The sequence below is a fragment of the Clinocottus analis genome, unplaced genomic scaffold (assembly GCF_023055335.1).
Source record: "Clinocottus analis isolate CAN_PGR_092001 unplaced genomic scaffold, fCliAna1.0.p SCAF_3, whole genome shotgun sequence".
NCBI classification, from domain to species: Eukaryota; Metazoa; Chordata; class Actinopteri; order Perciformes; family Cottidae; genus Clinocottus; species Clinocottus analis.
In genome coordinates, this window is record NW_027176042.1 from 8,721,712 (window position 1) to 8,865,890 (window position 144,179).

At 43.7% G+C, this 144,179-nt stretch overlaps 2 protein-coding genes across 5 annotated transcripts; one reads left to right on the top strand and one right to left on the bottom strand.

Annotated features, from left to right (window-relative positions):
• The first annotated feature begins 16,069 nt into the window (after positions 1-16,069).
• Positions 16,070-72,047, top strand: sema3fb (sema domain, immunoglobulin domain (Ig), short basic domain, secreted, (semaphorin) 3Fb). Of its 4 annotated transcripts, none has more exons than XM_068593877.1 (19): positions 16,070-16,193; positions 18,222-18,398; positions 50,857-51,017; positions 51,361-51,423; positions 51,899-52,018; positions 53,357-53,446; positions 55,157-55,250; positions 57,172-57,291; positions 57,540-57,679; positions 58,857-58,971; positions 63,848-63,917; positions 64,052-64,196; positions 64,397-64,619; positions 65,744-65,832; positions 66,054-66,095; positions 66,904-67,061; positions 67,417-67,484; positions 67,760-67,893; positions 69,213-72,047. In XM_068593877.1, exons 2-19 carry the CDS (start codon positions 18,281-18,283, stop codon positions 69,675-69,677), a joined length of 2,415 nt encoding a protein of 804 aa, XP_068449978.1. In that variant the 5' UTR covers positions 16,070-16,193; positions 18,222-18,280; the 3' UTR covers positions 69,678-72,047. The 4 variants fall into 4 exon arrangements, with proteins under 4 accessions (XP_068449978.1, XP_068449977.1, XP_068449981.1 ...); XM_068593876.1 differs by having other exon boundaries at positions 66,904-67,060; positions 67,401-67,484; XM_068593880.1 differs by lacking the exon at positions 53,357-53,446.
• A 6,222-nt stretch (positions 72,048-78,269) lies between these two features.
• LOC137796933 (caM kinase-like vesicle-associated protein) lies at positions 78,270-113,012 on the bottom strand. The gene is made up of 11 exons (XM_068595197.1): positions 112,687-113,012; positions 88,268-88,375; positions 87,912-88,043; positions 86,114-86,188; positions 85,390-85,528; positions 84,183-84,303; positions 83,994-84,069; positions 83,713-83,849; positions 83,449-83,527; positions 82,304-82,391; positions 78,270-82,136 (listed from the first exon to the last, which is right to left on the bottom strand). Exons 2-11 carry the CDS (start codon positions 88,360-88,362, stop codon positions 81,744-81,746), a joined length of 1,335 nt encoding a protein of 444 aa, XP_068451298.1. The 5' UTR covers positions 88,363-88,375; positions 112,687-113,012; the 3' UTR covers positions 78,270-81,743.
• Between the last annotated feature and the right edge of the window lie 31,167 nt (positions 113,013-144,179).

Here is a 144,179-nt window from a genome sequence, read left to right on the forward strand (position 1 = left end):
CATGCAACCTCAAAATGCCTCAATAATTCACAGCCCAAAGTTTCTTTGCCTGGTTCTTCTCTCTGTTTTTATCAGATATTCCTTTTGCTTGGTTGCTCTCCCGGGAGCAACAGTGCACGGCTGGAGAATTTCAATCTGGTTTATTCATTTCTCCCCCTTCCATCTCCATCAGTCTGTATCCTAGAGTGCCATTTCGTCAGCTCCAACTCACCTAACCTGCCATGGCCAAAGTTCTTTTATTTTTTTCTTGGTAGTTTTCGGGTGCTTTCACATCTTTTGTTTGGTTCATTTGGTCCAGACCAAAAGGAACAAATGGAGTTAACGTAGGAAGTAAACACACTGAAAGGTAACTTGCTCATTGGACAATCAGGACCCTCGTTATCATGCTTTTGATGTGTACATGTATGTTCAGGTTACAGAGCGCACTAATAATGCTGGGCCTATTACTGTTGGACTGCTCTCACTCGCTGTTTAATGAACTGACAAACTACACAAAGTCAGATAATTAGGTTTTTTAAATCACGCTAAAAATCACAATATTAATTGGCGTTGAGCAGGTGTTAGCGACACGCTTAGTTTAGCATGTTAGCATGTGGACATTTGCCAATAAGCGCTAAACTCAAAATAATATTCAAACAACCCATACCACACAGTCCTCATGAACCGATGCCTACAAGGCCTGCACATCTGAAAATGCAGGGAGATAAGCACACTTGGATGCAGCCTGTATGTTTCATGGCCATACAGCTGTGCTTTCAAGACAAAGGTCATAGATGACTGCCAATAAGAAGAACAGTCTATTCCTGTGACAACTTCAACTTCACTTCACTTTATTGCCCCTTCAAAAGATATTCACCTTGCTGCCGCAGTAAAAAAAATAAAAATACAACAATGGGCATGTCACGTAAATGTGGTATGTAGACGCTAACAAACAAGCGAAACATCAAGAGGCAGAAGACCAGTCGACACCGACAGTGCAGGTGAAATGTGCTGTTCCTGGAAAGACGCTTTAACTGATCTGTGTGCTGCTGTTAATTATGCACCCTTTCCTTGTGACGGGCACATTTCCCCGTCAATGACTCACTAGTGTCCTGCAGCTGCTTGTGATGTAAATACCCACAGCAGGAAAGACAGCCTTGGGGGGTGAGGTACAGGTAGTGGTCAAACGGGTGTGTGAGTGTGTGTATGCAATGGGAGGGGGTCTGTGTGGGGTTGCAAGCATGTGTGTTTGCTTGAATGTCCATTAGAAAGAGGAAGAAAGAAACAGAGAGAGAAGGCATCGGGTTAAAAAGAACTTCTGTCAAGCATTAGCTGTGTAAATCACATCAGGCCAGGTCAGAGGTCACCGAGCAGCATGCTCACTACAACCTCTGATGACGTTTGAAAGTGTTTGTTTGCTCAGGCTGATACATGATGGATGGGTTTTGTTTCGGTAAACGGAGGGGAATTATTCTTCAGTGAATAACAGGAGAAAAATATTTTCTGTAACAGCACTCAAGTAAGTCATTGGGGCATGTTTAGAGTGGGGTGCTCAGTTTGATCAGCAAGTCAGGCTATAATTTATCAAATCTGCTGCCAGAATTTTAAATTCCGGTTGGATCCAAAACATTTCGGATGACATGATTTTAGCCACACAATATTCTACAGGATAATCTCACTCTACGAGTATGAATCTGGCCCGAAAATACACTAATAATCTACGATAAGCAATATGAATGGCATATTATATAGGACACAAATAATCTCATTCTGATGAATGATCAAATATGCATCCCTCCCTGCGGTTCTCCTGTCGATTCAGGATCACAGAGCTGCTTATCGTGTCTGGAGACTCTCAGTTTTGTAATATGCATTCTTATTTCTCGAGATAATGCATTATCAAACCTTGTTTATTTAATTATTTCAGAATCATAAAACTATCCCTCCTCTCAGACGTGACCTGTATCATTGTAACGAATACAAATTGTGGTAATTTTAAAACGAGCATGATTTAATTTCACCACGCTAAATAGCAGATACCAACCACACAATTATTTCTCCAGCAGTAAGAAAAACAAAGAAAAACACACACAAACGTGCTGCGGTTTTGTCAAAATATGTCCATCTCTTCCACCTCTGTTGTTGAGAGACATTGTGTTTAATCTCCCCGCCGCCTATCTGTCCTCTCTCATCACTGAGCTGTGTGTCACTATCCAGACCTCCATCAGAGGGGTGCCTGCTAATACCTGAATGCGCTGCCGAGCTGCCGGGCTGCGTGCTGGGATACGGGGATTATCTGATCACCTGGTCCATGCTGCATTCCCTCACTCTATCTGAAAGAGCTGCGGGTTTTAGTTGCAGGTGGTGTTTTCCTCCCTCCGTTATACAGTATGTTTCCTCATTACCTTCCCTCGCCTGCTAAGTGGGGACTGTCCTCCGATTACTCACAATTCGCATGCATCCCCGCAGCTATTTTCTCACGAGAAAAAGTTCTGATGCTCAAACGTAAGGAGTCCTTCCTTCCACAAAAGATCCTTTCATCCTTTCTTATTCGAGGGGGAAATAGCCTGTGTGCCCTGGGGACATTTGCTAACACGTTCCTGTCGTGGGTCATTTCCTACTTTAGTTCTTCCAATAAAGGAAAGCCAGTGGTATCAACGTTGAAGCCAAACTAATATAATGAAGCAATAACAATGACACTGTCCTCTACTCCTGAGTGAGATATCTACACACTGCAATCCAAGCAGGGTTGGATATTTAAAACGTCAACTGCACAGCGGATTTGTTTCTTTTCTCCCCTTTTTTGTTTGACTTTTTATGAAGCGTCTATGAAGAGCGGTTTCCTTGTCATCCATATCGCCTGCGGAGAGCAAACAGCCACAGATCCACCCATGGAAATAAGTTGTGTTTTTGAGCGTGTTCCATCCGCGGCCTGTTTTAAGGGCCTGGCAGTAGTCAGACAGGGTGACACGCTCACATTGTCCTCAAGCTCCCCTCACGCTGTATATAATTATTAGACATAAACTCCTGAGGCAGTTGCACAAATATGTTTTCCTTATGCAAAACCAAAGAGGCCAATTTGAAGTAAAGTATTTTCTAACTGTGGGTGAAAGGGTGTTTTTTTTCTTCTTCTTCTTTCTTTTCCCTCTCCGAGCGTGAGTCACGCTAAAAGTCTTTTGTGCATCGGGCTAATGTTTGATGCCAGCGAGCAGATCTGCGCTGGAAAAACCCTCTCGAGGTGACACTGCCAATAGGTCGTGTAAGGAGAACACAAAGGGTTGCAGGGAAGGACAGAAATCCAGCCAAGCCTAGAAACCAAAACAGTTTGCAGTTGAAAAGGTTCACGCGGAGTGCTGCTTGACGGAGTCTCCGAGCTCGTGTGTTTTGAAAGAAGTAAAAGTCGGTGTCATTTCAAACAGTGCTTTACTGAAGGCGTTGCTGTGGTAAACTATTAAAGGACATGCCAGATGGCGTTGAGCACAGGCCTTCACGTAACTTGCTCATATATCATCTTAGTAGAGGATGATCCACTGTGACACTCAATGCTATCGATAATTAGAGGGACATAAAACCTAATGACTTTGTCACCTGGAGCACTTGGTAAAACATCTGTAGCAGACAAGCAGATGACATCTGATCATGATGTCTTCTCCAGCTGTCTACTAGATCTTTGGTGACTCATTTTTTGTTGTTGACATCCATGGAAAAGAGTAGAACTCAACCCAAATTAGGAAGAAAAAGAAAAAATATATAACACCTGTCGGTGGTATTCATCCTTACTGATGTTTTTTTAAATTTGAACAGGTTTTGAAATGTATGTTGCCAATTTTTTGGTCTGTGAGGCAGACCTGGGAGTTTCAAAACCAGTTCTCATAAAAACTGATCGCATTGCGTGTCAATGTGATCAGTTTTCGTGAAGTCATGAAGTACTTGCCCACACTCGTCGGAATAGCGTTAATTATTTATTTCATAATTACATAGTCTACACACTACTCCTATTACGACACCACAATATAATATATCATATTTAAATGGCTTGCCCTAGACACACACGATCTGAATGCCCAATCCTTCTTTGGCACTTGTCGCAAAAACTGTGTTTTTGTGTCGGAAGGATTATTGAGGACATCCAGGGGCACACAATGTTCAGCCCAGCAGCCACTCCCATGACATCATGAACTCCCAGTGGGTTTAGTTCACAGCCAAACACAATTATGGATTAATGCATGAGAAAGGATTGATCGTGTTTGTGTAAAGTCCCCAATAGTCCAAACTCAAAACTGGTAAAGTATGTGTATCATTTAGTGATGTTGACAGTGCTACTCAGTTCCCAAAGAAACAAATTCAATCCAGGCTTTGGCCTTTGGTGCTGCTGACTCTGTGTAGTCTACAAACTGAGAGCGGCCCAGACATGCAGGGCCCACAGCCCCTCCAGCGCTAGAGCAGACAACAGCAGTTCCTCGTAGAGAGCGTTCACCCTACAGTGTTAACAAGTCTCCTGTATCTATGTGGAGATCTTCAGCTGAAGGACATCCAGCTGTAGAGTCACCTTTCAAACATTCAGAGATGGTTTTAAGATCATTTTTAAGTGTGGATATAGAAATCCTTCCAGCCGCCAGTCTTCATTAGAGTCTTGCTGAGAGATTTATGGGTGATACTGTAGTGCCAGAATGTATTTTTTTTGTTTTGTTATTTCCTCAGGCTCACACCTACTGTATTTCACTCACAGTAGCACAGCAACAGAGAGATTACATGAGTCAGCATACTTCATTTGGACAAAAGAGAGAATAATTTGGTCTGTTGTGCAAGCTTATCCTCTTTGTAATAGGATGTAAGTTTCCACCACCATTGGATGGTGTACATGCAAGTCACTCGCTAATGTGCGTAAGGCACACCCTTGAATATTAGAGCAGTAACCATGACACTGGTGTCCTGTGAGCTGGTGAAGAGGAAAGAGGCCAACGTCAGCAGGGAAGGGGAAACTAGGAGGGTACAGAAGCATCCTTCCTTTCTGGTTTCACTGAGTAATAGTATTTATTAATAGTTAAGAAGACACTTTTCTTTTCAATAACCTTCTGTATAGGTAACATCCACTGGGCTTTAAGGGTAATATACTGTCTTCAAGTAGATGCAACCTTTGACTTTGTTTGGTTCCAAATGACAGTGTAGATTGTCACACAGAGTGCAGAGATTTCAGTACTTCTCTTTGTGAGCTTTGACTATCTGGTATTACAACAACTGGACCTATGAAAGAGAGACAACTAAGGCTAGCTGGTGGCCTCACTTTGCCTAATGTGGAACAAGGGCTTTCTAGTGTCACGCATTTCGGTCTTAAGTCCCGCCCTCCCGCCACAGATCGTATTTCTCACACTGAAAAAAAAAACTCTTTGCTATTTAATGTGCCGCAGCGCGCAAACATGACCTGGTCGCGCTGCCCTCACCGTGGAGGAATGAAGCACGTCTCCCCCAAATCCCCTGGAGTTCTGCCACTCATCAAAAAAAGAAAAAGAAATGGGCTACACGGATAGCCAATCAGAAAAACGTATCTTTTGTATTTGCTGTCCGGCGGCGCCAGGGGATATATGTCACTCTTACCTGTCTTCAAAACTTGAGAGCCCTGTGTGGGACGATCACAGCACCGAGTGTTGGGGAACTGGGAACCACAGGGAGCTCAAAAAGCAGACTCAAAAGCAGAGTCAAGGCGAGGTTGTTCAAAACAAAGGTCTTTACTTCAAGCAGGGTTCGAACTGGTCGAAACACGGGAAAGGCACACTGGAGAAATCGTTGGTAAGCTCATAGAACATTCAGAGACAAACTGGCACAGAGGAACGAGGCACTGGTGGAAACAATGAGGGCGGGGCTTGCAATCACAAATGAGGGTGGCACAGGAGGAGTCTAGAACGAGCGACGTTAGGCTCGTTCGTTAGAGCTGCGCCTCGCCTGGAATCCAGAGAAGAGCAGGCGGCAGCAGACGATCAAGTCAAACAGTTTTAGGCTGCTACTTGTAATTTACAGATCACGTTTTGGATTTATTCATGATTATAAATACATATTTATGTGGAAATGTGTGTGTAGCTGCATCGGTTGTTGTTTGTCTGCCTGTGAAATACATTACTACTGGTTTTGACGTGTGTTGTATAATTACGATTTTGTATTATCAATCACACAAGATATGTTTTTAGATTAAACCTGAGACTAATAGTCAACAATCGAGCGTTAGGTATTACAACTACACATAAAATAAGGATTTTCTACAACACGTGGTGTTTGATGTCAGATCTGAGAGCCAATCGGCTCTCTGTTGTGGTGAGGGCCAGGCGTTTCCCATCATGCAATGGGCCAGGCAGTCGGTGGAGATCTGCTGCAGCGCCTGGCTCTGAAATCGACGGCCGCCTTGTTCTCATGAGAGTACCGTTGACCACGTGTGCATGACGTCAGAGCAAGGCGGGAGCAAGTCGGGCACAAATCTAACCGGCATGCATTGCTCGCCGATCGCCGGCAATCGATTCTGCGCAGATCCGGCTCATCTCGAACAAGCCTAATGTGAGTGACAGACAACGCAACAGAAACAGACAGTGACAACAAAAACTACCCAGGAGGTCTAGTCTTTACACTGAGGGATTTCATTGAGACTATTCCGGTCTATCGAGGTTGAGGAAGTGAAGGAGGAGGTAACTGTGTTCTTTCGGTGATGTGTTTTCTGTCATTTGCACATCACAGAAAGTGAATAATGTTGGTGGCTGCAGTAGAAAGAGAAACTTTCATTAAAAAATAGTACATTATATATATATATATATATATATATATATATATATATATATATATATATATAATCTTACGTATTTCAAGTTGCATTTGCATGCGCCGGGCCAGTCTAAAGGTTTCCAATCAAATCAGTGTTTGATTAGATTGCCAAGGCTCTGGTGGGTGACTTCATGGTGGGATGGATGAGGGTGTGGGAAGGGAAGGGAGTATCTGCAGAAACAATAGTTGTGCAGGCCAGTATTGAGAGCTTGGAGGATTAGTTCCCATAGAAAGTTAAAGATAACCCTTCCGCTCAGGCAGTGGCAACTCCCAACATTTCAACCAGGCTGTACATGGTTGGCATGGAAGAAACATAGGAGACTAATGTGGAACCCCTTTTTGCAGTTTTGCTGCGTGGGTTCATTCCACTGGTTTACCTTTGCTTCACTTTAATGGAGGTAGAGATGAACTCAAGCTTTTTCAATCCTATGTGAATGCTTTTTAGGGTAATTAATGTCATGAGTTTTCTTAACGAAGAGTCACACCTCACCTTGTGTGTATTTTTTTCACCAAAAATATATGAAATGAAACTTTGTCTCAATGTATTTCTGGTGTACGCCTCATAAAACAAAAATCATGACACGCACATCATGAGGTGCAACTGGCCAAGCGGGTTTGAATTGAACAGCGATCACAGTTTAGCCCCAAAGCAAACACGTCGGGAGCTCAGTCAGATTAGTTGGACTTGGATATGGGTTCACTTGATGGGGTCATGACCTCAGCATCCTATCGAAAGGCAGGAAGTAAGCGGGAACCTAGGGGAAGTATTGCACTCTTACCCACTATAGGAGTCCCATGACATCCTCAGGAAGCATCGGCGAAGCAGAGCAGTGCCAAGTCAACAGCCCCCTCGATAAGCCAATGGGAGAGTGCGCAGATTGTTCATTTTCCCTGCATGGTCTCTACCTCTGTGAGGCTGCATTCCCTCTCCACTTACTTTTTCTTGTGTGTTTTTTTTTTAACTAACTAGAAAGCCACCGTGACTCTCAACTTTGAGACAGAGCACAAGAAAGTTTAGAGGAAAGTTTATGACATGGAATCAATGCTTTTTTGTAAGATGTCAACCTGAAAAAAAGACGCACATTACACAGGCTGCCGACAGACAGAAAGACTGGGAGTAGTTGTTAGTGTGGTGGTTGTGTAGCGGGGTTCTGGTAAGTGTTTGACAGCTGTGGGAACAAAGTGGGTATCTTGTGGCCAGCGATATGATGTGAACACAAGATGAGGGAGCAAACTAACCTGATCATGACCTGGATCTGGCAATGAAACCACCTAGAAAATTCAATATTCACCTAAAAAGTGCATATGCATATATATATATATATATATATATATATATATATATATATATATATATATATATATATATATATATATGCACCTTTTAGTTGCATATATCCTCATTATTCCTCATTATTTATTTACTATTTACATCATCATTATTATTCTTTTACATCCGTGCATTTAATTTAAAGGTTGGACTAGCAACATGTTATCTTAGCTTAGCATGAAGACTTTAAAAGAGCTAGCCTGTCTGGGTTCAAAGGAAACAAAAACAGCTCACCAGCACCTCTAAAGCTCACTATAGTAAGCATGTTATACATATAGGGACCAGTGGAGACTCCAGGAAGTTGGTCCTAGAAATATTCTGGCCCTTACGTCTTTTCAAATAGCAAATTGTTTACATGTTTACGAATTAGTTCTTGTAGGGATTAAGCAAATGTGTCAGATCATGTTAATGAGTGAGTTTAAGAGGTCCTGGTGGGGAGGATTTTGTTACCTTGGGAAAGAGCTACATGTTTCGCCAGATACCTTTCTTAATACTTAGCTCAGCTTATATTTCAAGACGCGGACGGAGTCACCATGACATGACCCGTTAATCTGTGGACTTTGGCATGAGTTTGGCATTTTTGCTGTTGACATGTTGTTGTTTGCAACAAGAAGAGACATGAAAGGACGAGGGACAACCAAACGCAGATTTACACTGTGAAGGGGTTAAAATTCTAAGACGAAAAAATACAAATAATTTCCAAACCGGACTCCCTGTAGCATACCCTGCTTTATCATCTATTTGACTTGAATATGATGATAATTTACTGAACGGACATGATACATGATGCAGAATTGAAGAACCATAGAGAGACCATAAACAGATGTTAGCAATGTTTACTGAGAGAATAAATCAAGTGAAAAGTAGAGTCATTTTCTCATAATTTGACTTATTTTTTGACCTGATGGCCATTAGAAATAATTTAGGTTCAAGCCGCAAAAGCATTGACTTCACTTTTCAGACCCAGACGTTTTTGGCTGCTCCAGCTACATTGTACAGACATGAGAGTGACCATGTGTTCTCTAATTATTGTGTGTCAAACTAGTTAAAACAAACTATGTTTAGTTATTTAGTGGTTCAATAAGCAATGTATTTAAATATTAACTAATATCAACTTACCATGGGCCACATTCAAAAGGACATTTTTGGATATAACGCTTTTCTATAAGGAATAGACAACCTCAGTGGGCAGAAATAGACCTGTTGGTGAAACATTTCAGACAAAGTAAGCAGGCCTGTAGCATCAGGCCATACTGTATGCAGCTAGAGTAGCCCTACTTAAAGCCGCCCCATTTTTCTATGGATTGTATGGGGATATTTTTCTGGGATGGTAGCAGGACCTCCCAGATAACTACTTTTTCAGATTGTGATACATAATCATTGTATGTGTGAAAAGGATTTCTCCTACATGCGTATCTAAACACTTCGGTGGCTCCGTGATGTAATCCAGTTTTTACCTCTCCCAAGAGTGCTAGCAGCACAACATAAACTCTGAACCTCCCAGAAAGTTGGTGTGAAGAGGAAATATGACGCACACTAAGTATGAATCATACATGACCCACCTATAGGACGTGTTTTTCTTTTTTTATAATCAGACCCAGTCCTCTGCTGAATGAAATCACCATTCAAACTTGGGTAGGTTGGATTATTTGTTCAAATTTGGCCACTCAACTTTACAGTGACGGCCAAGAAAAGACCCCAGACAGCCAGGCTCAGAGAACAGAGGCGTATTGAGATTCTCGAACGGTGTCGGCCATTTCTCCCCAGGCTGATGTCTCGGTTTGTGATTTTATTCAATTACACAGTATTTAGCTTTCACATAATGTCAACACTGATGTAGAGCAGCGGTGGGGCAAAATTAACTCACCTGTTCCCCAATACACACATTACATTATGTCCGACGTGGAGCCAATTTTAACGACACCATAATACATATGCGCTCACACACTCACACACATACATTGCGGCAATAGTTTGTTTATCCAGCTCGGTCAAGAGCAGCGTACGGTCTTAGCCCCCTTTCACATTTGATGTGAGAAAAGTGGAAGGAACTCAAAGCCATTTCCTTCATTCTGTGGGTTGCGGTTTCCCGGGACGGGAGGAGCCGCCACACTGGCAGTAAAGTATCATTCAGGCTGCAGAGTCTGGGAAGTGTATGGAGCACCATGTGGTGCCAAAAACAACAGAGGAAACTGTAGCTCAAAGGCACCAACCGCAGGTAGAGGGAAAGGAAGGTGGTTCAAGCACCAAATTGTAATTTTGGCTCCAAGGAGTTACATATTTTCACTAAGTGTGATCAGAGGGCCTGACAATCCCCCCCGCTTCCTGCTCTCCTCTCCTCTAATTTGTTCAATTGCTTGTTTAACTGAGACACTAGCGCAGTCACATTCAGTCGCTCACCTCAGGAGATGAGAAAAGTTTCTTCTCTTAACACTCCTGAATTGTTAAACAAGTTTTACATTGTTGAGAGTTTCCCTGCATGTGATATCTAGATGCGATGCTTTTCTTTTCTCATTTAAATGCTAATAACTTTGAGGACATCATCACAGAGTGCCGTGAGCAAAGCTTTTCTGCTATCTGCCCGCAGCACAAGGTGAGCACCTGCCTGCTGAATTTGAAGTATTACAAGGTCTTGTTGTTAGCGCAACAAGGCAGTCTTAGCATTGTCAGAAGGGTTTGTGCGCGGTTACGTGCCCTGAAATATGTGCACGCTTCTGCGTGAGAGAGAGAGTGTGGCAGCTAAAGACACAATACTGTTACGTTCAGTTAATAATGAGGTCGTCCTAACGTAAAAACCAAGAGCATGTCGTGATTTTAATTCACTTTTGTTCAGAGCTCATTGCTGCAAACAGCAAGTCAGGTTGTGATCAGAAAAGTATTGCTTAGTAGGATAACGCAGCAATGCATGTGTTCGCCTTTTTTGTTGTTGACAGAAGTGAATTTTTTATTAGACTATATGTGTAACGAGTTAGCTAACGAGCTGACAGCTAGCCACCAATAGCTTTGCCTATACGCTCTCACTGAGGCTAAGCTAATGTCAGCGATTGAAGCCCAGTGAAGACTTTCTACCTAAACCACAGGGTTTGTTTTCTACAGTGGTGGAGAGTATAGGCCACTTTAGCCAAGTTCACACTACGCGACTTTCAAAGTTGACGGCGCGCCGTGTGTTGATGTTGTGCGTGTTCACAAAATAAGCTGTTTCCACACGTCTTTGATAGTTCCTCGATGCAGCTCAGTCAGTGTTATAGATATCTGCAATGCATCTGGGACACAATGGCGAGCACCTCACCTTTGCGTCCTGAAGCAGTTTAACTAAAGAGCAATTTGAGGTACTTATACCTTTTTCGAATATTTCCATTTTCTCCTTCTTCATAGAGTACTTTGGCTTCATAAAGAGAGACTTGTACTTTTATCTGACTACTGTAGTTACTTTGCTGATTCAGATTTTACTTCAAAAGCGTAGGTCTTACAAGGTAATGAAATTTGATGACATCGTTGTGTACAAAACTACCCAAAAGTATAAAAATAAATTGAAATACGATGCACGTTGATCCACTACATTAAAAGGCTACCTGCACATTAAATAATGTGCTATATTTAACATCGTCGGATGGCATTGTTCTGCAAAACGAATTATGTTACATACTATTTGCATTCAATAGATTTATCTGCTGATGCTTTAGTACCTACACTTAAATACAGTTTTACATTATTGTATTGCCTTTTTTGCTGAAGCAAATGAGATAAATATATCTGTTACACCGCAAAGAGACACAACAAATTTCAATGTGTGTTAAATGTGATGTAGAGCTTTGGAATTATTTAAAGGCACCTTTGGGTGAGTAACAACAGCAAAGTAACACGTAATGGAAGTAATTAGTATTGAGTAATTGACTTACCGACTAGTTGTCAACAGAAGGTTTGGAAAAAGACGAAAAAAAGAGCCACATCTCGTCACCGCATTTATCACCCCACCAGCCCGAGACCGAAGCTGAAACTCTGCACGCTCCAACACAATGCAGACACGAGAAGCAGCCTCTACCGCAGCATGCCCCAGAGTGTCACGTCTGTCCACACACATTGAAAGTGGGATTGCGACAAAGATGATCTTTTGAACCGCATGAGAACCACAAAATTCTAACACAACACCTGGCATCTGTTCATGCCCTGCAGGCCGAGCCCCACATCAAGCGACGTTCACACTTCAGCTGGAATGCAGGCTCTCGTGCAGAGCATTAAAGCAACTTCATACACCACTTGGATAGATGTCGACGGCGGCTTGGATTCGTGCACTGGCAAGATTTTATCGCGTTTATTACAGTCAAGGCCCACTTAGGTCCTTCTGGGTAATATAGACAACTCACCATGGAGTCCTATCAAGTGGAAAAAAATCGACTATATGCAATCAGGGCTGACAGCTGTTTTTTTTCTTTTTCTTCTTTCATTAAACTGAACCGGATGAGTGATGTGCGGCTTTGCAGAAGCTGAAGGCCCCGCTTTGGGCCAAATTTGCCGTGTCCTTCCTGAATAGAGAATTTGTCCTGAAGAGGAAGAAGTCTACTTGGACACATCAAACCATCCTCTTCTATTTGACCTCTGCCAAGTCACTTCTTTTCTTAAACCATGCAGTGCCACCGTCGTGACTTAATGTGGAAGAAAAGTTGAGCAGGACAGCTTCTTTTGACCCCATTGAGCCGAACACCTCGCAGACTTTCTCTCCAACTCCCAGACGGGCTTCACGGCGCATGGCAATTTAAAGCTCCGGATTGAATGAGGGGCAGATAATGCAGGTGTGAAAGGACACTGAATGGAATATGATTAAAAACGGGGGAAATGTTTAATTTTCTCAATGAGCTTTAGAAAATCTTCACAGGCGGTACTCGGCGGCTTTGAAGCGCCCAATCAGTGTTTGAATAGGGGAGAAAATTAAGCATTTTAATCGACTTTTCTAGTACCATCAAATGAATGTTCATCCCTTTTTTTTCAAATCAATGGGTACATAACCAAGATAATACTTTTAATTTCCGATAAGGAGGACCCAGCAATCATTACATTGTCTGTGCTCCAAGTGGTCAAAATGGACTCAGGAGGTCAAATATTTACTGGAGTCAAATGAATGTAATGCTGTAATAAACTTGTATGATGAAAACATTTCAAGTTATTGTATCTTCTGTATAAGTCACACTTTAGAAAGTATAACTCAGGTAAAAATCAACTTGTGAGCATGTAAAAAAAGGATTTATTTTAAAGCTGCTCATGTATTGATTGTTCGACACATGCAGGCATCCCTTGAAGCCAGATCCCGCTGAACGCTCCCCCTCGGCACCTCTTGTGTGGGCGGCAGATGGGAGCTCGCTGGTTGTCACAGCGATGGAAGATGGAAATACAGGCGACAGATTCAAAGCAAGCAAACGCCTCCTTTGTGAAAGACACAACTATAGTCCTTGCAACTGTAGAAGGGACAGGAGACCTGTCTGTACATCCACACAGCAGCTCTTATCACTTTGAATCAAAGCACAACAAACTGATAATTAATATCCACATTAATAACAACTACTAACGCTTCTCTTCCTTTTTCCTGAAACGGTTTACGTGATGGTGTTGGTTTGCCGCCATATGAAGTGTGCTCTTCTCATCGACTCTGTAGCCTAACGCCATGCGGTCATGGTCCCTGCTGTGCCTCTCTCCCCTTCAAGTATCCTGCCTGGTTCCCCTCTGTGTGTCTTGTTGGTACCAGTTTGTCCCGTGGGTGTGGGTGTGTCTGCCTGGGCGTGGCCCTCCCGTCCCTACTTCCCTTCAATTAACCTGCACACATGCAACCCATTCCCTCATCAAGCCCAGTTCTCCCTCCACTCCTCACCAGATCATCACCTCACTTCCTCGGAGCGACTGCTGCGGACACTTTTTCCAGCATTTCTGCTTGTGTGTAACCTGTGTTTTCTGCTGCCTCAGTCTCTGCTCCCCTTGGAAATCTCTTGGTCACTGCCTTGTCAACCCAGCCTGCCAGCAGCCTGCATTGACACCATCACCAATCCCTCACCTTGCCCTCCTCTGGTTCAGTTTAAATAAAGCTAATTGTGTATCGCTCCAGCTCCGTGGTTCTTGCTCTTGGGTCCAGCCTCGCACAACTCTAACACATTCAGCCTTTAAATCTGCTATAATCAAAATGTTTTAATATCACAATGTATCCTATGATAATGTGTAATTTCAATTTCACATTGACAAACCTCTGAGAATTTTTACCTCAAGTGTTTCACTGACTTTCAGCTCAGTCTACAATTTAATCCTAATTTGATTTGATGAGTCTGATCAGTGCCTACAACCAGTTCTTCTAAAAAAAGTACCATTTGTTTTGTTGTTTTTCATTTGGGAAAGGGATTAGCTAACATCCTTCTTACTTTGGTGAACCCAAACCCAAATGTTTGTGAACCCAAAAATCCCCACCAAGCGCTTGTAATTACATTATGGTCAAGAAGACTCTAAAATCAACGTGCAGCTTCTATCTGAACCCCAAAAAAACAGGAAATGCAGGTTTCAATGTTGAGTTTTGAAAATGTGCCCATAAGGGTAATAATTTGCATTACCACTCACCAATAACGTTTTTTTAATACCTTGTATGCCAGTTAGGAGTCATGAATAAAGCAAGGCAAGTTTATTTATTTAACACGTTTCAACAAGTCAATTCAAAGTGTTTCACGTAAAACCATTTAAAATATCAAAGCATAATAATAAGAAACCAAGATTTAAAAGCAATTAAGAATATTTATTCAAACATTAAAAACAGTCAAAAAGATACAAATAGAATACAACTTACAGTGCAGATTAAGAAAAAAAACGCAGTATCATGAAATTGATTAATATCCTTGAATCTGGTTCAATTAAAGGCAACAGGAAACAGAAAAGTCTTCAATCTGGATTTAAAGCAGCTCAGGGTCTCTGCAGACCTGTTTAAGAAGCAGTTTGCGGAAATTCCCTCTAATCAGTGAGATCATTAGTACTTATTTCATTAAAAGGGCTGCAGGTCATTAACTACATGATGATTCTAATAATTTATTAAATAGCTATTATTACGTGAAATTTTTTTTGTTTTGTTTTACGAATGCCCCCCCCCCCTCCCCCTCCTCCCTCCACCCCGCCCCTCATTGGTAATCTTTTACCAATGGGGCGGTTCACAACTTGGAAACAAACTATGCCCTTGAATGTCTAACTAATAACTAATATATAAAGACAATTAATTACGCACTAATAAAGGGAACCTTACTGGAAAGTGGTTCCGCAATGTTGCAACTTTCTGCACTTCATGTAACAACAAACATCATCTGGTGCACAGTAGAATGCGGATGATCCATTCTGCCCCTCTCCTCCTCTTCCTCCTCCTCCTCCTCCTCCTCCTCCTCCTCCGACGGACGGCGCACAGAGTGGAGCACGCTGGTGAAGCACGTCTCCTCCCGGCCGGCTGATGGGCGGCTCGGCTCTGCGCCGCCCGCCCTGTGGGTGTGTTTAAGGGGAGCGGGCCTCTGCATCCACCTGCTAGCGCCCTGCCTCCCTCCAGTCAGGAGCGCCCAACTTTCCAGAGGAGCACACGCTGCGTGCCTGGACCGCTCTACACCGCGGGGACTTTGTTTTCAAGTGCTTTAAATTTTAATTTTTTTTTTTATTCCCACCCCCCCCCCCTTTCTTCACCCCTCCTCCCCCCTCCCCCCCTCTCACGAGATGTTGCTTGTGCTCGTGCGTCGACGATATCTCCTCGCCTCGCGGTCTCGCGCAAGATTGTACTAGAGAAACATTTTCTCTCTCTCTCTCTCTCTCTTTTTTTTTATTTTTTTTTTTATTTTTTTTAAATTCTCTTATTGTGCTCTGACAAACTCCGGGGCCACGCAGTGTGCACAGGTACAGCCCGCCCTCCCGAGCAGGGACGCTCCAGCAGCAGCAGCAGCAGCAGCAGCAGCAGCAGCGGGATTTTCTATTGTTATTATTGATTTCAACTTGGAGACGAAAGTGACCGAGCTGTTGGAATTGGTTTTGTTCAATGACTTGCATGGTTGGATCTGAAGTTATATTCGGACAGCTGCACAACAAGGTAAGCCTGATTGTGCTTTTGCTTTTTCCTTATTATTTTCTCTTTAGCCTGCTTTATTATTGATGCTTTTAGAAAGCTTACCTGTCTGCAGCTGCCCGCTTTAAAAATATATGTATTTCTTATTGTATTATTTGCAGAATGCTTCAAGGACGGTTTCCTCTTTTACCATTTTTAACAAACAGAAATAGATGAGCATTAATACAATGTTTGATAGATCAAAGCCTCGATTCTTACAGGAATCATTATGACTATTTATGGAATTGCTATTCAGTGCACCGTGCGCTCTAATACCACACCAGACTGTTTACAGTTCTGTCGTCCATGTGTGGCCAAGGCTGGCAGTCTGTCACACACAGATTACAGTCTATATCATTCAGCAACATTGAACCTTTTTTTTCTTCTTTTTTTTCTTCTCACATCTTTCTTCAATGCTGAAGAACATTGTGATGGGAATATATTAACACAGCTTGATGTGGTTTTCCTTGTCCATTCATTCTGGGGGGGGGAGGAGGATTTTTATAAATGTATTTGATATGATAAATGATGCATATTTTTGTAAGCTAATATTTATTGTCCTCTGAGTAAACCAGCAGGATTTAGAGGAAGGGTCATGTTGCCCCTGATCTGACTTGCAGTTATTAGCTTTCATTTTTAGAAGTTAAATTGTTGCTTTTCATTTGCCCAACATGTGGCCATTAATAAGTTGTAAGCTGAGAGCATCAATGGAGGGTGGGAAATCTTGTGTATGAAGCAGTTGGGACAAGTGTGATAGATTTAACTGATAAACCACCTATTTTTTTTTCCTTTTTTTGCAAAACTAAATTTAGAATTTTTAAAAAACAATTCTCTGACTGAAAAAGACTGAAAGATGTGTTTAAAGTGAGTGCACTCTGTGCCTCTCAGTCTCCTCTGTGTCATTTGCAAGCAGTGCCAGTGTTTGATTTCATATGCTTGTGCGAAGGACTTGGCCTCTGTCTCAGAATAAACATCTGGATGGTTAACACACTGTCAGTAAACAACTGGGTTTAAACAGCTGGGCTACGCACATAAATCCACCTCAGCCGGCCGGTCTGAGGACCCTTTGGCTCTGCGGACGTCTCCAAAAGGTGTGCTTAAGATGGAGACCCGCTATGTCCAGCGTTTGTTGTCGGAAACATGCGGAGATGAGCGGTTTTCCTCCAAGCGGTGAGGTCAGGTTGCTGTTTGGGGAATAGAGTGTGGTAGAAAAAAAAAAGTTGAAAACGCAGACAAGTGGCAACATGGTCGAGATGATTAAATGGACCAAGAGTGGATTTGACGGAGGATTGCCGAGGGCCAGAGGTGGCCTGTTGGACAAGTCTTTTCTGATGATTTGGTGACAGATGTGAGGATCATTGTGGTTGCTCCTTGCCGTCTATCATTCATTAACCAGGAACTTCATTGATGACCACTGCTGCATTGTTTGGAAGACTTGTTAAACTGTTCCAGTGAGCGTTTGAGCCGTCATTATTTGTAACCCCTTTTAGCACAAAGTTAATATTTTATTTTAGGTTGCACCAACCCCAACTTTCCCCCCCCCCCTTGTCTCTTTCTCTGTGAGCACGAGGTCGTGGTGCAGCCCCCTGTTAGGTGAAGCTGTAATTACAGAGCAGCACACACACACACGTATGGTGTCATGACGTAGGAATGTGTTTTGGGTTGCGTGGAGAGGAGCAGAAGAAGAAAAGCTTCTCTTACTAGAAGTTGGCGTGCCCTTTCCATCAGTTTGTCACACACACACACACCCACACACACACACACACCAAAAAAACCAAGCATAATTCTTCCCAAATGGAAGTGCGCACATGTCTAAAAGCTTGGACCGTCTCCATTCGTTTTTTTGTTAAGCTCCCAGAGATCTGGCTGTAATCCCCACACCTCAGCGCTGCATCACCAAAACTCACAGGGGCCCTGGGAGCCATTTATTTGACACGTTTGAAACCTTAATAAACAACCTATTGTGGCATATTTTTATGTTCTCTTCTCACGTGTTTGTTTTTGTCTCTGCAGAGATTTAACAAAAAGAAAATATAAAAGGCTCTTGGTGTGCCGCTGGAGGTTGGTCGACCATGCAGCTGGACGGTCTGTGGACGGTCCACGCCCTCCTGGCACTGACCGGCCTCGCTCTCGGGAACCCATTGATCAATGACCCGCTGGCCGCACCCCGAGTCTTCATCTCCTTCAAAGGTAGGAACCTGAACCTCACGCGCCGCTCTCCTATTCCCACCTGCCTCTCGCGGCCACCCGGCGTTCTTCCAGTTCTATGCCGGTTTAGTAAACTCTGCTGTGTGTTGGGCTCATCGTGTGACTGACAACTTGACGGTTGTCCAAACGGAGCCGTTGTGGCTTTGGTAAGTGCTGAGGTTTTTCTTGTTTTTTTTTTGCAGAGGAAGAACTCGCAGCATCGCCACAGGCCGCAAGCAAATCATACAATTCCCATTCGCTGCCCCTTCCTCAGACCTCCAGGCGATGTAATAACCACCAGATGCTTCCACTGGCTTATATTGTACAAACAATTCAAAAACACAAATGGCGGCTGAGCAGATGCCCGTATTGAAGATAACGCGTTTCTTGTTCGCACTCCATTTGAAACAATATACATGATTATTGTTTTTGTCGATCAAAAGCGGCGCTTTTATCTTCAATCAGCTTTATTGTGGAATCCCTAAATTGGAGCCGCAAAGGGAGATGGTATAATAAGGAGCATGTAATAACTCTGTGGCCATTATGTGATTATTCCCCCTGGTGAAGGCAGACGTGTGCTTTAGTGGGTTGTGTTTGTACGTTCCAATAGCCGCACATATTGGGGGAGATTGGTTGCCGGGGTTCTGGTGGTGGTGGAGGAGGGTGATGGTGGGGGGGCAGAGTGAGAAGACGGTATTATCAAGAGCAAATTGCCAGGATCAGCCAAGCACAGCGACGTCCCCGAGGCCTGTCCTGCTTGGAGATCAAGCCTTTTGATTAGCATCCAGAGAGAAGGCGAGGGAGGGCGGGTGGGCGAGCGAGCAGCAGCAGCGCCCCTGTTTGCTTTGCTTTCCATTTCCCAGCGCTCCCCAGTGCAAGTTGACTTAATTAAGTGGACTGGCACAGTTCATTGTCGAAGGCGTTTTCCTGCTTTAATCAAGTGGGATTTACCACATCAGTGAACGCACATCCAGAGCTCAGCAGTTTTTCTTTCTTCGTTTCTTTTCTTCTTTTTTTTTCATTTTCCAAACATTGTCTTAGTCCGTCCCCTACACAAACGCTGTGTTGTGTTCGGAGAGCTGTGCTGTTTCTATTTTCTGTGAGCAGCCTCGTCGGCTTTTGCATAGGTGCATCTTTTGGATGGCTGAACTCACCAGAAATATATTCGAAAGCAGTGGACTACAGCCGCTGTTCTTTGGCTGACAAGCAAAGTGGGGAAAAGAGCTGGGCTCCCCTGCTTACCTGTGTGTGTGTGTGTGTGTGTGTGTGTGTGTGTGTGTGTGTGTGTGTGTTTGTCTCTCCAGTCAATATGAATTTCACAGTCTACTGCTGCTGCCTCTCTCAGAGGAATGCAACCCCCTTCTCCATTCAATATTATGACTTTCTCTCCCTTAATTGCTTTTTGAGAGGCCCATGTAGTCCTTACCTTGGCAAGTCGGCTGCACTTCCCCTGATGCACCATGATGTGTTAAGTTTTTTTGCTTGAGCTGTTTGGGATTGCAGATTGCCGCCGAGCAGCAACTTCAGCGGAACACAGTTGTGGCGACAAGTGTGGACAGAAAATGCAGGCGGGGGTTTTAATGAGGAAAAGAATGCGTTAATTATCAGTCCCCTGGTTGTTATTATGGATTGCTTTGGCACCGAGTCACGCTGTGAGGAAAAAGTTAAATTGCAGCCGTAAAGTCGAAATGTCTCTCTCACCGTCGAGCTCAACACATGCTCCAAACTGATTAACTCAGTAGCTGAGGAGCGAGGTTCAGAACCATGACCTCCATCTGGGAGGCCCTTGCTTCCCTATTAAAGCAGGAAGAGTAAATCATGGGGCCTAATTGCTTTGCTTTGGCTTCATGCAGCGTGCACAGCTTTTATGACAGGGAGAACACCACCTTCTGTGGTATTGAGTTCAGAGGATATGAGGGGGAAATACCTGTACACCTTTCAATAAGATTAGACTTCGTAGAGTCTGAGGGACAAACCGTGGAAGTAGACTTTGTACGGGCTTATCTTGTTTTCTAGTCGGCTGAGTTTGCAGAAAAAGAAAGAAGTCTGCCTCCGATCCGACAGCAAACACATTAAATTGGTAATCAATGTCTCATCTGACACTAATTCCCAATATCAGATGAGAACCGAGTGTTTGATAGAATGAGAAGGGGGAGCAGAACAAATCCACCGTAGAAAACAAGTTGATATTTTAGGGTTAGCTGAGACAAGACTGCTGTCGCCAGCAACTCCCCAAAGAGAGGAGTTATATCAAATGACCGGGCAGGAACTGCTGGGAATCGGGTAGTTTGAGTCCACCCAGAGTCTATCACACCCATCACAACTTTTTCTAAAATGTATTTAATGTTGGGCTGCAATTAAAAACTACATTAATTATTGATCGTTTTCTTGGCTAATCAGTTTTTTCCGATGAAAAGTCAGAAAATAGTGAAAGATGTCTGTTTACAAGGTCCCTTAGCTGAAGGCAATGTATTCAGCTTATTTTATTCAACTAACAGTCCAAAAACCTGACTGCTTTAAGTGCGAGATAATATTTAAATTCTTTCATTTGTTCTGCTTGATAAAATGCTCAGATGGTCAAAATACTATAGTCTGTCTTTGATCTATGGATGAATCTCCTTGTTATTGCACTTTTTGTTTAACTTTGAATCATTTCCGTAAATTCGTTGAGTCGTGAAGGTGTGTTCATTTGTGAGCTTGATTGTTCTTTGTGGGCATGAGGGACGTAGCGTTTGAAAAGCTGTCCCTCAGTGAAGTGAAACGCAGAATTAACACGTAAAAGGGTTGCGTGAGAGCATCGCCTCACCGTGACACCGCTAAGTCATGCAAGTGCCTTTGTGACGTAAATCCAATAAGAGGTCGACTGATTTATATGTGCAGGGTTTTTTTTTGCATTCCCGCTTCTGTGTCACGCTGTGAGGTACAGTTTCTGAACGGACAAAGCATCCTCCGGGGAAGTTTTAGCGTGCAGAGTTTCTCAAAGAGTGCAACATTGCTGCCGTTGGCCCACATCCCCTCTTCGACATATTCAAGCTCATGCATTAAGAAGATCCCAATCTAAATCCATGCTCATTGCTCGGCTATTCCAGGCCTATACTGTACATGAACCTCTGCCCCATCTGGGCTTTAATCACTGAAAACTTAATTTTACTACAGTCCATTCAAAATTGACTCAAGGCGCTGCCCGGGCTTTATGTGTATTGTTTACATGGAAGAGCCAACTTGCAACTGGAAGCCTCTGGTGACATGCTAGAGATCTTTAAAGGAGCGCTTCTCTCGGCCTGCTTAGATAAACAGACAGCGGGTAAACATTGGTTCAGAATAAACAAAGCACAGGGTCAACAATCTCCACCATTGTACATTTTCCCTTTTGGAAAGCCATGCTGTCGTAATCTACGGAGTCGCGCATTGTGCCACAAAGGCCGCGTCAGAATTACCCCGTGCCCCTCTCCCTCGCCTTTTACTCACTCGGCGTCGGTGACATTTGAAACGGCCGCTTGGACGACTACAGCAAATGGAATGACGTTCCGTCAGTACAAAGGAAGAATTCTTTAAATGCCGCGACATCGTACGGATTACAGCCCGCGGCCTCCCCTCCTCCTCGCTACCTACGAGCTCCAAATCCACGTGGACGACACCAGAATGTGGGTCAACAATAACACACAGTGCACCACTGACCGGGGCAGGTGGTGGTGAAAGGAAGCAGCTCTGCCCCGTCATTATTCCAGATATTTCCCATCTGCATGTCTTGCCGTGAAGGACTCCCAGTCTCCTATTTTTACTCCTCAGCAAAGTCTTTCGTCTATATCGGGCGTGTGCGGGTGGGTGTGGGTAAGTGCGTTTGTGTGAGTGGGTGGCAGCTTAGAGGGTCAGAAACTCTCTTTGGGGTTAAATGTAAGGCATTCTGATATGTGTTAGCCCTTGTTATGCAGTGTTTTTGTTACTGGTAATGCCCAGGAATAACAACAGATGAGGATCAAATCTGAAAAATTAAAAAGTAAGCCAGTTGTTTTGATTAGTCAACAGTTCGCTATCAGTTCATCTCTGGGCTTGCCCCGTCACTGCCGTCCTGTCACTTATGGGAGTAAATATTTAAGCTGCCGTCACCGTCGTTCACACAATACTTTGCAGTGGCCACTTTCTTCTGTGCGCTCCAGAGGCACATATTACTGGTCAGAGGTCTCTCACGCTGTTATCAGCGCTGACCTGATTGGCTATGACAGCTTGCAATTGTACAGGCTGGGGTCGAGTGTTTACTCAATATTGCCTGTGTGCCTGAGAAACTATAACGTGGTTTCTTCCTTTTGCTCCGAGCCCACTTTTGCTGCTTTATGAAGTAAATGCAACATGATCATCACCAATAACTTCCTGTTTGCAGCCGACGTCTAATTTGCAGGGTACCTCAAGCAAACTGGCACACAGTCGTCCTAACTTTAATATTGCAGCGTTGTCGAGCCACAAGCAGAAGCCGCGAAACCTCTGCCCCAGTAGTTTGGCACCGCCGCGGATGTTTGGCTGTGATCTCCAATTACTGTTTGTGAGGTCTGAGTCCTTCTATCCCGACGGCAGCAAATGACTGACAACGCTTTGAGAACCACTGTTACTTTGGCCTGGTCCCAGACCTCAGCTTCCCTCCGCAGCAGCTAAGCCAGGTTATATTTAGTGTAAAACTCTCCTCTCCCTCAGCAGGCACATAGCAGTCATTCGCAGCAGCGTGGTTAACCATTGAACACAAACGCAGACGCAGCTCGGTCCGGCACAACTTGCACTCCGCTGCGATCCAGCTGTCAGTAGTGTGACTTTATTGGTCGGCCCCGGTCGGCTCAAAGCCATCTGTAAATGTGCGTGCGTGCGTGCGTGCGTACTATATGGAGTGGAATTTGTGTCACATTGTGGAACCATGTAAAATTCATGCAATGCGCACTTTATTCATGTCAGAATTGAGTGTATTTGTGCACCTTGACGTGCATTTATCTCTCTGACAAAGCCAGCTTCTAAACGCATATCTGTATGTCTCAAACTGTCACGGCACTCTTCATTACATTGAAATCGAAATCCTGCCGCTATCGTGCTTGAAATGACACTGCATCGTTGAAGGTGCTGCTGTCCTCGTCTAAACTCAGGGCTGGGATGATTATCAAGGTAAAAGGTTGAATACCTATACTATTATTAAATGTCGATATGTCCAATGGTGTCCGGTTGACAGGTCAGGAATCAGGTATCGATTAGCCATCTGCCTGTGACCCACTTTTGTTCCCTTTTGGGCAGATGACTGATGGGACCATGATTGCATTTTGTTTCCGGACCAATTGGTACATTACTTTGTATTGGAATACATAACATGACAGCTAGAAAGAAAAAAAGCATCAGTGCACTGGAATTAAATTATATCATAACTATGTGAATGGTATTTCAATGTGATCTTTTCACACAAACTAATTGCATATATTGCATGCACAGCAATTAATCAACATTAAAGTTTTTCATTTGTATTTCATCATGTTCTACGCACAACAATTCAATTATTTGCATTTGAATGTGGCACACATTCAGCTCGATAAGGCTTTGCAATTCCCCCTAAAGTGTCCTAATCTGTCATCCGTGTGCATCGGTATTACAGAAAGCAACACTAGGCCTATTCTCACCCCTCTCTCCCTGTCAGGTGTATGTGTGGGACGGACGTGTGATATTCCTCAAAAAAGACGAGCCTGTTGGCACCTTTCAGCACATTGACCCTGGATCCAGCAGTGACCTCGTGTCTGTCTCCAACTCTGCCAGCTTCCCTCTGCAAATAAAATCGTGGTCACAGTGTCATCTCATAGCTCCGTCCGCCAACCATCGGCGCTGTCTGCGCCTCCCACCCGGCGCTGATGGAATATCTGTTTTATTCTCTCCTTCCCATGGTTGTTAAATGCACACACACACACACACACACACACACACACACACACACACACACACAACCCTTTCTTTATGATGGCGGATGAATCGAGTCATTGTGCTTGAGTGTTATAGAATAGCTCCACTTGGCACCTCGCTCAACCTGATTCCCAGACCATATGGGCCTGAGGTTGTAAAGTGTATCGCAGGCGGTTTGGGTGGTCCTAATGTTTGATAAAAAAACAAAAGGAAATAGTAGCAGTGCTTGTTTCCTGATTCTCCAACATCCGGCCAATGGGTGCTGGATGTATTGTACGTGTCAGCAGGTAGCAAGGCTCTCAAACACCTCCCAGGCGATTATTGTGGGCAAAGGGAACTGAAGGTGACAGAGTGCCATCTAAATATAGCGACTCATCTTTGGATGCTTGGTTTCCTGCCGCAGTTCTGTCCGTCTTCCCTCTCCTGCTCATTTCTCTTCCCCCTGTCATGGGAACGACAGTAAATGCACAGGGGCCCGAGGTGTTTGGGATTCCTGGCATGGAAGGCTAGCTCTCTTTTAGCGTCTGCAGAAGGAGGTATGTGTTGTGTTGAGAGCGGGGTGGTTCACCTCTTTGGCCAAGACAGGTGAAGACCTGTGGAACAGCCTCCTGCGTCAGGTTACGGGCTCAGTCAGTGTCTGGCCCCTCCGGCGAAACCAAGATCGTCTCTCGAAAAGACTGAGGACCCAGTGTTGTCTGTCCGTCTTGTCTTTCACAGGCATGTTGTTGCATCTGTTGCCCCCCTCGCCCCTGCACGCCCCCTCCCAACCTCTCTTCACTGGACCGGAAAACACCAGCCAAATTGTCCAGATACAATGAATCACTTTTCCCCACCGATGTAAAATCTCCTTCAATGTGTGTTTTTTTTTCTATTTATGAAACTATAATTTCTTTGTTTGTTGTTGTTTTTGACCAGCCTTACATGAAATGGCCAAAGCTACAGAATAAGAGCAACGGTTACAAACAGAGCAGAGCCAATGCAATTATGCCTCAGTGGTGGGCCGTGGGATTCAGACCTAGGCCTTCAATGAGTGCCGTATAGTCCACATAACGGGCGGACTGGCATACAGGGCGAGGGGACTGCGTTCCTCCCCGTCGGGGAGAGAAGTCACAGCAAGCGCATCGTCCACGGCCCCGGAATGGCGAAGTCCGGGCACAGTCAATGAAGCACGCGGCCGGAGCCGGCGTGCCACCTTTGGGTCGAGCCTTTTCAAGTCGATCGAGAGCCGGTCGTAGCGCACCACAGCACCACAGCACGGCGACACTGACCCTGCACAGTGCAGACCTGACATTGCAGCACAGTTGTGCTGGCGTCAACCTCTCCCTCTCCCGGCCTCTGCCCGCGCAAAGGTGTGCACCTTGCAGAGGACGCGTGTAGAGGCCACGATGAGATGCACCAGCACCCCCAGGTGCAGCAGCAACTAGCACTGTGGCTTGTTTATGACTAAATACGACTGCAAATGTAAAATCAAACGTCTAGGGTCCTGCAAAGGCCCTTCCATGTATTTTAACCAGGCTGATCTTACAAAAATAAAGAGAAGTGAAATATGATTGGATAAAACATGCTGGTAAACAGGTCCCACAAGAGGCCTGAAGGAGCAGAGGAACAGATGAAGGCAGCTGTGCAATGAGAAAATAAGCTAATAGGAAAAAAATATTATAACACATGTAGTGTATTTGTGAACAATAATTACATTATAAAAAAAGCCCTACCTGTTAATTATAAATATATATAAATAAATACATATAAATATAAATGATAAAATAGTTATAGCTTTGTGATTCTGTTCAGGCCTTCAGAGAAGACTTAGAAGGTCCTGTCGGCCCGCCACTGCCGTGCACTATATCAGCAAACATGTTGGGGCTGTAAACGATTGGTCCAACATGGTCCAACCTAAAGAATAAGACGGTACTTGGTTGTTTTCGTGCTATGGTAGCTGGAGACCATGTCGGTCACATCATGGGAGCCCTGTCATGTGCGCTTAAGATCAATTAATCTTTTCAGTGACGTGACGAAAATGGTCGCTCGCCTTCTGTTGTTATGAGCGCCCCATTGTTCAGAAAACTGGAAACGCTTAACAGCGCAGCGTTCTCAGGCTCGGGATATTGCTCAATCTGAGCCTGAGACTTGGTATCTAGCACACCTGCCAAGCGTCAAGGTTGGTCCCTTTTTTCTTTGTGGCATAATTAAGACTTCCTGTGGGATTTGGTGTCTTTTCTCACCTGTGAAAGCAGGGCATTAGTGGGGACTGGATAAACAGGTTGAGGACTCAGACTGGCTTTGTCTCTGCAACGCCGCTGGGGCTAAACACTGTATATTCTTAGCGCTAGTGTTTCTCTTGTGGCAGATTAAGGTGTCAGGTAGAATAATGGTCCAGGTGGATTAGACACTTTAGTGGATCCAGCTCAAACCTGCCCCCAAGTTTCACAAAAGGTTAATGCTTTAGAATGTGATCCAAGCGTTATAGTGGTTCTTTTTTTGTCTCGTATGGACACAGAGGTGATTTGAGCCCCATTGTTTAACATTTAGCTACTCAAAGATAACTTGCGTTGTCTTAGATCATTAGTAAAGGAAATGCCTTCCATATTTGGTGCATGAGAATGTGAATGGTATTCAAGTTTTAGTAATCTTTTGTCTGGGCCTCCGCAGTTGTCTCGCAGCTCCCCTCCCTCTTTCCTGTCAAAGCCCTCCCTACTGTACAACTTCTCCAGAACAGGTCCAACAGCCTTGTCTTCCACCTCTGCAAATTCTCCCAGGATCACCTCCCTCCACTGGCTCCACTGGCTGTCTGTAGCTGGCTTGTATCATATTCAAAGCCCAGAGCTGGCATACCAGTGTTTGAAAGGATATGCACCGCTCCCCCCCCTCCACATAAGGTACACATAAGACTCCTGGTTCGCTCTTTGCTCGACAAACCAAGTCATCACTTGTTCACTCTCGTTGAAAATCCTTCCGACTCCCGACTGGTTACAGCGCTCTGATCTGAGCAGCAGGGTCACTCCCTTTAAGCGGCTGCATGTTCTGTGAATCACAAAGACTGTTTGGCTCTCGTTGGTCTCGAGAGACTTTTCTTACTGTGTCCTCAGATCCGATCATCGTCTCACTTTTTTCTTTCATGGACCTTCTCTTGTCAAATTGCACCGATATATGTCACTGCGGATAGGCAAGTCGGCCTACATGCAGATCATTTAAACATATATGTTGATCCACTGTGGCTTGGATTGCATGTGGACGTTAATAGCTATGTTATTATCACACAGACCTATTTCATATGGAAGGTGTTCTTCCTGGTCAATAACTAGGAGTGCTCAAACCGGGTCTCCTTGCATGTGTAGATCCCTGAAGATGTTAAGTATATGGTAGATTTTCCAGAAAGGTCAAGTGGGGGGCCACGAGTCTGACTGAAGAGGTCAAGGCCGCTGCCCTCCCCTCTGATCTACAACCTCAACATAATTTCTCACCCTCTGTCAGTGGGGGATTGAGTTTCAGACGCGTCTCGCTGCTTAAGAGACTCTGGCCCTCTAATGTGACCTCTCTTCTTTGAGGTCTACAGTAAATACACCGTGACTGAGGCGGTGCACTGTACCGTAACCTCAGAGCAAGGCGGAATATAAATTGTCAGATCACGCACAAATGAAAGTACAGCTGAATGTTTGTTCTGCAGACATATTGCACATGTGCATGGTGTGTACGTTCACCCTGCAAAAACGTAGACACAATGTGGTTGTTTCCAACATGTGTCCAACATTTTTTTGGAATGAGATTTAGTGTTTCTATCATGTACCAAGTGGTACAGTTTGAAATCCATCATACCAGAATGAGTTATTGGGCTAAAAGGTATTCATTGAAGTTATATACAGTTTTCTCTAAATCTTCAATCTAAGAAAGAAATACTGACTGCAGAAGTCAGGTAACATGATATAATGCCATTAAATCAAGTGAAGTCAGTGTTGTTTTTATAGCCCAATATCATAAATCTCCTCAGGGGGCTTTATAATCTCTAAATTAATAAAACACCCTCTGTCTTTTTTGACCCTCGCTTTATACAACACAAAAAATCCTAAACAAAACCCTTAAAACATGCAGTCACACACAAAAATAAAAGTGAAACAGAGACTTATTTGAGCCAGACCTGGCGTAGTTTGGTTTTATGTTACGAGTTCAGAAACCTTGAACTTTTAGAATAAAAACACAGACCTAGTGCAGCATTTTGGCCTTTTCTTCTGGTGTTTTTCACCAACATGTACTCGATATCAAGCCGTATGTTTTGTTAGAAATTCTGAAGTGAAGTAGTTTTCCATTTGCGTTGCGAGCGCAGCAACTGGAACGCTACACTGACCATTGTTTCAGAGTTCACTGAACCGTGTTAAGAGAAAATTGCAGTCAGCATTTCACCAAACCTTCCGATTTCAATCCTTTCAGCATGTCTGTCCCCGCTTCCCACCTCCTCATCTGGTCAGTGATGAGGTCATATACTATTCCACTTCAGTTGGGGGTGCAAGACAATTTCAAAGACACACCGAAGAGTTTCGCACTCGGGCATGCCACAATGCATGCACTTTGATGCCTTTGTCGTGGCATGGTTTTGAGATGGTGATTTGGAGAATTCCCTAAAGCTGCATGTTAGTGGAGTAGGTGTTAATTGCAATGTGTGGGGATGGACTTTCATTTACATCCATTGAGGCCGGGCCAGGGCCAGCGGTGACCCCCCGACAGGCGTTTTTTTTTTGTCAGCGATCCATCCTTTCAAACCCCCTCCTGCGGTGGCGGCGGCGCCCCCTCTTGATTGGTGGAGGAGTGAAAAAGAGGAACCCTGGCATGAAACTCCCCTTGTTTTTGTTGTTGTTTGGCGTCGCCCACACACTCTTTCCCCCTGTGAAGGTCCTATAGCCGCAGGGGTATTTGTGTAGGTTTGCCTCTTATTCACAGGAGTTCATACACATTCTGGGAGACCTGGGGGTGGGCGTCAAACTGGCATCAGGCCCTTTTTTTTTGTCAATGAATGCGGCGCCCAGCGCCCCGCAGGCCTTTCTCTGTGCTGCCTATAGATTTCTCGCTCCAGGTCCGAGGAGCACCACTGTGGAGCTGCTAAAGGGAGGACAGCGGCCCAGAATGGAGGTGAAAAATGAGGCTTTGCATTGGAGGGAAAATGAAAGTCAAGAGGAGAATGTTTACATCCTCCGCTCCGGCCTGGCATGCTGCCAAACCAGTAGTGGGCCATGTGTTGCAATGTGAAAGCACAAGGATTACGAGCATTAGGGGTACTGTTCGTGAAACAGTTTGTTAATACCCAAATGTTGCTTACTTTGTTCAATCACTCACCCCCGCCGTCTTTGATTCTCTGATCTCCCTGCTTGTCTGAGCGGGATGTACACGCTTTTGAGCTCCCCTCATTGTTTTGTAAATCTTCCGACGAGATGAGTGCGCTGTGTCTGTGTTTGACTTATTAACTCAGTTGCTTGTTTTCCTGCTTAGCCCTTCAATGGGGGGCGTTAATGAATACTTTATTGCCACTTTACTTTGTGGATCTTAGTGGAGGTATTTAATTTCGCCCCCCGGGGACGTCCTGTGGCGTTTCCCAGAGTTTCGGAGTAGCCTGCTTTGCATTTCCTTTCTCCGAGAAGACAAACGGGTCCAGAGTCCAAGATGAACCGCTCTGACAGAGGGAGGGTGAGATGGAAAAAAAGGGGGTCAGAGAGAGGAAGAGATGGAGTCTTGGATTTCACTCATGCAACTTTCCCTCCAAGCTGTGAATCTGTCCAAAGTCTCTTTCATGGGCTGCAGTGGGGATCAGGTTCTACCCCCACTTGTCTCCCACCATCCCACTTTTCATGTGCTCATGTTCTATCTTCCAGGGGGGGGAATAGAGGACCGTTAGGGTGCTTGCTGGGAAACGGAGTTGCAGAAAGCATAGAATAAGTTTATTGCCATGGCAGAAGGTCCCGCCAGTAACTGCACACTGTCGGACGCGCCCATATTCTGTCACTTATCTTGAGTTCAGCTCCACTTGTGTGTAATCAGGCTGCCATCCATACGTGTGTCGCCGTTTCGGTTGTCTTTCCGCCGCCTTCGCTGCAAGAACAAACTTACCAACTCCACCTCAGGTAACGACTGATGTCATCACCCACCTTTGCAGTGTTTCCCCGCTTTTGCTCATATCTGTCACACTGAGCAGCTCAACTGTGGCGAGTGTTTACTGTTTTAAAGGCCTGTAATTAAGCCAGTTAACCTGTTTTCCCGTCATAGTGAGCGACCAGAGAGGGTTTCAAGGGGTCCCAGCGGCCACCTCTGTCACATGTTGGACCTCGTAGTGAGGGATGGCTTTTTAATGGAGGCCTCCCTGCTGGCCCGAGCTAGTGAAATCAACCCGAGGGAATATTTAAAAGACTGGCAAAAGAGCAGTAATGAATAAGCAGCTCTTCCTGTTTTCCTAAATGCGGTTGCAGCATTGAGCAAAGGTAATTGATCGTGACTAATTAGCGAGCAGAGATAAATGGTGATTGTAGGTGAGATGCGGCGCTTTTAATGACACGCTGGGGGATGGCGTGCACTGTGGAATTAACTCTTCAGTGAGTCCGTTGGGGCGCCAGCCCACGGTAAAGCTCAGTCATGTGTTTGTGTTTGCAGGTTAATCGCCAAGGCACCTCAGGACTCATTGGCTTCGCCGGAGCATGTGGAAATAAATCAAGTGTATTTTCCGACGTTTGAGACGTTTTTTTCCCTGAAATAAAGTGCTGCACCAGAAATAATAATTCTGTCGGGCTTTGTCGGGTGCTCTTAGTTTAAAACTGGACACTTGTCGCAAACTTGTTTTGTTTCAAGGGGACGAGCGTTGCATTAAAAAAGAAAAACTACTCTGACTTAGACATATATTTACGCTGACTCCATGTTTTTCCGGATGTTGCGTGGTTGGAAAAAAAAAAAAGGGAGCACAAGAAAGCCTACTGAAACTAAACCAACAAGGAACCATAAGCCACGTTTTTTTTTTTTAAATGATGTGCTGTTTGAGTTGTGTAATATCAGCTTGCTATTTTCACCCTGTTAAAACATGAAATCCTCCTCCAAGATCAAGTTGAGTTCTAAAATAACTGGCAGACACCAGAATCGCTGATAGATGCAGCGATGACTCTTCTCACAGCTGGGGCTGTTCATCTCTCTTCGTTTAACACCTCTCTCTCTCTCTCTCTCTCTCTCTCTCTCTCTCTCTCTCTCTCTCTCCCTCTCTCTCTCTCTCTCTCTCTTAGCAACATGCTTCCGCTGCTTGGCAATGTTTGTCTCTCGAGAGGTGTGGTGAGCATTCACTTTCATGTGTTAACCAGAGGGGATCCTCTGAAAGGAGCTGTCATGACCCGGGACGATCGCTGACACACCTGAACGTTACCTGTCAGAGAGTTTCCTCCCCTTTTTTAATTCCCCTTGATAAAATTGTTGCGATGAATGCTTTTGGTTTGATACCAAACGTTTGTTGATAAGCCTGTGGATATTATCATTCTTTTGTCAGTGGTGTGTGTGTCTCACGTAAGATCGACGGTGAAATATGGCCTCGCAAAGACATCCCTTTTGATTAAATGCCATTCCCACAGGAGATGAAAGATACAAGCACTGAGTCGCTAAGCGTACCATTAGGTCTTTATTTTCTCTAATTTGCCACGTTAAATCAGACGTTCGGATTGGCAGGAGAGATAAATGCTGTGAGGGGAAGTGCTACTGTCTCAGTGGAACCCTGAAGCCGCAGCCTCGTCCTTTACATGCTTGTTAGGAAATAAAAAAAGGTCTTGATGTTAATTGTGATGAATATCATCCAAAAAAAATGAGTCCTTGCGGGCAATACATCAGCGTTAACCTCACTGGGCTGTGGAGAGAGCAGATATTTATGACTTATTTATCCTTTATGTCGGGAAAACTACTTGGACAACTGTGTCAGTGAAAGCTCTGCATTATCTTATGATGCAGAGTAAAGTGTGGTTTGTACAAACAACGATAATAAACTGCATGTCTTTAAAGAACCATTTCAATGTCTCACTCACTTAGCGCTGTTTTTTTAACCAAAACCAGTGTGGGGCGAACATGAACTTGTTTTATATCACGCAAGCTAGGAATCAGTCAAACGTATTGTACTATAATAGTTCATGTAGTTGGGAGTTTTAAATAAGGTCTGTGTTTGCATATATTTGGTCCAGAAGTCTGAGTTTTTTTTTGTATTATCTTTGCTGTAATTGTTTAAGCAGGTTGTCAGCTTGCATAATTATATTTTCAAGCAGAAATAAACAAGTGTTTTAGTAAAAAAACAAACAAATGTTGGGCTAAAGTAATCCAAAGCATCCTCCAAATGGGGATGAACACCAATTAATCTCCCAATGTTCCCAGTGGTGATGTACTGTAGTTAATCACACATTATTCCCAAATATTTTCTTTGCAGTGAACTCTCTACAAGCCATGCGTCTCGGACCAATAGTCGACGTTCTCACGATAAACTTGTCGGGGGAAGCAGATTACTCTCTCTCCTCACACAGAGGTTCCACGAGAGCTCTGTTTTGACTTGTTTCGCTTAATTGCCGTGTCAATTAAAATGTTTTTTTTTTTTCATTCTTCAGAGACATCGTGTTGGCAGGGCAGGGGCTGTGAGAATCACGAGAGGCTCTGTGTTGTTCACAGCTGGGTCTGGCCCGCAGTGTCGACGCAGTGGGTGAGAGGAAGGGAGGTTGGGTTGCCGGGGTGAGCAGCTTCAGGTGCGTTTCTCTGGCCAAATCCCGTTAACAAATCCTTCTTGCATCGTGGAAACAGAGCGGCATCGTCACCTTGATGTAAATGCGGAGTGAAATACAACTCAGCTGGAAGGTTGTTGATTTAGGGAGTGTAGATGTACGGCCAAGAAAGGTGGTCTTTTTAGGGGAGAATGTCCGAGATTGAGCAATTTTTTGCAAATTGATGAAATGAATGAAGCCACTTACCGATTTACGGTCACCTTAATAACAATCTAACTTTAAGCCTGCTCACTGAGCATTATGGGAAATTATGGGAACGTCTATGTCCTTCTCACTGTGCATCGATGGGGGCCAATGATAACATGCCATATTAACTGCTAACAAATTGGAGCAAAATGTTGTTATTTTTGGCAAAGCATAACAACTCTATCAATGTTGCCTTGTCGGACAAGAAAGACTTGGACCGTGATGGGTTTTATTTCAAATTGTTGGTTAATTGCGCAGGGCTGCGAAACAGTGTGAGAATGAAGCAGTTTGTTGAGTCTTTGGTAGAAAGAAATTGGTCTTGTGAGATAAAACTCTCGTTTTCTTAAAAAATAAGAAGATCCATGGTTGACAACAATGTGTAAAGTTCTATTTTGGTATTTTGGTGCACCATTTGAGTGAGTTACCACCATTTATTGAATATTTTCTTGGGTGAGCTGTGGCCTGGACCTGGACCCACTTCCATCCCGGTACTTCTGTTGTACTTCCGACAACACCATCTCCAAACTCTGCCTTCATTTTGATCTCAACTACATACCTTTAAAATATTGTGACCTACATCTTGCGTGGTTGCAACGCTATCACAGTCGCGACATCTGTCCACAGACATATCACACATTGAGGCATTTAACGCTTGATAAAGCCTGAAGCTGGATTTAGATTGGTTTGTGAAGGGTTATGACCCAACTACACTCCACGCCTACCTGCCGGGTCCCCCTTAACCAAGCCTACAATCTCTTCAGAGACCAACAATTGTATTTGTAGGAGAAAAAGGCTTAATTATATGTTCCTTTGCAGCAACACGCATCGAGCAAAGCGATTTTCTCTGCACACCTGCGATAGCCATCCTCTATCACAAGGAATAAAACGGCGTAGAGACGACTGCGCTGCATGTTCTCATACTCAGTAACAAGGCAGACACTCCCACCGTCGCCTGTATCACAAAGTGAATGATGCAATGTAAGCACAGTTGGAGCAAAAGGACACACGGCGCTTTTGCCGCACAATGATGCACCATCCTCCAGCTACACGCTGTGTTGGCATTTTAATTAAGTACAAGCCCGCATTCCTGGAATATTCTCCCATTAACCTCATGGGAGGGAAGAAGCAGGATAATATCAATGCCACCAACCTTGGTGGATGACTTTCTCGTGGTATAAGATTTCTCTCGTGATAAAAACTCTTGTGTGTTAATCTTTTTCATACCTGTAGCAACACGCCCAGACCAACACTTTTTATTTTTTATGTTCACACCATGCTAGTTTTGGTCTGAACACCTACTAAGATCTCAGCTCTAAAGAGGAGCTCTCAAGGTCCATCAAGGCAGAGCATTGCCTCAAACTCGGATAAAATGGAGATAACGACAATTATCTCAGTCACACTTTTTCTCTCGCTGGGAAAAAAACCAAACTTGAGTGCCTGGGACACCTCCCCCCCCCGCTGGTTTCTTGTCTTTACCATCTCGGAATTCACTGAACAAAAGCTGCATTTGAGCCACTTTGCAATCTATACTTCCGACCTCTCCCGCAGCTCATTACCCGCTGCCAGAACTGCTCAAGAGGAGGGCTGCAGGGTCACAGAGTGGGATATCCTGCCTGTCAGTCAAATATCAGGGCTGGCAGGTATATCCCGCTGTTGCAGATTTAAACCCAAGTGGGGGGAAGATGGACTAGTCATTAAAATCAGGAGAAAAAAAAAAAGCAGGGAGGCCGAGGTTTTGGTTTTTGCCAAAAGCTCGATGTATTTCCACAGCTGTCAAACTGTCTTTATGTCTGCTGCCGTGTGTCACCTGAGGCACGACAGGTTTCCTCTGGGTTAATGAGGAAGAGGGATGGAGATGAGGTGGAAGGGGGGGGGGGCAGAGGTTAGGACTTATGAGGGAGGGGGGGGGGCGTGCTTCTTTTCTAAAAATGTTTTCTTTATGCAGACCCAGTGCTGACCCCGGGTCTTATGGGATTAATATTGTGACCAGTGGATGGCCACAAAGGAATGTGATTATATTTAGAGTTTTTGCACACACGCAGGATTAAGACTGTTTTTTTAAGGAAATGCATGCTGGGGTAAAACCTCTGATCCTCCCACTCCAGTGACCCTAAAGGGAATATAGTATTGAACTGGTAGAATGAAATGAATGGATTTGGGTGCCATTTAAAGCTACTACGAGGAACTTTCCTTTTTTTGTTGATTTTGGCGATCCCTGTGGACTAAAGCGGTAGCGTTTCTGAGCACCAGAGTCCCTTTGAGTTAGTTTGCAATCGCCACACTGACGTTGGCGTGAGGAGAATGTGCCAGACATTTACCTCACCACGACACGCGGCGCAAACGAAGCCTCCACAAGTTGTGTAATGTACTACACAATACCGAAAGCAATTGTAGTACAGTGAACTTCTTTTGCTCCATTTCGACTTTTCATTTACTCCCACTTGCTGTGTTCCGCTGTCATGCCAGCCTCGGAAGTTATAAATGACTGTGGATTTGTGAGCCTTTCATGGGTTTGGGTCGGGGAGTCTCTTTTGTAAGCTTCAAATGTTTAGGGTCAAAGCAAGGCTGTCATACACCCAGAAGAATTATGGACGTGTGAAGTGCGAGTTTGTTGTTGAAATGATAAAAGGAAGTCCCAGTGGGACGGTATTTCATACCACTCCAAAAAACAACAGAAGGGTTGTCAGAGGGAGTGTGCATCTGTCAAATAAGGTGGGAGAGTGTTCAGAAAGATACATAAAGGTTTTTTTCTTGTTTTTTTTCCCCACCTGGTTTCAGTGCAACACTACTGGGAAGCTGCGGTGACCTCTAAGTGCACTCAGTCTCCCGGAGAGATTGCAGCCTGTGACAGACCATGATGTGGCCCCATTAGCTGAGATAAGGCAGGCAGGGATTGAGGAGCTCAGATCAATGAGTCATTACGGGGAGTGCAGAGCTCCGGCCGCAAACGCTTGCCAGAGCGGGATGCTTACAGTCGTGGCTTAGCGGCAACGCAGCCCCGGCAATCCCTCAGCCGCTTCCCACCAACCTGCGGCTGAGGCCGTCCTGGAAGAAAAACCCAGCAGGATTTTCTCCAGCTTAACGGTTGATTCCATGTCAAATATGCTATCCAGGAATGATGAGACGTGGATAGGAATCTTTTCACCTGACACATTTCAGATTGCCAGAGCTGCTATTTGGTTTCTCACCTTCACATAGTTTATTTGAGTCTGCCTTTCTGTTGAACGCCAGTGTTCTTTCTATGAAGCCAGGATTTATTTTCCATTGAAAAGCAACGTGGCTGTTACTTAATATTTAAGAAGTATTTTCAATGTTGAAAGGTCAAACTAAAGGCAAGCCAGGACATTGGTAATGCTTATCGCACACTGCGCGTGCTTAGGCCAAAGTTGAACCAGGAAGTTGTTCTGTAAACAATAATTAATAGTTAAAGCAGAGAGTTTTTGATTTGCTTTCAATTTGTCAGCCAACTATGTTTTTTACAACCTGTCTGATCGACTGACTCTGTCATAAATACAATATATATGTGTATGACCTTACAGCTTCTTTACCCACCTCTACCTCTGGCACAATGTGTGTTCATAACAGGTAGGTCACTGTTGAACTCTTATAATATGTCTCACAATGTGTTTAGTGCTCATACTTCATTTAGGATGCGCTCTCAATAGCGACGTCACCATGTGGACAGTTTGCGGTCATCATGCTTGACCAACATCGTCCTTACATGCTAGTATTTTATGTTTCCCCTTAAAGATGCAGGAAATACTTTTAGAATATTTTATAAATCCAAGTGCCGTTGCAATTTGATGGCTCGGGGCAGTGAGACCCTCCCTCGTCCCAACCGCCTGCATTTAGGCTTCCCAGCTATCAACAATCTTCCCTGGGGCTCAGTGCTCCCCTAACAGCCAGTCCTCTGTGCTACTCTCTCACTACATTTTGGCTGATATTGATCAAACTTGAAAGGGGAGCCCTTAAGTGAATGTGTAGAAAGTCCTGGCAATCAATGATTGACAGTTGGTGTTTCGCTCGCCAAGGTCACTTTGCCAATTTCAGCGTGCAGAAGAGCTGCGGGGCAATCAAGAGACGGGCGAGAAGGAGGGTTTGTTTTCTTCTTGGTCTCTCTTCAGATTCTGCTGTACCAGAGAGGGAGGTCAAACTGAGAGGACGACTTTCAATCACAGTAGCACTTCAGCTCCAAGAAGAGCAGGACAGAGCACAGCTGAAAGGAGAAACGGGGAAGATCGATCTTCGTGCCGCGAGCATATATGAAGCCGGGCAGACGTAATGGCGTTTCCGTCCGCCATCACAGCTCATGCTAATGGAACTGGGACATAGCCACAGTGCTTTTGTTTTTATGTATTTTTTTGCATTTCAGAATGAGTAAATCTCATTTTGGAGGGTGTTATTCTTAGTCATTCGATTCCTGTAATATACACACGTTGTTGAAAGTAAGATGTATAGCCTTGTAGTCGGAGCCCAGCCAAGACAACCTGTGGAGTGACACTTCACCCCGAAAAGTTACTGCACATTACTGGTTAACCGAGTCTCTAAATACATTTTGACAAGCACATTTCCTCCCGAAGTGTTTCAATAAAAGCTAGTGACTAAATAAGGCCCCGCTGGGCTGTCAGAGGAAAGTCAGACCCATCAAGTTCCCCACTTACCTTACTTAAGATTACACGTCTGCATTGCTCCTGGCACAGACAGGCAGCGAAGTTTGGTCTGCAAAGGTCCCACCTCTTTGGATTAATTGGATGGGAATGTGAGAAACCCAGAGACGCCTCCCCTTGATTTAGAAAGCATATTGCCCGAGTCGGGAAAGAAATGAAGTGTTTATGGTGAGGTTTTAAAGAGGCCGTACTGAAGGGGTTGGAAGGAAGAGAGCGAAGATGCTTTGGCTGCCCGTCTCTCTTTTCCTCTCCGAGGGCCGAGGTTTTTGTTCGACATTGCCAAAGCAAACACCTCCGTGTTCCACCTCAGAGGAACCATGAAGCTTATGAAGCTTTCTGTGCCGTCCATCTGGATTTCCCTCGTTTCGTCTGAGTTTCATTTGCTGGTTTTGCAGTTGCAGAGGAAATGGTCACTTTCAATTGGTGTCCAAGTAGCATTGTTGCATGTCACGACTGTGTTTTAATTCCTTCAGCTGCCGCATGTATAAACCATCACAGGTCACACTTGTTGTGTGCGAGAGGATTAACTTGTGTGTGTGTGTGTGTGTGCACGTCTGCATGCTATGCATATTATCTGTGCGTGTGGGAGAGACAGAGGGATGTCCACACACATGTCTTTCTCACCCACTCTGTCTGCCTCTCTTTCTATCCATCCGCAGCAGTTATCAGGCTGACTGTATCACCCTGTTAGCTGCAGGGAGATTACCAGTGACAAACTGGGAAAGCTAAATCGGCTTGGTAAACTCGCTGAACCTACAACCCCCCGTTCCATTATCTCCTTAACACCACCCTACATGGGCATAGAGCGTGGTTGGTCTGCAGATAACGCTCTGAGGAACTATCGAGGTGAAGTTGGAATTTAAAATCAGACCGATGTGATGTACTCATAGCATGAGTTAAATAAAATGGATTTTGGTGACAACACATTTGGACCAAACTTCCCTTTTTCTTTTATGAACCATAATAAAAAGAAACCACAAAAAAAGGCCAGAAACAACCAGTTAGTAATTTGGGAACAACTTCTCCGAGCAGATTGATTTCTTACGTCTTAAGGGAACCTATTATCTCATTCTGCCTCCAGGAGAGGATAAGGTCGCAGAGCCTTAGAAGGCCCTTTAAAACGACCGCAGGTTTACCACCTGCAGGCTTATAGCGATGGGATCAGTGACTTTTGCTCTTCACTGTCCTTGGTAACCTTTGGACGTGTCTCCTCTAGCAGCTGCAGAACTGTGCCGGTTCAGAAAGGGTTGGTGAAGGATTGTGTTTGAACACAGCCAGTTCGTACGGCGTGTCTGAAAACGGCATGTGCTCGTAGCTGTTCCAAACGGCCACACTGGCGGGAGACAGTCTCTCCTGTTGTGTTAGAGATGAAGACCATTTCTGGCTTCCCCTTGGCTGGCGGACCCAGCGGGGCAGCAGCAGCCAAAAACACAAAGCTGTGCATAAAAGGACTAATCGCCTTAATTTCAGATGAGCGCCCTTTGAATGGGCCGCGTAATTGATGAGGCAAAATGCGATGACTCTGCTGATATACGCATGGAAAAATGGGATTTGGGTTCTAATCCCACTTCCTGTCCCCGAGGCCTGGGAATCACGGGCGCATCGGAACTCGCCTGGTCGCCTGCCTCTGTTGAAAGAAGAGGGATGAACGAGAGGGACGCCCCATTAGCCTCCTGCTTCCGTCAACGTCATCTGCCGCTTGCCAAGTATGACCGGTGATAGGCCGGAGAAACTTCACATATAAAATGGTAACCGCTTCACACACTCGTTGCTTTGCAGAAAAGTAGTAGCATGTCAACATTTATTCCTGGCCACCGGGCTGGAGGGACAGGAAGACAAGCGCTGAGGTGGCAACAAATGCATTTACTCTGAACTGAAGGAGCAGCGGGAGCCTGGTGGGAGGAAGAGACCTGGAGCAGAGTCACAATGGCTGCTGTCACAATCTGTCCTGCCTTCCTGTCATTCTAAGGAAAAAGGGGCTAGAACAACTGGCCTCCCACACTGTGACCCCACACAGCTCCAACAAATAAGGCTTTCATAGCACCAGAGCACAATAGCGGGCCACTGTTGTCACATACATTTGGTTGCTATATCCTGTGTCTGTTCAATTGTAAATCTCACCGTGGCCTGTCAGGATGCACCTGAGAGACGTATGAATGTATTGTCGCATCGGAAAAAGGTTTCTCACTGGTGGATTTGAGCGGCCAAAAAAGCTGTTTTTTAAGAAGAATATGTTGCTCCTTTGTTACAAATAAAACCTTATTTGGATGGAAACTTCTTTGGAGGATGCAGACGTTCTTTAGCAAAGCATAGCGTGAAAGACAGTCTGTTGACTGTTAATAAGGGAAAAGAGAATTGAAAACCTCAGCTTGAAGTCGGCCTGCGGTGGAATTTGTTATGTCTGGGAGTTGACATTAGCGGAAGATATTCTGTGTCAAACCAGAAATGAATAATGAGACTTATGAGTTTCTTACGAACATGACAGATCATGTAGATTCTATGATTTAAAAACAACAACTTGAAATGTCACTGAAATGTGACAACAGCTTTCGTAAGTTTTGGATACGACTAAACTGAAAGAGCTGCGAGACCAAAGATCCATTCTGCTTTAATAAACTACTGGAGTCTGGTTCTTTGGTTATGCAGCAAAGCAGGGTTTAGTATTGTTTCTTCTTCTTCTAACTCTCCCATAGTGTGTAAGAACGCTCCATTTTTACTAGCCTTAACATAGGACAGAGGGAAACTGAGAGATATCCATCTTCATTAAAACCAGCTTGTTCTGGTCTTGTGGCTGACCTTTTTCTCCCAGCTGACCACACGTCCTCTGGAAACCAGACGGCAGAACCAGAGACGCTAGCGTGCGTCCCTGGCCCTGGGTTTGTCCACTGTGTGGGGATTATAGTCCGACAGGACGTTGATACATGCCAGGTAAAGATAAGGGAGGCTAAAGTTAACGGCGCTCTCTCAGTCAGGGCATTTTGTTTAGTCTTGTGGCTGCTCCCCTCAAAGATCTGCTCACTCCGCAACGCTGCTGCATTTGTTGCTCTGAAGCAGGCACTTGAGTGGATGCTTGCCGGCCGCGCCTCCTCTGGCTTCTGTACTAAATCAGCCTGAAAATGGATTTAACATGCGCAATGTACTCAGGAAACAAGGAGCTATGCACATACTGTAACTGTGGCTGGACAGATACCATATATCAGTGATTCATTGGGTGTAGTAATTCACATGTGGATCTCCACTGAGCTGCAACTCAGGGCTGAGAAGTGTCAGAGAGGTTGCAACCCTGAGCCCAGTGAGTCATGCTTAACATCTCTCGCTTTCGCTCTCCCCTCTATTCTTTCCTTTAACCCTGTTGAACACCGGCTCATTGCGATTCTGGACAGGCCAACCAGTAATGCCACTTCACCCCAGGCAATCCCTGTTTCCTGATTCCACACAGGCTGTGGAGAGATAACCCTGACCCTGAGCTAATCCCAGATTAAACCAGAACACAAAGCGTTGCCATTGGTGCGGTCCGGGCTACAGAAGCCCTGCTGACCAGCATTGGCAGAAAGCAGGTTTTATCCAAGCGCAGGTTAGGGCGTAACCAGGAACATTATATGGTTCAGTCTCCTGGGACTGAAAAATGTAATTGGTACTAAAGAAGTTGCAGAGGAATCGAAGGGATTGACATGCAGGGATGGGAGCAGGGCAAGATGTGTCACCGCTGAGCTGGAGACTGTTTTATGAAAACACTTGTCAGTTAAAACAGAGACATGTTTGTGCAGATGTGTGCGATTAGATCGAGACTCTCGCGGGAGGATCTCCTTCCCTTCGAGCTCTCCACATCTCACATCTTCCTCAGCTGGGGACGTTTTTTGCATGATTGAGGGAGAAAGGTGTACGTTTGTTTGGAGAGGGGTCCTATGGTGCAGGTTATTGGCTGCGTAAGATTTAAATAGAAGAAAACTGGTGAACCCTTTGGGTTTAGATCCTGAGTCTCCTCGCGCTCAACCAATGCTGTGGCGGAGCAGCGTCTGTCTGGTGTTACAGGAGTTTACACGAAAAACAAAGACAAATGTGTCTATCTTCCCCACAACCCGCCTCCGCACCCCCATCAGCCTCTCCGCCTGTCCGTCAGCGCTCCGGGCTCGGCAGGCAGAGGGAGAGGGGCTTAGGTGATGGGAGCCAGAGGCGATGTGATAAGGCCATTTCTCCGCATGAGAGCTCATCAGAGCTGACAGTGAATACAAATTGGTGCCATTAGTGAGCGGGGTGGGGGTTGGACAGTGGAGGGGCGGGGCACTACAGTGGCTCCTAATTATAGAGTGGGTGAGCCCCCCTGGTCGCGACGGGAGCGGCGGGGCGTGGCAGTAAGGAGGTGGTGACAGTGGTGAGCAGTGAGATGTCACGTCCCACTGAGCAACATGGTGCAACTCGTGGATAAAGTGAGGTCGGGAGGAGTCGTGTTTAATGACGTGTGATGCGGCGACGCTCTTAGTGCGCATCCATTGTGACGGATCACATTCGACATGTGTTGAGACAAGAGAGGGTCACACCTTTTCCCCAGCGAGGGCGCTCACAGCAACAGGATACAAACAACTTGCCACAAATAGCCAAGTAGCTTCACTCTATTGTGGTTAAACAGCCGGCGGAGGCAAGGAGTCAAGTCCCCGGCATTGATTCTGTTTTCGCGATTTAATTATTACGTGGCTTTTTGGAAATCCCCTCTATCCTGACACTTTACCGACATGGGATTTTTGGCTGCGTCCACCAAAACCTTTCATAAGTGAAAATGTTTCGTACCAATGAGTGCAGTTGTATGATTGCTTGCGATGGGCGTGTCACAGCCCGGCTCAAGGCTGGACAAAAGTCATGTTCCGCCTTTTGAGTAAATATTGACGCTTTTGCTTTCAGAAGAAGTCGGATGACATGGCGTACGAATTGTGCGTTTGTTTTGAGCAGACCTCCACTTTAATAGACAATAACCGCCAAACGTTCTCGTTCATGAATATTGCGTTTAGGCAACACTTAGCGAAACGTCAGTATTTAGTTTTCTTATATTTCGTCCCTAGTCAAGAAAGAAGACGGCGGACAGAGGTGCTTGCGTTGCTTTTGTATGCAATGGGAGGCTGTGATGTCTGTCTTTTTTCTCCTAGCAGCAAGCTGCAGAGCCTGTCTCGCCACCAAGATGCAGACACAGAGGATTCAGCGAAGCTTGACCACGTCGCGAATCACAAAACATTGCCGTTCCTTTGTGTTCCAGGCTCTCCGGCGTTTACCAGCGGGTCAGATCATATCTCCGGATCCCATGCATATCTGCTATCTGCTGAGTGACGCGTCCTATCTGATGTGACACGCTGGCCGAGCCTCCTGACCGCTTTTATTATCCCCCGTCCCACAGAGTGACTAAGCCGAGGCGAGCAGCTGCTGCGCTCTCATGCTGTTATCGTTCCTTTTCATTTAGCGGCGTGGCTAACCGCATACCCACTCTCCAGTAATCACACAGGCATTCTTTCACAACCGTGTCACTTCTCCACTGGCTTTGAAGCATGCAGCATACACAAACCCAAATAACTTGCGTAAATGTTTGACACGAAGGCGTGTTGAAAGGGAGCTGTTGAAGGGGAGTGGAGGGCACCCACTGTGGGCCCGGAGAGTCCCTGGTTAGGAACGACTCTGCTAACAAGATAGCAATGCAGGTGCCATTTCAGAGGCCACACACTTGTTTGTGTACAAAAGAGGGCCCTTTAATCTCCATCTTTATGTTTGTGAGCTCAGTGATTGCCCCTATATTAGGCACTTCCCTATCCTGCAAATACAGGAAAGTTTTTCTAGATTAAGATAAGCGAGAGAACCACGGCGGCGCTCAGATACAGGCGTCTGGAAAGACGCCAACTCCACTCTCACCGTGCAAATTCAGTAAAACTCTCAACAAACTTTACCCCTCTGAATACACGTCGTCCTAGTTTGTGAAATGCACACACCAAACAAGATGCGCACATTTTTTTTTTAGCTTTTCGACAGTTTTGTCATGACACTTTGTTATTTAGGCACATCAGTAAAATAGCGCACAAAGTTAATAGTTCAACATTTAAGTTGCAACTCAAAGCTACGAGGAACCTTCATTTTGTGTTGATTTTGGCGGTCACTGTGGACAAAAGCTGTTCCCTTTAGAAAACCTCTCATGTTACTGCAGCAGAGTGTGACAGTCTGCCCTATGCAATAGTTTTTCACGTGCCGCCTTTCCAGCGAGCCCAGTAATACGGCCTGGGCCTCCAGCAGTGCGGTGTCAGTTGTGAGCGGTGGAGCAGCGAGACGCAGCTCAGAGATGACAATAACTATATGTAAATAGACATTCTTCTCACTGATGGTCTCGTGTACCACGTGTGTCACGTAGAAGCATCGCCATTGAATTGAGACTCAGAAACAGTTCCCCATTGTGACTTTTTAATTTGCTTGAACTCGGAAGTCAATTCCCCAACTTATTTGTTTCAGATCATAGCACCAATATTTTCTGAATTGGAACAATCAGCACATTTGCAATAGATAGACGGATGGAAATCTGAAGCCTAGAAGGCCTTGCTACAGTTGGAAGGAGACAGACTGACTCAACGCTCCCTCCTCCTGTGCTCAAGAGAACAAATGCACCTTTATACAGGTACATGGGCAGCAGACACTTCCGAAATATTTCACGGACTAAGACTCATACAAATTAATGAGGAAGCCTGAGCCAAAATTGCTCGCCATGTCCAGCAAGATGCAGTCACCTGTGACATCTCGACTCATTACTGCCTCTTGTTAAAAGTGGACCCAACTGCCAACTTGGCAACATTGCGATTTTCCGAAAAACAAATCAGCGTGTCTTCCGTCGCTTCGCACCATTATTGCCGTTGAAATGAAGCGCGCTTCCCGAAGGGTAATAAGACCGTCTTAACTGGAGTTTTCCTCCTCCGCGTTGACAGCATTCAAAATATTTGGCCAGGATTCCTGACAAGTGCTTCCTTTGATGTGTGAGAGCACGCCACCTCTCCCGCCCTCCTCTTAAACACCCTAATTATCACTCCTGTCACTCCGGTGCCGTGCGTGTGAACGAACACACCTCTTTCTGGCGGCTTGGAAACTGCCTCGGGACGCTGCTCAGGTTAGTGCGGCTTGTTTGTGATGCGCCAGGGGCAGGCGGGGTATTTCTGTCGCTTTGTTACACCTAAGAAGACGGGATCAAAACCCATTCAGTGCCAGAGTTTTTCAGTTTATCTTTTTTTCCAAGAGAATGGATCGTGGCTTAGGTGTTCCCGGCTTTTGCGCGTCACTGTGACCTCTCCGTGATCTTCGGACAGAAGGTCTCCTGGCGCAGCAGCTGCAGTTTCTAATTAACAACCACACCTTTCACAAGAGGACCCGTGAATTACACTTTGCTCTACATTGCTCGTCGCTCCCATTCCTGTTCAGTGTCACAAGCAACGGGCCGCACACCTTCGTCTCTTCCCCATCCCCCGACCCCTTTTACCTTCGGTAGCACTCCGAGGGAGAAAAGTGCAGGCTTCAAGCAGCAACATGCTCTGCACCGTCATTGGCAGCGGCCTGCACTTTTAATTTACCCAATTTGAAAGCAGAGAAGAATGCAGCGAGGTGGAACACCCGTATCAGTGTCATGCAGCGAGTGTGCTGCGCTGTCAAGCGCCAGGATGTGTATTCGCTCCCTCTCGCTCTCTTTCTCTTTTCTATGTTTTGTTTAAACACGCAGTCCAGAGTTTTTCCATGATCCAATCACTTAGCCGATGCTTCTTGCAAAACCTGCCAGGAAAGTTACAAGTGGGACGGGCTGTGTACTGTTAAGTCATGCTGGATGCCGTAATCGTTCCTTAATGAGAGGAAGTTCTGATGTTACCGGCAGAGTAGAATGCATTAACAGCTGCATATGATATATAAAATCCAGTCTCCTCTTTCCCCTTGTGTGATAGCGTGGTGGGAAATCGTGTCATATAAGACGGCAATCACCAGTGTGCTTCTCTTTATTTCTGGAGACGTGATCTTGAGAGTGCACGACGTGCGAGGGAACTTTTCCTGTCCAAACGCATTTCCAAAGTAAACTCGACCCGTTGGCTATTAATTTGAGATGGAGAGATATGCTATAACATGCAGACCTGCGGCCCCGGAGATCACCGTCAGCAGCCAAGTATTCTCTCAGGAGAAGGTGAGGCAGTGAGGCATCATGCCTCGCCTTTGTGTTTCTATGCCTCATGTAACCAGGCAAGCTGACAAAAAATACTAGTCTTATGGTGAGGAAGGGGCTGCGATCGGATGGCGGGACACATCCAGTGCTTCCCATTACAGCCACTGTATTGTGCTGGAAGCTGCGGCTCATCAGCACCACGGCTTCACATCGGGGGTTCGGGGAAACACGCCTTCCTGCACAAGTCTGCAAGCGTGCATTCAGGAGGACAGTGTTGCAATTCACCAAACCACAATTACAGTGAATGAAGCACTCGGGCACTGGCATCAAGCGGTTTTCAATCACATGAAATAAGCTCTAATGAATGCAATGAAAAATATATTGGCCAGTAATTAAAATAAACCATCTGTGTAGTTTTCATTATTTGGCTCCTTGTTTTACAGTTGGCCCCCGCTTCAGCGCTGCTGGAAGGACTACCCTGCTCAACAAGTTGTTGGTTTTTTTTTCATGCGAACACAATATTGTCGCGGTTGACATGGCGTGGCGCAGGTAGTGGTGGCGTGTGTGAGATGTTTTAAGCATGCCGTGTGGAAGGATACACCGCGTTTTTTAACGGGTTATGTGCGTTGAATGAGTATCCCCTGGAAGCATCCTCATGTTTATGTACGCCAAGGGGGAATTAAATGATTGGACAGGCTTCTTACAGTCCTGCTGAGCCACAGTACCAGACTATATTTTGTTCACTCTTTTCTTTTTTTGGTAGAGCAATTTCTTGATTGCGGTCGGGATTTCAATAAATAATACCCCCCAAAAAAATATTACAATAAGATCAATACTACAAATGCACAGTTGTCCTGAACCTCTTTGTAGATGCTTTCGGCTAAATTCGTTCTGCTAAGTTCTCGAGAACTATAAAGTATAAGAAATAGTCAGAGTCTGAAAACAATGAAAATACTCAAGTAAAGTAAGTCACATTGGTACTTTTACAGTACAGTACTTGAGTAAAAGTAACTTGGCACACAATAAGAATGACGCGCCTGCCATACCAGAAGCTTCATCCTAGCGCCTCCATCCGCTTCCCTCAACATGCATGACCTGGAGCTCTTTACATCAGTCGGCTCGGATTAACAGAGTTGATGTTAAACTAGAGTTCGTTCAGGACTCATCTTATTGAGCTCCATGCTCACAAACAAAAATCCCTTCCTGGCTGCCAGATTAGTCTGGTGAGATGTGGGGCCCGTGTCGGCCCAGCAGCACCTCGGGATGCTGGGAGAGAGCAGAGGATTGTCTGTGTCCAGCAGACTGAGGAGAGCGGACCCGATCGCCTCTCACGTGTGCAAAGCGAGAGCTCTCTCTCCTGTGTAACTGCTCAGCTGTTCCATGTACTGCCACACATGCACTACTTATGTACATGAAAGACTAAAAATGAACAGAAGGGAAAAAGATTTAAAAAAAAATTGAATACACAGACTATATGTTTTACCGGCGTAGAGAAGGAAGTGAACGAGGACAGGGAGAGACGCTGAGTGCTGGGATCGGGTTTCCTTACTGGCTTACTTTCACCTCTAATAGAGACATTGCCATTCCACAGGGGGGAAGCGGTGCGTTCCCCGCAAAACAAAGCCCTTGCTGTGCGCACACAGACCCCCCAGAGTGAAGCCCAACCGTACGCGCAGTAATGGGCTACTCTGAGAGTTTATCTGGCTCTAATAGACACACTTGCTCCAGCCTCTAAATCTCCAGGATAAGTCTGTGTGTACGGAAAATGCTGTCATGCCCTAATGTGGCTGACAAAGAGCACAGCGATGCAGCCACGCTGAGCCGTTCCTGTTCAAAATTGTAATCTGCTTCTGAGAGTATGTAGATGACGCCGGGAAACGCGCGAGTCGATCCTATCGGTGACTGGCTGAGCAGATCAAGGATGTTTTTGCTCATTTTCTTTTGGTCATGTGAAACCTAGCTTGGCTAATTTGTTATTAATGTAGCAAAAGTATGCCTCTGCTGCCTTCTGGGAATAACCACACACTCCGCATCCCTCTTGATCTTGCACGCAGCAGCACAGTCTCTCCCTGCATGTCTGTCCAAAGCTGGTTGTGACCGGGTGTCTGCCTGGCACCGGCCTCAGTCCAGGGACCCGCTGGTCTTGTTTTCACAGCCGACCTGACCCCCAGGGCCGAGCTCAGTCCGCTGCCATTATACGCCCTCTATCGACATTTCATTGGAGCACAATGCCATGCGCCTCGGCCTGAGGCGAAGGTTGACTTTGGGACTGAGCTGGGAAAGGCTGACAGCAAACAGGAATGATGTTCAATAGCTTGACTTACCACCAGACTCCTTCCTTTTTTCTTCTTCTTTAAAACATGTTTATCGTCTCATATGTTTGATTTGCTTTCAACAACATTTGCGTGTTTAGTCGTTCATGTGGCGTGAAAGCTGTCAATCAAACCCTGGTGTGGACCAAACAACCGCCTCCAAGACTGGTGGGGTTCATTTGTGGTGTAAAAGCAAACAGAGCGACCACGAGATTTTACTAGAGCATTTATGTGATTTCTTACATATATATATATATATATATGTAAGAAATATATATGTATGAATATCATGTAAGAAATCACATAAACTGCTTTTATGTAAATGATGCACGTGATCACAGGTATTTGAGCCAAAGTATGAAAATTGATTGCATCAGAGGGTTAGGGTGCTGCATTAAACTTGTGTCAGTCACCAGAGTTTGATTCCTCTACATCGGTCCTGCTTATATCGAACAACATTCGCCAAAACTGTCCAATCAACGAGTTACCTATCAACCTACACAGAGTAGTTTGTTTTCAAAAATGGTATTTAGGCTCCAGTCTGAGCTCCATATGTAAAAAACCTAAGCTCTGACTCATTATTTTATAACAACAGCTTTTATGCAGGGTTTCATTTCTTTTTTGCGTAGCGCTGTGATGTCGTCTACATTGTAATTAGATACGGAGGTAAGAGAAGGTCTGAGGAAAAATATTTCATTGCAATGTGTTGAGGGTTTGTACATGCGGAGTACGCTCGGACCAGGATATGCAAGTTATTGCATGATTTTGAGATTAGGTTACACATGCGCTTGTTTCCTCTCCATGGGCCGTGTTGTTGCTCGGCAATGTTCGCGTTCCCTCGTCAGCTGACAGATGGTCGCGTCCTGCTACTCTCTGACAACAAACACGCACTCTGAAGAGTTGCTGACAACCTGCTTCAGAAAGGGCTTCGACTGACCCCTGGAATGTGTGTGCGTGTGTGTGTGTGTGTGTGTGTGTGTGTGTACAATGCAAACTTATCCGGTATGTTTCACTCTATCGTCACACACATAAACACAGCTAGCGTGTATGGGGACTCATCATTCAACTTAAGTCTCCAACACAAATAATCACAGGGTCCGACCACATGTTGCTGCCAGGGGCTCCGACAGCTGTCAATCACATGGTTGAGCCCCAAACATTCCTTAGGTGGGCACAGTTATTAAATCAAATTGTACAAATATAGCAAATCTAACGCAATTAATCTTAGCTTATTGACGTAACCCCCGTGTTAAATTTAGATCTGGCAGGAAAGACTGGTAATATCAGATGCAGTCGGGATTTTGTTTGAAAAGGTCTCGAGATGGTGTTTATTTTAAGGCCCAATGGTGGACATGTTGATGGCCCTGCATGCCTCGGTGTACAGACCTCTTCCCGCAGAACCACCTAACAACATCACAGAAATGTTTCTCAACAACTTCATCTAACGTACTGGACGTGACTGCACACACACAGCTTACAAAGCTGCCGGAAACATTCTTGGGTGTTGCTTTTAAGCTCTGACGCCCCTACATTTCCCACTGCCCTCCTTTTATTATACACCGGCACTAATATATCATTTGTAAATAGTGAAACAAAGCTCACTGTACTGACAGTTTATCATCTGGTTTCCCCTTCACCACATTTTGGGCTTGCTAAATCAACAGAAAAGAACTTGGGTCAACCTCGAAGTGTGGTTCCCTGTTTCAGCTTTCTGTGGTTTGTTGGTTGTAGAATAAAGCCAAACAGTGGAACGGGATTTTCCTGCTGTTTGAGTGAAACCTCTGTGTTTGTCCAACAATATGTGAGGGCCACCCTCTAATGCCTTTACCCTATAGATTGCGGAGGAGTGTGTGTTTGTCTACGGTGTGGCATGGGGCCTTTGCTGTCTTAGCAGTGGCCTCTCTGCCCTGTCTGTACACGGTTGCTGAACCAAGGAGAATATATCAAACAAACACTCCAACACAGAGCTATAGGAAGATTGGGTTACTCTCAACATGCAAGGACTAGTCGACTGCTTTGTTACCAAAGGCGCTGACCTTCAGAGTGAGGGGTCTAAAAAGGGATGAAGCAACTCAAACCTTAACTCAGTACGGGTAGATGCACCTTACCCTGCTGTATAATGGGGTAATCTGTCATAAACATATCTATCAGTCAATCTACCGCGTCTGTCTTTTCTGACTTCCGACTGGTAGTAACAGACCGCTATTGATGACTCTCTGGATCCTCTGATCCACTCGGGCGGTATTAAGCCATCAACACAGTGTGACAGACACTCAGTAGCACTTGTCTCTAATGTGCGGTGTTAAGTTACCGCGGTGTTGGTGGAAAACCATCAGATAACACGCGGGATATGCAGGAGCAGAACGAGGAATGTGCCAGTTGTGCATGCATGTGTGTGTGAAAATGTGCATGTGCACCACAGCTGTCACTGATGGGTATAACTGTGTCTCCACACAGAGCTGAGATCCACCGGTACTGCTCATCACTTCGCCTACCTCCTCAACACGTCCGACTACCGGATCCTGCGCATGGACGAGGACCATGACCGCATGTACGTTGGCAGCAAGGACCACATTCTGTCCCTGGACCTCCACGACATCAACAAGGAGCCACATATTGTAAGACTATTTCCACGCCACCTTTTAACTCTGGTTGATACACTGCAATGAAACCTTTATCTCAGCGCTACAACAGCTGCCACAGGGGCAAATGTGCTGTTCTCAGGCCTCTGCGGCAGCCATGTTGACTAGCTCACATCTAGTTTTTGTTGGAGTGCACTTTTTTGTAGTGTTGGGTCATTAAAACACTGTAATTGGGTTACGACTATCCCAACAGGATTCATATTAGCCTGGGTGGATATGCCTTTTGCTGTTTTAGCCAAAGAATCTTATAAAGACCACTGATGTACTGTAAAACTGGTTGGGTTGTAACCGTAAAATGTCCTCTGTTCCCTCGTCGCAGATCCACTGGCCGGTGTCCGAACGGAGACGGATGGAGTGCCTTGTGAGTGGGAAGGACGCCAATGTAAGTACGCCTGTTGACAGCGCTTGTAGGCTCAGCTGAGTCGTTCGGCTGAGGTGATTTCCATCAACTTGATGGGCTTGAAAAAAAAGAGAAAAGTATGTTGCTTTTCAAATGCGTAGCCTGAAACATGTACAGCTCCCTTCATTGTGCACAGAGGAATCTGTAAAAATCACCTGCGAGGTTCAAAATTGGCCCAGTAAAAGCGCTGGTTCCCTTCTGTCTCGCCAAGGAGACAGGAATGGATTAAAGCAGAGAAGCCCAGTCAATCTCACCATCCTCATCTCTGCCAGCCAGGGTAGTGAGCGCAACACCACTGGCGGATAGTTTGGTATACCCAGTATTATGGGTTTATTTTGAGCCACTTAGACTTGAGCTTTTCGGTAAATCCACAGGAAGTAGGTAAAATATAGCTATAAAGGGCTTTTCATTTAAATGTTTATTACGGGCTCATTGACTCTGGTCTTTGTGTCTCCAGGAGGAGTGTGCAAACTTTATCCGCCTGGTGGAGCCATGGAACCGGACTCAGCTGTACATCTGTGGGACTGGAGCCTACAATCCAGTCTGTACCTTTGTCAACCGCGGACGTAAACCTCAGGTTAGGCTTAAAGACTTGAGTAACGCACGAGCCAAGAAGGTTATATCTCGATATATCAACTCGGCAAAAGGAGAACCGCTTCCTCCATCAGCATCATGAATGGCATAGCGTGGCCTCTATATTCATTTTTTTCTCTTACCCAAATTCTCCCTCTCCATCCACCTTACGCTAGGCTCCCTTTACGATTTTCCTCCATCATTAAGCCTGCTCGAGGTACCATGTCTCCACGTCTGGCAAAGCAGCCAGCACAGCTTCACCAGCGCACAGCTGTCATCCCCAGTGAGCTGTTAAAGTTACTCTGTTTAGTCTCAGCCGTTTTAATGGGACCTCTTGAATTTCCTAAACCAAGCCAGGCATCGCCACCTTGCGTTACTCCCCTTTAACACCTCTCTCTTCCTTAAATATCACACTTGTTCCCTAATGATGACCAGGCAAGTTTTTATAAAGGGAAGAAATACAAAGTAAATTTCCCATTGGACTCTCCCTCGAGATGTACAGTATTGCATGTGGTTCCTACATGACCCTTCACTAACGAAGGGCGTCCATCCATTCCCTCACCTATCCATCCACCCCTTCATGCATCCAGGCCACCCGCCAGCCTCTGCCATGTGAGACGTTGGGTAATTGGAAGTGGGAGCTCCCATTATGGGGTGCCAGTGGAATGTTCCAGTTCCAGTCCATTAATGAGGGGGTTGTTTCTCTCTCCGTCGCATCGAACGGACCGGTCCGTCTCCCCACGTGGCCACCTTCCTCTGTTGGGCTGGGGAGTCGCTTGCAAAAACATCACAAAACACACTCCACAGCGACGTTTGCGCACACAAATCCCGACGCATGAAAGGAATGTTTTTTCGTCATATTTAATTCAACATTCAGAGAGATTGTTGTTATTTGATTACCCCACTGTGGGGTGTATTGTTCAGTTCCCCAGTGCTTCACGTAGGAGCCTTATAGCTTTTGTAAACGGTAAAAGACAAATGTTTTGCTTTGGCAGCAGCTTTAAGGGGAATGTATGGTGCATACTGTGAGAGCCTTTATTGACTCAACAGCAGGATAGGGAACCATCTGGTCAAATAAAGCTACACATGTTCCCTGCACAATATTGCACGTGCACACACATGCACGCACGCACACACACACACACACGCACACACACACACACACACACACGTCTACATGTTCCTCATGCACTTCCATCCTATTCTTTTCAGCAATATTGTTTGGGGGAGTTTCTCACTGCCCTGAAGTCAGGACGCATTCAAAAGATACACGTTGAGGTCAGGGAGGCCTGCCTCTCCAGCAGCGTAACATCCAGACTGTGCTACTGTCTCCTGTTTTTAGACGTCCATGTATCTGCAGATGGCCCAGGCCAGAGGAAGGGCTAGCCGCGCAGCTGAACCCAGCGCGGTGCACGAGACACTCGGACTCAAGGTGCGATGTGGGCCGTGTCTCACTGCCCGGGCTCGCGGTCACCGGCAGCATGCTCCCTCTCTGTGTGTCCGTGCACATTTTGTCACCACCAGCGCCACCATCCTTAACTTGGCCACCACTCGTTAATCTCCGTAACATTTGGCATGCATCTTTTCCAGTCCATGCCCAACCTTAAAGTCTTGTGTAATGTGGCTTTGCATTTAATGTCATCTCATTTTGCTTCACTCATTTTTTTCTTTGTGTAAGCGCCATTGTCTGATCACCCTTTTTTTTCGTACCCATCATTGTTCATTTGTGCTTTGCATTTGTGTTAAATGCCATATTTTGCATGTGAGCTGGGTTTTCAAGTGGAAATGGCTTCTCGGGCTGCTAAAAAATTCTGTTGACTTTTCCTCGGCTCAAATTTAATCAAAAATGCTTTCACTGCTGTTCAATGCATGGCATATTCACTTTAAATTAAACATATATCTAGCAGCTCCCACAAATAACAGATAAACGAGTCATTCATCCCGCTTATCTGAGACAATGCAGGATGTCCCACCCATTAGCCTCCACCGCAGTGAGCCCTCCACCTCCTCTAGGAATGTGATGCAGTCTCTCCCACAGAGGCGGCAGAACCAGTCAGCATCTGATTTGACCCACTCCCACAGCGGGCTTTGTTAGCCCAGAGCAAACATCAGCCATCTGTAGCCAACTAGCTGTTCAGCAAAGGAAATAAAAGAGCCACATACTTGAACATGTCTGCGCTGTTTGAGCTCTCCAAGTACTTTGAAACACGAACAGGGACTCTTGTAGGACATAAAGGCTTTTGGTGAAGTGTGGCAATTTGAAATGTGTTTGGGTTTTTTTCGCAACATTTTTATTGTAAAATATGTTGAAACTTTTGCGACGGGCATTTTTTTTTACAGCAGTGTTGTAAAAACTTGCTCCGGCCACATGATTCCCTCTGGTGCACATAAATGTTTGTGACCTTTTTACGCGTCAACATCTGGAATGGCTGGGATTGAACTCCACCTCCTTTTTTGCACGAGTGGTGATTTTAATCAAAGATGAGTGGGGAATTGCACGACGCTGCGCGTATCATCCAATGAAGTGACTTTGGCACACTGCCATATCCTCTCCCCTGCTTTTGTGCTGATGGACAGTGACAGAGATGTCTCCATATCTGCACCCATTGGGAGTTAAAAGTGGGAATTGGTCCGTGAGGCGTGGCTACAGGACATGTCATTACATGCCACAGATTCATTTCCCCCCGCTTTCATACGCATATTCCTGCCAATCACGTCTCCAGTGCGTGTGTGCAGGGATGCCACTATCAGTGAGCATCAGTCATGCAGCCACCATCCGAGGTTTGTTGTTTCTGTGCTGGATTACAGGTGTCAGCAGTAGGCCTGCACAGCCATAGGCGTCACAAAGCTGAGAGATATTTGGCATGCAGCTTATTATGCCAAGAGAAGCAGCCCACGACACATGCTCATGGAGTGGCGTACCGATAGATTTGAAAATTCCTTGCTTTCCCCATCGCATGTATTTTTCTGTATGAACGCACGCTCATTATTCTAATACTTCATCTCCCATCAGGCCGCATAGGTCCCACAGGAGTCAGAGGGAGCACATTCGCTGCCTCATTTTCCCTGCACAAGGGAATCACAGTGACAAGATGAAGAGTGCTGAATTTATTGCCATCTCCTTGTGATTTTTCCATTTCAGGAAGAAATCTTTCATTTGGAGCCGGGCAAAGTGGAATCTGGGAAAGGAAAGTGCTCCTACGACCCGAATCTCAACAGCGTGTCAGCTTTGATCAGTGAGTATTATCTGGGTTTGGTCACATGAGGGCACAGGTAAAGAAAAGGCCCAGCGGTCTTTTATTCCATGTTTCTTCATTTGGCCTTCTCTCTGCTTCGGATTCATAGTTTTGCTTAACAGTGGATTTGACAGACAGAAGTCAAGAAGTTCAGGCTGAGTGTCCTTTCCATCCTGTGGCTATTTCCCACAGTGAGCTGCTTAAACGAGTCAGCATAATCATTCTAGCCTCAGGAGTATGTTCTTGCTTGGGCAGAGATGGGCACATTAATATGTGAATCCCTCGCTGGGGAATTAGTGGCTTCCAAACAAAACACTTAGGATATGTTGGGAAAGCTTTTCAATGCTTTTATCGTCATTTGACGAGGGACATGATCTTTATTCCCATATGTAAACAGTTGTATTTCCCACAGAGCCTCAAGTATTTGCACACGTTTTAATAGTCAAACAGTCATGTACTTACATAGTTTGCCATTATATTTACTGACGGGTGACAAATGAAAGGGAAAAACGTATAAAGGGAAAAACCGTATAAATAAGTAATGAATGCATACTTGAGGGTCAGCGAATGGTCTGATGGGTATGAAAATATTGTTGGTAAGAAAAACATGAGGGAATATTTTTTTGGAAGAACGATGTTCATCCCTCCTGGTGGAAAATCAATGCCAAGGAGCATTGAAGCGGTTCTGGAGGCTTATAGTGGCCCTACACCTCCAACAAAGACACTGTGTGTTAGGGTCATGATGTGGGTGTAATATTGGAGGAAAGTCATCGGACCAAAGTATTAAGGCTCAGCTGAGCTTATCGTGTGTTGTGGCATTTATGAAGGTGGTGTCCTCTGTCCCTCTCCAAGGTCACTAAGTCAGCTCCAGACCACACAGTTGGCACCAGTGAAAGGCGATCGTCTCTCTGTGGGGCGAGACAGTGGGTGTAAATCACTGGCAATGCTTTCCCACATTAGCGCCGTGCCAGCTGACCAGTATGAAACCAGTACTGTCATCCAAGATGGATTTATCTCCCACTTTCACCAGTTAGCGTCATACACGGGACACTGTAGTTAGTGTTGATAAGGATTAAGAACCCTCCACCACAACAATAGATTCAGCATTGGCCACTGGCTGCTCAGCTCTCCACCACATTACACATCCTGTCATCCGCGGACGTTTTAATGGTGCATCATCAATCTTCATGTAGCGCTGATGAGGACCATGACATTGAGTAGAATAGTGGTGGGAGAGCATTTTTTTTGTTTCCTCCGCTCTGCCTCCTGCTTACTCGTTCTCGGGGGCCTCTGACAGTCACACCTGCTGACCGTTGGGGCCCTCGCAGCAGCTGGAGGAAAAGCACCTTTCCTTGCTGTGGCTTAACAAGGGTGCATATTTGTCAGTTTGCAGACATGAATGTGGCTTATATATTATGTCTACATGGTATGCCTGTGAGCGCTGTTTCAGGAAGTTTGGGTACTGTTTTTTGGTAGAGCTTTGTTTTTACCTGTCCCTTAAATTCTGTTTTCCATGGAAGTTTCCTGGAAAGAAATTATTATTGGGATCTTGGTCAATTGAAGGCTTCCATTTTCCCTGTAATTAATAACAAAAGACATGATCCTCTCCAGAAACCTTCCTGACAACTTACAGATGCATTATCAGTTCCTTTCTAGGACATTTTGAGAAACTATTTGGGGGATTGACCACTTACATCCCGAGTGACAGTATCAAACTTACCACTTTGTGTGTAAATGAAATTAATAAGTAGATAAAGACTTTATTACTCTGAACTTTGTATTGTGAAAAAAAAAAACGAGTCCTGAGAAGTTGGGTTCTAAATATACATCTTGAAATAAAAGCCTCGGTGTTTCGTGCCAAGGGTGGTGCTGGAATGTCAGAGTCAAGGAATTTCACTAAACTGTTTTCTCTCTTACTTAGATGGTGAACTGTATGCTGGGGTCTACGTTGACTTTATGGGGACGGACTCTGCCATTTTCCGTACTTTGGGGACAAAGACTGCCATGCGAACAGATCAGTACAACTCCAGATGGCTAAACGGTAAGTGTCCTCATATTCTCAGGGATGCCGTCCAGCTTGTGAAGCCTTCTTGCTTTACATCGCTGTCGATATTCAAACGGGGATTCAAATGAATCGCTGCAATGAAAATATTCTGGTCTTTGCGTGTGTTTAGAATCCCTCACCAAGTGATAAACAGGAAATGCTGAGAGTTTATAAAAGATTTCAGCCAGATGTTTCCCCCGAATTCATCCTCCGCCTGACCACCTCATCACCTCTTCTCCCCACAGACCCCACTTTCATTCACGTTCAACTCATACCCGACAGCGCAGAGAGAAATGACGACAAGCTGTATTTCTTCTTCCGGGAGAAGTCCTCTGAGATGGGCCAGAGTCCCGTGACCCAGTCCCGTATAGGACGCATCTGCCTGGTGTGTACACAGTGAGGAGCGTGTTTGTTTTGGGGTGTAAACATAATGAAAAGAAAACCTGCAACAATATGAAGAACAGGCCGGAGGCTCCCAATGCAAACTAGTGTTTGGCCAACGCTGACATGCTGGAATCCACATGTGTCTTTAACCTTCCTGTCGACAGTGCATCCCTCTGTCTGGGAGGTTGCCCTCTGACCTCTGACCCCATGATCTTCTGACCTCTTCTACCTGGTAGTCCGAAAACACTTGAAGCTTTAAGTGTACATGGTGGCAAATAACTCACTGCCTTTAAAATACTCTCTTTTACGGTCCTTCTCACTTAAACTAGGCTTCCTCCACAAAAGCCTGTGTGCCCCTCAAATACAAAGTGAGTTGAGTTACAAAAAAAAACCTCTGGAAAGCTCATGGAGCAACTCATGGTGTTTATGCCGTGTGAGTGTATGCATTCCCTTTTGGATTTGAATGCTGATGTGAGCATTGCAGCGGGTGTATGAGCACGGGCACAAGTGAGAAAATGTGGCGAACGTGTGCTCGTCGCCTCAGCTGTTCCTCTGTTGTAATTATTTGAGGGGGTCGGGTGCTGACCCGGCACACAAGCACTCATCCCCCGCTCAGTGGGCTCCGCCGGGCCTTCAGAGACCCAGGCATCCACATCTGGATACGCTTACTGCCACTCACTTTTCCATAGACACCGACAGAAATACACTTTATACTGTAAATTACCCTGGAAGACATTTTAGCTCCACCAATTGTGAATCATCAGAAGTGCATGAAGAATGTGAAGCCGAAAGCCACCCTTTAAAGTAGAATATTACAATATACATGCGTAAGATTCTGAATATGAAAGAGAAATCCAAAGCACATACTGGTCTCAGCTCTTTCTTACTGGGATAGATTCTGGCCTCGCTCCACCACAGATGGAGGAGTCTGAATAGGAGGAGACGGTGTTTACCATCTTGCCACCCTTCCTCTTAGCTTCCCAGCTTTGCGAACCAACATGTACAGTGTAGTGTGTGTGTGTGTGTGTGTGTGTGTGTGTGTGTGTGTGTGTGTGTGTGTGTGTGTGTGTGTGGGTGGGTGGCTCCACCTGCGTTTGTTTTCGGTCAGGGATGTGACTTTGTGTGAGTGATGGAGAAACTGTTCTGTGTCGCCCGCCACCCTACCCCCTCAAATACAGAATGATGATGGAGGCCACTGCTGTCTGGTCAACAAGTGGAGCACCTTCCTGAAGGCCCGGCTCATCTGCTCAGTGCCAGGGGCCGACGGCATGGAGACGCACTTCGATGAGCTCCGTGAGTACAAGCCTTTACTCCTGCAAACTGAGACTGTGCTGTGGTTCCTTTTCCTGTTTTCAGTAGAAGTGCTGATCTATGGGTTACTTGGTGTGGGTTGGGGCGGTTGTATAGACATTGTTGTCAATCAAGTATGCTGTCAGCCCTGTGACGTCTTTTCCCTCTGCGTCACTGCTCGTTTGTCAGATTCACATCCAGCCCTGCTACTATTTATTGTTTTTATCTTTTATTCTGCATCATATTTTCTCTACTCGATCGAGCCATTATTTGGTCTGCAAAAAGTCAAATTGCTTGCTTTATATGACGCAAACACAAATATATTCACGAAGGAATCATCAAAGTTTTAACCGTTATCATTTTTTTTATTCTTCAAGAACCTATGTTACATCCTGAGCTTTTCTTGAGAGAAACTAAATATTCTCTGTGCAGTTAATCATTTTGACAGTACGTATTGAATGGCAAAGAAAAAAGACAAAAATGACATGACTGGATTTATTTCAGACATATTCATTTTCAGGCTCCTGTCATGTATGATCACATCTGATATATTAAGTCGAGAATACTCGACTCAGACTGCAGGGTCTGTTTCTACTGAAGCACCTGCCAAGAGTGCACACACACACACACACACACACACACACACACACACCATAGCTCCTTCCTCGGCCCATATGGCAGCCCACTCCCATCCCATGGACCATAAAGCGTACTGTAATGAGAATGACACACATACTCCCACCACTGGAGTTGTCTCTTTCTTTGAAGACGTCTTAAACAAAAGTGTCTGTTTTTTTGTGTGCGTAGAAGAGGGTGGCCCGGTGGCGTGCAGATCAGATAGCGTAGCAGGAATGTCTGTGAGTGTGAGACTATTAGCCTCTCCAGGGAAGCTCTTTCCCTTTCTGTCTCACTGGTTTAAAATAGAGCCAAATAGTGATAGGGGACTGATGCGTGAGACAACTGTTGCTCTTGAACTAATCTCAAGAATGAAAAGTGCCATGCCTGTTGAATCTGATGATACTTTTGTGTGTGTGCGTGTGTGTGTGTGTGTTTTGAAGTCTTAATGTCCTGACACACCTTGCTTTTATCTCAAACTGACTACTGTTTTAAGATGATTTGTTTTTCCCTGTGACATTTATTTTATCCTGCTTTAAACAACTGAAAAAGGGACAGGCTTAAAAAAGATTTTTTGTGTATGTGGCCAAACGATCTGAGTGTGAATGGGCTGACTTTGCCTTCACGAATGAGGGATTCTGTCTTTACTGGCCGGGTCAGTGTTGCCATGGGCGTGCTGTGAAGAGTGGTTTTTGTGACAGAGTTGGAGAGGCGTCAGTGTTTGGCACTGTTGGGGATTTTGCGGGTAGTGCTTGAGTAATGCTGTATACTGTATGTACTGCTATGTATGGACTAAGGCGGGCTGCTGAAGGACCAAGGACAGGCATGACAGGGTGGAGATGCCCATAGCGAAGATGGCACATGTCAGTTTGCAGAGCAGCCATTTCTCCTAAGGACTCCTGGAAGGGACAGTAGGCTACATTTGAAATGATTAAATTTCATGCTAATGGCTTCACATGTCTAGCTTAAGAGTTTGTGTGTAGAGGGGATTTTAAGATTTCTTAAGGTCAAATTGGTCTTTAGCTGTTCCACGTTGAATGCACATTGGATGTTAGTCATTGAAGGAGCCGTTAGACCCTTTGAGAAGAAGATTGATACCACTCTAATGACTGCACATTCAATATAAAGCTACTGCCTGGAGAGCGTTAGCTTAGCTCACCTTAGCTTAAAGACTTCAGACAGGGGAAGCAGCTCGCTTGGCCAAATATAACAAGATTAACCCACCAGCACGTCTAAAGTTCACTAATTAACACGTCATGGATTATTTAATCTCTGCCAATGTCAATGTGTGCCAAGCTTTCAGTGCCAATAACTACTGTAGGATATGCCTGCATAAACGTCTCTGCAAACCCACAAATGTTATTTTCTACACACTTGTTGGAATTTTAAGGTGCTGAAAAGGCTAATGCTAAGGAGGACAGTGCTATGCTAGCTATTTCACCCCATTTCCTGTATTTATGCTAAGCTAACTGGCTGCTGGCTTTAGATTCATATTGACCATACAGATATATGAGTAGTATCAATCTTCTAGTCAAGCTCTTGGCAAAAAAAGCTTATAGGCATCTTTCCCAAAATGTTGAACTTCTTTTTGAATCTACATACATATGTCAAGTCGTAAGGAGGCACTATAGACGCATTAAACAGCACAGCCAGTTCAGAAAGATCACTTAGCCATGCTCCAGTAAATAGAGTCATGAAAGGTTCCCCCTTTCTTTAAGAGTTTTAATCAAATGACTCTACAAGTCATTACTGAAAAGTTTGTTGAATATCCAGACCGGCTGTATTCCTGGTGTTAAAGTTGTATGCAGAAAGGCATTATGGTAAAGCACACCTGAGACCTGGGGAGTTTTTACAGTTGGAATAAAGCACCATTGGCCCTACCTGAATGTCCCACAGTGATTTAAAACACATGTTAAAATGTTCTCCTTTTTTTTACTCAACAATATACAAGAATGAAAGCAGCTTGTGCATTTTAGATGTTAAACACTTTAAAACAAAGCTATAATCGGTAGCGTGAGAGCTTAAAAGGCAGCAAGAGAAAAACACCAAATGAAGAACAAATGAAAGCAGAAAATGAAATATCTTTTGAGGAAATGGGATGTATGGCAGCTGAGCTTTTATTGCCATTTAGACAGGAAAAAAGACTGTGGAATATGGAACCTTTTCTAGCTGTTATTACCACACAAGATCCCCTGGAGCTAGTCATCACTGCCCTGTCAGGATAGCTTTTATTGCAAAGCTACATAGCTCCTTTTTTCCATGTCTTCATGAAGGCTTGATCTGTTCTTAGTGACTATATACGTCCTCGATAGCTCTATCTTGGTCTCAATGGTACCTTGTCAGCATATACGCACACTTACGTGTTCTTGCGTGCAAATCTCTTATTTCTGCCGAACAACAGCTGTATGTCATGACAAGGATCATCTGTTGTGTGACACCCATAGCAGCCCGTCGTCCTGCTTCCATGCTAACCCATGACCGTTCCACTGCTCCGGCTGTGGCAGCTGTGAAAGATGGCATAGTGGTGTGTGTGTGTGTGTGCGTGTATGTGTGTGTGCATGTGTGTGTGTGTGTGTGTGACTTTGGGGAATTTTGTAGCTTCTGAGAAATAAGCACAATGTGCCTGCTATCTCTGAGCTTTATCCTTTTCTCCAGGAATGAGCTCAGGGCTGCAGACAGTCCCCAGAGGAAGGCTTCACTGAACAGACTCTCTAATGTGGACAGAACCAGAACCCAGCAGCTCAGATTCAAAGACAATGCTCATCCCCTCCATGTATCATTATATCTGCATAGCAGGCTGACAGCTAATTTCTCATGCTGGTCTATATGGGACTGCGAGTGCATAAATCTGAATCGGTGTACTTTTTCTTTTCTTTTTTCGCGTGGATCAGTTCTCCTTCTGTTTCCACACTTCACACAAGCTCTAATAGCTATATTTTTAGCTTGATCCCTCCGTCTCTCGCTTGTTGAGTCCCTCACCAATCGCGTCTTTCCTTCGCGGTCATTTCCTTGCGCAACTAGGTTGGGAGCGCGTTCTCAGTTTCTCGCCAAAGGCCCTCGTCCTATTGTTGCCGGTGAACATGCCTATTGGGACATGTATTTAGGTCAGGTACCGTACAGGGTAGAGACGTATCACCCATCACATGTTTAGCTCCTCTCCTGTGTTTCTATGGACCTCCCTTCAGTATCAACATAAAGGAACATCTAAAGCAGGAAGTGTCCAATGTCAGAACGTTCATAATTCGGAGACCTTCAAGAACTGGCTTCGCAGCATATGATGCAGCTGTCTTTTTGGAGAGAAGAGAGATTTCCTTTATGTTGAAATGTGGAAGACATGAGCTATGGACACAGGAAGAGGACTATCCCTGCACATCGTGTTTAAATTTTCCGTCTCCTCGGGGTGCAGTCTCAGGTGTTTCAGCAATCACGTCGCTCCTGGCGAGACTGCGGACAGATGGTTCACTGCTCTGCTGTTAAAAAGCGTTGCTCTGTGATTGGATTGCTTGGTTCAGGTGACGCGATGACGCCGCACAAGTTCCTGTTGTGAGATGTATCATCTTACCAATAAAACCTTCACTTTGCTAACTTTCCTGAGGCCATAGTTCAGTTTACTGTTGCACAAAGTCGATAGCTGTGGTTTTACACCTACTGTTTTCGTCTTCTGGATATGAGAATTGCAGGAGGGCTGTCTGGATAGAAGGGACTCACTTTTTATTTTATGTGATATGCATATATTATTTAGGTGCACAAAATGACCATGAATGTGATCTATATCTGGTTATAAAGGTGTTTTTCTATTTAATCTCAACAAGTAAAGCCTAATTGAGTCGGTAGCATGGCTGTAGAGTGTTGGTCTTGTTATGAACTATTGTGGCCAAGCTGATGGCATTAACTCACCCACATTCATGCAGATAAGCAGCACAATTATCACATTAACACCTGATCTTGACTCTTTTGATGCAATTATGGATTTCTGTGACTCTCACAGAAGCCTAAAGCCATAACAAAAGATCACACTTTGCTCATTATCCAAATCCAGATGTGGGTTCCAATGTGTTTTCAACAAAGATAAACTTTAAGCTTCTTTTGCGGTCATCACTCCTTCCGGGGAGGTGTAACCTAAAGGTCTCCTCTAGCTAAGAGAGGTTGGATTGACTGAAAGCTGTGTAAATATTAGTAAAGAAGAGTGCTTGTGCTGTGGAGCGTGATGTTTCCTTCACCCTGTCTGTTTGCACTGACATGATTTCTCTATACTCTCTCACAGGAGATGTTTACATCCAGCCAACACAGGACACAAAAAACCCTGTGATATACGGCGTCTTCTCTGTCTCTGGGTTAGTGTGCTATAACGAATACTGTATATGAACAACATCTGTAATAGGCTCTGTTTTAATATTGATTTATTTATTTATTTTTTTGCAAGATGCATCTTCCTGACCTTTCTCTGCCCTTCTTTTTCTGTGCACAGCTCCGTCTTCAAAGGCTCAGCGGTTTGTGTCTACTCCATGGCTGACATCCGCATGGTCTTCAACGGACCATTCGCCCACAAGGAGGGTCCCAATTACCAGTGGGTGGCCTACACCGGGAAGATCCCCTACCCTCGACCCGGCACTGTGAGTTTTCAAATTCACGCTGACCCCACACATGAACCCACAGCAAGCTGGCATAACATCAGCATTTTTTTTCTGACACGGACCTCAAATAGAAGCCATTTAAACATGTTGCAGGCATCCGCATCACAAAATGTGCTTTTTCTTATGTGATAATGTCCATTACCTTTCATGTGTTTTGAACACTTCTGTTTCTCTTTCAGTGCCCTGGAGGTACATTCACCCCGAACATGAAGTCCACGAAGGACTATCCAGATGAAGTGATTAACTTCATGAGGAATCACCCTGCCATGTACAACGCTGTGTACCCGATACACAAGCGCCCCCTGGTGGTTCGGACCAATGTGGACTACGAGTTCACCACCATCACTGTGGACCAAGTGACAGCTGCAGACGGCAACTATGAAGTGCTGTTCTTAGGAACTGGTGAGTGTTTTGTAACACAATTCATTTTTGTTTAGTAGAAATGAGGGAAAGAGACAAATATTATATTACATTACAGTTTTGTTAGGGGTTTTTTTTGCACGTGAAGTCAGTCTGAACCCATTACCCTTTGATCAGAGTCAGAAGGATGAATGACAGTGTCAGTGAGAAGCTGAATAATGAAGAAAGAAATCCCCCCCTCCATGGAAATAAATCCCATGTAAGTGGAGGGCTTGTCTCCCCTGCAATCATTTATCATTACAAGAAAAGCATTCTTCCCTTTTGTGCTCAAGTGGAAATTTAACCAATCAAAGGGTTTGTACCTCACTCTCTTCACATGACGTAAACAACAGGAGATTTGTACCTGGAGGGCAGGGGCGGATCAGCAGCAGGGGGAGAAAAGCAACAGGGGGTGGAGAAGAGAAGGAGGGGTGGGGGTGTACAGTTAGGACATCCATCACCTTAATCTTGCTCGCTGGTGTAAGAGAGATTATGTGTCTGTCTGCAGGCCTTGAACCTTTAATAAGGCCGAGTGTGACAGCAGCAGCCACCACACAGGATGCAGCCCTCACATATTGCATATGACGCCTCGGCACTGGCTCCTTTGTTCGTCTGTGCATTATGGGGGAAACCAATGGGGTTGTGTGTGCGATGGAGGGCCACTGTGGAGGAATGTTTGTCCTTTCAGCTGCTGTCAGAGGCGGCCATTCAGCCCTGCACTGGGGCTCAATGCAGGAGTCATAATAAATCTCAGGTGTCCTGCTCAGAGGAATGCCGAACTCTTTGCCAAAATCAAACATGTCGGGGAGGGCCAGGGGATGTCTTATGGCATCCACGTGAACAGCTCAAGGCGAGGCGGGGAGCGGAGGATGACAGAATGGGTTTGTCATGGTGGCGGCAGTGAATAAAGCTAAGTGGGACGGAGCCTCAACGTCATTGAGGAAAGATTAAATTGAAGAGAACCACAAAACAGAGGTGAAGAGTACAGTGGAGCCTGTTGATAGGAGGATTATCCCTTGTTGGAGGCTGCTGAGAGAATGAAATGGGGAATCCAAGAGGATGTTGACAGGCGTGTGGGGTGTGAGGTTGCAGGTATGTAGCTGACGGGTGTGTGTTGTGGTCCACAGACAAGGGAACAGTACAGAAAGTCATCGTTCTGCCCAGAGATGACCTGCAGACCGAGGAGCTGGTGCTTGAGGAGGTGGAGGTTTTCAAGGTGAGCTTCTGTGGATCTTTGTCCCACACTTTTATCTCTTCTTTCACAATGCAGCACATGGCCTTCTTTGCACATCCTATCTTTGGTTTCAAACCCACACCTTCCCCCTTTGTCATAAGTTCTTTGTCCTTTTTTTTTTTTGCTTATCCCTGTGTCCATACATATATATCTGTTTTCAAGAAAACACAACGTACTCACAATGCACTCTTTTCTCCATCAAGGTCCCTACTCCAATTACAACGATGAAGATCTCATCCAAAAGAGTAAGCATGTCTATGCAACTGATTTTCTTAACCTTTGCTCACATGAAGAGAAAATAGGCCATCTTCCAAAGAGAAAGGTCAAAGCTGTGCTTCACTGTCACTTCCCTTCATAATTCATAGTCAAGCTGTCTGTGGGAGACAATGAAGAGAGACATATGGGGAATACGCTTTAGGTGTATTGTTATCTTTCAGTGTGATTAAAATACGTGGCCTCTACTAAATGCTATGACGTCGTTCCACAGACAGAGAGGCTTCACACGGCCAGACCGCCAGATTCCAGATCTAGATAGAATTACGACGGCAGCCTGATAGATATGAGCTCACTATTCTCCCAGGTGATCCAGAGAGAGTTGGATAAGATTGTTCACTTATTTCATGACGTCCACCTGGGTCTGTGAAAGTCTTTGTATGGAAGCAAAAACAATGGCCAAAAAGATTTGACTTTCATAAGCCACTGAAGACAATATTTTTTAGGTTTTCACAGATGTATAAAGTACCAAAGCTTGATTGCATATCTCTGGCAACCTAGATGTTCGGGTCTAAATCTTTCTGTCTTAATTATTAGTGTCTGTACCGGATTTCTTTGACTTGACTTCCATTTTTACAGAACCAAATGGAGCTTCATAGCCGTTAAATGTAGTTTTTAAATACGGGGCGCTTGATTTTGTTGACCCTAAAATACAAAGTTAAACTAAAGACACTGAAACTTCTGCTCCACTCTGCTCCCAGGCAGCTGTCCTTCTTCTGTTCTTTATCACAGCGTCCTCTTGTGTATCACACCATTTTCCGTCCTCTTCTCTCACAACAGCAACAGCTGTATGTGTCATCTGCGACCGGGCTGACCCAGTTGGCTCTTCACCGGTGTGATGTGTACGGCGAGGCCTGTGCTGACTGCTGTCTCGCCAGAGACCCTTACTGCGCCTGGGACGGCAAGTCCTGCTCCCGTTACTCCGCCTCGCAGAAGAGGTGAGCGCCTCCAGCAGCGGCGGCATGAGCGGCACTAACTTCACAACTAACTGACTCACTTGGCTTTTCGAATGACGGCAACGTAGCGTGTTGTACATTCATCATAGTCTTTGGGTAAAGTGTGGTTTTACGCTCCACTAATAAATCATACACTCGTGGTAGTTTAAGTGTAACCAGCGAGTGATGTAAATGCACATGCTTGTAATAACGTAATTAGGCGGTGGTTTGCGGTTCCATCCATTAAAACGGGACATTTTAATGGCCGGTTAAATTGTTGAATGGCTTTGGATGGCTTGCGGTTGCTTTATTATTTTTTTTCTCTCCATATTCGGCAATACTGGTCTGACCCCTTTAGACGTAGCCGGCGGCAGGACGTCAAGTACGGGAACCCCATCCGGCAATGCCGAGGCTTCAACTCCAACAGTAAGACGCACAGTTTTTCTGCTATTGCTTTTATTTGTTTATTAATAACCTACGAAGGTGGGAAAAAGCGACACGTCCTATTACTGCTGCTCCGAACACTTCGAGGTTTTCATTGTTACGAGCTGTAATGACCGTATTCTGGCAGCTTTATGGTAATCAGTGACAGCTGTATAAAAGGACTTCGATTTGCCACAACTGAGGTCCTGGTTGTGAGGAGCTCATGGTAATGAGTGTTTTGGTTGCCATGGTGACCCCCTTCTCTCCCTGCCCCGCAGCCAATAAGAACACTCTGGAGATGGTGCAGTACGGCGTGGAGGGGAGCAGCACCTTCCTGGAGTGTCAGGCCCGCTCTCCACATGCTCTTCTCAAATGGCATCTGCAGAGAGATAACAGCGACCGCAGGAAAGAGGTGACACATTGTGTTTTTCTCAAAGAGTCTGCTTATATAAGTGTGTGTTTTTTTTTTTTGTGGGTTGTTTACTCAAAATTCATATTCGTGCAATAAAAAACACAATATGAACTTCCCAAACTCTACCGAGCCATTGCACGGATGAACGTGGAAAATGTGGGTTTGTTTTTCCCTGGACATTTCCGTATTGGGTGGGGCTCAGTATTTCTGTTCAGTTGAGATAATGAGGGGCAGATTTAAATGCAGTATGACACATTTCAGAAATGACCTCAGTGTCGTTCTTTTTCTGATTCCCTGTTAACAAGATATGGCAATTCAGGCTCTGATTGAAAGATGCCTGATTCCTCATACGGACCTCTGACTGTCCTCGGGCCCGAGGGAAGGACACATAAAGGGGAGTTGTGAAAAAAAAAAGCCCTCTGCTACGATATTCCCTGAGGCACTAGTTAAAGTTTTATTGTGAAGCTGTGAAGTGTTGCTGCCGCTCTTTTATTGACTATTCTGTTGGATGGTCTCTATTCCCACAGGCAGAGCCGACTTCTGCCTTGCTCTTTTCATTTTGAGCTGAAAAGCTGTTTCCTTGGTTTGGATGTACCTCAAGTTACTGTTTGATCCCATTAGAATTCATAGGTTTTTTTTAAGAATAGGGATGTAAACAAATACATCATTATATACAAACAGATACAAGTTTTTGTAGGATTATTCATTGCCCCACCCCTCCACTTCACTGACTTTTCACCTGAAGCCAGAGACATCATCCATACACTGGTATCAAAATCTTAGACGTCCTACTAGGATGGACATCCAAAAAATGTGTTTGAAAATCAAAATCAGTATAACTTCTGATCTTGATACAAGTTCGCAAAAATATAGTCAAATAGACGACGAGAGGGGTGGACGGTTTGAAGTTAAATACTCACTCAGCCAGTTTCATTCACAAACACTTTTTTCCATATCAGTTTTCACCAGCTGTTATTTTGATCATGATCATTATTAAAGCCAGGCAGCGTGCCAATAGATAAGCTGAACTTACGGACAGTGGCCACGAGAGAGCTTTTCTGAGTTTAGTCAATAGTTTAATACAAATTATGCTTTATTATTTGATTAATGTTGGTGGAGGATGACGCATTATTAGTAGAACAAACCATTCGACACAGAAAATTAAACAATATCAATGTTTTTTTGATGATTTCTCCCTGAGCCTCACCCGCTTCCAGCATAAATCCACACAAATACAAATACAGATTGGCGTGTGACTTTACCCATGATGCACAGGACGTCACATCACACATCTTTTCATGAGCCGTTTTTCTCCGCAGATGCGTTCTGATGGCCGCATTTTGAAGACAGAGCAAGGTCTACTCCTGCGGTCCCTGCAGCCCTCTGACTCTGGCATGTACCAATGCACGGCCACGGAGAAGAACTTCAAACACACGCTGGTCAAGCTGCAGTTGGTGGTGCTGTCGAGCCGGGCTGTCAACAACGTGCTGGTGGAGGGCGGAGGCGGGCTGGTGCCGTCCTCTGCGCACTCCAGCAGCACCCAGTGGACCCCCAGCACAGGCCAGTACAAGGACCTGCTGACCATCCTGAGCCAGCCAGAGATGACCCTGATCAATCAGTACTGCCAGGACTACTGGCAGTTCGGAGACCCGCTGCAGGGCGCCCTCAAGGCCAAAGACCTGAAGGAGCTCAAGGAGCAGAAGAAGCCCCGCAACCGCCGGCATCACGGGGAGGGGGACGAGGAAGGGGAGGAGAAAGAGGAGCAGGAGGACGTAGAGACATGAGGAGCCCAGCTTTGTGTATGAAACACCCTCGACCACCTCCCCTCCCACCCAACCATCACCACCACCCTGTGAAAACTGGGAGAGACTCATTGAGAGTAGCAAACGTGAAAAAAATCTACAAAACCCATTAAAAAAGCAAACAGAAAAAAAAGAGGCTTTCAAACAAAAAACCCACATACATCAAACAGTAAGATATATGATACACAGTATTTATTGTAGGTTGTATATAGTATCATTCTGTGGATTTCTTTGTACTTATAGAAAAAAAACATGCTCTTTGTGTATAGGTACCTTTGGGGCAAATATTATTGTTATTATTGATGTTGTTAATTTTATTGTTGCTGTTACTGTCATTAGAAAACTCATCTGTCAGCATCATATGACCTTGGCGACTGTTTGGAATGTGTTATCAGGCATGTAAGCTGTTCGGAGCGAGCTACGAGAAGCTCTAACGGGGGAAATGAGTTGTCGATAAGGGGTGACGGGATCTCTGTTGTTTCATGCTTGCTTTGACTCGATGCCAAGGCTCTTTTATTTCTGTATGCGCCAGGAACGGCTGTGACGCTACTCCCTCACGGCTGCACGCGGACAGAGACTTAATAATACTTTGTAATTGTTACTGTGGGAAAGCGATCCTTCCTCTTTGGGAACCCAGATGTACAGATAAGTATTCAAATATTCCTAACGGTGTGATTGGGCCTTTTAATAGGAAACTAGTGTTTGCACCCATTCATTCTATTTCCTTCCTCATTGGAGTATTGATTGTAAAAATGATCCAGCATCGTTGCTGCTATTCAGCCCAGATACTGATTGGGATTATTGAAATCTCAATTGTTCTCTGCTTTTAGTCACCTGCAGCTTCTTCTGGCCCCAAACTAAGGTTTAAAACGATTACATATTTGAAATAAGCAAGCATCAGATCAGGTTTTTTTTAAATTTTTTATTAGTCAAATCTATGAGGAACTATAGTGGGTTGATTCATTTTAAATGCAAACATCCTTTGAACTGAGATTGAGGTGCAATAAAGGGTCACGGTTTTGCACAAAGGGCATTATTCTTTTACTTTGAGGGGACATTGGCTGGGGCCAAACGCAACAAGCACACTCGAGCAAGTTCTAGTTGACTTCTGTAAGAAAAATTAAAAAAAAACAAAAAAACACATCCTATCGAAGACGAAAGAGATACGCAGATCAGACAGCAGCCGTGAGCTTTGAGCACTCGAGACATCTGTTGTCCTTTCTTCTTTTTACATTCACATGTGAAACAAAAAAAAAACAAAAAAAAAGAATTGCCCATATACACAACAGAGCATTGTAACAATGTTGTGACACTAACCAAAATATTGGGAAGCTGGCTTTCATTGTGTGCATGAACCTGTATTTGTACTGTAATTCTGGTAAGATACTGTGTGGTCCTTTTTTCTGTTTTTCATCTCTCTGGGTGACAGTGTGGTCTCTGAGGGACATTCTCAGTACATGTAATGGAGAAAATAAATGCTTTAAAGAAGCCCTCATTACAAATATACCCTGTTTAAATCATGATGCATCTTTTTATTGACATTAATATAGATTTTTGTGTATTAAGTATTGTGCGTTTGGACAGCACATAATGAGGTAAAGTCTCATTCAATGGCATATTAATTATGGAAACAAACACAGTTTAAATTTGATGAGTGGGCTGTTATTACACGATGTTTGACGGTTATTGATCAGAATTGTTGTGCTCGATTAAAAGCAGTACAGCATTTCTCCAGCAAGTCAAATTCATGCCATTTTGATAGAAAAGAATATATGATGGGAGGGAAAAAAACACATCTGGAATGAGGTGTCGTTCCATTTGTATGTCATTCTGATATTTCAAGGCTAAAAGCCCCACCTGGCTCGTACGCAGGCTGTTTTAAATGCCTTCGGGAAGATGCATCTATAATTCATACGGAGGTATCTAACTGCTCCTCAATATTGGGATGTCTGTCTGCATTCCCAGAATCAATCACAGTTCCTGGTTGTCTCCTTCAAATGAGACCAGGGCTTGTTGACAGAAAAGAAAAAAAAAATGCAAAGAAAGGTTGTACAATTTGTTGGTATTTTTAAAAAACGTGTCTGTAGTTTTTGAGTGTTTTTTTTTTTGTTTGTTTTTGTATTTTTGCATCATCAGACTTTATGGAAAAAAGAAAAAAACTAAATGCACAACGGTGATGTTCTTGTAATGACTTGTGTAAATGACTCTTTCTTCCCTTTCCATTGTTGTTGCTGACTAATAAATTAAAGCTCTATATTTTATAAGACTGGAATGCTCCCCCCCCTTCATTGTGATTGGCTTACTGGATGTTTCCATGTTCTGCCCAGAATCCCCTGGATCCTTGGAATAAAGTTGTACCTGTTAAAGAGATATGTATGCACATTTGTATAGAATCTACACATTGCATTTGTATTTGTTATGAAGCTATTGGAAAGTAACACACTTCCCCTGAAAGAAAGCAGGAGATGTGCTTTCGTTTTCGGTCAGTTTCTTTACCTCTATGCCTAATAGCGATTAGTCATAAAAGTTCCTAATCCACGATCAGTTAATATGTTGGGATGAAGCTTGATTAGTACTTAAAGGTTCATTAACTCCGATTATAATGGTTCAGTAGTGCTAGGTAATCAGACTATAGCTGTGGGAGATTGATTGGACTGTTAATCAATACTCATTTCTCAACAAAATGACCAGAGGCAGACGTTCGACCTTTTGAAAAATCCCTACAGCACACCATTCTGCCTTTTCAACGAAACGGTGTTCAAAACAAATTCCACTGACAAAACAGCGTTATTATGTATTATGAAGTATGCTGCCTTTATTAGACATAATAAGCTACTTTGATATACTATTTTCATTTTATTTATCTCTGTCCTCTACAGGCCACTATTACCTGAACCAATTGGGAGTTCAATTAAGAGAGACGAGTCAGATGAAGAAAAGATAATTGATGATATGTGATGATAAAGTCCTGGGTCTCTCCAGTGAGATTTTGTAATCGAGGGCCGATTCTCCCCCCGCCCGTGGAGTCCAGACACTGGTGGTGGCGGGCGGAGTATCACATATGTCATACATCACATCATGGTTTACATAACTGGGCCGCTTGAATAGAACAAAGCCATCATTTAGTGTTGTGTTTCCAATGGGCCTTGCCTTCTGAGAGCTGTCACTATTTCATCACTGCGTGCATGCGCAGCTGTGCACATTTGTACGATCCAGAGGTTGTTCGATCCAGTTTGATCCAGTTCTGCACATAAGGTGAATCATGCTGACCGGCCCTCCTTCTCTCCCTCACTGCAGTCAGACCTGACAAAACCTGTGTACTGCCGTCAGTGATATCACACATATCACGTCCCTCTCTGAATGGGTAAAATGTGCCAATCTCACAGTTAGGTGAAAAATGGAAGAATTATCCGCATTCACTGTCTGGATCTGTCCACCAAGAGCTGAAAACACTTTGCTCCTCTGCTGAAATGCATTCTCTCACGACAGTGGCCTGGAGCTCTCTGTTACACATTTCCCAGAGGCCCCTCTAACTCCTCGCCTTTCAGGAAGAGAGTCAGCGGTCACTGGCACCAGAATACACAGGCGATGTCACGGTTCCCAACCGTTAGATCCTACCGGGGAAATCGTAGCAGCTCATATGGCCCAGAGCACTGTCACAGCTGAATGATGCCATTCCTCCACCTAAAGGAAGAAGGTCAGCGGCTGTGGGCCTCGCCCCTGAACTGGAGCGCTTCGAAAGGTTAAGGCGCTGCAGTCCTTTCCTTGTCCTGCTTTTCTATTAGAGAAGATGGATGCACAGTAATTTTACAGCCCAATCTCTCTTTTACACTTAAAAGTTTGAACAAACTTTTAAGTTGGGAAAAGTGTCTCTTGATGTGGTTTCCCCGTACGCCTCAACATAAATGAGGCAGAAGAAGTGTCTTATCGACCCTGCCCAGTGCGTCTCAGTATGTTGTATGCAACTGCACAGGAGGCATCGCAGGCTTCTCTGTGGCCTTTTCATCTGTTTTTGTAAGACATATCTAACCTTCCTGACTCTTTCAGTGTTAAGTGTGTCAGAAGGCAGACGATGCATTGACCGATCTGGCGCTCTCATGCATGTGTCCAACAAGCGGCCTCTTAACTGATCATCACAAATCAGTGGGCTGCAGGGTGACCAATACGATGCTACATGTGTTTTTGTTCCACTCTTCTGCAGCAGCAGTCCTGTGTGTACGATGCGGCATCCTTTTTCTCTACACAGGGCTGACAAGGTGTTAACCATGGCACAGTCAGTGCCTCTCTGCCTTATAACCTAGCTAGCCTGACCAATGAACTGGTGTATGTCTTCGTAGCACAGTGGTGCACAGATTACATCATCTTCGGAGACTGCTCTATAATTGAGAATCCTGTAGGAAATACAACATTAGTTACACATTGAAACCAGAGTCTCTGTGTTGTCCTCTGAGCTGTGGGCCTCTCTGGCACCACGTACGCCAGCTGAAGGACTGTGGTTTTAGACGGGAGCAGAACTATGGTCACACGGCTGTTTTGTATTGCAAAACTGGACGTAAGCCACGCTCATGCCGAGCACAAGGGCACGGAAGAACTAATTCAAGACTGTGCATGCGTGTAGGGGGTGAACCCTAAAGCGACAGCTACAGAGTGCAGGTAATGTTAGCCTGATGGTGATGTGGATTGGCCGGCTATCACTCCCGACATAGTAGCGAGGTTGCGGCATAAAGGTATGGTACATATGTTATATGTAAACTCTTTTCGCCGACAAACCTTTTTATTTTAAAACTTTTTTTCTGGCTGCAAACCATTTTTCTTTTTAACTAAAAACTTATTTTTGTAAACAAAAACTTGCCAATCTTCTTCATGCACTGACAACATTGTGCAAACATATTTCATGCCTCAGCGACGGATCTTCTTTTGGATAAAAAAAATGTAATACATTTTTGTCAGAACATTTGTACATATCAACACACTTAAAGCATGTGCACTGTCCCTGTAACTTTAACCTGTAGAATAAATAAAAAACATGCCCATGGAAGTAAACGGGGATGGAGCAAGGCCCAAATTTTATGGTTGAATTTAAATAAATCAAACGGTTGAATCCCAGGGAATGTGTGTTTGGAGTATGTGCAGGCATGTCTGGCTCACGGCACTCAAAGGGAACATGCTTTTGCAGGGTCAGATAGTGTGCTTCAGTTGAGCCCATCAGGGTTTCTGCACCTCATAAAAGCCTTGAAGACCCCTGAAGAGCGCGAGAGTGACTCACTTTCTCTCGCAACAGTCCAGGTCAATAGCAAGTAGACATGATTGGATATCAATGTGTAACATGCAAAAAGAACCGTGGGAACTTGTGTTTCTGTCTCTATTATGCCTCAAAAGTAATGGAATTTGAATGAAATTCAACCGAGCATTCACTGTGACATTGAATTGATTGATACAGAACAATTTTCCCAATGAATTATTAAGAAATTTGGCTCACTTCTCTTTACATAAATACTGTAATGTCTTGATGCTAAAATGCTCTGGATGGCCTCTTTGAGCGTGAATATTTGGGCCGCATAGAACACCACAACAAACTGGGATGTGAGTCACGAGGAATACATGTTTGCTGGATTCTCAGACCAACTTCGGTGATTCATAATTCATGTAAGTTTAAACACGATGAGCAAAATATGAAGAAGCAGCAATACAAAAACATGTTGCCTTCTTGATTCCGCTTGAACAAATTGTGAATAAAAGCTGATCAGAGTGCAGCAACCGTGCGTTCCTTGTTCGGATGTCTTGTCTGATTGTGTTTGACGGCGACTTCACAAAAGTGCCACATGAACAACAGGTCGATGCTGTTTTAGGGACCTTTACGTGAATATGTGCGTCACAAAGGTTACGCCACAATTCAGCCTGATGACATATTGGAAGAAAGAAAGTGGTGAGAACACGCTTGGCGACTCCTTTTCACTCGATAGCATGAGTTTGTTTCAGGACAAGGCGGACGGAGATCAGATGGTTTGGGCAAACCATTACAGGACATTCCAGGCATCCGATGACATTTGGGCTTCAGAGAACTCTGTTGTCCCCTTTTTCTTTCCTCCCCATCATAGATGGAGCACTGTTCCCCTTGCTTATCTGATCCCTACCAAGGAGTAGCAGAGCAGACGAGGGCAGTCACGATGAGACAGTCCTGAACAACCGCCCTCCCTCTCCTCCCCGCTGTGGCTTTTAAAATCATATCTGCACCATCAGCTCGTCACTTCAAATCCAGGAAACCCCAAACTGGCTCAAAACCAAGAAGCTGATCAGCATATACGAAATTCCAAACCACCCACAGCAAAGGGTTGACCCGACCGAATCTGAGCAGACATTTTTACCCTGCTCCCAGTGCAAACAGAGATGTGTTTCTCTGAGGCATTGTCTCCACAGTGGGGGCAAGCGACGGCATCTGACTTTTTAAGATCCAGCCCCGTCTTATCGTGGAGTCCCATCACGGTGCTCGGTGTAGCTCAGAAGCAGCCGCTGGCGTTCTGTGGTTATCTGCTTTGTGTCTCTCGCAGTGCGGAGTTTGTGGGACACTTACTGCATTGTTGGGGAAGAGAGACTCTGAAGTTGGACAGTGAGAGGCAGAAGTCTGGCACATGCAATGGAATTGGTTCACAGGCGTCCTTCTGAAAACTTGGCCCCCGTTAAATGCCAGACTCCTTTGAAGACGTGATGAGCTGACATTAATTTAATGCCCCGACCTGGGATCCGTCACTAACAGGGTTATAAGAGTGTAGCTCTGAAAGTGACTGGCTGCTAGATTTGATGCACCCCACCATATTTTTGAACTCCCAGTTCAAATAGTGTCGGACTCTCTCGTGCAGTAACTACATACAGATGAGACTCTGGGGAAAGTGATGAAAAGCAGGGGAAAGATGGGAACAACACTGCTCCCTGTTGCCGCTATGCAACCACGACAGGAGTCCTGCCTACAGCTGCAATACATGTTATCAACCAGCAGATGGCAGGATGCAACAGTGTCCATGTACTGGTCCTTCTACAAACCTGCACCATAAACAGGGCCATAGTAAATATATATATGTATGATAGTAGAAGTACTCCTGTGACTGATGAGATAAGTAATTCATGACATTAACACTGATGCAACAGTGTGTTTTGCTGTTGTAGCTGGTTGAGGTGGAGCAGCTTTAACTTTGTATTCCGACTTTTTAACTAACTCACAGTTTATAGATGTGGAGTCGGGCCCCCTCCAAAGGGTCACAAGATGCATTTGGGGAGTCATGTGATGGTTTTGGTCTTGATAATAATAATTAGGGTAACACCATCGGATAAATTTAGAGAGGAAATGTCTCAATGGGGGAACTGTCGATCTGAAGCATGCAGTCAGTAACCTTCTAAAACCTCATTCAGCCTTATATGTCTTATAACACAAACGTTGAATAATGTAGATTTAGCTATTCATGCTTTTGCATGCATTTTTTTCAATATCAGTGAAGCTTTGTTCTACACAGCCGCTGACATTGACATTCATTACAATAAATTGGAAAACGCAACATTATGACAATATATATTTTTCCCCCTGCTGGACTTCCTGGCATGCAGAAAGCTGAGACAGGAAACCGATAAGGGGAGCTGTGATTGATTGTTATTTTAATCCCTACTTGCCAATGAATCGATGCCCCACACCGCACCCATTCATCACTATCACAAATTCTCGGAATATTGTCATCAGATTGTATCTGATGCCTGATAGATACCTCAGATGGAAACCTCAATAGTAATGTGTGGAAACACTTATTGCAAGCAGCGTTGCTTAAACCTGAATGAGGTGTGTAGGTATTCATTGTTACTTGCTGTTACTCAGGAATTTTTGCAACATAACTCAGCTAATATTGTAGCTACTATTTTAGTTTACTGAGTATGTAAGTTAGTTTTTTTGTCGCGAGGATGTTATATTTTGCAAAACTGTCTTTTCCTTCCGTCGAGGACACACTCCGATCAGTAGCCTTTCATCTCTGGATGGCTGGTTGAGCGAAACAGAAAGCACCGACACTTCTCCCAGCCAACCATTCTTAATGAAGTCATCCAACGACACGGAGGCAGAGATAGGATCCCCCTGAGCCCCGATGAGTGCATGGATGGCTGCATATCTTTGTACAATGGGCATGAAAAAGAAAAAATCTCCCATGAGGAAGCCTATTGAAACCCCCTGAGGGCCTAGGAAGTGAGCTCTCAGCATAATTATTCCAACAAGATACAATTCAAGTATCTTGGAAAGTGTCACCAAACAGCACTGCTGGGTTTTTTTTTTTCTCTCCCTGAACCCGAGTTCACACCCCACCAGGATGGCTGCTCCGCCGCCCTGATGGGGTGTGAACTCGCGTTTAATTGAGAGTATGTAACACAGATGCTGTTCCCCGGGTTCGGGGGAATGATGCAGGCTGCTTGCCACATTTTCTCTAGACGATCCTGCAGATCTGATAGAGCCATTCTCTTTGAAAGACGCTGTGCACACAAATTACGAGGATTGCCGATGAATAAACAGATGAAATAGAATTTTATTTTATTTTTTACCATCAAAGTAATCAACTCAGTCAAGGAGTACAGTACAGAGCTCACAAATGCAAGACAGGACCTACAGGTGACCACTGGTCCTGGCAAACATCACATCTACAAATACACCCGTAAGTGCATGGCGAAATGAACGGATGTGGAATACTAAATACAGTGAGGAATGTATCGGGAGAGGGAGGAGGGGAAGCATTGCTTTAAACTGTGTAACAGTGTTCAAAAAGTATTTATTTGCCATCTAAACAAAGAAAACAGACTACATGAAATAATCTATTCACATAAAAATCTCTGATATTCTTCAGTTCAAGCCTCTACTTATAATCTAAATGTACAAATGTATATATATATATTCAACAATGTAAGAAATTATATTGTGTTATATTCGGAATTATTGGCCTGTCTACCAATCTATCCAAGCACAAATTAAAATTAGATACATTTATGATTTAAAGGTAACATGTATAAAGGTTAACATGTATAAAGACTTGTACTGATTATAAATGTGAACAGTTTTTTCCAGAGCCCCTAATGTTTTAATGTAAAATGCACATTTTCATATAAAGTCACAGGTGCTGACAGTTGACAACAGATTGGGTGGAATCAGACAAAGTGGCCGTGCACGAGCCATGACATAATATACTTTGATTATGTCATCCAATAATCATATTGCCAATGGGGCTACTGTCTTTATGTGACCAAGGAGTGAAAACCAGTGTTTGTTAGCGCAGGAAATCCAACACATTCTCACTCCCGACTCGTCAAATATCCACGCCTGGTGATTTAGCCCCGTGAGCTTCAAACTATGACACTCTAGGTTTCCCTCTCGCCTCGGTTGTGGAAGCGTCAGGCTCGTCATGTCAGTCATTTCGTGCATAGTTTCTTTTCAAAATAAACATCCGCGTTCACAGAAAACCTCCAGTTTCCATTTGTTACATATGTACAGTATCTTTTCAAAATCACTTAGTTTCTAGTTTTAAAATGGTTACGTTTCGGCAACAAAAATATCATGGTTTTGGGTTAAAATAAGTACATTTATTACGCCAGTTATATAGTTAAATATGTAAATTACGGGAGAAAAGCAAGGTCAAACATGACCGGACAGTCTCCTGTATGAAAGGTCTGTCTGTTGGACACAATTGTCCATCCTGACCTTCTCCCTAACCAACGTTTTGTTGCTATTTATACTTCATCAGTTCCTCTGACTGTCGTAACAATGATGCGGATGGCTTTACATTGGAGATGAAAGCTTGATGGGCCCATACAGACACTAAAGGGTGCCTCGTTGCACTGTCATCAGACCCCAAGCGGCACTGACCAAGCGTCGGTATTTGACGAGTTATCACACTTACATGAGAGCCACCATGTGTTAGTTTAAAGGACTTCGCCCCAAAATCCCAAATGCATATTGTTTTCTCTTCCTCATTAGTGCTATTTAATCGGCTCACAATTGATGAGCACAAAGTTCTATAGATGATCTTAAGTCACCATTTCAAGAGACATTGCTGTTGAGTTCAATTGTATTTTCCGGAGCTCTGAGCATTACTAGAAGAGTGCCATATAGCAACAATTCAGTGAAGAGAAGGCAGACATCTCTACAAACTAGGCAACTCATACCAAAACAATCTGGATTGATAAATAGCCCTCAAGAAAAGAGGCAACATATGTATTTGGGATTTTGGGGTGAACTATCCCTTTAAATGTCCCTGCTGGATTGGACAGCTCGCAAGGACTACAGACTTCTACTTACAGGTACATGGACTTTATCGAAACGACACCAGGAATCACAGTTTCTGCAGCCATTCGTATATTGCTCAATTTCTTCTAGTGATTACAGAGAACTTCTTCTGTAGCTCATTGTTAATGCTTGAGAGGACCAAGGGGAGGACAAAAAAGGAAAGATTGTTATTACTGTTTTTCAAGTATAAGGAGAAAATTCTACCGAGTACATACGTGACTGAAAGAAACACCAACAAAGAAACCAACAACAAAAAGAAAGAGAAAAAAGAGAAATGGCAATACAAATATAAATAAATAAACAATGTGTTCAGAAATGTCAAACAAATGATTCATATAGTTCTTTAAGTACAATACAGGTCAGAAAAGCTGAGATGGTAAAGATGACCCGAGTCCCCAAAAAGTCAAAATGGTGCACGTCTTCTTTTGAAAGCCACATGTGGTCCGTTATGCACATTTTGATTTACAGTTACAACCAAATATTAAGACATATGTGGCATTTTAAGTCAATATTCTAACACAATTAAACCAAAGCAAGTACAAGTAAACTGAGATCTAGCAACAACAAAAAAGAACACTTTCTTTGTGACGTGATGAATAAAGAGGGCATGAAGTTTCTAGAAAAGAAAAGCTACAAATTAATTTGGATGCATAGAGCTCTTGTGTAATGAAGCCTGTTTTATATTTTTCTTCCGTGTATAATTTACATTGACAGCAGGGGTGCTAAATGAACAGTCACAATAGATAGCGTAATGTAAAGTCTGCTTTTGAAAAGAACATTGGCCTCGGCATGGCTTGTGGCGAGAGGCGAAGGTTCGGCGGCCTGCGATAAGATGAGAGTTTGGCGGTAGCGCATCTTTATCCACCGAGTGGTCGTAAATGTAAAATGAACAGCAAAAAGTGAGAATGCATGCTGTTTTGGCTACTTCTACAAAGGTCTCTATGTACAGGATCTTTACACGTACAGCTATGAGGTTCTTTCCTGAGCAGGAAGTTAGCAAAGGAACATAGTGTTTGTGTGTGCGTGTGCTGAAGTGTCAAGCTGCCGAGTTCAAAATGCAGTACTGGGCATAATAACTCCCAGTCACCAATCGCAGTCATTGTTAACGTACAATGACTGGTTGGCGTAAACAATAACAATTCAGAAAGATAACAATATCGCCCCTGTGACAGGAATATGTGATCTTCTCCATGTGTGAGGACCAGCACTTACTGAGTATCACGGTACGAGGTCAAAACATTTCAGAAGCAATACTTTTCTACTGATTCTAAGAACAAATGCTCTAATTGCAAGACTGACAGAGAGAAGTTCCCCAAGTTGGCTCGTTAAAAAGGATTCAAAGCCGTTTTCAGCACAATTATGGCTCTCCGTGACTCCTATATTCTCTTATCACTAAGAGAAGAATAAGAAAGAAGAATGAAACAGTAAAACACAGCTCGACAGCAAATCAGTTCGCCTCTAAAATTTAAGTGTGCGGAGGCAGACGAGATTTACATAATCTGACAAAAAACACCGGAGGTTCAGTGAAAAAAGACACACCAAAGGGTAAAATGTAAGCCAACGCGACGTGGCCCTCGGGAAAAGGTAGCACACAGCCTCCATGAGATGATACTAATGCTGCGAGTGAGAGAGAAGCAGAGTCAGTGTCACCATGCTAGCAGCTAATGTACAGTGTGCGGGAGTTGGCGGGAAGAGCAGAGGTCACAAAGGGAGGAGTTTGGGGGGGTTGGGAGATGAGGGGAGGGGCTCTAACCCTGCTCGTCCCCAGCCTCAGTGGCCGCATTGAGTGTGGCCGAAGCCTCCCCATTGCACCGCGTTGTCGTGGGCTCGGCCTCCTGCGGCGCCGGGCTCGGTTGCTGTGGCTCCGCGGGGGAGGCGGCCACCGCCGCCTCAGCCTCCGGTGCTGGCTGGCTTATCTCCACTACAGCAGCAGGGAGCTCTGTGACGGGAGCGGGAGCAGGGGCGCCCTCGGCCGCCGCGGCGGACGAGGGCGCAGAGGGGTCAGATGGGTTGGTGGGGTCGGTTGCGGCCGGTGGAGCTGCGGCGTCCGCCGGGGCCCCGGCCACAGGGGTGGTTGCCCGAGAGTCGCTCTGCTCCGGTGCTCTCAGTCTCTTCATGATGGTGGTGACCCGCACAGCTTTCTGTAAGGAGGAGGGACGACAAATTGAACTCAGACAGGTGCCGTGACCCGAGAACACAACTCTCCATGCTCTTAACTGTTATACAATACTGCACCGCTTCTTCTTCACAACCTTCTGTTGAACGGTGTGAAGGAGACATCCCTGGGAGAGAGAACCAAAGGGCTTACCTTCCATTTAGCTCGAGCGAAGTTCTTCTCTATCTGTGCGCACACATTTTCCTTGATGTTCTTATCTGAAGCTGCACCGCCGGAGATCCTGTAGTAGAAAGTAGGAAAAACACAACTTCACAATGGAGCGTTGCTATCTTTGGATGCTTCGGGCTGCTGCACACGGTATTACTCAATTTGTTGTTCATTTTATGGACTGGCAGACGTGTGCGGGAACTGTTTAGCCTTTAAGGATTATTTTTGATTAGGTGTTCAGCTTGAGCACTTTTCTCCTAGTTTTTCGACTTGTGTTCTAAATGTATACTCAACTGGAAGTACCTTTATCAGATAGATCTGAGATTGAACAAAAAAAAAAGATTAATAGATGTGTTCTCCAGACATTGTGAAAAATGAGGTGTCCCTTTATAAGAAAAGGGTTTTCCTTTTGCCAAAGGAAGGATTGTCTACACTTGGATGACTTATTGTGGCTACACTCGTGCCACTTGAAAAGCTGCGTGAGGCTGTACATGAGCAAACATCAGCCTGATAACATGCTCACAATTAAAAGATCTGAATGTTCTGATTTTTTTACCAATAATGTTTGCCATGTTTCAGATGGGAGCTTCACGGTTCCTCAGCTTTGTGGAGCTTTATAGGCAGTTTCAGCAGCGTTGACCTCTGTTTCCCGCTTAAAAGCTCCATAAACGCACTGTGCACTAAATGCCCAGCTAAAGAGCCAGGTATTTCCTGAGTTGGTAGAGACCAAAAACTGAGCTAAAATCGAGTGATCATTAGATAAACATTCATCAAGTAAACTGCCCAGCCATATATATATATATATATATATATATATATATATATATATATATATATATACATTTTCCTCTCGGGAGCCACACTGCTTATGAGGCAAGCGGCTTTGGCTTATTGTTGAATGAAGTATAAATATATGATAAGTTGTGGAAAGTTACAGGTCAAAAATAAATGCTGAACACTTATTAAGAACAGCGATTAGTCTTTGTAAAGGTCTTTTTCTTCTCAAAGCAATTTCAAGGGAAAACGAGTAAGAAAGCCTGCTCTTTTGTAATCCCATCACACAAACACAGTCTGATCACACTGCTCTGGATTAAATGGTCTGCACAGTATATCAAAGCTCTGCCGCCTACCACTCATGGTTTATAGCCTCCTGGGCTGTCAGTCTCAGGTCTTGATCCACCTCCATCAGGCGAGAAACCAAACTCTTAGCTGTCAGAGACAAAAAAAAAATCACGCAGAAGCACCTCAACAAAAAGAAAGTTTGTTCTATTGATGGACATTCAAATTGGCACGCGTTTTCGCCAGTCTACGATCACAAAAGGAGAATTTGACATGTTTACCCGGCAAGTCCGTCACCGTGTTCCTTTACAGTGTTAACTTTATCCTGAAAGTACCTGAATCTGAGATTTCATCCCAGTATGGAGAGTCAAACTCATAATCGCCTGCCAGGATCTTTCGGAACAGGTTCTTGTCGTGGTTTTCATAGTCATCGTCGTCCGTTTCATCGTAGAAAGGAGGGTTGCCTGACAGCCTGAGGTGGAAGAAAATAAACACCGATATACCTTATTTAAAAGAAGCATATTCTGTAATGTCTCACGGTGCGAAAGCTTGATCAATATCAACCACGTCTTTAAATGAGGCCTAGAGCTCCTGGAGGTTTCATGTCAGGACTTACAGTATGTACATGATGACACCTGTTGCCCAGCAGTCCACAGGTCTGCCATATCGCTGTCTGCCGACCACCTCTGGAGCTGCACGAGTACAAAAAAACTCTATTAAACGCTCTGTGACTTTGACCGCCACAGCGGCCATTTCACAGTCTACACAACGTTTTATTTGCTACTTTGTCAATTTACATCCTCACCCAGGTACTCTGGTGTGCCACAAGGGTCTTTGATTAGTCCGTTCTCCAGCTTGGCAAGATGGAAGTCGCTGATGACTATTTTAGAGTGCTTCAGGCGGTTGTAGTAAACCAAGTTCTCCAACTAAAAAAGAAAAGATAGCATATTATAATGAAAACATCAAGATGCTATTATGATTGAGGTCTTTCATTTTCACGGCCAATCTTCTCGTCAATGTCTAGGGGGTTGACTTTCAGTTGTGAGAATTATTTTTTTACAGAAATATAATGAGGAGACTGAAAGCATCTACAAGTTTAATTAGCCAATGCAGATAAAAAAAAAAGGAAATCAAAAGAGAGACATTTAGTTTAATTTGGGGTTTTATTATCATTGGACTCAAGCTTAATGCTTCCACCAAGTTTGACGTTTTTCCGCATAAGACATGCATTGATTTTCATTTGAGCTGACAGTCCCATACAATCAGATATGAGAGGAAGCGAGGTGGAGAAGATAATCCGGGTTTTGCCGTGAATAGTAATCATACTGCCACCACCTTTTTCCTCTATTACTCATTCATAGTCTTGAATTTTAGTATTTACGTTGAACACGTTTGAAATCATATGGATATCCTTTTTTATAATATTAGCGTGCGATGACATTCATCATCACAATGATCTGCACAAACATCTGCTGCTTACATTTCCACCGCAGTGCCATACATAGGCTGCAATGAGAGTGGAATTTAAAATGTGGGCAGTTCTTTTATGTTGTGTTTCTTTTATTCATGCAATTACTTTTGGCTCAGTAACATTTCGCTGTTTTACATTCATAAATAATTGCTGATGATCTGGGAACATAGTTGCCTCTTGAATCTTCATATTGCGCCATAAACATGATCCTGGTAATGACCCATTTCTTTTTTTTGATTGGCTGATGAGTGGTGATGGCAGCGCGCGACCAGGTCGTGTCTGCGCGCTGCGGCACATTAAATAGCCTGGATTTGTATTTTTCTAGCGTGAGAAATACGATGTGTGGCAGGAGGGCGTGACTTAAGACCGAAATGCGCGACAGTCACGCTCAATGCGTGACACTAGAGAGGCCTCAACTGTACTTTTGATCTCTACATTTTTCCGCACACAAACTATTCGATCTCGAGGACTTGTCCTTTGGTAACAGCTTTCCTGCCGGGGTTAGCGGTGAGACGCCTCCACAGTGACGGCACCACTGTACCTTGAGGTTTCTGTGAACAATATGCAGGGAGTGGAGGTAGGCGACGGCCTCCAACACCTGGCGCACCACGTTGCTGGTGTCTCGCTCTGAGTAGTAGCCTTGGTCCAAGATCCAGTCAAATACCTCTCTGCCTGTAGCACTGTGGGAAAAGGAAGGCCCGTAATGCGTCACATGTCTGTTGTGAAAAGTTACACATGTTATTTTCTCTCAGCGCTACCTTAACTGTAATTTAATCAGTTTGAATCTGACTGGAAACCCTCCTGTCATCCTCCATTGTCTCTCTCATGGTAATTTGACCATCTATATATATATAAAGCAAAATGTGAATTACAATTTTCGACAAGATTGCACAACACGCTTCACCTATTAAAGGGAAATAGTTTTAATCACTTCCCCGTATATGTATATTTATTTTTCCAACCAGAATTCCCACTAATCAAATGTCCCCGAAGGACGAAGAGTATGGCGTATTTCGTACATCCATAGAAATGCAGAAAATTCCCCCAAAACACATGCTGATGAGAATGGAGCAGCTTGCGAGCAATCGTATCTGAATACCAAATGAGTGGAGTTCAGAGCTGTTCTCATATCTACAGGGCCTCGGGCTACAACAGCTCATTCCCCACAAGTGTTTAATCAACGCATATACAGTTCGGCAGGCCCCGGCTACCGAGAAGACAAGCAGAGAGCCTTTTCCCCTGGCTCGTCAGACATCTGAACTCACAGTTCAAGGAAGAGGAAGTACTCTTTTTTGGTCTCAAAGACGTCCACCAGCTGGAGAATATTGGGATGCTTCACCCTGAGGAGATGTGTCACCAAGCACAAGATAGAGAGAGAGACATGAAGACAGAGAGAGAGAGAGACAGAGAGAGAGAGAGAGAGAGAGAGAGAGAGAGAGAGAGAGAGAGAGAGAGAGAGAGAGAGAGAGATGTTAGGAGTCACAGGAGATGAAGTCTACATCCTAAAGACCTGTTTTAGCGTTCGTGAGTAACACGGCTCAGTCGTCACAGAGACAGAGAGAGGGAGAACAGCTGACAGCTCAGGAAACATAAGTGAATTTGGCCCATAAAAGGTCCATTGTTCCTGCACGTGAATCCCCCAGAAAGGCAAAAATGTAAAGATAGTTTTTACCATTTCTTTTTTAAATTATACTGATTGTGGAGGAAGCTCCAAAAGCTGAGTCTGAAATCACTTCCTCAGTTGTGTATGACACATAACTCAATAGATTATTCAGTGAACAGAACGGTTGGATTTTGACTGACAGGTGTTGCATATAACACTATGATATAAATAATATAATGTCAGTGAGGGCATGACGTCCAGCAGGTAGCAAATGGAGAGAGATTTTGGACACACAGTAGCTGCATGTTTCTCTACAACCTGTTTAAATTACATAATGATGAGCGGATAATGATGTGTTAGCCTCAAATGTGAGGCTAACACCCTTTTGTCTTTCCTCATACGTAGGTCTGTTAATGAGTGTTACCAATATAGAAAACGTGCACACTTTTAAAGACCCTACAGAAATCATCTGCTTGTGTTTCAAGTTTTTTTTGTAAAAAAAAAAAACGCAGTTCAATTAGCTCATTACAAATCGTTGATATTACATTCAATCCATCGCCAGAAGATATGAATATTTATGAATTAAATGTATATTTAAACAGAGCTCAGGGAAATGTTACCCTTCAGCAGATGAATGTGAAGGTGAACATGTGAAACTCTGCACATACATCTAAGTGAACACATTTCAGAGTGGAGGGGGGGCTGTATATTAATGCTTTAATAAATGGCAGTGCAACAAAACAATGGGGGGAAGAATAACATTGTCAGTACAGATGACTGACAGTGTGTAGGATTGTGTGCTTCATTGTAAGTAATAACAATGAAAAAATATGAAGATTCATACTTCAGTATTTCTCTTTTCTTTTCTAATGCCTATATCCAAGCATTTTGAATTAAAATCCGCATTTGATGTTTTGCCAGCAAGTATTGCCATCCTTTGACATTGCCATCATATTTGATCATTCACTCAAACCCCTCACTGCTGATTAGACCATAAAAATCAGGATTGCTGTTATTGAGGCGTCTGAAGGGTAATTTTCAGAACAATAGAAGAGTTCATGTTTCGAAGAGGCTTCTCATAAAGAAGTCACATTTTCGTATTAATCTTGCTCCACCGCTTCGCCTGCTGTCGGCGAGAAACTGTTTAATAAAGCCCAGGTTATGCTAATGTGGGTGTTACCTGAAAGTTAGATTATGACAGAGAAGTTGAGATAAACAAGGTTCTTAGAAACAGTGGCATCGTGTCATCATTCAGCAAAAAGGAGATGTGCTTTACTTCTCTTAGCGCAAGCACCAACATTTGTTTTCTCTTTTGTTTTTCTTTTGGGAAATTCATTCCTGTGAAATTAATATTTAGGAAGATGAGACAGGGGGAACTAATTTAAAAAGACAGTCTTATCGCATAACTGATCATGCACTATCAAGACTGCAGAGTACATTAACCACAATGATTAACTTACATCTTTAAGATGAGGATCTCATTTTTCGCAGCCTTGCGGACTTTCCGTCCATCCTTTTTCAGGAACTTTTTACACGTATACATTTTCATTGTGGTTTTGTCCTTGGCCCTGAATATCTCACAGAACTCCTCCCTGAGAAGAAGCAAGTTGTTTTATGGCAGTTGAGGTACATTTACAGGTGTATACACACTCATATATATATATATATATATACATATATATATATATATACATATATATATATATATATATATATATATATATATATATATATATATATATATATATATATCTCATGATGCATTATCGATGCATTATCGATTAGCGATAATGCATCTAGTTGTTGAGATACTCACGATTTAACGATCTGACCCAGGTCATATTTATCTGTGACATCCGAAGGATTGTTATAATCCTTCTTTTCCCCGATTGTTAAACAGCCAAACGGCATGGCCGCTCCTGACCTGTGGGGGGACAAACAGAAAAGCGAGACAGTGGATTGAGAAAATGAAATAAATACCACTTCCAATCAAATCATCAGGACTTACCCCCCGACGCCCTCACCTGGCTGATCATTTCTCCCCAATTTGGCCTCACACGGTGCCATGATATAATACCGGATGATGACTTGGCAGAATGAAATATGTATACTCCAGTAATGCTGAGAAAGCCTTTCAAAAGTGAGAGCTAAAGAGCCACCAGAGGCAATGTCAATGCACTGGATTGTTTCACTGACTGTAACGGAGCCTTTCATGATCCTGAATTAATTAAGGGCAGAGCTGCGAAGGCTGAGCTTAATTCTAATACCCATACTTATATAAGTACTTCAAGAACGAGGGGAATGGTTTTTGTTTGCAGGGAAGCAGGAGACGAGGTCTGATGGTGCTTTTTTTGGGGGGGGGGAGGGGAGGGTGAAAAGTTTCAAACCTTTAGGGTCAGGGAGCTGAAGGACCAGCGGCTAATATGATCCGAGAGCGCGGCGACGCAACAAGTGAAGCATCTCCAATCAAGAATGGGAGCCAGCAATTACAGGCGTGGCACCCCAGGACTCTGAGGGGGCTCAAAGCACACATTGAACACCAAATTGCGGTGCAGCCGTCTTTGTGCTTCTCTTAAATAGTGTGGCGTGGAATTTGAGACCAGCCTGAGGCAACTTAACTGCAGGTTTGTTTGTTTCGTTTTTTTGTTAGTGGGAATTAAAGGTTTTGTTGTCAGCATAGCCGGAGTCGTTATTTTGGTGTTTCGAGGGAAGAGGAGGGATTCTTTTTTTGTATTCCTGTCTCAGCCCTGTCGAGTCAGGAGGAGCGACACCAAAACAAGTGTGACATAAAACATTCATGGTCAAGGCAGTCTGTGTGTGTGCATCTTGTCTATATATATGCTGTGGCTCGATGGGGAAAAATACACATTCCATGTGTTTGTGATGGAGCAATGATGATATATATATCAGCCGATTCACATTATTTGAAATAGCCCTCCCTTCAATGGATCTTTTTATTGTTAATTACCAAGCTACGCACTAGGTAGGTAGCTTGAACAGCGATACGGTTCAAAAATACCAGAGGTGACTCCAGGTTGTGACCGCTCTCAGCCAACAAAACACAAGACCAGTAGGCCTGCACAACCATGGAGCAAATGGCTGTTTATACTTGTTGGTAACTGTGCCTATTTTTAAGAAAAAAACTGATGTAATGCTAATAAGTGAGCTTTAGAGGTACTAGTATGCATATTGTTGTCTTCCCTGGAAACAGGGCCAGATGTTTGGCCCTGTTTCCAGTCTCTGGGCTGATATGACTGGTATACTTGATCGATCCTCTCATCTATTCTGTGCCAGAATGCAAATAAGAATAACTTTAGCTTCAAATGCAAACAAACATCCCGAAACACAGATGCGAGAACCACAAAAAAGGGATAATACATTCATTATCTATGGGATTCTAGAAAGAAATGCATTTCCAGTAGGGTTTATTTTATATTCATGATTTACTTCAATCCAAAAAGAGATTTAAGTCAGATCTCAAACACATGGCCATGTGTGATTAGTTCGACACACACTGTAGAACTAATCACACATGGCCATCATTAAGGATTACAAATACAGAGATATTGTGTTACTGTATATTACAGTAATGATATACGGAGCATCATTAATACATTTTCTGGAAATGCAATGAGAAACCTCTCATAGATGAACGGCGATTGTGTGTTTTGGGCTAATTCTACGCCTTAAATACCGAACAAATGAAGGCACATTGATGCAAAAACCTCTTGTAAATCCAATGAGGACATAAAACTGACTCAGGAAACCAGCGCGACGCTAACTCTTCACTGCAGCACTGTGTGGTTGGCTTTATACAGTGGTTTGAAAAGGCAATAGCTTGTAATTAAGATAGAAAAAGGCAAATGGGACAACAAACAAGTCGTGTGATTTCTCTGGGTTCTAATCCCCGGCAGATTTTGGAAATCTGGAGGCAAAGCAGTTGTTCTCTCTCTCAACAACAACAACCAAGGCACGAGGCCAGCAGCTCTGCGTCGGGTCCCGACACTGCAGCGTGACGGACTAGTTCTGGACTGCTGTAAATATTCTGTTTGTGAAGCTGATGATGGTAACGCAGGGCTGCGCTGAAAAAAACTGATTGTGCAGCAAAAATGTCTGCGGGGGAATAAAAGGGTAAAAAAAATATATTTATTTCCTATGCACACAACATCCATCTGCGGCAACAGCCGGGGTGATGGATGCCCACATGTAAATGTGAGCAGCCAGCATAAGACGTATAGCAAGATGTGCAAGAAGGGCAATCCGTTCACTGTAGCTCCCTGAACAGACTTGTAATCCAATCTAAACGAACGAGGCTCAGCGCGGAGATGTCTCAAATTACCGGGAGAAAGCTGTGCTCTCTGTGAACTTGCTTTTTTCATCCAAGTCTGTGTTGTGTAGTCCTTGTAAATGTCTCTCTTTGACACCTCAATATATAGTACATGTCTCTCTGTGGTAAATGCTCTGGCTCAGCAACGTTATGAAAGGAAAGTTCTGCAGTGCCAGTGGCTTAAATGGAAGTAATTCTTAGTAAGTCTGGCAGAAGCAAAAAAGAAGACAAAAAAAAACAGTATTATAGAAATCATTCATATTCTGCAAGTGGCTATAACAGTCCACAAGAGAGTTGTTGCATTGTGGAGAGGGAAAATAGGCTGGAGAAAAAGAGAGTGAAAGAGCCATTCTGATGGTGATGAAATCTAATAAATCTGATGAAAAAATCCAGATGATAAAAAGAGCCTTTGTGGTTTTGGAAAAGCTTTTTATTTAATTTTTTTTGAAAGCTTATTTTACAGGTTCATCATGAACCTGTGAAAAGCAACGCAGACCATGGAGACACGAACATTCACAGACATCCAAAAGCCAGATTAGCGCGCAGAGAATCCACAAAGCATCTCTGTCAGCCGCACACCTTTAGAAAAGAAAGCGAGACTTTCTGTGATGGATGGAGAATTTGTAAAGCTTCAAGTGGAAGGAGCAGGACGCTGGCAATATCACATAACAGAGGCAGCATGATTGGCCCATTTGGACAGACCACCATCAGCCACACTGGAGCATTATCGCCCCATATTCTGACTGTTGTCTGCCCCCTGCAGAGCACCCATCGGTGGCTGGTGATGCGTTGCGTGCCAGCCCGCAACGCAAATTGCCGGCCCGGGTCAGCTCGGGCCACCCGGCTCTATCGCCACTGATTTACTGCAGCTGCAGTGAACTTTTACAGGTCGGAAGATGGATGGCGATAAAGATCTCAGGCTTATTAGGCGAGCGCAGCGCTTGACCCAGCCAGGCGAGCAAATGAGGGTTTATTTTTCTCGGGCCTGGTAAAATCGATGAGACACTCTTGAGGATTAGGCTGAATGCAGCGCTCATGTGCACTATGTGGAGGGTTTTTTAATGCAGCGGTAAAGGGGATTATTTTACCTACTGCTGACGTATGGTACGCCTCAGGAAAATGCCTTCTTTCAGCCCCTCTCAAATCAAATATGCCATATCAACTGTATATCTTTTTGATGGATGTTCAGCTTTCCCAACATGGTCCCCGTGCTGAAGTAGCATCAACTGGAAACAGATATGCATGCTTTGCTATATATCGTTTGGAGGAAACATATAACTTCAGTGGCAACATGTTTTATAATCATTTTTCATTGCAACAAGTTTAGTCATAGAAATCAGGGTTGATTAGTGGGCATATACAAGAAATAACTTTGATGTTGAGACTAAGGATAACAGCCATTGGACGGTTGGGTTTGTGCTCCTAAATCACCTGGTTACGGTTGGTTGAAAGGTTTTTGGAAAAATTGTGAAAAAGTTAATGAAGTATAATCAATCACATAGTTTAGTTTAACGTCATTGATCAACATGTGGCCCCCGCATGGACGTTTTCTCATTATGTTTAAATCTAACACGATCTGAGCTGCATTATGTTTCCGGCCACACATTCCTGTGAAAAAGCTGCATGTGAATGGCATGTTTAAGAGACGTTGTTTGCAGACTTGCTAGAAGTGAAAGCATTGGTATTGATCTTGTGTGCCCACAAAACTCTGAGCATTACGACGTAATTACAATTACAACAATGAATCAGATGACAATGAGTAGTGCAAATTGTTTTGTTTTTATGAATCCTAACGTCACGTGTTTTGGTTCAGGTGGCTGTTTTATGTGAAATGTCGAAGGGAGCATTTTCCCTCAGCTCCCGTGCTGATCCACTCCCAAACATTCTGAACAAACATGTCATTTTGTTTTCAAGTTGTTCGGCTCAACTATCTAAAATACCATCACTCTCCCTCTCTGTCTTTCCCTCTGTTCCAGAGGATTGGTTGGAGCCATAAGGACAGACTCTCCAGCTACGAGGCAATAAACATCGTCCATCCCTGCTGATCTCCTGGGATTGCACGGAGACACTGCGATGGCACTCTGCCATCAGCGAAAAGGAGGAGATAAGGTCAACACAGATGGGCATAGAGACAATCCTGTAAGTCTTAAGCAACATCAATGTGTGAGAAAGCTCCCGTTCCCCCTCCATCTCTTTTCTGTGAAAGAAAAGTTGCAGGGAAACGGTGCTTATTAAAGTGGAAGTAGACATCAGGACTGGAGGAAGATAGACTTGACTTGAAGGCCCTTAACTGAAAGGCTGTAAGGAAACCATGTTCAAAATAAAGACAAGGGCAATGTTTTTTTTTCCAAAGAAGTTAAATACATGTCATGCTTGGACTGAGAGGTGAACATCACCTCGCCCCAACCTGAGAGGTCAGACTGAGCTGCAATGTCAAAGGTGCAATGTCAACAGCGATTGAGACACAAATCTCTGACGTGACTTGATTTCATGTGACATAGCAGACGTGGTAAAAACGTTTTTAAAAAAAGGTACTGGTATGAACTTGCCATTTTGAAGGTGAGGGTGTTAAAGATCAAAAAAGGTGCCAATTGTGACGGGTATGCAAGTGTCAAGCAGTCATTTAAATTACACAGAGGCTGCCCAGCAGTAAACCTCAGCTCACTAGAACATCTAATTCATATTTATGTGTAGAATGAGTAATAATATTGTGTACCAGTTAATGCTCCGAGGGTACAACAACAGCTAATGATTGTTATTGCTAGCCAAACAGTAAAATCTCATTAGCGACCAAGTCGTCCGACTCCGACTGAACTCTTATGGATGGCTCAACCGAAGGGCCAACAGAACCCATTAGTGCCGGCTGAGATTTACTCCGTGAATGGTACACTCAAGGTGAAATATGGAGGTTATGCAATAAATCCGAATCTGTCGGCACATGAGCCTGGCCAAATATTTTCTAGAAATTCCCAGAAAAAGGGCACCGAAGACGACCAAATCAAAGCACTATATATGTATATCATTTTACAGTATACGGCATACATGCTGCATTAATTCAATGTATTCATGGCAGCAGTTCTGAGAAGCTCAGTGGGGAAGGTAAAAAAACACATTCTGCATCATCACCACACTGCCTCATTACTGCAACTTACAAGGACTGTGTCTTTTTACATTTGACTTTAAGGGGAAATAGCTCCTTGGAAATGTGGGCATAAAATTTTTGCATAGACCGTCTGGGGGGTGTCTTACCGGCCTAATTAAAGTTTCTTTGCAACATATCAGGCCTTTGCAGTTTCAACCTTTTGCAGGGCCAGCAGAGGGGCTGAGAGGTCTGCGACGATGGGGATGGAAAGTTGCATCAATCAGCAGCTTGTGGAATATGAACGGCAGCAAAGCTTTTTAAAAATTGGCGCACACACAATTAAATTAATTATTCATGGCTGGCAGTCTTCTTTTTTCCACAGTGCGTCTCATTGGGCCTGCAGTTTTGTGCCCTTCTTGTATCGAGGAATTGCCGTGTCCCGGGGCACTAGTTTAACAAAGCGCTGGGAGCGGAAGCAGTAGAGAAAAAAAACTCCTGACAGTTTTTACATTACATTTAGATGACGCTTTCGTCCAAAGCAACTTACATTTCATCTCCATTCACCGTAGACACAGCACCGGGGAGCAAGTAGGGGTTAAATGTCTTGCTCAAGTTCACACCAACATGGACTAGCAGAGCCAGGGTTTGAACCACCGATCCTCTGATTGAAACACAGGCATGCTAACCACTGAGCCACAGTCGCCACGGTTGAGTGTTCTGAACTGCTTGTTGGTACGTGCGAACCTCAATAATCCATCCATCCATTATCTGAACCGCTTATCCTCATCAGGGTCGCGGGGCGCTGGAGCCGATCCCAGCTGTCAAGGGGCGAAGGCAGGGTACACCCTGGACAAGTCGCCAGTCCATCACAGACATACAATTTCTCATTTGTTTGCCAGATCTCCTCTTTGAGTACTGGATCTATTTTATGCATATATGGTACTGGATCTATTTTATGCATATATATATATATATATATATATATATATATATATATATATATATATATATATATATACATATATATATATATATATATATATATATATATATATATTTCTCATTTGTTTGCCAGATCTCCTCTTTGAGTACTGGATCTATTTTATGCATATATATATATATATATATATATATATATATATATATATATATATATATATATATATATATATATATATATATATATATATAAATGTAGGTATGTAATATATATGTATATATATATATTTTTTTTTAATTTTCTAGGATGTCAAGGCTAGGGACCATAGTCATTCAGTCGCCTTTAGAAAGCACATCACTTTCTACGAGAGGCGGGCAAATGGATTTTCGATCTGCGCATTCAGTTGATCAGCTGCTCGGCAATTTAATTATAAAATAGCTTTAACTTTGTGATTCTGTTTAGGCCAGCAGAGAAGGCTTAGCAGGCCCTGACGGCCTACCACTGCTTTCTACACCCATTTGGACTCATATTGCTGCCTTCTTCAATGAATGAAAAAATACTGCAGCGGCTTCTTCAGGGGCGGCAAGCAAGCATGAAAAAGACCATCACTCTTCTTCCCATTTCCTTATGTCTTTGTGTGCCATCTCTCTCTTTCTCTCTTTTTCACTCTCTCTCACACAGCCCCTCTATGCTGGCAAATGACTCGCACCGACATCACTACAAGCTCCACCCTGCGCTTTACGAGGATTACGAGTCAAAGTTACAGCTGTTCCTCTTTGTGTCTTTCGGCCTAACGACAGCTGACTAACCGCTGACTACAAGATGTGACTTTGAGGTGTGGGCCGCTGTGGATCAGTGGTGAAGCCACCTCTCTTCGTGGGCAGTTCGATTCCCGGACGCGCTTTCCCCAATTTGCGTGACTATATGAGTGCAGTCCATTTACTATATGTGTAGCTATGACTGTGTCTGTCTTTAGCCCTGTAAGCACCAACATTCCACTATCTCCTTTGTTTATAACAAAGACCCACAGAGACATGGCTAAGCCAGCACAAATGTTTCCCCCCATTTAGTTTATTTAAGCTGCAAGTCATGAAGACACTGTGAATATGAGATGCTGAGGTTTTGTCACATCAATTATTAAACTGATTCACGCTTGCGGAGAAGCTGACGCTGCTCCGAGTGCCTGAATGATAATCGTGGGCTTGGCTTGCCTGTGGGGAGAGAGAGGACTTCCTTTCCCATGCGTTCAAAATGTATCTGTATGGAGACTTTTAGTATAAGGCACCAATAATTTTGCTCGTGACGTGTGCTCATTAATAAATGTGTTTAAAATTGTTAAGCCATAAGTCAATCTATAAATGAACGAACAAAAAAAAAGAAATGAAAAGCCCAATAAACGTCCATGTTTGATAAATGTGCAGCAATTTTACCGCATTATTACCAACGTTGAGCAAAGTTACTGTAAATCAATTATTAATTGAGTTATAATTTCATTACTTTACTTTTGTCGCTCTGCCCTGTTTTATAAAATGCTCCTTTACACAACTCCAAATCATCCACCTCTCTTCTGTTTGTATTTCCCATGTAGCAACACAACATGAGACTGTTTTTAATGGCCGGGTAATGACCTTACAGTCCAATTTACCGGTAATCAGGCTCATTTAACCAAGCAGCTGATGGTAGGAATCATAATTGCATCTACAATCTCCTGAAAGTAATTGTGTTTTCCAACAAGACATTGACACGTTGATGGCAGCAGTTCTAGTAGATTGAGCAAATAGCTAACAAGCAATGGTATTAATTAAATACTCAGGTATTCAGTTACCCAACAGAAGCGGGACAAACAAATAATAATAATCACTCTGACAATGGCATCCTGCTGAGGCGCCAAATTGTATGCAATCCACCCACGACTGCATGGCCACCGTTGACCTCCAATATGGAGGCCTGAGGGGAGCTTCAGAGTGACCTGGACAGCCTGTATAGTGTGTTGCTCTTCAGGTAAGTGCCTCCCCTATAGAGCATGCAAGAACGAATGCCAGCTTGTTTTGATAAAACAGCTGCAGACAATCCATCCTGAGGCAGAATGTATGTGTGTGTGTGTGTGTGTGTGTGTGTGTGTGTGTGTGTGTGTGTGTGTGTGTGAGTGCATGCATGAGTGCACACTCATATGTGGGCATTACAGTGTGAATCCGTACATTGTACTGTACTAAGAACATTTGTGTCCTTTCCTATACAGTGTACACGGATACAGACCCCATTTCTAATTTTAAGTAAAGAAACGCCTCCGGTGCTCCTGCACCCTCATGTCATGTTAGAGTCCCGTGCAGGAGCGTGTCGCCATGACGTGGAGGTGGCGAGCGCTGCGCTTTTGAGTGCCCTTGATTACGGATACGGCTCGACGAATGGACGACGACGAGGAGTCTAACCAACCGAAGACACGGAAGCTGTGCTTGAAGCCTCGTGAACACAACCTCGACACGCACAAATACACACACACGCAGAGGGTTTGGTCCACGAAGTAAGACCCAGATAATTTACTCTGCACTGACTCCATTATTATGCTAAGAAACAATAAGGAATTGTGGAAGATTCTCAGAGTAGCACATACTAAAGATTCAAAATGTTTAAGATGTTTTCACCGTCACATGCACAGATAACAGACAGTTATTCTAGGCAATGAAAAGCTTATTTTGCTCAGTCAAAACCGAATGAGAATAAACTTAAGATAAAAAAATGTAAAATAAGGCACAACATACAAAATATGTAACAGTATTGCTATGATAAAATAGATAAAATATGATACTAGTATTGCTTATTGTATCTTTATACACTATGCATTGCTACAACATTGCTACAATGTCCGAGTATGGTCATGACATTAAGTCACAGCAGCCGTTGACAGTTCAGTGAGCTGAAATGTGTCGGACTGTCCGGAGTGTGGCCGGCACAGCCCGGTAGGCTCTTTTCATGTTGCTGTAAACACGGTCCAAGGTGTTATCGTCCCTTGTTGGAAAGTTCACATGTTGATGGTATTTTGGGAGGACACTCTTGAGGTTGCGATGGTTGAAATTTCCAGCTACAGCAAACACAGCGTCCGGGTGTCCAGTCTCTTGTTTACTGATGCAACATGCAGCAGCTCCAATGCTGTTGTGGAGACGGCTCGTGGCGGGATGTAAACTTCCAGTGAAAACACTGCACTGAACTCCCTTGGCAAGTAAAAGGGTCTACATTTCACCACCAACAGTTCAACACAAGCCGAGCAGTGTCTTTCAACCCCCTGTACGTCCAAGCGCCACCTGTTGTTCACGTAGACACAGATGCCGCCGCCTCTCGTCTTTTCCGAGGCCTCTGTGCGGTCCCCACGGTAGACAGAGTGTTGCAAGCTGGACGGTAGAGTCAGGAATGCTGTCTGAAGGCCAGGTTTCAGTCAAAATGCTGAGTTGTGGTCCTAGATCTCAGCTCATCCATCTTGTTTTCGAGAGCGGACATTAGCTAACAACAGGCTCGGTCTCGGTGGTCAAGTAGCACTAGTGACAGCCGGTGCTGTTGGTCCTTTCCAGCTGTTGTTTGTCAGAGTCTCGGCATATCCAAAAAACAAAGTCCATTGAATGAATGAGCTTAAGTTGAGCTTTTTCGATCTCCAAAAGTACATCTCTGAACTTAAGTGTCTAACTTAACGAACTTAAGTGTCCGTAAATAAAGTTTCAACTTAAATACACGGCAGGACAGTCGTTCTCTTTCTAGTGTAAATATCTTATTTCTCTCGTGTTGTTGTTTGTTTTAGTAGGCTTCTGTATGGTTTCCATTGTGGAAGGGAATTATGGGAAGGGATGCTGTCCTTCATCTGTATTTTCTCTGTATCGATGATATTTATTGTAAAAGTGAATGCAATCAATAGTTTTACATTCTGGAAGATGAAAGCGCCGCATAAACATAGCACCAATTTTTGTAATTGTTTCATTTTCTACAAACAAAAACATAGACCATTAGATTAATTTAATAGAAGCTATGATACTATCTATAATACTATCTATAATACTAGGACCTCTTGATTTAAAAGGTCTCTTGTGTACATGAGGATACCGGGCGGCTCAGCGTCTCCTGTACAACACAGAAGCCGACGACGCTGTGAGTCTTATAAGCTCTCAGTTCCTCCGTCCCGCTTCCATGGACAGAAACTTTAATTGCAACGCATTAAAATCGGCATTCACATGAAATATCATCATCTAGTGGCAGGGATGACTAAAGCGGTCTAGGTCTGAATGGCGAGCTTCCGCTAATTGAAAGTCCCCTTGGAGTGCTGACTGGGAAAATGAGTAGCAAAGCAAGAGCGGCAGAAATGATGAGCGGTAAATACAAGAAAATGCCCATTAATGAAACTGACAGGAGGAGACTGTAAATTAATAACATTTAAAAGCCTCCCTGTTGTGGGATGAGCGTGTGGCCGAGCTTAGCCTGCATTAGACTAGTTCAACGCCGCATCATTCAACAGGCACGAAGCAGCGCATTTCTGTATCACATCTGGTACCACTTAATTGTCTTGTTAGACATAGCATTTGACTCACTGTACAATAAAGTCTCCAACATTTTAATGATCCTGGATCCTAGCTTAATAGTGTGATAGTGTGTGTGTGTGTGTGTGTGTGTTGGGGGGTAGTTCAGAAACATCTTTTAGGTTATTAAGCCAGCTAGATTTCCAGATGGTGGTATTACTCTGTCCCTGCTGCACATGCAAGACGAGAGGAAAAGACAGGAAATAACCAGAGTCATTAAAATTCATCCCCTGGGCAACATGAACGTCTTCCTGTATTTTATGACAAGCCATCATACAGCTGATGAGACATTTTCACGAGAATACAAAAAAAAAATCAAGCTAATGGCGACACTAAAGGAGCATTCATCTTCATGGGATTCGTCCTCTGGGAACCTTGAATGTTTGTTCAGAGTTTGGTGCTCACACACGAGGTCGAGGTCCAGACGTTTCAGTGGATACGTGGAAATTCAGACTCAAAATCAAATAGTTTCGATGTATTTCAGTTTGGACTAAAACACATGTTTTTGTCTCTTTCGGTATTTCCAGGGATTTTTCTGCAGGCACAAAAATAGACCACATTTTTCTTAACTCTTATATGACAACACATTCTTCTCAGCACCATCCTGTGTTGTATTTTCTCTCTCCTGTGTAAAGTAAATAGATTGTGTCTAATGCTCTCATTAGTTTCTGCCGTAGCTCGGCGTATCATTGCGTGCTGGCTCCATCTTTTATTCTCTCTTCTCATTCAGTTTGAACAGCTCCGTTCTCCACCAGGGAGAGGAGGCTTCTTATATCACTGTTTCACTAAACTCAAAATAGGAAGCTTGAGAGCATGAAAATGCCTTTGACAGAGGGGGTGCTGAGGCTGCGGCAGCGGCATCCCAGAGCCTGATGTTTAAAACAAGGCAGATCTGGAGGGTTTTTGTCTGAAGACCGGCACAACTGAAACCGAATGCGCTGTGATGTATGCACTGCTCAAAGGCAACGCATGTGTGATGAAGATGTGGGTATCTGCATGGCTCAGATTCATTCTATGTGATGTCTTTTCGCTAATGAAATAGCCTCAATCTACAGGGAGCAGGGCAGTGCAAAGGCTGCACTTTTCAGCAAAACACTTCAAAACATGCAATGCAGAAAAAGATCAAATGCTGCTGAAGACTTATTAATAATATGTATAAGACAAAGTAAGTGAAACCAAACATGTGTAATTGTAGAAATTGCAACATCCAAGTAAGCAAATGTTTAAATGCAGATCTGCTGTTCTCAGTCCCGTCACTGACGACCATAACTCGAGCTCTGGTGGAGGAGATTATGATATTCAGCTAAACCAGTGAGTCAGCAGAAACAGGAACACTGCAGTGGAAGGTTTTAACATTGTTGCGCAAAGGCAGGGCAACCTCATGTGTATCACATTGACCTGGCTCACTCCACCGCTGCTTCTTCCAGCTGGAGAGCAACATCGCATCAGCACAACGCCAGTGTAACGGACGAAAACCAGTTCGGAGGCAGAGATCCAAGTCCGACACACACACAGGCCTCCTCGTTGCTCACACGTTTACCAGTTTTAGACTTTGTTGGCTCCACATTCAATCATGAATGCCATTCGCATGTTCATTTCAATTCTCTTTTATTCCGAGAGAGCAAGTAAAACTCAGCAGCACAGAGAGGCTTTTCCGGCCATACGCGGCACAATGCCATCGTCTGTTAGAAGTGTGTTATGAGGTTCTTGGAGGGGTGAGACGCCGATGGGCTGGACTGCTGCGGGGCTTTGTTGTCTACAGGCTTGGTGTGAAATCAAAGAGAAGATTTCTCTCTAACGCTTGCTGCTTTGGAGAGAAGCCTAGAAAATGGAACAATGATATTATATCAGTTTGTGTTAGTTAATGTAATGCTTGTCTCAACACCTTCTGCTGGGGTTTGTGTGTGTGTGTGTGTGTGTGTGTGTGTGTGTGTGTGTGTGTGTGTGTGCGTGCGTGCGTGCGTGACAGCACAGTTAATGATGACAATCTTAAGATATTGTTTTACTTTAACTTACCACTTCGATGAAAAAACGATTAAAAAAAAAAGAAAAAAAACATATCTACGAATTCTCTCGGCATTTTAAAAGGATAGTGTGTCAAGTTCTGATTCTTTGTTACACCAATCGCCAATACATTGTGTGTCGGGGGAGTTGTGAGCATTGTCGATCGATATATAAATCATTCTATCGCTTCTCAAATGTTGCAGAGAGAGTTTTCATTTTTTTGTTGAAAAATCTTTCCAGGACATTAGTTTTGGTAGAAATGCTGCGCAGCCCCCACAATTCGATGAAGCGAGTCATTTATTTTTCCTGGTTGGGTTGGTGTGGATTCACACTACAAAACCTAATAGTACACATTTCTCCAATATACTACATAATATATGGAAAAGTGTGGCCACTGTTGTCGGCAAGAATGAATGAATGAAGAGCCAGTACTAGTCAATGATATTTGGAGTAAGGCGAGATTAATTAGCTAAAGAAAATGAGTGGGCGTTCAAAACAACAATGGTCTGTATGAGCGTCAGTAGCTCGCTCTGCATTGTTAACAGTGTGTAACGAAGCCAAAAGTAAACTGAAAACAGGTTTAGAAGCACACAAGCACAGTATCTTTAAAAGCCAGGAAAGATATATTAACAACAGAGATGCCCAACCGTCTAAAAACTAAAGTTAAAAAACAAATAATAATACATTTAAAATAACCTCGGGGCTGTCACCTCACAGCAAGGGGCCGGGAACTGATCCCCTAGATCGGGTGGTCCTGTTTGGAGTTTGCACAGTCTCCCATGTGGCAATGTGGATTTCCTCCAGGTTCTCCGGCTTCCTCCCACAGGCCAAAGACATTCAGACTCTAAAATTGCCTGTGGGTTGCAGATTGCTCTGCCATGAACTGGTGACCTGTCTCCTGGCATGGGTCGGAGTGTCAGGTAGGATCTCGACACTAAATAGGATAAGCGTCTTGGATAAAGGAATGGAAAATAACCTTGACCACTCCTAACCTTGACGTGTGTTGGAAAAATGTAATAATGTCTTTCCTGTTCTCGACTATGGATTTGCTGCCTGCTGTTTTGGATTTGTTTGGCTTATGACTGATCTCCCTGTGGTGACCCCGTCTAGACTTGTGGGAACCAAACTGTCCTGAGTCGTGCTTTTGGGTTCCAGTGTGCCCCGGTATAATAACCCTTAAGTTAACATCCATGTCTGTCCATAATGTCATCACATCATCGTGTTATCGTCTTGTATGTGTATGCAATCGATCACAAATAGCCTATTGATTCTTAAGTTATGGCGAAAAAACTGTGTTTTGTGAGGTCATCATGACCTTTTTAACCACCAAAATAGAATATATTCATTCTTAAGTCCGAGTGGACGTTTGTGCCGGATTTGAAGACTCCCTCCAGGCGTTCCAGAGATATCACGTTCATGAGAACAGACGGGCAACACAAAAACAAAATACCAGAGCAGAAGCAAAGTAAAATGTCCACAGTGATTTCTTTATTTTTATACACACACTCTCCCCTATGAGCGTCGCTGTTTCAAATTGTGGGTTACTCTGTTTGCGAGCGAGCCGCGGGGGGGGCGGGGTTGCCATCATTGAGTATTTCCAGAATAATGTTCTTTGCTACACAAGCAAAATAACCGTGTATGACTTTAACTGATGTAAAACAACAGTTAGCTGTTCCAGCTCAACAATTGTCACCCTAATATGGCCAATGGGCCTTGAGTAGCGCACATGCACACGAGGCATCAGTAATTTGCGGCCAAGTCATTAATTAGATCAGACGCGACTTGACAGACGCGCCGCAGATAAGAAGGCTGCAGGATGTTTGCAGAGGACTCTAAAACACTGTCATACCCCGATGATTTCAGGGCGCGTGCGGTGAGAGCAGGTTAATCCACTGGTGGTGTCACATGCGAGAAGGACGGCGGCGGCGGCGGCGGCGGGGGTGTTAATAAACACTGATCTCATAAAGATTTTTGTCAGAAAAAATATAGAGGTCACCGCACTCTAGTTTCCACCGACAGAAGCTTAATGTAAGTCAGCTCTGTGAGACTCTCCACAGCCTCTACATATTTACAAGCCATTCTCTCATGGGGGAGAAGAAGAACCAGCAGGATGAGGGATGCGTAATCTCTCACGACAGAATGTTCATGAGAATTAGGTTTGTGTCGCTGCTGCGTGCCTTCGGAGCCTCAGCGAAGGGAAGGCATCTTGCCATGAGTTTCTAGCTGCTCCGCAAATCGCATGGGAGCGGAGCACCTGTAGTTCTCGCTCTGTGCAGGGAACCAGCTGGAGAGGAACACTGCGGCGGCCTGGCCAGTTTCACATGTGTGTCGACGCAAGACAAGAGCCCGGTCTCCGTGGATACGCATGCGGTCACGCGGGCGAAGCGGCACGCCGTCCCATTGGTGTCGGGAGAACTTGGCATGCCGGGAGGACAGAGTTGCGGGTGAGTGCATGTGTTGCGGCCCGCTGTCAGCGCACAGACCCAGTGAGCGGCTCCATGGTCCCGCTGGATTCACAGCACCGCCTTCACGCCAGGACAGCCCGCCTGCTCCTCAACGGAGCCCAGCGAACCCCATCCCCATGCGGGCTACACTTCCTGTTGAAAAGGCACTCAATAAAAAAAAAAACACAGAGCCGCTCAAAAGCAAATAAATCCAGTCCAAATCTATACTGGACCAGCGCTGCGCTCCAACTCTACTCCTCCTGTACGGTATGTGGCCAAGTGCTCTGTAATAAATTCATGTGATAAGTTTCTTTTATACTTTTTACTTTCAGGAGAAGCGCCATAAAGTTCAAGTGGAAATAACTCGCTCTAAGAACTTATAATTAGAGGGTCCTGCTTAAAACCAGGAAAGTAGAAGAAAGAGAGGGGGAAAGAGCTGATGCATGCCTCCCAACTATTTATATCCGCTCAGCAAAAGGCAGGACGTGTAAATCATGCACACTCTTTCACTAGATTATCGTCTGATCCCAAAACACACCAGCGATGTTCACTTCATCAAACACAGCTGTCAACACCTCTCGGTCTCCCATGTATTTATTTAGTCCCCTGCCTGCATATGGAAGAAAAGTCTGCTGCTCTGAATGGCTTTGTTTCTGACGAACATGGCCATTTTCATACCAACATATCATGTATGCACCGATGTTTTGGATAATTTCAAATTCGATTGATATTGTATTGTGTCGTGCGATGAGACTAGATATTGTCTAAAATCTTGGATATTGTTATATCGCAAAAATGTGTCTTTTTCTGGCTTCAATATTGATATTGTGCTATTATATCTAAAATATTTTTTCCTATATTGATCAGTTTTATCCTGCAAGAATGATCCCATTGTCTTGGACAACTTCTGGAGCCTGAGGTTCAATCTAGTACCACCACGAGGTAGATATCTTTTTAGCTTTGATTGAAATGTCTCCGTGTGAAAAATAAAATATCATTTATTGAAACTGCACTAGTCCGTTAGCTGTTTTGTCATAACATGAGTAATGTGTGTAGCTTTTCACCTCCATGACGCATTCCTGGCTGACACACTGTGCAACTGTGCGGGCGCAATAAAGTCTGAAGTCTGAACTGACTGACCGCAGCACAAATGCACGCTGAGACAATCAGGGAGTCGTAACACCGGAGGCGTGCGGGGCCGGTCCCCTCTGGCGCCTGCTCGGCCTTTTATCGCACAAGTTAGCGTGGTTGGAAGACCTCCTCACCGCGCTACAAAAACCTACTATTCACCACAGAGCTGCACTCGTGCTCTTTTTCGTCCCACGTGAACGGAAAAGAAGAAGAGAGAGGGGGGGGGGGGGGGGAGGGGGGGGGCAATCTCTAAGGCCTTTACTCCAGTCAATAGCAGTCTGTGCCTAAATATACACTTTCCTCTGTTCCCTTGCTTTATCTGGCCAGCGATACAGTTAATCTGCTCTTGGTGTGCCTCGTGGAGGGGCGATCAAGAGAAAGAGAGAGATTTGTATGCAACCACGCTGAGAGAGAGAGAGAGAGAGCAGGAAGGAGTGGCGACGAGCCAGGGGACTCAGAACATGTGACAGGGGGGTCGGTGCAGTGGGTGGTGCCGAGATGAATGACTGGGGTGCGAATCCTTGTCGGTAATGGAGGCATCCACCTCCACCGCGCTCCTGCCCTGGAGCCTGTGATAAGCTCATCTCCATCCCTGTGGTCAGCCCCGCACCTTCAGCCCTTTGAGCACCGCGCTGAAATCGTCCTCCGGGAATTTGTACTCGGCACGCAATCTCGCCACAAGCGCCACGAGAGGCTGCTGCAAGTGTAACATTTACCAGTAATTCAGCTTCTAACGCGCTGCCTATATGTGAGGCAGCTCAGGCTGTTTTTCGCGTTATGTGGAAAATGTTAAACGCTTCCTCTTCACACTTCACCGGATAATCTGACCATTCTCTGTGCCTGTTGTTAGTTGCCTTGGTTACAAAGTCCTTCAGTGTGGCATCATAGTACAGTACCGTTTCGGCTCAATGCAGAGAGAGAAGCATTTGCTTGGGAGGAGGGTTTATGTTGTAAGCTGCGTATTGCTAAATTTAGAAGGCGTTTGTCTTTCGGTCTAAGAGGTGTGTTTATGTCTTCGAAACGACAAGTGGAGATAAAACATTCATGTGCGTTACTGCGGGGATCAGTGTTACTATTGTGCCTTCCGTGCGAGCGGAGTAGGAAACGCTTGTTTTGAATGTTTTTTATTGGATGAGCTCATTAAACGTCTGCCACCTGTTTCCTCGGCCCAGTTTGCCTCCTTCTCCGTGTGTCGACAAAGATTTCGTACAGTGTGAAATTACTGCCTCTCATTAAGACCCATTTGTCCCATCTATTTTGCCTAATTAATATATCACCTTCAGGGGAGAAACATGAACTTGTTTCTGGCTCTCGTAAACAATATCTTTCCCTCACTCAACACACGCAAACACGCAAGGGCAAACCCGGTGCGAGTCCGTTCCTGGGGCTTCAGCACAGTCTGCCGTACGACTCTACCGGCTGCCCTGGCACTGGCAACCAAAGGGTTAAAAAACCTTGTGGCAAAAAGGTCCAATAAGACGTATCTGAAAGCCGTAAAGACAACGCTCCATGCTCCTTGAATTGGCTGTAATAATTTGTTTTGTGCTTGACATGAATGCCGATTCCCCTCATCTTTACAGAGCTTTATAATAATGTCTTGGTTCACTCGCACTGCTTTCACAGCGACAATTTCAACAGCAGAAGGCAGCTTTTGTTTATTTATTTATTTATTTTAATATATATATATAGAAAAAGCTCTATAAACCCACTGTTCATAACCTGCGCGGCACCAAACAGCAGGCAGACCCAGTTAAGAGACTACCATTTAGCAGCTTCAGAGATGGTTTTCCTGCAGCAACAAAAACAAACACAGGGCTAAAAAGAGAGAGAATATTCGACTAACATTCATCAGGGGGACAGAAACACAAGTCAAGATGAATGGTAATGTCGCTCTGCCGCTGCTGGATGAGCAAACAAGTACAACAACTTCCCCGTTGCCAACATAAAAGGCGAGGGCATGTCAAATGCTCGCAACTTGTTTCCGCTTCCTCCCAGTGGCCAAAGAAAATAAATGATTGTTTTTTTAATATCCACTTTTACTGCGGCAATAAAGATCCTGGCAGATGCCCATAAACATGCTTTGGTGTGCACAAAATTAAACAGTTAAATCATTTCTTTTTATTCGCAGAGAACAATAACATAACGTACTGTGAGTGATCAAGCCTGCTGGGCATACGTGATTCATTCATGTTCTTTGTAAGAAGAGTCCATTTTGTTCCCTCCGGTGACGCAGGCCGTAAAGATTTCAGATTTAATTGCATACTGTCTGTACAGAAGTTGCCTGCTCTATTACCAAGCCCTTTCCATCCCCATCCTCCTCCTCCTGTTCTGCCAGAGGCCAAACCTGCACCGTTGTACCTTTTTTTCAAAAAGCCAACGAGCAAAACTGAGCTCGTCATCCTGCGTAAAGTCCAGCTCAAAACCAGAAAAAAAGAAAACACACAGTGATCATGAAGCCTATTCAACCGTATAACGTTTGTCCAAAAACAGTGCAGCGGCCTGTCGCTGCGCGGAGATGCCAGAGCGCCATTAAGTCAGGATTCAAGGGTCAACTCAAAGCACGTCTTCGCCACGGTGACAAACTACCAAGAGCATGAGGGAGCAGCATCGACTGTAGTCATCCAGCGGACAGTGGTCTTCAAGGTCTGTCGTGCAACTTTAATGAAAATAGATTTCCCCTGTCCTTCACCTGCGCAGCATGAAGACCAGTACAACATGTAGAGGAGGTATTAAACAAGACTTAGAATTCAATAACGGGGCCGACACACTTGAAACATGACAAACAGAACCTCGAAGCTCTCATTTCTACCCTCCGAATAATAATCTAATTTCCTACATGACATCTACAGTAGCTTGTGTGTGTGTGTTTTGCACTGCTAGTAACGGAAGGCGTCACCGAAAGTTTCCAGACATTTCATCAGTTTTTCGTTGCATCGAGCGGAACGTTGCATGAAATGTCACCTGAGAAATTACCTTGCACACTCAAATATCACGGGAAATGCCATCTTATTTCTTCGACACGCAGTCAGCAAACAGCACAAATCAATAATGATACCTTCCGTCCAGCGACAGTCTTATCGCGTCAACCCCCTGTTACTGCCACCGCGGCTGTGAATGAGAAAATGACAGAGCAGGCAAGCTGGGGTGACAAAGTAAGTGGCGAAGACGGCAACGCTCCACACAGGGGGCCCATTACTCCTAATGCACAGTGGGAAAGGAGAGGACGTGCCGGATGAAGGCCGCGGTAACGCACGCGCCACCAAGCCTTTGCATAAGCGACTGGCTCGCAGAGGAAAATGTCTACAGTGGCAGCATGAATCAATGTTGAGGTGAAATATTAATCCACTTCCATTTAAAATTCCCCTTCAAATTTTGTATTTGTGAATGCGAGGCAGGCTACCTCTTTGAAGCTGTATGGCGCCAACTAACCCTTTCGCTAAAGATGAGGGTTGAGGGCAGAAAACACCCCTGTTTGATTTCCTTTTCTTCTTCTATTTCTACTTTCCACTCTCGTAATCAAGATTGATGACTTTGGTTTTTTTAACCGACACTAATTGTTGCCTGCTCTTAAAGAGCGCAGGCAGTGCCACACGTCATTAAGACATAACTGCTGTTGTACAACCCTCAATGACGGTCGGTGTCAGCGACTTGTTCCAAGATGCCTGTGACATGAAGCACCCAGCCTGAAGAGAATAGTACAGACGGCTGGTCTCTGCAGGAGAAGGATAATCACCAACATGTAAGAACAAGAAAAAGGTTTTGAGGGTCTTTATGAAAGGAACTCCACCAATTAAACACATCCAAGTCAATCAAAAAGAGCAGCGTAAAGCCTTTTGTGGCACAAAAAAATAAAAATAAATGAGCAATGCCACTTTTCGTCACAATGTAGACAAATGAAAACAACCTGGGGATGTGGAGTAAAAGCAAAGTTAGCTTATACCAAACCTCAGCAGCACACTTGAGGCTAGCAGCTCGAGGCTACATTTGCCGCGATTAGCATAGCACAAATGAATGTTCGACCAAACAGTAATTACTTTTGTACATTTTCAAGTTACACCTGTAACTATAAAATACATTTGTATTTAAACATTATGATGCAAACATCCGATTCTGTCGCGGAGGGCGGTAAAATATTACAACTGTTAATAACGTGAGTGGAGGTTGCATTGGGTTACATTATGGTGTGTTCAAACTCTATTCAGTAAATATGTTCAGGGCGAGGTGTATTTATTATGCTATCGTGATGTGGTTAGATGTAATATTTAAAATTTTAGTTGATGAGTTTTTGTTGAAGCCCAAGAGATGTATTGTTTTGTTTTAAATTCATGGGATTAAACTGGCATAGGTATCGACGACTATTTTTCTGGTATTATGACATCACTAACTAACACCTGCAGAGAGACACTCACTATGCATGAATGAGCTCTCATAAGGATGTTCTCAATCGACCATGAATGGATGAATGCGTGGTATATGTGCAGTGTTCACTTTTAATGCATCCATCATCTCTGTCACGAAACGAGTGCATTACCTCTTTGGTGTCGAGATTAGCGGCTTAATGTCAGACGTTGCATGACAGGACCGCTACAGGTATCAGCGCAGGATTTATTCACTGTAGTACCGCTCCTCATTTCGCTCTCACTCATGGCACGATATTGATCCACTGAACTGACTGTAAATGGAGAGAGCGCACACACGGCTATAAATGTGTTGCTGCAGTTAAATCTCTGACTTTGTGCCATGACTTATTTCTGCCTGGTGACTTCAGTCAAGCGAGGACGGCGTCGGCCCAGGTTAGATGGACGGAGAGCAGCGACAGTAAAACTAGGGAAGCGGCAAGAGGAGCCCATTAACAAAAATACCCAGCACTGAATCAGAAGTAATGGTGCTAGCCGTTAACATATGCAGTAGTGAATGTCTACAGTGACTGATTTTGTTAGTTTACAGGACGCCGTTTGCTCAGAACCGATTTTTAAGGCATCATATTCGTTTGCTTGACATCACAATCATGAAGCAGAATGCATCTGCAGGCTGTTTGGAAAGGAGTTATTTCATTTCCCTATCGTTTTATGTTTGGCTGTTTGTTGAGTGTAGAAAAAGACATGAACAAAATATACAATTGAAATATGCATATGTATATAGGGGAAAAAAAGGATTACGTTAAGTCAATACAACAGTGAGATTCTGCAGTGGCTGAGTTTCGAGGCGCGTTTGATTCCCCTCTTCAAAGCGGGATACTACACTTGCGGTTCACACACTACAGTTCTCATAAAAGGAGACAGTCCTATCTTATTAGATCTAACCCTTCTACACTTGAGGGATGTTGTCTCCGGCTTAAGTCATTAAAGTCCCCTCTCTTGTAGAAAGCAGGTCCCTCACTCCTACTCAAAAGCCAGCTGCTCTTATTTTCACACAACTCCGCCGACAATATAATGAAACACCACATAGGGAGCATCTTTGGCACTCCAATAACGTCAGCACCTCCCAGTGACAATTCCTTTGCTCCAGTGTAAAAATGTGTACTTTGCTCTCCACATAGAGGAAATGACTCCACCTCTTCAGGTATTGGATAATCTCTCTGGCTCTCCACATCATACCTGCGCTGCAGTATTTACCAATTTATGGCACAATATTGCCACTCAGTCTGTGTTTTGATAGAGTACATGTACTCAGCATGGTAAACACATGACTACTTAGAAAGGCACACAGGAAGTTTGTCGCGTGGCTCTTGCAGCAGCATCATTAGTGGCAGAGGACTCTCGAAGGTCCCATAACATTTGGAATAAGCACAAAGGAAGAGGAAACATATATTATCTAAAAGACAAGAGACACTTGCGCAGTGCAATATGCAGTAGGTACAGAGAACTAATAGTGAAGGCCGAGAGTAATAAAAACATTGATTGGTGCAATACATCTCGAGGAAGCAGACTTCCAGAAATTGATCCCATGGCGAATTCATCCAGGAGTAAGTTATTTCCATTCACTTTCAACATCCCTGTTTCCTTATTATTCCACCAGTGTTGGCATAATTGTACGTTCGCGGTCACCTTTTTTTAATGCAATCCTCACAACTACGCGCATCTCTTGCGGTACCAGCGCCTTCGGATGCAACACAAAGTTTGAGTGGCTCCCCCGGGAGATATGATTGTGTGCAATATGCGGGGCTATGTGGCAGTCGGCTGCGCTTTCCCGCGGCTGCTGCTGGCCGGGAGCATCTGGAGTCCACTGCAGGTCTGGACCTCTCCTGGGACAAATCATTACATTCAGCTCGGCAGTGACCCCAAGCGCGTCCCTGATCTTACAGGGCCTTAAAGACGCAACATACGGATGACAGGCATTAACCTAAAGGGTAGAAATGCTTCCCTGGTGGGGTTTGCGGCTCAGCTGGCTTATCGTTACATAAGGTACACACCTGAGTTTCAATCTAAATCGTGGATTAATAATAATGAAAGTCAAGAGGCCGATTAAGACTTGATTAGGCCAGTGTTAGTCTTATTAAGTCCTAGAACTGAATGTCAGAGTGCCTGCTCTCTAATGTTCCTCTGAGGCAGGAGCATGCAGGAGTTCAGAGAGATTAGTGTCAGTGTCTCACAGGCTGTTACAGCAAAAGCTTTATCTATTCACTGCATGCTGGTGGTAGCAGTGCTGAACAGGAGTCGTAGCAGAATGCAAAACACTGTACACGGCAAATTTCCAAATGGATAATACATGTGAATGTGTAAAAAGGTCATCAGTGCGTTTGTTTTGTGAAACAAAAAAAAACATTTGTCTTTTCTTTTCTTCTGCATGCAGTGTTTAATGGCCATTAATATCAGAGAAGATCTCAATGGAAATTACACATTATAGGTGGAGTGAGATGGGTATTCAATTTCCCATTAAGTTCATAATTAGATGTCTTGCATTTATATTTAAAAGTCTTGTTTCGTCAGCTGCTGTTGAGCAGTGAGGTTGCACTGTTTTAAAGCCTGCTTTCTAATTCCAGACACTTCTCAGGAGAGAAGGCAAAGAAAAAAAAACACTGTGTCAGAGAACATTACGGACCTTTGACATGATATAGTACCTCGTATGGTTTTTCGCATTAAAAGTCTTCCCTGTGGGAGGCTCAGCATAAGTCAGTGAAAATGATCGTTGTGTGTTTGAATGTTGCTCAAGTGTTTGTGGCATCAGCATCCCCACAGAGTTGCAGCATCAGCACTCTACACAGATGTGTGCATGTGGAGCCGGTGAAGACTTAGTGCTGCCGGCTGAACTCCTGCGATATAAGAACTACAAGACTCTTTTTGCTGTAGGAATTCAGGATGATGAGAAGCTCCGATGTTTCTTTTTCTTTCTTTTTTTTGCATTCATCCTGCAACTATAAAGTTTGCCAAGTATCAAGAACAAAAAAACAACAACAACTCACTAGTGTCAATTTGTCTCAATTTCAATAAATGCTTATGGGGATGTCTTTAGTTTAGGAGGCAAGTTGTTGCAATGAAGTGAAAATGAAATGCATCTATATTTAAAAACACATTTGTCTGTTTGTTAGGCATTATATCTAATGGTGGGTTGATTAACGCCCGGCATCAATGCATTTGATCTTCATTCTGCACAATATTATGTAACAAACTTAAATTGGTAAAGGTTAGTGTCATTAATGGATTTAGATGCATTGATAACGGAGGAGTGGCATTTGAAGTCATCTTTTTCTTTATCAGCATTGTATTGCCGAGTTGATTCCAACATCTGAAGAAAAAAGCATCCCAACTTACCTTTACAGCAAATTGCGCCTCTAAACGTAGGATCCAGTGACTGTCAAAGTCGAGTTTGTCCTCGGAGAACCCCCCTCACTCCTGTTACACTAAACGTCCCTGTGTGAAGTTGAGAGGAATAAAAAGTACTTCGTCGAGATGCGTGCTCTCCTGCAGCCTGTGGTGCTGGACCATCTGTTGTGCCTGCGCGCGTCGAGCTCTGCGCGGAGAGGAGGAGAGGAGGAGAGGAGGAGGTGTGAGGGAGTCCAGCGTCCGGAGCGCACAGCGGAGAGGAACAGGACAGCGGGAGAAGGGGTCAGAGACCATCTGAGCGCGTTCAAGTCCCAGCCCACTGAACACGCGCCGGCTGCGTGTGGTTATCCTCTGCAGAATCGGCGCGCGACGTGCAGCCAGTGGGCTCTCGCTCACAGTGGAGGGCGCACCTGTACGCTCACTCTCACTTCCCCCACCGTCTTATTCAACCTGTGCGGTGCAACGTGGAACAGAGATGCACCCGGCCAAGTTGATTCAACGATAGTTAGCTGCCCAGAGAGCGACGGAGGGCATGCTGGGAGGAGGCTGTGGTGGTCGAGTGGAGCAGGTCAAACTTGGGACTTCTCCCCAGCAGATGTGGAAACACGTGACTACAATATGAATGTATTTGTACATTGATACAGCTGTCTATTTATAACGCATTGTTAGGTCTATGTATTTTACTTCTTCTTATGTGTTTTTTTATTCTATTTCATGTTTTTTCATGTTTTTTGTACTATCTGGACCTTGAGTCTGAAATAAAAGTTTGATTGAATACATTATAATTTAAAATGTGTACAGTACACAAGTAGTACACACATACAGCCTAACAACAGTAATACCTGCTGTTAATAGCGTCTGCTCAAGTTGCAAGAACCTAAAAAGAAGAATTTTAATCCAAACGTTTGATCATATGGACATCCTGTAGTTCGCCTGATTTCATATTCACTCCACTCCACAGTGTTAGGTGATGACGGACTCGGACATAAAAGCGCCCTGGAGGTTGAGTACGAGCAGCTCAACACATCTGGCTGAGTTGTTGAAGTGCCCCAATTGTTTCTCTCACAATGTGCAGTAACAGTTACACTTAATTGTGACAACCATGAAAGGAGTGAAACAAGAAGAGTCCAATTTAAAAGGCATTAAACGTTAGGAGCAAAATGTAGAAGTACAGGGAAGAGCAGAATACTTAGTTGATATGCGTTGCCAAAAAGCAGCTGGACATTCAGACGCTGCTGCTCTGCATGCTGGACTTGAATAATTCATTTATCTATTTGGCCAATGTAATAATGATATAAAAAAGGTGTTTGTATGAATGTGTAAGGTGCACCAGATCACTTGCTTTGATGGTTCATTTCAAATGTAGAGAAAGAGAAGAAATGTGAGAAAGTAAAAAAAAAAGGTTTTCCTATTTAACACTACATGTGCAGATATATACATGGCCATATATCAATAGGATGATATACCAGGTGGTGCTTGGAGCTTTTGAATCTTTGAAAAAAAGAAAAGAAAAATGAACGGAATCATCTCTTTCCAGAAAAGGTGCCTGAATGTTACAGTGGATATGCAAGCTGCACACTTTTGTTGTAGGTACTACTTCCATGGAGGAAGTAGATAAATTACAGCCAGTGCTGGTGTGGCGGAAGAAATCTGAGGGATGGATATTTTAAAACCTTGGAAAATAAAACCAAAATGAGCATAAAGTCCAAGCTGTACGTGATAATATATGCTGTTCTCTGTAATGTGGGTGAATCAACCTTTTTAAACTGCCATTTCAAGCATCTGCAGCCGGCTTTTGATTGTGCTTGGAGATGAAATGACGCTCTAGCGTTCTGCGATTTATCCAAAGCTCTCAAGGGTTCACATGTCCACACACATCGTAAATGAAACATACAGGGAATCATAATACTCGGAAGTGAAAGCAGTGGATGCTCAATGATGGAGACACTCGGAGAGCAGATGGCTTTCACTCAATATGACAGAAACAGTACGATGCCCCACATATGTTCAGAGGGATGATATCAAAGGTCAAAATAATTCAGTCGCTCATAGAAACTGGAATTACACGCTGAGGTTTTCCAATAATAGGTCGAAATACTTCATAAGTTGCCACGTTTTTCTTTTCAAATTGTGTCCCCAGCGAGCTTAGAATAGCTCAAACGTCATAAAACCGTCTCGTTTTCAAAACAGAAGTAAATCCCTCCTCCGAACGCTGCTGCCTCCGCACCCACATGTGCTGAAATCTGCTGAGGCGGGCGGAGATGGAGCCTCCCACCCGGGATGAACATTTTTGGCGGGCCACAGACAGAACGTTGACCCCGGTGTCGCTGGGTGCCATCTGCAACCACTGAGAGAAGCCAAGCCGCCATACTGGCCATTTTCAGCACGCTCCAACCAGGATCACACGCGTTCAGCTGCTCACGAAGGGCTCGCCAGGCTCGGTCGCCTTCGAGGGGGAAAAGAGCACCGTAGCATATCCAACTATAGAGGCGACTGTGGTTGAGCGACTGTGGTTGTCCTTCAATCAGAGAATCGGCGGTTCGAACCCCGGTTCTCTGGGGGGGGCACCTCACATGGTAGCCCCTTCCCATCAGTGTGTGAATGATGACTGTGTAGTGTTTGAGCACTTTGAGCGTTGGGAAGACTAGAAAAGGTCGCTAACTCTCGTACCATGTGCCTGTGTTTTATGTGTGCGGAGAATAATTGAAAATTATATCAGCTAACCATTTTTTTTTGGGGGGGGTGTTCACAAACACAAGATGTGAACTAGTTATTTTTCTTTTGGGATTGTGAAGTTTCCCGTGAATAGTTCATTTTCATCCATATGAACCTTAACTTTGAGCTATAGCGTGTGTGACTAATACTGATTGGTGTCCAATCTTTTCATTGTTTCCAACCAACTGTTTCCTCACTGATTATTAAGTCCAAATTCATCCTTGTCAAAAGTTCACCTGTTTGAACAGAGCTTAATACTCATTCAGAGGCCAAAGGAGTACATTTGTGTTTTCATGCAGGGTTTCAGATAATGCAACGAAGTTAAGTATAAATGCAACTTTCCACAAGACGAGCTCCAATGTACAGCGGACGGGCAGAATTGTAACAAGCGTGAAACAAGGCAAGATCAGCGACGCCTAAGTGCCCACGAGCAGTTGAAAAGTGTTCACGGAGCGACATCTGATGTGTTCAGTCACTTTGTCTCCTGTCACGACCACATCAGTGATGTAATGAGGAAGCAGTAGTTACCGCACAACGACGACTCAGCTGCCGACACTCAACACTGGCACCGAGGAGGCAGCTGGGGGATCTGTCGCTCGGATGTCGCGTGTGGAGTTCCTCGCCGTTGTTGCACGCGAGGCCGCGGACCGCTTGTGGATGCAGTGCGCGCTCTCGGCGGGCCGAGGCGAGGTCAGGCAGTAGCGGATAGCGGACGGAGTTGCTGGTTTCTGGTCTGATTGCTTTCTGCACACAATACGTGCTTTGTATATGCAGATTTATTTTAACCGAAAATGTTCCATCGTCCCAATAATTCTTTTCTTTGTTAGTATTTTTAAAGCCTTCCCAGTACTTTTGGTCACTGACAGACTGTGCTGTTCCACTGCGAGCGCCTGATATCACAACGACATGCCTGGCCTCGTAGCATCACAGTGTGCAAGCTGGAGTTGCTATAGCAACCGGTGATCAGAGGGGGTTATTTTTCTGTGTTTGTGAACATATTGAGGAGGTGATGGGGAAAAGATGATTTTATAATCAGTCACCAGCTGGATAGCAGTTGGTACTTAACTAAGTGCATTTACACAAGAACTGTACAATTCTGAGGTTTATTACTCAAAGAAGTATATCACTGCTGGAAAGATGTTCTTTTCATAAAACCGGGCGTATGCATTAGAAAGGCAAGCATATTTTATAAATTGGTGATTCATGACCAGAGAAAAAGGGTTGGTTTTATTCTACTGTGTTTGCACTAAGGTAAAACAAACCTACAACCTACAGCTCTGGGCTCATTGCGTTGCTATCCCTGCTGGCTGGCAGACCCACAACTCCAAATGCATTTTGGCTCTTATCTCTGATTACAATCTCTAACAACAGCCCAGAAATGCAGACCTCCAGCGGCTTCGTTTGATACAAAGCTGGTTGAAAACCAGAAAGGTTTCGCTTTAACTTAATCTGGTCCTCTTACTTAAGTTAAAAGACCAGACTTCTTCCACCACTGAAACACCAGACTTCAAAAACGTCACCGCCTGTTGTTGTTCCCATGTCACGGAAGCGTGCCAGAAATAATGATCCCCTCCTGGTGACCATCCATGAACGGATGGCAGTAGCCCACTTCATGACGTCATCTCCTCAATCAAGCTTTCCAAGAGGGAGCACAACCCTGAGATGTGAAATCATGAAGGGCACAAGAGGATTGGATAGCCCCACAGAGGGGAGTGCTGCTGACGCTACACGTCAGAGCCGGAGGTATCAGCAACAAAATGAGGATTACAATATGTAGTAAATGTATGTTGAAGCTGGTTTACTTTGTGACAATTGATGCACACAGAACAGGATTTAACAGCTAAAGGGTTTATTTGAATGTTTTTAATTCATAAAGTTAGGTGTGTGTATGTGTCTCTTTCACACACACGTTTTCGCTCTCTCAGCTTTCAGTTGTGAGGCCAAATTGCTGTATAGTCTTTCTTTCTTTCCCCTGTTTCTCTCTCTCTCTCTGTCAGCATACAGGAGCCTGCATCTTTATTCCTGGGAGAGAAGGCAGCATGAGGAGTTTAAATGATCGCATGACTCGGACGTTGTTATTGCGAGTCCCATCCACGAGAGGAAGGGTGAATGTTTCCCCATTACAGCCCATCACAGCACTCAGAGGCCTCTTTAAAGCCGGCAGATCCATCCACTTCCCCCTTGGCAGGGCTTTTTTAGCAGCCAGCATCATAGCCAGCGGTGAAATTGAAATTAAAATTAGAACAACGGAGAGGCTGCAGATACTGGCTCCTTTTTTTTTTTTACTCTGTTATAAAATACATCAAAAGAGAGTGCTCTTGAACTAAAATAACCCCCAAAAATTTCAGTAAAGGAACAGAATATGAGAGTAGTTAGTGTAGGCAGAACTGGCTGAGCTCATGACTGATGTTATTTTACCTGTAAAAGGACTGTCAACTGGTGTTAAAATGTAAAATAGGGTGTTTCTTTTATATATTTTTAGTTCTTTAAATGAATTAGACATGCCAACTCTTTAATGTCTCTGGACACTGAACAAATCCCAGAGTGCCTCAGTACATCTACTGTTTCCTCAGCAAAGATATTCTAACTTTGGATAAATGATGAATATGTGGAAATTAAACATTAGATTTGGCCAAAAGAGTTTAGTTACGGTGAAAAGGAAGCTGATCAAAGAAAGTACTACAAACCCTTCCTCTCTTATAAAGATGATTCCCTCCAGAAGGTGAATGTGTTAGTGTTGAACTTAAGTGTGGGCATCCGGCCAAATGGAAGAGCTGTTCAAGTGTCTTCATGTCTGTGTATTTATGGCAGGTACTGTAAATTGGTATTTGCCAAGATTCCCTGTGCTATTTCTGGCTCTCCTGAAATAAGTCCTGTGAGCTCATTTTTGTTAAAGGCTGTTAGGACTTAGTTTGGATTGTATGAATGAATGCCCGTGGTCACTGTGATGATAAAACTCCACAGATTAACTTCTTCAATATCCGTAACAGAGGGAAAGACTGTGAGCTATAGGTGAAAAGGATTTTATCTGCGCTAACTACGTCACACATTTAGAGAAATCCCCTTATTTGCTTTATTGCAGAGTTAAATGAGAAGATTGACACCAGAGGAAAGAAAATATGCCAACCAGCACATATGAAGCTCACAAATGAACACGGTCTTGTCGTCTTGTTATCATTGTGACGTTAGTGGCCAAGACAAATTGCGGCACATGACCTCTCCTGCAAAAGGATTGTTTTTACCATATTATGTAGTCATTCTTGAGTTTCAGAGGTGGCGGTTTTCAGAAAGAATGAAATCAGTGGCGGGCCGTGCGTTTTAGACCTGGGCCTTCTGTAAGTGCCGTGTAGTCCACATCACGGGTGGACTGGAGGAAAAAAGTGTCCAGGGAGTTACTGTCACAGACCGACCCACTCAATACACGGCGCGCGGGGAATAGACACCGACCCGCAGAGCCACTCCACACCACGATGACGAGAGAGAAAAAACAGAGACGCTGAGGTTGGGTGCGCGGACCGACCCATGAAGCCACATCATCCATCAGCGCGGACTCCTCCGCCGAGCAACGCACAATTACGCAGCGCCTCGAGGTCGGCCGCGCTCACTGACCAATCACAGTGCATGTTAATGGTCATGCGGGCCTTGATAAAAATGCTGTTAACCAGCTCGCAAGCAAGCTATACCAGAAGCCTGGAGGAGCAGAAAAACAGATGAAGGCAATAAGATAATAGGGAAAAATAAATATAATGAATGTAGTGCATTTGTGAAAAACAGTTACATAATTAAAATTGCCTTTACGTAATTTGTGACACCGTGAACACTGGACATTCCTCCATAAGGTGCCACGAATAGAGCTTGCTCCTTTTGAGAACAGGTCAGCCATGCCGTAATGTTTTACTTGTCAATGTCACGCTGCCGAAGCGCTGCTCAAGACAGAGGAGCGCGTGTCGCTGTCACTTCCTGGCCTCACAGCTTCACCCATCAATAAAAGAGATCAAGAGGTCAGCGGCATCCAGGAAGTAGCAAAACACCCGCCGACACCAAATTTAATTCTTAAAAAACAACAGTATGTGCAGCTCGGTTCTGTCTTTGAAACAGCACAATTTGTAGTGTTTGTAGTTGGGAAGCCAGTGAGGGATCATGTCCTTCCTGCTGCATTAGCAGCATTGTGGGGGCGTGCTGATTCAGAGACACAAAATATGATCCATGTCGTCCATTTGAGGAACAGATTTATGACTTTGAAGTCTTCTTAGATACCAAAACACTGCACATGTTGTATATTTAGTTGCGACAATCACGGGACAGTATATATTTGGTGGTCACTTTACAAATTGACCAACCAGGGTTTGCAAATGTGTTTTAAATGTTCTGGTCGACAACCCTGCGTTGTTTTTAACACATTTATTAAGTAATAAGCTGTAAGTCATGCTCAGTTGGAAGTGTGACGGCAGCAATATATTAAAAAGTATTTTAAAGTTTAACTTTGAGGAAAGGTCAAACTTAACTCTGACTGTGAAAACCTAGGTTGAGGTTAAGATGGTCAGCGGCCAACACGACCTGTTCTCAAACCGCGGTTCAGCTGCTGTATGCAAAGCGTCTGCTCTATGACGGTTTGGCTCACACCGGAGGTCATGTTTGACTTTACAGGGAGGTGATCTGAGTTGCCCTCTACCGCGAACTACTTTTGAATCACAGCTGCATCACCAACAGAGGTGATTCACAGACGGATGGTTTCCATGACAACATTATTTGATAAGCCCTCTCGAAGCGATCAAAAGTGAGGAAGAGAACGCCACCTACTCAATAAGTCATGGACCGGTGAGAGCGACTCCATCACTGCTTTGTGCAATTTGGACGTCATTTTGAGCAGAATGACGGAGGTTTCGTCAGGTGGAGGGTAATTGTGTCTTTGTGACTCAAAGTCCAATTTCAAGCGGGTGCACAGCGGGTGCACGGCGTTCAAACCAAGGTGCTGCCACTGATGCGTTATCAAAAGAGACGGGGAAGAGTCAGAGGGGATGACAGCAATGTGAGACGAACGACCGTCTGCTCTGCAGAAATGTGATGACGAATGGGTCAGTTAAGCTTGGAAGACGGGGAAGTAATTCCCGAAAGTTAATCATTTTACAACTAATCATCTTTTATTCATTTATTAAAGTAAATGCAATGACCACAGATTGGATGACACAACTTTACGGATGCAACCATGGCAACCAGGAGGATAGGATCCAGCATCTTGATAGGCTGTCACAGCTGCGACTCGGCAGCCTGGTTGCATAATGCTCTCAACCTTGGCTTTGATGTGTTCCTCTTTATATCGGTGTACCTGCAGTGAATGTTCACGTAATGCGTTTTAGGGAAGAAAATGAAGGGTGGCATTTAATGGTGAGAGTAGTGAGAGTGATACAGGAGTGGCTGAAGGAAAAAGCGGTCAAAGATCAATCGCTGTTTCCGCATTGTAGAGGAATTCGTCTTCCCCTTGGTATGTTAATAATGTTCTCCATCCATTGTACACAGAAAACAGAACACAGCAAGATATCAATGAAAACAATTAGCCGACAGATTAACAACCCGTTTCTATCTGTGTGTGTGTGTGTGTGTGTGTGTGTGAGTGTGTGTGTGCAGGGTGTATTAGCCCCAAAACTTTGCAAACTACTTCCAGCAGACTGCGCAGCAGAGAGAGTTTAGCTTCTGTCAAAGCCATCTGGCGCTCCTTTAATAAAATGTGTTTGAACTGAGTCACATTTTTTATATTTTTTTCTAACTGGGCGCTCCGTTTACGCAATGCTATGCGGCGCTTAGAAGAGAGAACAGCGGCACGATGAGAAAAAGGAGTGTTGATGGAGTGTGTGTGTGTGTGTGTTAAAGAGAGCTGGTGGCAGTGGGTGGGTGTTGGGGGATGGGGGTGCAGAGAATTAGAGTATAAATGTCACTTTAAAATGCAGCGCCTTCCCTCGAACACATGACCGTCACTTCACCCAGTTCAAGTTTGATTTCCATGTTGTTCACTGTTAGAGACACGGCATGGATTTTTATAATGAAACGTGTTATGAATCATGATAAAAGACAGCCACATTTACATGCTCTCAAGGAGTCTATTAAAAAAGTTCTCGACCAATGGTGACAAATGGCGATTCTGCGATTTAAAGGTTTCAACCGTGATGATAACTTCTGTTTTTCAGCAACCGAAGCAAATTATTCTTCCTTGGATTTATTGAATCAATATACACAGCAAGCTCTGGGAGATGCAGTTATTAAGAGTCGAGTGTTTGTGTGAAACAGAGAGCAGAGGAACTGACCTCAGAGCAGACACTTCCCTTGCTCTTAATTACCAGCAATACCAGAGAGAAAAGATCAGTTACTTCATCTGCGGCGCAAGCACTGTGGCTTCTTCTCTCGCTCCACAAGCCCCACCCCTCTCCAATCCACTCAGCACAGTACCACGGAAACAAACGCGCCCTCAGCCCTTTGTGACGTCCACATTTAATGATGCTCCCGTTGGGATAAAATAGGATTTTTTTCCCCTACTTCCAGAATTATTTATGAAGATTTCAGTGGCATTCGAGGTCTGTGTCATCGCCTGGTAGGGAAGACAAACTGGATGGGCACTTTACCCCCATCATCTTCCAATAAGCAGCTGGAGAACCGACCAAACTGGTTCGCAGCTGTCAACCATCTCAGAGATGGGAGAATATTGGACGAACGTCACGGAGCGATTTTACTCACAGTGAGTAGGGGGTCAAAAAGGATTCCCACGTGTGGTGTTGGATTATCAACACTTGCTACACAACCACTTCTTATGTTTAGCATCCTGCGGTGCCTAATCAGTCTCATTAGAAAGCAGTTCACAGTAAAACACATGCATATGTGTTGTGCAGATTGTTGCAGGATGCATTTCAGCTTACCCTGACGCTACCATATGTGTTGGGCAACAAGGTCAACGCAACACATATTTCACACTCAAACAAATTCAATATGGCCCAAAGTGGAATCAGTGTGCGGACAAATTGCGCTGAAGATAATGTATCAAATCACAGGCTAAATCCAATTTCACAAACACATCCCCTCGAGGTACGATTCAGATAGCTTGACTGCTGATCCCTGCTTACACACACAAACACACACACACACACACACACACACACACACACACACGCACACACAGACGGAGGGAGGGAGGGAAGAAAGCGATCCCTTATTGTATTCCTACAGATATCAGGGGAATTGATTTTTGAAGGGAGTGAGCATCTTTCATTTGGCCACAACTCATCGAACAATGCTTGCTCACAATGGATTTTCTATCTGTAAATGCACAAGTGCCGGTATTCCAACTTAAACTTGTAATGGCTTGTTAAGCCCAATGACACTGAGCTAGCTTGGAGCGGGAAGAAAAGGAGGTTACATCCCAACCGTCAAATGGTCATACACACCACTCACACACACACACATATAAAGACATTGACAACATTGACATTGATTGAAATATCTGATAAAGGAAATACACTTATCCACAGGCAGATAGGTATAGCCTTCCTTTAGCAAGTCAGGTGGATACCTTTGGCAAGTAAAGCTCATTCTCGTCACACCTCAGCTCATAAGCCACAGGAGTCGGAGGAAACCTGTCTTAACCGCTTTTCAGTCTCAGCGGTTGCTCCGTCCAGCAGAAGTCCAGGATGTTTACCTCATGTCAGCAGACTGTAAAACTCAAAACTCCCTTAAGCCAATGGTTTCAGTGAGATAGCGCAGCTCTCCAGAATACAGAAGCCCTTGAGTGCAGGACCGAGCAGCAGGCGATGGAGAGAGTTAAGGACTGTTCACCCGCCAAGAACAACGGATGAAGTGTTCAGAAACGGGGGGAAATTTACGGATTATGTTTGTGAAAATTATTATTGCTGATATATTTTTCAGATGTTCGTCCTGGTTGTGTTTTCTAAAAAAGTTGGGAAAAGACATCATGGGAAAAACAAGTAGAAAGTGCCAACGTGATTACAATATGAAGGCCAGGTGAACACAATTTACCGACCACTTAAATTCTCATGTAACATTGACAAAATCCCCCGGAGCATTTATGCATTTTTACACCAGTTAGTGCACTAAAAATGGATTCCCGTTCTAAACACTGTGCATGAGTTATCAAACTATTGAGCATCTTGATATGCTTGAGTTTCTTTTGGGCCCCATGGTCCCGACATAGGGAGTAGCCTCTCAAAGTCCACAGTAGTTCAAATAGTCGTATGAACCCCAACTGAGTTCTAATACTTGTGTTATTTTATATAATTTTTTCAGATTTTATTTGTGAAAAATATGTATATTTTCAAATAAATCACTTGTATAACATATTTGGATCATAACTATGAATATCCAGCATGATCTAAGCAAGATTGGCTAAAAATGCTTTTCGAGCGGTTTCCGAGATGTTCAAAATGTTTGCTTCAGCCCCTTACCAAGGTCCCACATGCTAATAATACCCCTCGTTCGAAAGAACAGGGCCTAAAGAATCCGGATCTACAATAAAATCCAAAGGAAAACAAGGTGCTAGGCTGATTCAAAGGTTTTTCAGAAAAGAAAGTTTAGAATCAAAATCGAAAATTTAGAAATTAAAAGTTGAAGGTTTTATGAGAAAACTACATTCTCCATAGGCATGCCCGGATGCGTTCTCTTCAGGAGTTTCTGCATGTCAGCGAGTAATTAGAATCTACGCAAGTATACGAACTTACGGTACTTTTATAATGTTTTCTCAAAAGGGTTGCAGTATTGTAGCTGTGAGGGGGGTTTGGTGGGCGAGGTTTTACAAAAAGTTCATTTACAGTTCGCCGAGCTCTTAGGGACAACATTATAATGTCCCCTTAAGCTAAGAAAAAAGGGAACGAGCCACAATATCATGTGACTACGACTCTTTGACCTGAACTGAACAAAATGAAACGACGGAGCAAAGTGACCTGCGATTAACACTTCTAAGGCTGGCTCTCTCAGCTGCCCTTGTAATGTTGGACCACAGTGGGTCATATTGCTGGTTGGTCACACATACTGCAATCCTTCGCAGAGAATTGCTTTTTGGATTGTTGTTTAAATTAAAAAAAAGTCTTGTCTGTTAGAGTATTTCCATTTGTCACCAAGGGAGTACAATCAAAAGGTCACGCGCACTGTTCCTTCATGTGCTAAGTGGCGCTCGTGGCATCACATCTCTTCTCAGAAGAAGGATGAATCACTGAGAGCAGAGCCGGGGGGCCCCAGGAGGCGGCGAGCACAATGGCGTGGTTAGCGAAAGCCCCGGGGTGAGTGGTGTCAGTCACCAGCCCCCCACAGAGACCCACCGGCCCTCAGAGCGCTCCCCACTGGGAAGATTAGAGGAACAGGCCTCGTGGCGACGCACTCGCTCGCACCTCTGCTCGTGGAGGAGGGAGAGAGAGGGATTATAGGCAAGGTTTCGCAAAAATGGTTTTGGTTATTTTATAACCATACATTTATGCTTTTCTTGATAGAAAAAAGGCCCTTTTTTTCTTTTCTTTTTCACTTTGAAAGGAATCAAACGCTGCCTCTCCGTGTACTCTCGACCTTCTGAGATTGCCTCAGGATCTTCTAATGAACGAGCTGGCCTGAACAAAACCATCCATAATGCAGGTTGTGCAATAATAGAAATGGTATAACACATTCTTCAGGGGAACATCATTCATTATCCACTAACTCTTTCTATTGCTCTGCTCTTTTCTTCGTCTATTACTGCCACGAGCCAACACCAACATGCAACATCCCCTAACTTGTCTTTGGGAGGAGTGAGGTCTGCTCCCTTGCAGAATCTATATTGGGCCTCACAACAACTGCAGATGCACTGCTGTTCTGCTGATATTATGACCCAGTTGACTTGTGTCTTGCTTTTCGTCCTCTGGACACGAACGCTGTTTATCCCTCAGGCTGCAGCCGCTTGCTCAATGGCTGGTGCTACGCTGCACTCTTCAAACATATTTTTGCTTATAGCACAACAATAAGGGCAGCGCCTAAAGAGGTCAGCCTCGATGCTGCAATAGTATTTCTTTATTGACGAAGAGCAAATAAACACAGCATTACAGTAGGCTTTCTTTTTGAGGGAAACAATGTTATGTCTTCTCCCAACTCGTTACGGCACGAGCTTGACAAATGGTTTGTCCAATCACCTGCTACGTATTTGTCTAAAGTGCCTGATCTTTTCCAAACTGTTGCCATCGACGGCTTGTCAGATGCTTCTGTGTAACAAACCATTTGGCGGGTCAGGTTGGATCGTGGCAGCGCACTGAACATATGGGAGTAAACATGAAGGAACTAGTGAACACAAACATTGCTATATATCTACGTATTGACCATCAGGAATGCAAGAAAGCTAGCAAATACAATCCCACCACCCACAGATGCTGCCATGAAATCTTAATGCCTGCACTCTTGTGCGGCTTCCCTTTTTGTTTTACCACGAAGGCAAAAAAAAAGGGAAGCGCTGATGAAAAGGATTAAGGTTATGGTGTGGGATGTTGTGTTTTTGTAATCATCACATTTTGATATGTGTTAATGGAATACTATTACATACTACTATATATACTCTTCAACACATAATCAATTGAGCTGGAGACGTTGAGGGCAGACACACCAAACCATAGCATCTTAACTCCTTTATTCTTTACCCAACTTTCTGAAATAATAAGCTTAAAGCTGTTAACGTGTAAACTGCAAAAATTTATAATGAGGTAAACACAAGAGGCTCCAAATCTGAAGTACAGAATACAAACGCTTCCTGCCTTTTTAATACCTACGACTAATGGGAAAATTGTTTTCATGAAACAGTGCCAGACTTGTGGGCAGGAGATAAGGATTTGAGCATTTGTTGCACTGTTGCAGCAAAAATTCCAGCTTAAAAAACACATTTGTTAGAAAAGAGACAGTCAAATATTTTACATAAAATTAGTATTGACGATGCAGGTGGAGGCTGAGATAAACCACGAGTAAAACAGGAACGATTATATCTGAGTCACACAGTATCGCACTAACCTGCATCACCGCGTACGCCACCCACTCTGCTGTGACCTTCGAGTGTGATGTATACGTTTTAGTACAGCGGAGTGCATGTTTCTTCCATGGACACTCTTTGTGTTGCAAATAAAAAACCTCTACAAATCTGTACTACTTAACATAGCTGACTTCCGCGCTGTCACTTTCGACCCTGCAGGCGGAAAGGCCAGCGACCTATTGAGCTAAACAAACACACAAATGGCATCCACAGGGGGTGCTGTCTTCAGGTATGAAGTTGGATCCGCTGAGGATGTTTGTGCGGACCCCCTGCCACCTGCGAGATCTCTGATGTGCATCAGTGGCTGAATGTTACCAGACCCCTCTAAACACAGATTAACAACAAACCCCTTTTACATACAAGCAAATCACCCCCACTGAAAGCGACACAAACCAACTACAAATCATGCATTGTAGTCATTGTGTATCTCTTTTTTTTGCATGCCTCCTTAAATTTAAGCTTTATTAACTTAAATTCGTAATTTTGCATCCCTTTGTTGTCATTTAGCTTCTCATTATAGTCTTTATGTGTCTCTATGTAGTCATTTTATGTTACATTATAAACTAAATATGTATTCCTTTGTGGTTGTTTTGCGTCTCTAGGAAGTTATTTTGTGCCTCTCTGGTTGTTTTACTCCTCTTGGTGGTTGCTTTTTGTCGTGTGGCTGTCATGTATGTGATCGTTGTACATCTATTTATCATTATTACATGTCTTTGTCGCCGTTTTGCATCTCTTTGAACTCTCAGGTAAGCCTGTTACAGATCCATCTACTTTTAGTGTTCAGCCTACTGAAAAAACATTCAAGTCCTGCAACATCTCTGTGAGTGATGTGGGATGCTGACATGAAATGAGAGGCAGGAAAAATCAACATTGTGGGATGAGCTATAGATGAGATATATTGTAACGATGAGTCTAAACTGAGCTGCGATGTGAATTGAGCCTCCCGAGCTAGCCTGCTGCTCGCCGCACGCAGCACAGCGTCTGCATTACAAGCAGCTGGTAGGTGGTGAGATGTGGTTGACGTCTGCTCGTGGGCAGATTGTCTGTATGTTTTTTTTTTTTTTTATCTCAGTGAGATGAGAGGCTCTCCATTGACTGGGAAGATGGACTTCCTTTCCTGCAGCCAAAAGTCACAAGTGAACATCTGCTGTAAGAGAATAGTAGAAAACATTTCTTCCTTCCTTTCAATAGACCAAGACTCTCCTCAAGACTTTGCGGCTGGTTGCCATAGTTATGGGAGGCAGTGGAAAAACACAGCTGAACGAGGAAATTATTAATAAATGAACAAAACAAGCCTCCTGCGTTGAGCTTGCCTGCGTGCATGCACAGCAGAGTATGCTAATAACATCCTGCCTAAAAAAAGACAATAGACTGTGGATGCAAAAATTACATGGCTGCATGAATACATCACTTGAGTCGTAGTTTTGGACGCTATACACTTAGTGTTTCATTAATAGATTGGTGTATTTATTTTTTTATTTTGGCCACAAAGAAGAATACAAGAACTCTGAATACCCTGCTTCCACTGGAATATGTTGGCAACATTTTCAACCGTGTCCTTAATCCAAGATTCAAAATGACATGATTCATCAAACATTGCCCACTGCCTATTTTTTTTTTTATTTCAGACTTGTGTTTGAAACTGATAACCATGCCTAACTGAGAACCAATTGTTCTGTGTGCAAAATGAAATAACAATAGATTAATCTGCAACCCAATCCTCTTGACACAGATACAACATTGTTCAATAAGTCGCATCTGCAAAGCTGGAGGTAGTCAACATGAATACACTCATGTTTTTTTGCCATATCTGGATGATGTGTTTAGTAAATTACTATTTTATCAGAAAATATCTGATTATTTGTGCATTTCAGGCTAAAGAAAGAAGAAAACACGTTTTCCACATTTCAGGAAAAGAGTGCAGTCACTGTCTTCTGTTAGATGAGAAGATCAATACCTCTCTTATGTTTGTGCATGATGTATAGAGCTGGAGCCAAGAGACACTTTTAGCTTGGGATGAAACAAAACAGCCAGTCTGGCTCACTCCAAAGTTACAAAATATGCCTACAGACAAGTGGGGGATTCTGTGTTGGTAAAGGATTTGTAAATACTTTAACTTAACTTTAACTTTAGTTTCTAACTATTTGCCGTTCACCCTGTTGTGACAACCAGACAAAATGAAAGCAAGCTGCGGGCCTCAATGTGAACGTCAACAGTTTGATTCAATGGTCCCATTGAGATTCAAAATCTCAGGGAAAAGAAAGTTTTTGCTTAAAAGAGATAAAATAGACTAACAACAAAGAAAAAAGCCCGTCATTCGTTGGCCATTGTGCAACAAACATCTTTATATATACATCAGCTACAAATCTCATAAACAACCCTGGTGTGTTTTGAGCATTGGTGGCCATCTCGTTCTGGAACGATCATTTATTTTGGACGACTCTTCCAGCTCCTCCAACACACACTGCACCAACCGAGGCTTTCACGACCCCACTCGATGGCCTCTGCAGTACCGTTGGAGAGGCGGCCGTAATGAAGGGCCCTAAAGCTTCTCAAGCGTCCATCTTCAGTGAAGGTTTTCTCAGTTCACAAGTGGCTCTCAGATCAGCCCGTATAATAAAGTGGCCTCTCCAGAATGACAGCAGATGAGTGTCACCATAAGCCCACATATAGAATAAGAGAAAGATGATGAGGATGAGGATGATGAGGATGATGATGAGGATGACGACGACGATTGCGACGACGACGACGATGACGATCAATAGATCCCACTAGGACTGCCACAAAGAATCGATAAAAATCACTTATTTAAAATGTTGGCAACAAATTTCATAATCGATTTGTTGTGTCGCGCGATTATTTCGCCTCCCAATGAGTTGCGGAGATGTTTGAGTATAAAGGCTGAGTTGAGCACAGAGCTCAGCAGACAAAAGGTCCAGGAGGTTCTGGTTCAGCCGGTTTCCTCTTGTATGTCACTGCCTGGTCGCATTGTTTGCTAAATTAACTTAGCAGCTAGGCTAACCGTTGTCATTAGCTCGTTAGCTAGTCATAAATTCCTGTGTTTGAGCCGCGCTGTTGGGTTAGATAACGTCTTATTGAAACCGTGTTTCTTTGTTTTAAAGTACCGCGGGGGCTGCAAAAGAAGCTATGTGTAAATACCTCCTCTGAGATACGGTGCAGAACGCCAACCTACGTTCAACAAGTCAAGACATGCAGAGTAATTGTTGCTCGGATTTGTGGTTGCAATTTGTAAAGTGCAGTCCGTAAGTTATCCGTTGATACATTGAGTGGTTGCATACTTCTGGAAATCTCATCTCTTGTTCTCCGAGTTCTGAATGTGTGCATCTGTAAGTTTGTGTGTGTGTGTGTGTGTGTGTGTGTGTGTGTGTGTGTGTGAGTGTGTGAGTGTGTGTATTCTGACTTTCAAACAATTCCTAAGTTTTCTGATTAGTATTTCTTTATTTTTCATAAATTATTTATTGTTAAGACGTCTTGCACTGTCAGTTCTGTTTTAGTAATAAAAGGTTGCAAATTAATGCTTTTTTTTTATCCAATTCATCAATTAATCGGTTAATTGATTATCAAAATAATCGTTAGTTGCTGCCCTTGATTCCACAACAATGGATTTGAAGGGGTGGAGGGTTGCGTGAAATTTTCTGCACGCTGCCACAGCAACCGCGGGGGTCAGAAAAGCGAGGAGGTGTGGGGTGGGTGGGCAGGCGGGTGGGCAGTGGATCCGACGGTAGGCAGGCCTGCGGAGTGGAGGTGGTGATTGTGGCCCTAATGGTTGTTCAGCTGTGGGGGAGGGGGGTGAGGGCCCTTCATCGCACTTCTGTCTGTTTAATGACTCCACATGATTACTCAGGTTTGTCCACACAGTTACATAAATCGTCACTCGGGCTTGTTTGATAAATGTGGAGGTCCTGTTGCTGCTGTGAAGTCCAGATGGTGACACGACTTAGATACAAATAATATAGTTGGCTAATATTACAGCAATTCCGAAAATAAGTGTGAAATCCGTTACCTAAATTCATTCTGTTTTGAAGATAAATTTAAAAGCAAACTTAGTTTGTTGGGCAAAATATTTTTTACTGACCAGTGCTTATTTTTTAAAATCTAAATAGTGCTTGATTTGGTATTATGGCTGGGGTAATTTGATATGTAAAAGCCCCATAAAACATTCATCTTATTTCAAAATATTCCACATCAAATCCATCTAGACATAGGGCCAGTGTGATTAAACAGGGAGTTTTATGCACCCATCGCATCCCCAATAATTATTTCTTGCTATCACAGTCCTATCGTCCTTTTATATTTTATTCAGCGCCTCCAACAGAGCTTTCACCAATTAACAAAGTAGCACATTCTTGTGAAGCGGTGTTGCAGCAATGATGTTTGACAAATGCCGGCCCATTCAACTCTTACCCCTCTTCAGTTATATCCTGCAACCACTGCTACCCTTTCAGCTGTGTGGAGTGATTTTGGTCGGCATATTGATTTACTATTACCAGATGGGATTCTTTTCACAGTAAGAATTGTCATTTCATTTTTCTCGCTTTGAATGCTGTCTAATTTATGAGCTGTGGTTTATGCTGTTAATGGCTTTTGAGAAGATGTAACCTGGTTCAGCCATGAGATATTCACTGAATGTGGCCGCTGCCTGTCAATCAGTTTGCTGGCAGAGGCACTGAGTTGTATTTTTTTTTTTTTTTAGTGCTTTGTCTCCCACACTCATTACTCAATACATATCTGGGTAGCATTGAACATTTTGTCAAGAAAATCATTGCTAGTGCCTCCGGTGCCATGGTTGAATTGTAGAGTCAATTTATAATAAATGATGACACAGATCGCTTTCCTAGATTATAAAAGATTTTTAATAACAGCAATATTACTGCTTCTTGCTCTGGTGTTACTTGCTATCAAATTGGAACCACATTTTGCGATATTGCTCTAAAGACCAGAACTTTACATTTCAATATAATACCACTTTAATTGGAGCAAATTCTGTCATTTTTAAATGCTTCACAAACTAGCAAATCCAATATCAACATATGAAAATATATCTATTTCACCCTACTAAGATCTTGAAAAGACAGACTGTCATTAAGAGCCCAATCCCAATGTCCACCCTAAACCCTCAAACCCTGAAGTGAATACCCTTTGTATTGAGATGAGAAGACATTTTAATTTATCTGTTAGTGGCTTTTTTCAAAACAAATTGTTTGATGAATGTACAATATATAAATATATAATGTCTGCTTACATTCCTCTGATTTTATGTGTTTTCATGTTCCATCTTTCATTGGTAATCTTGTCGTGTAAAGGTATTTTATCGGGCTAAATGCGCACGTGCCTCTTTGTTTACCATTTTTATGCCTCCATTCTTCTTTTTCTAACTGCATGTTTAACATCAAATTGCTATGAACTGTGGGTAATTCCCTTGAGCAGAGTCAGCATCTATAATGCTGAATTATGGAAAGGGATCATTAAAGGCTCAAAATGTCTGCCACGGAGTCCTCAAGCACACGGCGATGTGGCACAGTGGGACAGAACCAAACCCTTGCAGACTTCGAAATCACCTCAAAGTCTGTGAGTCCTTAAAGGGGGAGACTGGGATTGGGCCAAAGATTGAGTTTCACAACCTTTAAACTTGCCTTTCACCAACTGGAGGGACATGTCACAAAACGATGTGAGTGGATTCAAACCAATTGGAGGGGACTCAGTTAAAATGCCTTAATGTAGACAAGGGCAGGATCCCTCCATGCAATTTTAACAGGACTGTGAGAGTGGCCATCGGGGGACCACTTTGCTTGTCACTCTCCAAAGGGTCGACAATCTGAGCACCAAGGAAGCTCCAGCACTCTCCTCTCACTTTAATTAAAGACTTCTACTGGACAAGAGTTAGCAATTAGTGTCTCCTCAACTACTGTATGTCACCAGGGAGGTGCCGAGAGGAACTCCCACTCACCCATTAATGTTTAAACTGGCCTGATTGAGCTGAATTATTCAGTGAATCACTCGTCCTCTGTGGGTAAGTACCTCCTTGTTGGTTTGGTCCTCAGGCCTGAGTCTATGTGATTACATGGGCAGCTGCAGTAGCTGTGGGTTATTCAGTGGTTGGTGTTGTCACATAGGGACTGCAAAACATAGACTGGGAATAGGGAAACTGTTTTAGCATAAAATGTGAAGACAAGGGTCAGAGGTATTGCAATCATTTAAGACAAGATGCTGTTTAATCTACAAAGTCCTTTTTTAAAAACCTGGCACTGATTTGTATCACCATTTTAAACATGCACAGCATATTTAAAAAAAAAAAGTGTATGTGTTTCTTTACAGTTAAATTGACTTGTGATCCCAGAAGCAGCTACTTAGCATATGTAGGTGAGTTACTCAGCCTAAATGCAGGGATTTAAAGACAAACAAGAGTGACATATATCCCTGGGATAGAAGGGAGGGGGGGGGGGGGGGGGCACTACGTCAATTACACGCCACTGGACAGTCGTCATTACATCTTACCCAGATACAACAGATACAAAAGAGATGTTTTTTTTCTGATTGGCTATCCGTGTAGCCCATTTCTTCTTTTTTTTGATTGGCTGATGAGTGGCACCTCACGGCAGAACTCCAGGGGATTCGGGGGAGACGTGCTTGATTCCTCATATTAAATAGCCTAGAGATTTTTTTCAGCGTGAGAAAAAGGATCTCGGGCGCAAGAGTGGGACTTAAGACCGAAATGAGTGACAGTAAAGCCCTGTAAATGTTAGCAACGGACTAGCTTAGCCTTGGACGAGACCCATGCTCAAGTGTTGATATTTTAACTAGAAAAGTTAAAGCCTATTTATAATAATAATAATAATGATAACAAATAAAAAAATGTAATTAATAAATACTTTATATAGCCACATAAGAAAATAAGAAAATCAAGACACTTTTCAGTCATGTACTCAGCTTCCGAAGCATCACGGCCGAAACTAAAACATGTTGTTTTTTTTTAAATTTGTCCGTGAACTTACATTAAGTTTCGGCATGGCTGCAGATATCATGTGCTGTTGTAAACAAAGCAACTAGTGGCGGTGACAAGGTGCTCAGTGTTTCCAGATTGGAAATGGCAAAGTATCGTACCAAAGGCTCAAAATGGTCATATTTGGAGAAAAATGGTCGTGCGTCTGGCAACACTGAGATTAGTCGACCAATGACAGTTCTCTCTACAGTTAGAGCTCGCGCAAGAAGATGAACGTAAGATACCGTTTCAAAACTCGTAAGGGGTAATAACTAGTTTGTGAAAGACCCAGAGAAACAGAAATATCCAACGAGGCAAAATCCCGGACGTTTTTAAAATCCCTGCCAGACGCATTTTTTTAGGTCTCGAAAAGAGGACATGTCCGGGAAATGAGGACGTCTGGTCACTCTAGCATATGTTGAAGGTCTGGAGAGAGCCAGGCCAGCTGTTTCCCCTGCATGCCAGGATACATGCTAAGCTACTGGCTATAGTTCTGTATTCAAGGGGAAAACTTGAGAGTGGTATCGATCTTCTGATCTAACTTCTGGGAAGAAGGCGAATAAGCATGTTTTCCAAAATGTCAAACTGTTCCTCAAGGCAAAACTATTGACATATAGCTGTTTTGGAAATAATGAGCGACATGTTAAATGTGATTTAAAAAAGAAAAAGAAATATCAGGAAGCCTGTGGAATGACAAGTGGTTTAATTATGCTTCATAAACGTCTGTTGGGCTGCTTTTGAATACAGCCGTTTTCTTCGGTCTAGAATCCAATTGTTTTTTTCCTCAGTCCTCATAATTTTTGACCACTTACAGGCAACAGTGCTACAAAGACATTGTCACATGTACACTTCTTGGACTGCTTTGCTTGTGTTGTCCTTTTCCAATTCATTCCTTATTTGTTAAGGGGGAATCACATTTCATGACTCAGTGGAGCTTATGTAACATCAGCAATTTCAGAATAGGTATAATTTTGCCTGGGGTTGAGATTGTCCAAGCACACACAATATACAGTCTCATACTCCTCCCGATTCATTATTCACAACATTGCTGCCTCTCACAGAAGCAGTCAGAACAGGATTTTTTTGGGTTGTTTTTATCTGTTTTTAGGAGAAACTCCTTCACAAGTCAACTGACTTGGCTGCATGTCCTTACTATAACTGGAGCCTTTTACAAATCTGTTGCAGTGTGCAAGTGAAGCCCGCTCGGGTTATCTTTACTGAACCGAATTCTGGCATCGCTTCTGGCATCCTACACATTCCCATTGTGAAAACAGCAGTTACCCTGGTTACAAGCACACCACAATAAGGGCATTTTAGGAGACAAACATATCGTGCTGTGCCGTGGAGGCTGGGGCCGTGTGATAGATTTACATAATCAAGGACATTTACTGTACAGCCACTCTCGCCGCGATCTCGAACATCTCCACAGCAACAACCATGGATGTTGTTCTGTTACATGGACACCTCTCCGTCTCTAACACCGAGCCACCCCACCCCGAGATGTGATTCTCACCAACCAAGGCAGATTTAATTCCCTGGAGCCTTTCCAGGGTTTAGAAAATAAAAGAATAAGTGAACAGCATTGGCTCTAACACATGTAGTGAAAAATTTACTCATCAGTGTTTTCCCTCTGCATATAAGCCTGGAGCCATGTTTATGGGGGTAATTGGATGAGTTTGTTCACTTGAGCCAACAGATGTTCCCATGCAGTCACAGCTGTTAGCTTTATTTGCTAACTGAAGACTTTGGAGGAGATCTTGAAGCTGTTATACCAATAGAAGAAAAAACATATACAAATTCAAACGTTTCAATGGGCAGCGAAGAAAGCAGGAACTGTGTTTGCCGTGTGTACTTGTCAAAGCTTGCACTGCTATGCTTTTTGTTTTTGGTGAATTGTTACATACAAAATTAGGATTTTATTCCTGGATCTTACAGGTCAGGAAGCTGTTGTGGTTTCTACTCAGACTGCTAAACTCCAGCTCAGGACGATTGGAACATGTGCTGGGCTTCATCAGAAGCCCATCACATGCTGTGGACCGTGTGTACATGTGTCCCAGTAACAAGGGAACCATGACAGCAGCCCCACAGCATTGGACAAATGTTGACGACCTACATTTTGTATGCCGGAAGGAACATAACTCATCCCAAATCTAATTACCAGCTTTGTTCCTCTATGCAGCAAACAGGATTTGGTCTGTAGACACTCCATCACTCAGCAAGTACATCTTGGGCCCAATATCACCTTCCTTTTCTGTGTTTTCTTGCTGAGTTTGTGGCATTTAAAAAAAATAAGCTTTATTATTTTCATGTTGACATCTTATGTTTATTATGTTTTCCAAAGGAGAAAACGAGGCACATTATAGTGTGATTAAATGGTTTTGCTTGCAATACAAATATTAAGTAGTATGTGGATCGTTGTTTCTTTTCATGTGCACACCAGATGACTCCACTTTAAATGGGGCCACTGATTCACCCAATTTTACACATCAAAATCACTTTATTCTTTGCAGGGAGCCACTCAGCATGTGAAAACAGTTGTTTAATGTCTTCTGTAGTTCTGGAGTGAGCTGCAGAAAATAACCCTGAAGATGTCGTCAGGGTTATTTTTGTTTTTGTTATCTTTGAAACTTTCAATTCTAAGGAGGACTTTGTGTTACAAGGCAGGAGTTTGTAAGACGAAGGCATGGAGAATCTAACATATTACCCTGTTGAGCAGCATCGTGGGAATTATAGTGTCCAGTTCAGTGATCTCGACCCGTATTAGGGACTAAAAGCCTGTCACACAAATGTTGCCCATTCTCTTTATATGTACTATAACTCTTGTGAATCCCCCAACAAGTGCAGTTATGCATCCATTAACTGTGGTTTGTGATGGTTTTACAGTACACGTTAGATTAAACACACCGTTTGATTGGCACTCAGAATACTTCGCAATCGGAGAACCAGAATTGTTACGTACATATGCATCGTTATTCACCCAGTATGAACTGTTTGCCAGACATTACAGTTGAATCTCTGTTCTAAGTTATCGTGCATTCAATATATTGTCAATGTGTGGCTTCAAATGTGTCCATTATGGACCAAAATATGATTTGTCAGACACCTGCTATTGTTCCTGTACCTGAAACACACAAATTACGAAAGCTAAAAAATGATAGGATGAAATACATAGTTATGGAACTGCTACAGATTGTGGTATTAAAGTGGTGCCAGTTTGTTTCTGATACAAGCTACCACACTTTAATGCATTGCTCAATCCAAAACTGTATCTCAGGGAACAGAAGCTTTCAGTCTGAGGAAATGAAATAATTTACGGTCTCAGCATTAGCCCCTGACGGCATGACTCGTTTTATGACAGTAACAACATGTAGAATTACTCTGTGCTAAAGCTGTCATCTAAGGCAATCATGCTGTGGCACTACGTACAGTGAATGTCATCATACCAAGATGCATACAGTCGATCCAGCATTAAGCACATTGGAGGCACCCAAGGACAGCCAAACACGTTTAGAACAGTTACACTTACAGAAAGATGTCAAGCAAGAGACATACACTTTCTCTGCATTATTTAAAGCAAACAAAAAAGGTGATTATACATATATGCATATATATATATATATTGTGTGGTGGAAGTGCCACATTTGCAAACTCAATTTGAAAGCAGAGTAGAACTGAGATTAAAGGTCGATGTTTAAGATAAACATTGAGAGAAAGTCCTTCTGTTTGGCTGCTGAGTCTATAAGAATACAAATCTGCATTGTATTTCCTGTGTTTATATAGTATTCTGTAATCTTGCCCTTTCCACCAGGTGCCCTCGTGAATCTAACTCAACACAACATCTTTCAAGTCAAGTTTGACTTTTGAATAAACAACAATTTGAGTGAATGTATCTACCAAAAACTGCAAATGTATTAGGGAGTTTGCCATGTGAGTAAACACAGCAGCTGGTGGAAGGTTTGAGTTTACTGGCTGGGATAAAGGTAGAGTTTTAATTGGCTCATGAGGAGAACAACAACACCTTGTGAAAGCACAGTGAGCAGGTTGAGTTGGAATAAACAAATGAGACAGAGCAGTTTGTTCTGTTCCTCCGCTTTGTTTATCGCCATCTCATACAGTCAAGAGATGAAGAGCTGTCCGTGGTGCTGAAAATGAAGAATTATGGCATTTCCTGTGGACGCAAAAGAAAAATCATCACCAGGAAAAAAGGCTTCACTGGACAAACAGCATTCATGAATGCTAATTTTATTTGTTCTGTTGTTTCAGTGAGAAATGTTTCTTCTATTTAATATTGTGCCAGCTGCTCATTGTGGGTTTGTCTGTAATTCATTCATTAGTCCCACTACAAGCTGGTTATGTGGGCTCCGCTCGTGCAGAAGGCGATGCACAACACTGAGTCTCTAAGAAGACAACATGGTCACCTCGGCGGCTAAATGTTACAGTAAAATGGAGTATTTGCACGGCACATTTGCACCTTGTGAAGGGTTCATTTTGGCACATACGGCTGACCTATGGAACTCGAATGGGTTTTATTGAGAAAAACACAAACAGATGCCAAACTGCACTGAAAATAACAGATGGGGTAAAAGACATGGCAGATATAAAAGACATGTCCAGCATGTCTTTTATATTATTAACTATGATCGATATATACTGAATATATGGGATGTAAATAACAACAGTTTGTATAGAACACAAGTAAAAAACTGTTCTTCATCACCATTCTCTTCCCAAAACAAGATTAATTATTTTGATGCAAAAACTTGTGATTTGTCCATAATAATGTTATTTACAAAAAAATCGGAGACCAAAAAAAGGACAAAAAAATAAAATAGATAACAGTTTAGACTAAAAAAACACCTGAAAGCTGCCAACATAGGCCTCTTTATCATAGGAGCGTCCAAGTCACTGTTCTCAAAAAACATCTGTCAATGCTCTCAATCACAATGGTGACATGCTGATGTTTAAAATTCACCATCGTAGTTTTGTGTTTAGAAGTAAATGTATTAGTCTGAACCAAAGTGGAGGTCTGAGCATTGTTTAATAAAGTGTGATTAATCTCAGCATGCTCCCCGTCATTCTGAATAGGAAGAAGATCATCCAAGATAAGAAAAGACAGATAGAAAGAAAGAAACCAATAAAGTCACGAATCAATGAAGAGGCTATAAAGAATATGTTGAGAAGACATTTCACATTTGCAGACAGTTCCCAGGAAGCAAAGCCCCTCTGGGAATCGAGCCGCCCAAATGTCCGAAGCTATTGAGGAGATGTCTTCCACAGATCGTCCTGTGGCGACAGGGGAAAAGCGGCACATCGCCTCCCATGATCTCATCTGCCAGTCCGTCCTGCAGTATTGCAACCGAGCCGGGGATTGATTCACATGGGTTTTCTGCACGGAGCATTTTGATTGGATTTATCAGCCTCTCATAGAAATGGCATTTCACGGCGTCTGTCGAGCAGCGTCAGGAAATAAAGTCTCATTTTCACTTGTGCTTAATGAACCAGCTTTTCTGACATTAGTCTGCACTAAGCATCCACATTTACAGTAATCATTATTGAATATAGGGCACACACTTTAATATTGTGCTATGGCGCGCTAGATGAGCTGTAACCACATGCTGCTATACAAAGCAAAAACGTCTTTTCCGACCAGATTGGCCCTGAATAAACTAAAGTTTTTGTTTATTCCGATAGAAATGTCCTTTATGTTTCCACGCTTCCCATTATATGACACCTTTTAACATTCATAAAGCACCACTCATAGTTTCCGAACATAAAAAAACTAACTTTTTGGCATAATTTAAAATAAAACTGCTTTCTCCAGTTTAGCGCTTGAATCATTACTGAAAGACACATTATGATAATGAGACTCATTTTTTCAGTTAGAATATATTAGAGCTAAGCAGCCTCTTCAAAATTAAACATGCACGTCATGAGTTATAACGACTAAGAGACTGCTTTCTTTCTGGACGTCATCACCGTTTCAGTGTATTGTACTCGATATTGGCTTTTGGTTTAGGAACTCCAGAGGCTCTTTAGTGGCTAAATGCGCACTATGTTCGCTAGCTTGTCGCTAACTTAGCCTGTCAGTTCTTCTGTCAGGTGTTGTACACAGGGTTATTTGATGGACCTGGTGCCAGCTTCTGCTGAATGACAGAGGTGAGACTTCTATAAAACAATTAAAATGCTTCGTTGGTGAGTAATTTGACTCATTTTGACAGTAAGAATTTTGACAGCGCAACTTTAACACCTATCAGCAGTAAAGAAAGCCCATTGTAGGAAAGATGCAGAGAGAAATAAAGTGAATAATGAGGGACTGTTTATATCTGACATCTACAGTGAGTTTTGAAGGCAAAAAAAAAAGATTTTCCTCGCTTGAAAAATGTATGTTTCCCGGCTCTTTGATTTTCAGCTTGTGGATCATGAATCCAGAGACCCTGGTGAAACTGAATGAGTCCTCCCTGGAGGAAGATCCAACAGTGGACTTCTGCAGCCCAATGACAACCCAATATTGTTTGAAATATTCAGATGAACCTGCGGTGTAAGGGAGCTGAGCCTTGTGTCTGAGTCACATTTTGTAACCTCATCTTCTGACACAAGGACAATGATAATCATGAAACCTCAGAGCTCCGAACAGCAGCTCAATATCTCTATCTGGGAAGCGTTGCCCATGAATTATATGTGTTGGGCTACAGCTGGATTCTTTCTCCCTTCTGGAGCTTTAAAGTGAAGCTCTGTTACATTACTCTCCATCTCACCAACAATTTGAAGTGTAGCGAGACTAAGACACTTCCGGTTGAGCTTCAAGACGGTGATGGGGACCGCCGACAGTGTGACGTCCGTTTTTTTTTGGTCCGCAGGTAGTTTTATTTGCTTTTGCCGATGCTGTTACAAGCTGGAGGAAGAGAGCAGTATTGCATTATTGTTACACTTTTGGTTGTTGGCTTATGCAAGAGAGAAGCGGGCAGGCAGATGAACACAAACTCCCTGTGCTCCTCCGTAAGTAACATATCAGCAGCCAGATTCACAAATTGCTCGAGGCATCTTTGAATTAACAAAAGGAACTGACTGGACTGCCGAGTGTGGAGGCCTGTTGCTTTGTCTAGACTTAGTAAAAATCACTGTTTACTGTCTTATAACTCGGTGTAAGGGAGCTGAGTCATGAGGATCGGTAATGGATGTGGCAGAGAGCTTGAAGTGTCAGGACAGCTTTCAAACAATTGAATTAAATCGGTGAGTGCACAGTTGGAAATCTAAACGAGGGTTGACCATGAGGAGGATTCAACATTATAACCTTGAGGATTTATTGCAGTGCTGTTATGTAAGACAATGAGACTTTTTGTTTTCAGCAAGGTGTGCTTAATAAACTAGCTACTGTATGTTCTTCTCTCCATTATTTGTTTCTTTGTGATATGTGCGCTGGTTGGTATAAGGAAACAGTGATGTGTAGTTAATGAAAAAGTAGCTGCAGCAGCTGGGAATATTACAGGGCTATTTCATCACCATACTGTATTCAGAAAAGCACGCCCTGCGCTGAACTCTCTGTTGATTTTGTTAAAGCCCTTGTGTCTGAGTCACATTTTGTAAATTTAAACTGTTGTGTTTTCTAGTTGAGTTTTGAAGAATCCTTTTGAAAAACTGAAGCTTATCTGAAAAGAGTTTGTCCCAGCTGTGCGAGCAACATCCATTGTATGGAGCTTAAAAAGCAAATGGGACAAACACAGAATCATTGTTTAAAGCATCTTTATAATGATGTATTTTATATATTTATTCATTTATTGACAGTTGCGGGCATGAGGACAAGCTACATTAGCCTCTATGTACGCTAAACATAGCTGCAAACAGCTGATTGCCACTGGAAATGAGGTTGATGAGACCGGTGAGTCTGAACCTGAACAACAAACCAAAGCAAAAGGCTGAAATGCTCCTCAGACCTCAGCATAAGTAAGATAATGACTCTCTTTGGAGCAAAGTAGTCATTGATCTGTTGTTATTATTAATAGTACTAATGATAATCAATAACAAAGGGATTAGTGCAGCTTTAAATCATGTTTACTGTATACATTTATTCAGGTTGCAAAATCCTATAGTGCCGCAGACTAACTGTTACTGTCCTTTTAAAATACACTCCTTATTGTACTAAACTGAAACTGAAGCTAGGAAGGAAATTTGCTTGCCCATCCACTACTAAACTATATCCTTAGATCCTCAAATACGTTATTGTCTCTAAAAACTTTAGGAATTGGGACTTTTTCATAAGCCAGGGCTATGTATAGATGCTCCTCTCAGAATAACACCAGATGAGTCATGAATCAAACACACGCATTTAGACAAATCCTACAGAATAACTAACAACTGTTGTCTTCTTTGCTTAAATCGGGTACAACAGAGACAGCGTCTGAAACCTAGATTAGTGGCCATGATGAGTGATTCTTATATATTGGCCCAGCTACTCATTCTTTTGTGATGATTGACAGGAGGGTTTTCAGTGGGAGATATGAGGTGAGACTGTGTGAAGCAAGGTGTCAGTGGAGCTGGAACATTAAGTCCAACGCAGCGCCCACAGAAAAATGCAGCTGGACTGTCTGCCTTTCCTGCTGTGCAGTTAAATAGGTGATAATCATCACGAAATGATGTGAAACTCATCTGAGTTAAAGCCAGTGCGGCTGTAAGAAAGATTTGGTTCACGTGTGCAGTGACAGATTTTAACTTAAATTTTGTTTAAAGGTCTAAATAAGACAGGACATGTTTCGTATTTGTATACTAATAGGCTGAGACACTTAATGCTTGACAGACTATGTTTTCAATATTCCACTTTTCCTCGACTTGCCTCCTCTGGTTTGGCTTCTGTTCATGATTTGTACCTAGAATGCCTTTTAGCAACCACCAGAGAACAGACATGAGCTGTATTGTATTTGTTAGATTACATTTGCAGGTGGAAAGACTGTATGGTGACAGTGAATTGAGTTTTTCTGGTTGTTACAGATAACATTCTGGTCCTCTGAGTCTCTGGTGGGAGAATTGTTCCATCCGTCTCGACAACAATATCCTGTGATTCACCAGGTCTGACAACATTTGACATTTTCCGCTGATGTTTAATCTATGTTTTTTTTTTCTTCCTATTGTCAGATTCTATTGTGTCTTAGCTATAATAATGTGGGCCTGACAACATGTCATGTACATTTGGCCAGCTATATAGCACAGTAAAAAAGTCTCCACCAAGCTACGTTAATATGGAGCCCACACTGTCACTAACTGCACTCCCTAAAGATATATATATATATATATATATATATATATATATATATATATATATATATATATATATATATATATATATATATATATATATGTATGTGTATATATATATATAACTAAAAAGTGATTTCAGAAAGAAGAAAGGTCTCCAATATATTTTTTTCAGGACATACAAGCCTCCAGATCACAGTTTCACGGTGATCCACCGGGTCTGCTGAGACAGAGGACAACGAAATTAAGGAACAACAGTGGCTTTTATTTTGCAATCATTAAAAAAAAGCAATGTGTGTATTCGGTTTGCAAATGGGGCGGAACTTTTCCCGGAAATTTCCGGAAAGTTTCCACCGGAATTTCGGCTCGGGAATTTTGAACTTAAATGTAGTTGAGGACAAGACTATGTACGCCGAGCTCAGCTGGACCCTGAATGCAGCTGGTCGGGAACGTCGTCTGCCAGAAACATAAACGTAAACATAAAACATTCTGTTGTTTTTGACGTTTTTGTCATCAGTGTTGCGTCTGAATGTTTCAGCCCGATGCCTGGCAAGTGTGAGAGCGCTGATTTGTGTAGAGGCCAAGAGCGGTGTTGCAGACGGAGAGGGATTTCAATTACAGCGGCAACATATTGAAAAAAAATAACTGAACTAGTTCATTTTTTGGAGCTGTGAACTTGGTTCAAAATGATGGACTATGAACTGAACTAGTTCATGTAGAAAGTGAACTTTCCCAACACTGTTTGTCAGTAGCATATTGATTACTTGATAAACTGAAGCCATGTTCATTTTAATGACCAGCTCGGCTTCACAGCTTCGTTCTGTAAACTCACGTTCGTTTATAGCCCTAGTCCCCCCACCCCCCCAAAAAAAGAGGTTTTCTGTTGTGAAGATTATCTTGCTGAGCAAAATGTGTAAGCATATTAAACCCGTGTTTGCCACACAGCTTATTTCAGCAATAACCCAATGGGTGATTTCTCTCCAAGGTTACCTCAGCTTGGACTTGGATGGCAGAAAACCTGCATTACGAACTGGAAGCATGGAGCTTTTAATACGTGTTTTGATTTTTTTTTTTTAATCAGTATGGATTGTCTAATGATGATTCATTTGCATGTGGGAAGTGTAGGACCCGAGATTGTTTAAGCCACACTGCATTAAAAGTCAGGATACTTCTGGCCTCAGTGAATTGATTTTGATGATTATTTTTAAGTCCGCCCTTTCACCGGTGCAACACAAGATCTCTGGATTAAACTCCACAGTGACATGAATGTCCCTTCAGACTCGGGGACAGCCATAGTGTGTAATGATGAGATAAAATACGGAGGCCTGAAAGAAGACACAGCTATTTTTACTGTACGCTGAATTATACTTATTTAGATGGCAGGGGTTTGTTGTGCTGTCCTCCCCCACTGTCTTTGCCATGTCGTAATTACTATGCAAATTGCCATTGCAAGGATTGAGGAGCTTCAGGTTTTCATTAGTTTTGGAG

Coding starts and splice junctions, on each gene's coding strand:
- sema3fb (XM_068593876.1), top strand. CDS start 18,281: ATGCAGCTGGACGGTCTGTGGACGGTCCACGCCCTCCTGGCACTGACC. Junction 18,399..50,856: donor AGTCTTCATCTCCTTCAAAG/GTAGGAACCTGA, acceptor GTCTCCACACAG/AGCTGAGATCCACCGGTACT. Junction 66,096..66,903: donor TGAAGATCTCATCCAAAAGA/GTAAGCATGTCT, acceptor CTCTCACAACAG/CAACAGCTGTATGTGTCATC.
- LOC137796933 (XM_068595197.1), bottom strand. CDS start 88,362: ATGCCGTTTGGCTGTTTAACAATCGGGGAAAAGAAGGATTATAACAAT. Junction 88,044..88,267: donor CTGGGTCAGATCGTTAAATC/GTGAGTATCTCA, acceptor GCTTCTTCTCAG/GGAGGAGTTCTGTGAGATAT. Junction 83,528..83,712: donor GGATGAAATCTCAGATTCAG/GTACTTTCAGGA, acceptor TGTCTCTGACAG/CTAAGAGTTTGGTTTCTCGC.